The sequence below is a fragment of the Scardinius erythrophthalmus genome (genome assembly GCF_964197995.2).
Source record: "Scardinius erythrophthalmus genome assembly, chromosome: 14".
NCBI classification, from domain to species: Eukaryota; Metazoa; Chordata; class Actinopteri; order Cypriniformes; family Leuciscidae; genus Scardinius; species Scardinius erythrophthalmus.
The window spans coordinates 15,595,779-15,739,957 of NC_138234.1; the positions used below are offsets into that span (position 1 = coordinate 15,595,779).

Genomic DNA, 144,179 nt, shown 5'->3' on the forward strand with positions numbered 1-144,179 from the left:
TGCTATACTTAGAGCCTAGATAAAGTTGTGTCTCGCAAGTCTGTGGGAGGAGGACTTTGGTTTTTGTTTAGTTTTTTCCACAATGGGGCCCATCAACTGTTTGGTTGCCGACAAAGAAATTCATACAAGTTAGGAACAATTAAGGGTGAGTAAATGATGACAGAATTTTCATTGTTCTGTGAACTACCCCTTTAAAATGGCTAGGCTACTAATACAAAAAGCATTATTAGAAAAATAAATACACATAAATAATATTGATAGCCTAACAATCAGGTAAACACAAGTCGCTTCAGTCCAGTAAATGTCCATCGTGAATTATTACTAACAATAAAAATGATTACATCTTTAACTTTATAAAAAATAATTAAATATTTCACAGCAAACAGACTCTCCATCAGAGGGCAGACTGGGCTTCTTGTTTTGGAATCGTACCACGTGACAAACAGAAAACAAACAGAAAAGACAGAAGCAGTGTTTAAAATACATCGGAATTATCTAATTAGTGCGCAAGACTGGACGTAAGTTTTAATACTTCCTCGATTACAGTTCTTTGGTGAAACAGTATGAATGTGATCTATCGTGATTTAAATTCGAAGTTAGAGTAGCCTACGCCTATTTTTATTCTTGTTCAGAGAAGAGTGGGTTCGAACTTTTAAACGGCCACAGACATGAAGCTTGTTGAAAAGCGTTAGGCTCTTGAAAATGAATAAAACGTTTCTGAATGTTTTTCTTTCCTCAATTTTCTGTTTTTCATCTTAGGCTGTTATTTTGTGATTATAACACAGTCCCCCCTAACAGTCCCAGGGGCTCAGGACTGTGGGGAATGTAGGGTCCCTCTGGGAGCTCTCCATGTCCGGAATCACAAGCCTTAACTCAGCTTGACTCCGGAATTATGCCCGGTTATACATAAAAGGACTTTAGGATAAATCGGGCTCTATCTCATTTGAATGAACGTGTAATTTGTGTGTAAGGTAAGGGTAAAAGGTTAGTAAGGTAAAAGCACATAAAGACATGTTATCATTAAACACTTTCAGAAAATGTATCAAAGTTTGCAATTAGAGGGATTCCTCATTGAAACACATAAGGTGGGCTTAAATGGTACACAGTGAGTACTGGTGGAAAAAGACAATGTTTTTCTTTAAAAATGTAAGATATGTTTACAAATACATGCATGGAGCTTAAATATACTGTGGACTAAGTATCATTGTAATTTTCATTGTGCCCACATTGAGAAATGTTAAGTTTTCTTCATTCAAGGTTAGCTTGTGTTGGCTTTAGTTTGCATGCGTTTTGTGGCACTGTACCATTTAAGCCCATCTTAAAAAAAAGTTAATTTATAAAAAGAATCTTCCCTACAAAACAATTTATGATGTATTTATTTGTAAATGAATGTAAAATGAATCACAAAACATTCATTGTTTGCAGTTCACATGCTTAATTCTTTGGCAGTCTATCTTTCTGTAAGGCTAATGGTTTGACCTAGAGATTAGCTTTGAACGCAAGCTAATAAAACTCATCTTTCCATTTAAAGGAAAATTATATAAAATGATAAAGTACTATTTGTTCATACACAAAAAAACAATACATTTATCTCTTATTTGACATAATATCAATGTAGTTACCAAAGAAATGGCTGAAAATTGCTGAAATGTGTTGATTTCTGAAGGGTCCCGAAACACCAAAGTTTTGGGGTGACTTTGTGTGAGGTCCCCTGAGACAGCATGCACATGGGTGGGGCTAACTCAACATTGCTAAATATGATTGGTATGCAATAAAAAATGCCAGGGAAGTAACAAATCACTGGATTGATTGGTTAAAATAATAAGCAGCATAAAATATTATTTTCTCTTTTTTTAATTTGACTTCAGAGTTGAATGTGGGCTTAAAGGGTACATGGGCTTAATGGGTACACTTACCCTAGTTTTTGTCAACGAAACGTGAAACAAAATAAAGCTGTGGACTAAATAAAATATTTGGTTCACAAATAGTAACCTAGTAACTAGCCTATTTCCATGATAATTCACAATAAATAATTATTTTAAGGTCATTCAAAAATAATAGAATAGATTGTGAACTTGAAGCAAAGATCAAATGACACATGGAAATAACTATAATTTGTCCAGGTAATTAAAGGTTGAGCACATATAGTGAACATCATGTAAACTGATACAAAATGTAATGCATATGGCTCAGTGTTTATAATATTTATTCCCTCCATTGCAATGTACTTATGGCTAGAGCCATATGTGTTGTGAGGAGATGAAAGCCAAACTGTGATACAATGTATTCGGCTAACTCAACATTGGTCATTTTTCTTTTTGAATAACTGTAACATATCTCAGTTTATCTTAGTAACATACTGTGAATTCCAGGTCATCTCTTCTGACATTGCTCTGCTCCAGTAATGGCAGAGGAACGGGGACAAGACTCTCCATCTGAGATGAGTCTCTCAGAGAAACAGAGGTAAGACTGCACTTTAGACAATGTCCAAGTTAATAACTAACTAATGTACTGAGGTTTTCCTCTTTTTCTCAGCCTTTCATTCACTGCACACAGTTCAAGTACACACTCAGTATTATAAGTATTTATTATATCATACTTTTCTTTTCTTTTCTATGGTATCTATGGGACTGAAGTATGTGATGTGGGTGATTGGGAACTCAAAAAACCTTGAAACTCAGATAAATTCAGTTTAGAAGAGTTAAGGGAAGGCAAAGATATACACTCAGAAAGAATGTAGGCAGGAACAACTAGAGTTAAATAGAGGAATGCAGGAAATAACTGCCTTTTGGCCTTGTTCTACTTGCACAGATGACAAAGGGCCCATTTATATTGTGGCAGAACAAAAAGTAACAAGATATGATTTGTGCAAGGTGCAAAGTGTTGTGCAAAAATTGCCTGTTAGTGTCTTTTGGATTTGACCACAATTTTCCACACTAAATGTCTTCAAATGAGACTTAAATATCTACTGTAAAGTGTTTTGCTCTTTGTGTCATTAGTGAAATATCAGGCTCACATGTGTCCAGCTCTGTGTCTGTGAAGAGTGACCATTCAAAAGATACACCACCAAGGTTCAGTGAGAAAACACCATCATCTACCGAAGGGTATGTCATTCTTCATATAGCCCTGCATTAGCTAATTTCTCCACTGTGGTGTATGTGATAGAACTTGACTGAGTAAAACAATTAATCTCAGAACAAGATTTTCTGGGAAGCTGCCTCTCTCTAATGAACTTTAGAGCTTCTTTCCATTAACACAATTACACAGGTAGTCACTAGGGGGCATACATTCACCATGGAAAGACACCAGGCAATTAAACATAAAACTGTCTATTGCCATGAGAAGGACAAATGTATGGCTATAAACTACATTCAGTTACACCAAAACTCTTCAAATAAGACTGAAGAATCTCCTTTAGTAAAGTGTTTTTTCCTCTCTGCTCTTTGTATCATTAGTGAAAGATATGTTTACCAAATTTACGTTTAAAATGGCTTAAATGTTTACCAAAGTGTACTTCATGTGTTTCTTATTTTTGTTCACACATAGAACATATTTTGGTGAACATTTATCATTAAACATTAAAGTTCAAATATTTATCAGAGTATTCATTTTAGAGTTTTAATAAGATGTTTAACTGTACTTATTCTCACAAAGAGGATATGCAAAGAGCAGTGATTTAAAAACCTAAAGGGAGCATTAGCAGAAAAGATCTAAGCACTGAAACTATTTAGATATACAGATGTAGATGTTTTTATTTGTCCTCGAGCGGAAATTTGTTTCCACTGTAGATGCGTACATAACACAAACACACATAACGTTAAATTATCAACATACCACAATACAATAAAAAATAATCGCTGACATCACAAAAAACAAAGAGAGAATAAGTGACGTATCAAAAGGCAATTTCCTTAGAGCCAATTTTCCAATCTATTTAGAGCTCGTATAGATACAGGAACAAAACTCTTACTATACCTTGCCTTTCTACACATCGGTAACCTATACCGACGGCCAGAGGGCAGGGCAGGGGGATAAAATATTTATAGAGTGGGTGGTCTGGATTGTTTACATTTTTTTTTGTGCCTTTCACAACAACAATGTAGAGACACTATCCGATAAATTAGGGCTAGAGATACCAATAATTTTACTTGCTAAATAAGTTATCTTTAAGAATTTGTTCTTGTTGGTAACTTAGCATATACAAAAAAAAAAAATAAAAATAAAAATGGCACCACAAGTAAGGACTGGCTCAATTATACTGTGATACAAAAGAAGAAGACGAGGCTGAACAGTCAAGTGTCTTAAGTTTACGAATAGCTATCAGTCTTTTGATTCCCTGACGAAGGCCAGTGTGCTGAAACGCGTTGGAGTCATTTTAAAAGTCTTTTTTTACTATGCCATAAAATAAAGGCATTTTTAATATTCCAGGAGAGTGCCTTGGAGTTTTTCTTTTGTTTAAAATCTACTCTACCTCTTCCAAAGAGCACCTCTACCAAGATAAGTGAATCCGGGAAGCGCTCCTGATCTACATGTTTTAAGCTATCAGTCTTTGTTGACAGCACTTGTAATTCCCTAGAGTGTGCTGGTTGAAGTTGAGATTTTGATCCAAACTAATGCCGAGATATTTGATATAATCTACCCTTTCAACTATCTCTCCGTTAATGGTAATGCTAAAAGCTTGAATTTGTGCTTTTGGGGAGTGAGTTATATTTTTGAAGTGAGTTATATATTTTTTTATATTACCCATTTCATTCTGGTGTGCTGAACTGCTGCACAACAGGTTAAAATACACAGGTTAAAATACCTGTGGTCAATACAGTATTTACTATTAAACACTTGACCTGGTGTTCTTTGCTCATTGGACAGAAAATATTACAATAAGACCTAGTTTTTATTTAAAAGTATAGCTCAGCCAAAAGTGAAAATTGTCATCATTCGTCATTCAAAATCTTCGTAACACAAAGAATTTTTGAATAGTCTCTCATAATTTCTGTCCTTCCACTGAATGTCCATGCAACCAAAACCTTGACGTTTTAAAGTACATTAAAACATTTTAAAACGAAACCATATGAATCGAGCGGTTTAATCAAAGTCTTCTGAAGAAACACGATTGCTTTATGTGATGAACAGATTTAATTTAGGATTTTTTTTATTGACATATAAACATTAATCAACGCACATACATAGAGCACATCAAATATGGTAAACGGAGGTTCAAACATGTGTTCTTTATGTGTGAGGAGGACCAGTGAGGTTTGTTCTTGTGCGTCAAGCATGTAAGGTTGAGCTGCAGTTGACTGTATTTTATGTGCTCTATATATGTCTGTTGATCGATGTTTATATGTGAATAAAAAAAAACCCAAATTAAATCTGTTCATAAAATAAAGCTCAACATGGAAAAAAAATGCTTAAAATTGAACTTAAATGAGTAGTTCACTTTAAAATGATAATTACCCCTTGATTTATCACCCTCAAGTTATCCTAGGTGTATATGACTTCCTTCTTTCAGACGAATACAATCGAATTTATATTAATAAACACCCTGACGCTTCCGAGCTTTATAAAAGAGTGTATAGTGGATTGCAACCATAAGTTTAAAGCTCAAAAAAGTGCATCCATCCATCATAAAAGAACTCCACATGGCTCTGGGGGGTTAATAAAGGCCTTCTGAAGCAAAAATTAGGTACCCAGATCCTACCCTTTAACAATAACTTAAAGAGCTAATGCTTTCTTTTTCTCTTGGTTATAATGTGATTTCTCTTATATTTTGCCTGAAAATTCAGTATTGTATTTTATTTTATATATTTTTATTTTATTTATTAATAGCATTCAGTATGGGTCATTAGATTCAGATTTCCAGACTCAGAGGAACAACAAGGATTTCAAAGGTGATCTCCTGTGGATCTTCCAGGTAGGAAAACACATGTTCCTTTGTTTTATATTTTTAACATAACAAACGTTATTGAACAAAGTACCCTCTCAAAAATCTCTAATTCCTTAGCCAAAAAAATGGGGATGACATCTTTTATTTGTCAAAAATTAAAGCTAATTAATATTTTTGTCTAATTGTTAGTTACTAAATAAATAGTTTTGACCAAATATTGGTGGACAATTTGGTTACATTTTGTTGTTCTGTATATATTTTTTCTTGCTTTGTTTGTAGGATCTTGAGAGCAAAATAATCAAGTTTCTGAAGAATGAGCTTGTAAAGTTCAAGAAAATATTACAAAAGGAGAACACACAATGCTTTGTGAAGGAGTTTAATGAGAACAGATGCAGTATTAAAGAAGCAGCTCTTGATCTCACACTACACTACCTGAGAGAGATGAAGCAAGATGAAGCTGCTGATACTCTAGAAGGTAAGAGACTCATGACCATCTGTCAGATTATCACTTATAATTGTGTCACTTATAATAAAAATATCTGTATTTTATCCCGGTGTTCAGATGAGCTGGCCTTCATTCATCCACTGAAATGTAGCCTAAAGAAGAAGTATCAATGTGTGTTTGAAGGAATTGCAAAGCCTGGTGACTACACACTTCTGCATAACATCTACACAGATCTCTATATCACTCAGGGTTGTAGTGAACAGGTCAATACTGAACATGAGGTCAGACAGATTGAGTCCTTTTCCAGGCGTCATGAACCACAAGAGATCCCGATTGAATGCAAAAATTTGTTTGAAGCACCTGAACAAGACAATGAGATCAGAACTGTACTGACAAAAGGAGTTGCTGGCATCGGGAAATCTGTCTCTGTGCAAAAGTTTGTTCTGGATTGGGCAGAAGGAAAAGAAAATCAAGATATCAACTTCATATTTCCTCTTCCATTCAGAGAGATGAACTTAAAGGAGAAAGAAACACAAAGTTTGATGGATCTTATATCTACATTTTTCCCAGAGACAAAAGGACTGAATCTTACAAGAAGGAATCAATTCAAAGTCCTGTTCATCCTTGATGGATTGGATGAATGTCGTCTTCCTCTAAACTTTAAGGACAATGAGACTTGGCGTGATGTATCATCACCAGTCTCTCTGGATGTTCTTCTGACAAACCTCATCAAGGGAAATCTGGTTCCTTCTGCTCTCATCTGGATCACCACCAGACCAGCAGCTGCCAGTAAGATTCCTCCTGACTGTATCGACCGACTGACAGAGATAAGAGGATTCAATGACGCACAAAAGGAAGAGTACTTCAAAAGAAGATTCAAGGATAAGAATCTGGCCAGTGAAATATTTGATCATGTTAAACAATCAAAGAGTCTCTTTATCATGTGCCACATCCCAGTCTTCTGCTGGATTTCAGCCACTGTTCTCCAGAACATTTTGGAGGAAAAAAGAAATGATGTAAAAAACAATCAGGCTGATGATTCCTCTAAAACACTGCAGGAATCAAATACTGAAGACACTCCCAAGACTCTGACACAAATGTACACACACTTTCTCCGCTTTCAGATCCAGCAGAGCAGACAAAAATATGATGGAGAATACACACCAGATGTTTCCTGGGATAAAGACGCCATCCTTTCACTGGGGAAACTGGCATTTCAAGAGCTGGAAAGAAACAACCTGATCTTCTATGACACAGACCTGGAAGACTGTGGTATTGAGGTCTATAAAGCATCAGTGTATTCAGGCATGTGTACCGAGATCTTCAAGGAGGAAACAGGGATCACTGTTGGTACCACATACTGCTTTGTTCACTTGAGCATTCAAGAGTTTATTGCAGGCCTTTATGCACATCTGTTTCAAGACATCAACAAGAAAAGTGCATTTGATCAAGAGTCTGCAGAAGAGGAAAACAAAAATGAAGCCATGATTGATTTGCTCAAGACTGCAGTGGACAAGGCGCTCGAGAGTGACAATGGACACCTGGACCTTTTCCTTCGCTTCCTTCTCGGTCTGTCACTCCAGTCTAATCGGCGACTCTTAAGAGGTCTATTGACACAGCAAGAAGACAATGACCAGAGCAAAAAAGAAATAGTTCAGTACATCAAGCAGAAATTAGAAGATAATCTGTCTCCAGAGAGATCCATCAATCTGTTCTACTGTCTGAATGAACTGAGTGATCAAAGTCTGGTAAAAGAGATACAGACCCACCTTAGCAAAGGAAGTCCCTCATCTGGTGATCTTTCACCTGCCCAGTGGTCTGCTTTGGCCTTTGTGTTGTTGACATCAGAAGAAGAACGCGAGGAGTTTGAGCTTCAGAAATTCAAGAAATCAGATGAGTTTCTCATTAGACTATCTGCAGTCATCAAAACCTCCAAAAGAGCTCTGTAAGTCATTTAATAAAGTCACGTTTTTGCACTCATCTGTTTACCTACACGGATCAATGATAATTTGTTTCTTTATCTTTTTATCAGTCAACTATTATTAAAGTATAATGCTTATTTGATTGTATTTATATTAATGTATTATCTAGAAAATTATGTTCTTCAGCAAAACATGCACTTAAGTTAACAGAGAAAGAAGACTCACGTTATTATACAACACATTGGTCCATAATTATTTTGACTGCAGTAATGCAGTTCTCTTTAACTTTTGCTATAGAGGACACTCTTACGAAACCTCAATGCTCAAATTATTAACCCCCAGATTCTACACCTCAAGTCACAATAAAGCTAGCACTTTCAAGTCAATATTGGTCATTATTAGCACCCTTGGTAAATATGAACAAAGAAGCTTGTAAAAATAAATATGCATTGTTTATCCTTTTGATATTTTGTTCAAATAAATCACAAAAAAAACTTTGATTGAAGTAAAAAAATGTGGCCACAATTTGGCAACCCTAGAATATATATATATATATATGTATATATATATATATATATATATATATATATATATGTATATATATATATATATATATATATATATATATATATATATATATATGTGTATATATATATATATATATATATATATATATATATATATATATACACAGTATAGTGTGTGTGTGTGTGTGTGTGTGTGTGTGTGTGTGTGTCTATAAAATAAAGGATTAACAATGCATATTTATAGGCTTTTTTTTGTTTATATTTACCAAGGGTGCTAATAATTCTGACCACAACTGTATAACTTATTGTTATTAATGCTACAAACCATAATATTTTTTATTCAAACATTCTGTTTTGTTTTATCTATCAAGTTTTATCTATACTAGTTTTTTAATAGGTGGAAATTATACTTAATATTTGTATTTATCAAATGTATTATATTAAATATAATTCTGTTATGTAATTTTTTTTCTTTGTAGACTAAATGATTGTAATTTAACTGACAAAAGCTGTTCAGCTCTGGCTACAGTTCTCGGATCAGATACCAATCTGAAAGAGCTGAACATGAACAATAATAATCTGCAGGATTCCGGAGTGAAGCTGCTCTGCACTGGTCTGAAGAATATAAAGTGTAAATTGGAGATACTGAGGTAAGTGTGCCAGACAAAAAATGAGCTCAAGCAAAACTGAAAGTGTGATTTCTTTTAGATATGATTTAGAACATTTATATATGGGATTGCATTTTTTGAATGGACATTCAATTGACAAATTATGAATTTTTGATTTTTCCTTCATATGGGCAGTATGAAAAATGCTTAAAGGGATAGTTCACCCAAAATTAAAAATTCTGTTTATCAATTACTTCGTTCCAAATTAGTCGTTCCAAATCCAAGAGACCACAACCTCCCTGGAACGTGATCTCTACTGAGGATTTGCACATTTTATTCAGATCAAAGACTTTCACTCCTGTATAGTTTTCGAAGATTAACCTTGAAATTGACTGTAAACTGGAGATTCTTGGGTGAGTTAAAAGTTAAAGAGATTAAAGTTCTCTGGCCTTTTTTTTTTTTTTTTTTTTTTTTGCCTCCCTATTCATTTGTCAGTTTTGATTTGCAAATAACTTTCAATTAATTTGTACAAGTTATAAAATACAATCCACTTTAAGGATTTACAATGTTCAGGGGATTCCTAGAATAACTAATCAGCTGAATGTTACATTTGCATTGTTATAGACTCTCAAACTGCAGTATCAGAGAAGAAGGTTATAAAGCTCTGGCTTCAGCTCTGAGATCAAACCCTTCACACCTGATAGAGCTGGATCTCACAGGAAATGATCCTGGACAATCAGGAGTGAAGGAGCTCAATGATTTACTGCAGGGTCCAAACTGTCAACTGAGGACACTGAGGTGAGACATGATGTAATTATACAAAATAAATGATATGCAGGCAAATTATTTATAGAAACATTATTTCACTAATACAATGTTACATCAAAGTAAATTCAAGATAACCCATTTCACAATTGATTTCCCCTTTATTACAATAAGTTTATTTGAGAACTGAATCGAATCCTGCTTCTTCTTTCCTTCTGCAGGTTTTTGGGTCCTGCTGCAGATGAAGCCTGTCAGTATGTTAGAGGAATTGTGGGTAAAAACCTGTTACTCCTAAGAGAGCTGAATCTGAGTGAACGTGAACTAGGAGACTCAAATATGAAGAAGCTTGCTGCTCTACTGCAAGATAAACACTGTAAACTCAACACACTGACGTGAGTATTTCACATCATTCCCGGAACTTTCTTAGATTTTAGGGAAATTGGTTGTGTTTTCACTTGATGACAATGTGGCTGAGAACAACAGACGTAAACACATTTATCCCAGTGAGCAAACCAAGAGAGACATTGACACGGAAAAACCTGTTATTAATGTAAAGTGAATACTTAAACTAACCAGTGGTGTGGGAGGCATCTAAATATTTGCATCAGTATACCGCTGCTATACAAATCCATGAACCGAGTTTTGGGTACCGAAACCGGGCACCGATATGGAACCGGTAACTAAGTAACCGGTATGTAAACGGACCGAATCAAAACGCAGATTTCGGTGCCTCATTTCGGTGCCACTTTAATGCCTCAGCTGTCGGTTGAAATATTTGCCCTCTGGTTCTCCGAAACGGACGTAAGAAACATCATCACTGCATGTAATTGCTAGTTAACCCTTTGAAGCGTACGATCGTTCACACTGGTGTGCTTAATGTACAGATTGCATGATTATCAACTTCTAAATTCAAATCTGCATTCGCACATTTGCTGCAGTGCGTAATAGCGCCCATTGTGCGTTATAGATCAACTAACATGAATCATGATCTTTATAAAAGTTTCTTAAATGACAAAAAACATTCACTTACATGCATTTAAGAATTAAAATATCAGCCAAGGACTGACTGACATAACACAACCAATCACAGTTTGTTATTTGTTCCGCGTCATGTTTATTGTGAAAATGTAAAGTCGAGGATACAATAACAGACCGATATATTATTCATTCAAGAACTTTGTGCAAGTTTACTGCAACAATAGAGCCGCGAACCACACATACTTTTGAAAATACAGCCTTCAGTTGATCCTGATGAACGTTCATTGCCACAGTTGTAAACATGACAGCGTTCTTCTTACGTTCTAAAATAACGCTCACGTTGTGCAGGACATGCAATAAGTCTGGAGAGGTGTCGTATTTGGCCAGAGAAGGCAAAAAATGTGAAAAGAATTGCTGAAATTTAAAGCTGGTTTGTAGCATACCAAGAATACAGACTACTTTGCTGTTATTAGTAGGCTACTGCAGTGTTATTTAGTGTTAAATTATTGTACTTGGGTTAGGTGGCTTAGGTTTTATTGTGAATATGTTATGTATTTTATATTAAATATTTACTCAAGAAAAATATATTTTTAAAGAAAAAAAAGTTCTTTATTCACCATCGTTTTGAGGCTCTCTTTTTTTTAAAGTATCGGTTTAGGCACCGGTACCATTTTAAAAGTATCGATTTGGCACCGGTATTGAAAAAACCCCAAACGATACCCAACCCTACGCTCAGCTGTTTTGAACTTCTTTTCACACCTCTTTTTGTTGCCTTTGGCTTGCTCAGTTGGGGATATTTTGGGGATATTTAATTTTCATTTTATCAATCAATAAATTCCATTAGAAACAAACCTTGTTGTATTAGTTTAATTTAATACTGTGAAGCTGCTTTGATACAATCTGTATTGTGAAAAGCGCTATACAAATACACTTGACTTGACTTGACTTGACACCTGAGCAAAGAACGACTTTTATGCTCAATATTTTGCAGCCTTTATACTCAATTTGTTGTAAAGAGTTCACATTAAATTTGTGGAAAATTCTTCACATTAGTGATGTATTTTGTTATCTGGTTAAAACAAGATAATCTTGTTTTATGTCTGTTTGTATGTTTGTTTTGAAGATGCTATAACTTAACAGAATGAAGAGTTTGTTTTACTAATTTCTCCCAATGTAGGTTAAGATATTGTGATATGACAGATGAAGGTTGTTCTGCTGTGACTTCAGCTCTGAAATCAAACCCATCACACCTAAGAGAGCTGGACCTGAGCGGGAATAAACTAGGAGACTCTGGACTGAAAAACATCTGTGATCTACTGATGAACCCACAATGCAATCTGGAGAAACTAGAGTTAGTTACATTATACTGTACAGCAGTTACATTGCAATTTAAAGTTTACTGTTTAGTTATTTATTTAAAGACAACAGGGCCCAAGATACATAACGTATAGCTCTGCACATTCTGGTATTTCCTCATTGGTCACACTTTATTATATGTTAAGTGTCTTTAACTAGAAATTAACTGTTTAATTTAAAAATAATTGATACAATGTTATAATAGTGCATGCATGTCTGCAGGAATGTTGTGAGATTTGCATCTGCTGCTACAATAAATACAAGTGACATTAAATAAATAGTTTAAAAATATTTAATGTGTCAGGCTCCTGATCACCCTGTCAGGGTTTATTTTGCAATAACAATTGGCTGGATGTACATTATCCCTTATGTATATGCCTGTAGCTCATCAATATGGTGGTCATCATAGATCTGAGCCACTGTCCTTTCTCTTTCTGTCTTCAGTTTGTGTGGATGCAGTATAAAAGAGAAACACTGTTACCTCCTGAGTTCAGCTCTTCGTTTAAACCCATCACACCTGAGAGAGCTGGACCTCAGTGGGAATGAACTAAAAAACACAAGAGTGAAGCACTTATGTGATGCACTAAAGGATTCACACTGTAAACTGGAGAGATTGAGGTGAGGAACATTCAACTACATTCCTGGGCAAAAAAATGGGCAAAGCCAGAAATGGCACAAATATTTAGTGTTCTTAGAATTGTCTTAACCCTTTTTAATCTCAAATCACTGGTCAGGCAATTAGCAAAAATTGCGCAAATACTGTAGAAAAAGTAACATAGCTTGGAATAGCCTTTCCCTTTGTTTTCTTTAAGTGTTTAAGCCAACTTGCAGACAGCTTTTTACAGGAAGAAGAGTCAGTGTTGATCCACTCAATGTTGTTGGCTCCAAACAGTTCATAAGTAGTTGAAAAGTGTCTTCCAGGTGGTTTGAGTTTTATTTAAGACCAAATATTCACTATAGGGTTTAAATCTGGACTCTGACCGGGTCAAAACATGACCCTGATGGGCTTATTCTCAAGTCACTTCTTGGTTGTCTTTGCTATCTGGGCTGGAACTTGGGTGTTTTTGAAAAAAAAATTGAATTGAAATAAAAAAAAAATTCCGAGTGGAAAAAAATTTTTCCACAACTTTGGAAAACATTTCAGTTGTGGGAAGCAAGTCATTCTGTAATAGTCAGGGGGCCAATTCTGAAAAGGGCTTCCGTTAAGACTTTTGCGGACATGTTTTGGTACAAGCTGTCACCCTATTTTTTTAGTTAGAAGACACCCATAGGTAAGATATTAGGGTGGTTGTCAAGCTGAATTTTTTTTTGTGTGACTTGTACAAGCAATTTCAGGCCAATTTTTTGGTTTCCTGCTCAACACGACATGCCAACAGTAAATGTTGAATATCTCCACAACCACAAGGACCATATTCATAAAAATGGTATCAAATGAAAGCCAACACTTATGGGATGTCTGCTGAAGTGTCAGAATGAGCATTTATTGTACAGTGTAAGAGACAACAGAACTAGAACATGAAAAAAACTATCTCCGCCTAAAGAGAACCAGTTTTCAAAGTGAATATCAGCTTGGAAACATAACCTAGTATCCCAAAACCTCTATCAATCAGTACCCATCTCTACGGGAATGAGTCAAGCCAAGTTTAAAGCTTGTAGGGAGAGACAGTGCAATGCTGCACAAGTTATAATACTTTAATGTCAAGGCGGAAATTTAGAACTGTAGATGATGGTCTGTGGTGCTATTTGACTTAATTAGTGTACCAGGTTGTAACACAAATTATATTACATTCACATATCACTATAGTTATTAATTCCATCCTAACAAAACTGCTCTCACTTCTTTAGGGTTAGGGGTTAGTAACTAGTTAGTAGTAATAACTATGTAATAGTCGTATGGCAAAGGTATGTTTTTCCCCATCAAAGCAGTGGCTCTCAGGTTGGCAGAGGTTGGCTCTCAGGTTGTCAGTCTCATCCCTTTGAGACTGCATGGATTGAATAAGCAAGGTCAAGCTAAGCGCAATGCAAATAATGGTGTGTGTCTATTATATTGCAAAAATATTGCACAATATTATACTACAATAATCTCCAGAAAGAGCACAAAGACACCACTTCCTGAAAAATCACTTCAATCAAAGGGCTTTATCTTGGCTGTATTTTCCATATTTGTCTTGACAAATGAAACATTGTTCCCAATCAATATCTCTTCCTATTTGTTTTTCTTTGGACGCTAGGCTTACAGCTTCCTCTGGATCCATGTTATCTCATCTGAAGGCAAATACATTTTTCACTACACTAGTCTGATTGGTTTCTGAGTGGATCACTACAATGTCCTCTGACATAAGCTGAGGGCTTTGCTATCTAACAAACTTATTAACGCTTTTAGTTATAGCAGACTGTAAAATAGGCTGCTGTGCAGCAAATAAATTAAAAACAATATTTCCATTACACATCTGCACAAAACTTAATTTACCTATTAGTAAGTAAGCTAGTAATTATGAAAGTAAATTAGCCTAGCTATACACTCACCTAAAGGATTATTAGGAACACCTGTTCAATTTCTTATTAATGCAATTATCTAATCAACCAATCACATGGCAGTTGCTTCAATGCATTTAGGGGTGTGGTCCTGGTCAAGACAATCTCCTGAACTCCAAACTGAATGTCAGAATGGGAAAGAAAGGTGATTTAAGCAATTTTGAGCGTGGCATGGTTGTTGGTGCCAGACGTGCCGGTCTGAGTATTTCACAATCTGCTCAGTTACTGGGATTTTCACGCACAACCATTTCTAGGGTTTACAAAGAATGGTGTGAAAAGGGAAAAACATCCAGTATGCGGCAGTCCTGTGGCCGAAAATGCCTTGTTGATGCTCGAGGTCAGAGGAGAATGGGCCGACTGATTCAAGCTGATAGAAGAGCAACTTTGACTGAAATAACCACTCGTTACAACCGAGTTATGCAGCAAAGCATTTGTGAAGCCACAACACGCACAACCTTGAGGCGGATGGGCTACAACAGCAGAAGACCCCACCGGGTACCACTCATCTCCACTACAAATAGGAAAAAGAGGCTACAATTTGCACGAGCTCACCAAAATTGGACAGTTGAAGACTGGAAAAATGTTGCCTGGTCTGATGAGTCTCGATTTCTGTTGAGACATTCAGATGGTAGAGTCAGAATTTGGCGTAAACAGAATGAGAACATGGATCCATCATGCCACTGTGCAGGGTGGTGGTGGTGGTGTAATGGTGTGGGGGATGTTTTCTTGGCACACTTTAGGCCCCTTAGTGCCAATTGGGCATCGTTTAAATGCCATGGCCTACCTGAGCATTGTTTCTGACCATGTCCATCCCTTTATGACCACCATGTACCCATCCTCTGATGGCTACTTCCAGCAGGATAATGCACCATGTCACAAAGCTCGAATCATTTCAAATTGGTTTCTTGAACAATGAGTTCACTGTACTAAAATGGCCCCCACAGTCACCAGATCTCAACTCAATAGAGCATCTTTGGGATGTGGTGGAACGGGAGCTTCGTGCCCTGGATGTGCATCCCACAAATCTCCATCAACTGCAAGATGCTATCCTATCAATATGGGCCAACATTTCTAAAAAATAAGGGTGTCACAATTTCGATTTTAAATCGAAATCGATCGAAATTAATGCTCAATCTCGATTATCGAATCAAAAAATGGAATCGTCGATGCTGCCACGCCCCCATGTCACGGCAGCTCGGCTTGCCTGTAAAAGGTAAAACTCCTTTTCTCGAGAATATTGAAGCCTTTATTTTAAAAACACATTGCAGCTGCACAGCGAGAGCATCATATCTCGTCTGAGCGAGCTGATTGTCTGTGCTGCGGCAACTGCAAGAACCTATGGCGAGTTAGCAGTGGCGTACAGTCCAATGGGAGCGCATGGCGCCCTGCCAACCTCGAGCGCGCCAATTTGGACGTGGCTGGAGAGTATAATTCACAAAAAACTCGCCAAAGGATTTTAGGTTTAAATCGACTGAAGCGAAGTACCTGATATGAGCGAAATAGCACGGCAAGGCAAAGCAGTACTCGTTCCTTTATCTCTAGGGGAACCGAGGTTACGCAAGTAACCAAGTAGCCTACGTTCCCTTACGAGAACGTTCTCTCGTACTGCGTTGCAAACGCTGTGGGAACCCAATATAAAACGCCGTGCTATTCGCCTGTGACTGCTCTGAGGAGTCCAGGGAGCCCCGGGACTATAATAGCCAGGTAATAGGTTATATTGTTTAAGTTTCAAATTGACTGAAGATATAAGTTATTGTTACATTATGTTGTTAATAAACGTTTTAAATTTGACAATGTAGTGTGTGGTATTGCGAACAAAGGTCAGATATTATTATATTGCATAAAAGTCTTAAAATGGCATAGCTTGTGCTTTCAATTTATTTTTTTTAAATCAAGAATCGAATCGAACCGTGACTTTAGAATCGAAAATGTAATCGAATCGAGGATTTGGAGAATCGTGACACCCTTACTAAAGAATGCTTTCAGCACCTTGTTGAATCAATGCCACGTAGAATTAAGGCAGTTCTGAAGGCGAAAGGGGGTCAAACACAGTATTAGTATGGTGTTCCTAATAATCCTTTAGGTGAGTGTATGTCTGGTAAGTATGGGCCAGTGACAAATAAGGTTTTCAACTGATAAAAAATTCAAATAGGTTAAAACTGCACATCAAAGTAGTTATTATCTTTATGGGGATGTTTTTTACTTATTACTAAAATCTCAATTTTAAACAATGTATTTTAAGCAGTTTAACTGAGAATCATCTGACGACATTAGTCAAAATGTCATACGGGATAACGTTAATGCATTTTCTAAATATTATGATATTAAAACTTTTCAAATCAATAATACTTAATGAATATATAAAGTGATGCAGTAAACAATATTTAGAGCTCAGAAAAAAAAATTTGCACAACTTTTTTTTTCTCATTATATTGTGATTTCTTTAAACGTGACCCTACTTGTTCAAGTTCTTAACCCACATTTTAACACTGCAATGTGATTTAAAATGCAAAATGACTGAAAATGTTTTACAGGACTTTGTAACATGTTATTATTGTTTCCTCAACTCCATGAAGTGAAATTATGCATTTCAATGGAAAAAAACAGCGTTATCCCGCCTGACTTAAATTGTTACTCGGTATGACGCCATATGAGTTAACACATGAATTGTCATTTTTACAACACTTACACATAATAATGTTCATAAATAATGAATGTTTATGTTATGCAATGTTTTTCTAAGAAAATGAATTAGGCTGTAAAGAAATACAGATGTGGTTTTCAGTGTGTAAACTGTTACACACTAACTCAGTGTGGTTTCTTCCCAGATTTGGCAAGTATACAAATATATTTAAACAATTTTTTTCATGTTTATGAAAATCAAAACAGCACAACTTTTCAACATTAGGTTTAATTTAGTACTGAAAAGTACCTTGAACCATTTTATTGATGATCAGTCACTCTACATCAATATTCATAAATAATGTAAAGGGTTAAAGTAGGCGATCTTCACTCATTTCACTGAACATCATTTATTTGAACAACAAATTTACAAAAGCATGTAATTGAACAACATATTTATAAAGAAAAATCGTATTAATGGGTTGAAGTACCTTGAATCACTAAATTTCATTAAATGAACACTACATTTTTATAGACTGTCTAAAATAACAGAAGAATTTAGAATTAAAGCTGCAAGCAGCATTTATCGGGGTTCCAGCATTTAAGGCCTTTAAGCACATAAGCATTCAAGACATTAAGTTTTATTTAGAAAGCTCTTAACCACTGAAATAATAGATGGAAAAGTCCATTTACACCCAATACAGGCAATTTACTAGGAAATACGTGGTTTTCAAAGCTTTTTGACAGTTATAGCGCCACCTATCGTCCGATCTACATGAAATTTTGCTTGCTTTTTTAGAATGTTATGTCACATAGGCTCATCAATTTTCGAGTTTTCCTTTAGGATTTATAGACTTTTTAGTGTATTTTGCCAAGCCCCTTTTCTAAATGACCCTGTTATAGCCACCCAAATGCAAAAGTTCAACTTTTTTTCAATAATTATTGATCTAGAGTGTCCAGAGGATTGTCCTAGACTGGTCTGGTTCCGATCGGGCAAAAAACCTAGGACTAGTTCGCAAAAGTAGGTTTTTAAACATATTCATGAATATTTAATGAACAGTTTGACTGACAGCAGTGGTTCTTGAGGCAAAGTTGTTCAGCATGAGGAGATCTATCAAATGATATGCATATTGTGTGGGTGTGTGCAACACCACGTGATTACAGAGCCGTAAAACTCGTTAGCGCCAACTAGTGGCCGATTTCTTTCAAAATTCTTACATACCTCTAGTCTAGGGCCATGAGTCTAACATGCCCATCAAGCAAAAAAAAAAAAAAAAAAAGGCATGTTGATGTCACTAGAGTGGATGGCCTGTTCTTAAAGGGGCAGATTCCCCAATATGAAAGGTTGGACAATAATTAAATGTAATTGTAATTAAATATTATTATGAATTATATATTTTGCTAATATTCAACTAAACAATGTTAATGATATGTTAATATCACAATTTGAATGGAAATTATACAAATTAAAGCTGAAAACTGTATAAGAATATATTGTCAAACACATGCCATCTAAGATAGCGGATGACATTATGGGCTAACAGAAAATAACTGTTATCCTATATGACAAAATTGTTATCCGGTATGACAAAACTCAGTTTAAATCTTAATCAGGCAGTATTTTTGGCCACCTATAGAAATCTGCAACCTTTACCTTCAACTTCCAAATATGTAAATTCATGCTAAATAAACATATTTACATAAAATCCACATTATATATGTTATTTTAGTGTTATCCCATATGACAGGATTTTACTACATAGTGTGCTAGTGAGGAAAAAGGGTTAGTTAAACACATTTTATGAAAGACATACTTACCTTTCACCATTGTTTGGGGGCCCTTTAGGGTCTTCCTGATTGTGTAACATGCTGTCTCACATCGTGTCAAAATAAAATTCACAATAAAATTGCTCCAGTTTGCTTGTTATCCCGTATGACATTGGCTGACAGCCAGTTTTGGGACAGAATGCTCCAAAGCATAACAATTAACTGGATGTCATATTCTTTGTAATATTTAAATATATTGTTGTCAAGACTCATACAATAATGCCTGTGGCAGAGATGTTAGGGTTTATTAGATTTTTTACAGTTTGTTTGGCTTTTTTGTATGTCAGTCTAAGGTCCGGACAGTTATCCGGTATGACATTATGTGACTATAATGTCTAATAATTCTTACACTTTGTAATACCCTCAATATATGTTCATATCATTTGATAAACAGAGATCAATAGATTCAATAAATGTGCTTTTTATTAAACATTTCCTTATTTTGACTTCATAAAGGGGTTTGGACATCAAAATTGCACGTCATGTCATTGGGCCATATAGCTAGTTGGAAAACAGTTTAGCTTACCTGTTTCTGGCAACATTTGATGGTAGAATGGTAGAATCTTGAGATAAATGTTTGTGTTGACAAATAGATCAAGTTAATCTGTTGTGTGATTGTGTGATTCACTCCTTTATAAAGTTTTGTTCAGACTGTACTGTTGACACCTGCTGTGATCATCTTCTCTGGATCTGCTGCCTCAATCTGCTGCCAAATCACAGCTGCGCTGACACAACAGTGCCCCTTGTGGTGTGATACTCTTGTGGTATTTATTGATTATTATTTTTTAATGATCATGCTTGCACATAAGTTGGATTATATTGCACATTTGCCCAAAATTACAATAGGTAACATGGAAGAAAATGGAAGCACTTTGGGGAAAAAAAATCCGCTTTTACCACTTTTAAGAATATAGTGTTAAAATGGACAAAAAAACATTTTCTAAGCTGACAACCTGGCTAGAACACATGTTAAGGGGATAAATATTAATACTGGATAGGTTGTATACTTGTACCAAAAAGTGTCCGACAAAGTTTTAATATCAGTTTTGGCCCCCTGACTATAATATTCTCCTGTACTCCAAAACATGAATTGACTTTTCACAGTGAAGAAGCTCACCTATACCAGCAACTAATCAGGCTTTCCACACAATGACACATCTTCCTGCATGCTTTACTGTGGTAGAGATGTTTTTCTTATATTTCTCACCAGATCTTCGAAGATACCACCCTAGAGCCTCACCGTGCAACTCATGTTTCATTGCGATTCATCAATCCACAAAAATCTGCTGAACCACTCTATCAAACTTCCCATATTCTGCCAGAAACTTCATTCTGTCTTTGATGTTTTTTTCTGAAACAGCAATGGCTTTTTTAAGTAGTACATTTGCTTAAATTTTGCTAATTTCCTGACCAATAATTTGCGGTTAAGACCATTAAGAGCTTAAAGTTTAACTATTTTGCCCAGGAGTGTACATCAAAAAAGATGATATTTGAATGAAACATAATGAAGTGTTTATCTCATTTCTCCCAATGTAGGTTAAGATACTGTGATATGACGTATGAGTGTTGTTCTGCTCTGACTTCAGCTCTGAAATCAAACCCATCACACCTGAGAGAACTGAACCTGAGTGGGAATAAACTTGGAGACTCTGGAGTTGAAAACATATGTGATCTACTGATGAACTCACAGTGCAGGCTGGAAATACTAGAGTTAGTAATATTGCTCTGTACAGCAGTTACAGTGTGGTTAAAGTTCACTGTTTAGTTATATATTTTAAGACAACAAGGCACAAGTTGCATAATTTATAGCACTGAACTTTCTGCATTTTAACATCTGAAGATACATTGATAGTGCACAAACCTTTTTTGATTGGAGATGGCTTCCGACATGGGTTGTAACTAGTATCCTCATATCTTAGTTATGCTTCTTTGTTGGTTTATTGTCATATAATTAAGTTTCCAGGTGTGTGGTGCTGTATTAGTGTACTGTATGGCATTTAATCATGATAACTTGCTTGTACGTAACATGGATCTGAGCCATTGTCCTTTTTGTCTTCAGTCTGTGTGAATGCATTATTACAGAGAAACAGTGTCTCATCCTGACTTCAGCTCTGAAATCAAACCCATCACACCTGAGAGAGCTGGACCTCAGTGGAAATAAAATAGAAAACACAGGAGTAAAGCACTTTTGTGACCTACTGAAGGATTCACATTGTAAACAGGAGAGATTGAGGTCAGTAACATTCACATTCTTTCATTATTTGTTTTATTTAAACAGGTTGTTTAGTTTCATTTTGTTTTATTTTGGTTTTCCCTGTTCCTGTTACCTGATTTCCCATTCCTGGTTTATTTCCATGGTTTCCAATTGAGTTACACACCTGGTTCTTTTTTCGTTAATTACCATCCCTGTGTATTTAAGCCCTGAGTTCTGTCTGTTCTTTGTTTGGTGTCATTAACGCTTATGTGGAAGTGTAATATGTTTTCTGAGTTTCTTCGTGTTCATTAAAGTCTCCTTGGATCTATTTGCTTGCGTTACATGTCTTTCCTTGTGAATTATACTACACACGCTACAACTCATGACAGAACCCGGCATCGAAAAAAAAAAAGAAAAGCGAAAGTAAACATGGACTTACCAGCTGTCCAGACGACTGCCACCAAGACAGTGAATGGGCTTAATAATACTAAGGGCATTTTCATCCCGCCCTAGCCCTACAGAGAGTCTGACCAGGTGTGTGAGCCAGCAACAACATCTGTCAAAGAGGGCATTCTAGTGGAGTATGATGGCATAGAGTGGAGTTACTCCCATGCTCCCGCCACTGAGGGTGAGCTGTGCCCGATCCCTGGTCCCAAAATCTCATGTCACCACTGGTTCCACCCAGCTCCATGTCTCCATCGTTGCTGATGGTTTTGTCTTGTTTCAAGTCTCAAGGGCCGCTTGTGGCAGCAGCTCCGCCTTGGGCTCCTGGTCCTACAGTGTTGCCCGGTCCCTTCGTCTCCTCAGCTCGGCCTGGGTCTTGAAAGATTATGTGTATTTTCAGTTAATTTTGTACATGGTTACTGTGCATTAGATTTAATCAACTCTGTCTGTGTCTGTAAAGGTGTGAACCAAATGGCCCACAGTCATATGGCCCACACAGACAAATGGCCCATAGAAACTGATGAGTGTGAAACCACATTGCTCAAGGTAGATTGTAGTATAGATCGATCTCCTGTGGGAGGTCCTAACAGTTTTCCTTTGTTTGTAGCCCTTTTGTCTTCATGTATAAAGTTCTGTCTCAGACACAGAACGTTGGGTTAAGATTGTTGAAGGGCGACATGCTAACATCGCTGCTGAAGGACTGCTACACTACAAACCTTCAATAAATTCTTCTCCCCACAAGAACTCTGGTCAAGCTTACTTATTTTATGTATTGGAGAAATCTAATACATTGGCGAGCCACCCAAACGACTGCTCGGCCAAATACACCAAAATCTAACAGTCTCCAACTCTCCTGGCTCCACTACTGTCAGTTGGATTCCGAAACCTACCCTGGCTCCTCCCTCCATCGGTTCCGCCATGGGCCTTCGTCAGGATGGCTCACCTCTGGGTCTCTCTCTGGCTCCTTCCTCCATAACCTCCTCGCTGGCTCCTCCCTCCATCATCTCTGCCATGGTGTTCCCATAGTGCTTACATCCAGATTTGGCAAATGTCTGAACAGCAGTGAGTGAGGACTATGATGCGGTGATATCGATGTCTTTTTTTGGATGCAGCCATATGCAAATGTATTTGCCCATGTGACGCCACAATTCCCCCAACATCCAAACAAGATGTTTTTTGAGCTTGATTAATTAAATACTTTGTTTATAATGAGGAGGACGTTTTAATGGTACAAAGACCTCTATAGGGTGCTTTCACAATAGCACTTTTGTCATGCACCCGGGGTCCATTGATGTTACAGAGTTCGGTTTGTTTGGATGTTGTGAACACTGTCTTCCAAACTCGGGTGCGCACCCGCAAACCGCACCCGAATCCTCTTAGAAAGGGTGTTCTGGGGTACAGTTCATGTGAACTCCGGTACGGTTCGCTGCTCATATGAACACAATCAGGCTAAATTGCGGAAGTGAACTATTAATGACTTATGATTTGATAAAAAGTTGTGTTTGTGTGTGTTTCACTCACTTTCCTGATGAGCGTAACTGGCGCACTGCCAACAGAGAGATGTATATCTAATTTCTGCTCACCTTCAGCATTCTTTAGAGCATTTGCAGTACATTCGCAGCAGATAGACGCAAGACTTACTGAAGCTTTGGAAACAAAACCAATGGTTCAAAAACAAAAATATAAAAGTGAGGTGAGCAACATGCTGCGCTGTCTTTACCAAGCAACGGGGTAAACAGCTGCTCCTTCGATGCAAATGCACCGTGGTCCGGACCCAAATAATATATTCTCTACACAGTCCAGCGGGGGAAGGGTGGGCAATCGAACCATGTGTGAAAGCACACTTATTTGAGATCAAGGCAAAAGATCAAGGAAAATTTGATTTCTCATGTCATGACCCCTTTAAAATAATTTCAGCAGCTGTAGTCTGTTCCAGAGTCACATAATGCTCCACTAAAACACCACACAGTATACTGCTTCTCAGCTGTTTTTCTTCTTTTTACACTCAAGCAGAAAATTACTTTTATGCTGAATATCTCAGGGCCTTCATACCTAATGTCTTATAAAGAGCTTGAGTTCACATTATATTTGTGGAAAATTCTTTACCTTAGTGATGTGTGATATGTTTTGTGATCTGGTGAAATAAAGTATCTCTCTGTTTATTTGTCATTAAGATGTTGTAACTTTACAGAATAAATTGTTTCTTTCATTTCTATCCATGTAGGTTAAGATACTGCAGTATGACAGATGAAGGTTGTTCTGCTGTGACTTCAGCTCTGAAATCAAACCCATCACACCTGAGAGAGCTGGAGCTGAGTGGGAATCAACTTGGAGATTCTGGAGTGAAAAACCTCAGTGATCTACTGATGAACCCAGAATTCAACCTGGAAAAACTAGTGTTAGTATAATTATACTGTATAGCAGTTACAGTGTGATTAAAGTTTATTATGGGCTCATGATTCAGTGTGTGTATCAGTAAAGAGTAGTGAGAAAATGAGATGCGTGAGATCCTGTCAGCAGCGGCAGATCTTAAAGTGACAGCAGCCACTAATTCTGCCTGTCAGTAAAGTTAACCAAAGAATAAAGGGAACAGAAAATTGCTCTTGAATAAAGAACGCTTGTAGCTTTAATAAGGATTAATCTATATTTAATTTATGCAGTTTGCACTATTTGATAACCTTATTCAATGTCTGTATATTTCATACCTGTTAGACAGGAAATGCACTGGTAAATATGACATTTATTATGGGTTTATGTGAGGTTTCTTTTAAGGTCACTTAAATTAAAAGTTGTTATATTTTCTGAAGCCTAATAAATGTTTAAAAAATTTTGGGGGGGAGACAAAATTTGTCTCATTTTCATAGAGACATCAGTAGCTATATTAATATCAGTGATACTGGCCTTCATTCATAAAAAGATGCCATTAAGCAATTATTTAAAATATACTGTCTTTATGTTGTTTCTGCATTACAGTGAAAATTGAGTCTCACATTATTTAAATTTTATTTACACACAAAACATTAATGGCTAACATTTGACTTGACTTGACATATTTTTCTTATTAGATGAAGCCTTAGTTGCCAACTATTCTTTTTGGCAGAATTTATCATTATAATCAAATTATTTCCTGGATTTTGTAACAACATAGTCCCTAAATGTATGTAAAGGCAGGAAATGGGATTAAAATCGAAAACACGTCATACAATTAGGTTTCCAGGTGTTTGGGAGTGTATTAGTGACTTTATTGCGTTTACTCATGATGCGTTTAACACGTGAATTTAATGATCTTGAGTCATTGTTCTTTTCTCTTTCTGTCTTCAGTCTGTGTGGATGCAGTATTACAGAGAAACAGTGTCTCATCCTGACTTCAGCTCTGAAATCAAACCCATCACACCTGAGAGAGCTGTACCTCAGTGGGAATAAAATGGAAAACAAAGGAGTGAATCACTTATGTGACGTACTGAAGGATTCACACTGTAAACTGGAGAGATTGAGGTCAGTAACATTCACATACAATAATCAAAATGAGTGCAAAACATTTTGACTAAAATGTGCATTTTGATTAAATATTTGTCATTGAATTTTTGTGAATTGATGTGATTACTAATAACAGTAAATGTAATGAAATCAGAGTAATGAGATAATGAGAATAATATTTGCAGAAAAAAATCATTAAGTTGCAGAATGTATGTGTACCTGCAGAACCTTCTACCCCTGACACATTGATTGTGCTTTTATTTTTCGTGGTAAATATGACCATGCCTTAAGTTAATTTCAAACTCTGGGTGAACTCTCTCTTTTTCTGTTTGTTTATTTCTTTCTAGCCTAAATGACTGTGGAATCACAGACGTTTCTTCTTTAACTCAGTCTTTGAAAAACACAAAAGCACTGGAGTTTTTAAAAGAGATTGATCTGAGTAAAAATAACATAGGAGACTCAAAGGCGCAGCTCATTGACGTGCTACGAGACTCAAACTGTACACTGAGGTGAGTAAACATATTTTTGTTACAGTCATGCTAACACCACCAAACAAATTAACATAATTTGTGTTTTAACTCATATTTAACATTTTTTTTTATATATATATTCTCCAAATAATGTCAGTAAAGTCAGTAACTAATCTGATTACAGGAATTTTGTTAATTTAACTTTACACCTTTTCACTCAAAAAAAAAGGATATTAGAATTTGAAACTTGTTCTACCCAACATTGATTATTTTCTCTTCTGATTCCCGCTTACAGCCTAGAGAGAGATCATTGGTTTAGCTGGAGAGCTGGTGTAAACCTCATTGGTAGCATTGGTGGATGGATTACATCCTTTTCTAAAGCTCAGGAACCTGTGAAATCAACAAAACAAGACCAGTGAACATCAGGTGAGGGATCATCGGAAGAGTTTAACTATAGCACTGTGTCTATGAGTGTAAAATAATATGTGTGATGATGTGATGTCTGTATACCAAAATCTAAAATATACATTATATTCGAATATAAACTCTGTTGTCAACTATGAATATCAGCACACACACAAAAAAGAAAAACTGAACTATGGCAGAACTGGGATTTTTTTGAAACAGCACTTCATGAATGCAAACACTGTTCAAAAAGTACAGCTATTATGAATCCAATGCGTTTATATACGCTTAAACAACTTAAACTGCTTCAATTATTGCTTTTACAAATGTAAAGTTTGTTAAACTAGCTTTTATGTATTACTATTAATACTGATTAATACATATGAATACCTTGATTAATTTAGTTTTATTTACAGGTGGAAAAGAGGAGGAAGGAGAATGTGGGCTCATACGAGGTGGATTATTAGTTTTCTCTAAAGGCCTGAAAACATAACGACGTTGGGATTAAAATCATTGTTGGATACATACAGATTCAAATCAATACTATCAATATAAGTTAAGTTAGTATTACTAATGCGCACATAAGCAAAACAACTCCTGCAAGGAAGCATCCAAGTAAGAATTTCATTATGTTTGTTGTTCTGTACATGAGACAATAATGCTTTGAGGAGTCTCTTCTCCCATCTAATTAAGCTTCAGTATTTACCAGTTCACAGCATTTATGTACCCTATTGTTATTGTATTGTATTGTATTGTATTGTGAGGCACATTGAGAATATAAAGTTGAAACTCTGATTATTTTATTTTGTTTGAAACGTTCATTAGTTCACTAGCCACCTTTAAGTATAATTAGTGCTCCTAAGAGATTCTCCTGCTTAAAGCTGTGGGCTTGAACTTAAAATTTCACAACAGTATGAGCTGGCTTTGAGAAGAACCATGCTGGCCTGAATATTAGACCATATGAAGACATAAGTTATATAACCCGTTCTCATCTCACTGACAGTTATCTTCAGCAGAACTAAGTGTTGTACAGCTCTATGTGTGATTGCTTTTCCTGCTGTGATCCATTATTCCACTCTGTACTCCACTATATTCCTTGCTCCTCACCACTGCTGAGACTTTCCCCAGCAAGTGTACAGATTATGTAATGAATAAATTATCTTTATTAGACAGTAATCACTAATTATGCAGATGAATTAGACTATCTTTTTGCCATTGAGATGAATTGGAAAAAGTGTCCCAATCAACCTGAATTCACCCTCCAAATATTATTTAATCTACTAATTAACTTGAATTTAAATTGATTTGTTCGTAAGACCAGGAGGCCAGAGGGTCAGTAGTTAAATTTGATTAAAAACAAATGATTAACATTGCAACTTTATGTAGCCTAACATATTTCCTCATTAACAACAAATTAAAATTGCTCATTCACACTCAGCCATTGTCACCAACACCCGATGTGTTGCAGTGTTTTCTCTTTGCTCAGAATGTGTTAATATTTTTGTATGAGATGAATATTATGTAAATATACCTTCTCTGATAACGAGGTTTGTGTTTCAGTGTGTTTGGGAAATGAATGGGGTCGCGCGCAGTTCTGTGGGGTGTCTCGGGCGCGCGTGCACGGCAGCATCATCACGCGCAGCATCTTTCGCCCACAGACATCTCTGCGTTTCACTTAATTTGTACTTCACAGACAAAAAGAGCGTCTACTTCTGCGTCATATCTGTATATTCTGCTCTTCTGGATAATCGTGAGGATATTTGCGCCGCGGGATTGAAGTGTTTTCATGGAAAATGGCGAGATGGGCTCACGCGTGTCTGCCGCTGATTATGGTGATTTTCAGCGGATCGTGGACCGCAGTGGACGCGCTCACATTCCCTCAGCATTACACGTAAGACACACTAACAATTTCACAGCATTATATGAAATAATAACTCATTCCTACAGTAATACACGTAAGACATGCTCATTTCCAAAACATTACACGTAACAAACCCTCATTTCCACAGCATTGCACGTAAGAATGTTAATTTCCACAACGTTACTGGTTAGAAAAGCTAATTTCCACAACATTATGAAAGACATAATCTTTTCCACAGCATTACACATAAGTGCTCATTCCACAACGTTTCATTTAAGAAATACTAATTTCCACAACATTACACACATTTTCTCAACGTTACACCTCAAAATGTTAATTTCCACAACACTACACATAGGAAAAACTCATTACCACACACTTAATGGATGTATGGTGACATTAACTTCTTGTTCATAGTTTAGGGTAGCCTAAATGCGAGTTTAATAAGTCATAGTTTGGGGACAAATTTATCCCCTAGAAGTGAGCTAAATATGGCAAACACCTACTTTATATATATATATATATATATATATATATATATATATATATATATATATATATATATATATACACATACATACATACATATATACATACATATACATACATATACATATATATATTCTAAAATAATTTCTTGTAGGGTTAGTGTTTGAATTCATTCTAATTTGCTTTTTAAATAACAATCTATTATCTCGTTTAGATAGATGGATGCGTGTGTATATTTCAGTGTGTGTCTTCTGGCAGTCTTCTGGCATATGAACTGGTTCAATAATACTCAGAGCATCACAAAGTAATTACTGTCACAACTAATCTATCTATCTATCTATCTATCTATCTATCTATCTATCTATCTATCTATCTATCTATCTATCTATCTATCTATCTATCTATCTATCTATCTATCTATCTATCTATGCTCACAGTTTGTCTTCTGTGGTTTAAAGCTGCTCTTTCTCTGTAATGTGAATATGGGTCACAACAGCCCCTCATTTCCCTGTTTCTCTGTCCGTGTCTCTAGGGAGTGTGTGTCAGGTAATAGGCAGTGGGGAAGATCTAAGATGTGTTTGTGTGTGTGTTTCTGGGCATGCTCAGATCAGCTGCTGAGAGTGCATCAGATCGCCTGAATCACTGACACACACACCCTGATACACTCTCACCTTTACATATTGTGTAACACATGATGCTAAACGTGCAGTGAACCAGATTAAGTGTGTGTGTGTGTGTGTGTTTACTGCATCTTTGAGGAAAAATTGCAGACTGAGTTCCTCTAATATAATTAAATCTCATCTATGATAGCAAGGCCTATTCATTTTCCAAGTGACCTCACTTTAAAAAAGAATTGAACTGCTTTTTCAGTAAAGTCAACATTTCATCTATCAGATTGGCTAAAAGAATGCACCAGTATGCCAATAATTATGCAAATCATTTTGTAATCATTCATTCTGTTTAATTACTCTCATACCCAAACAAAGAAGCCACTCACTTTTTTATCAGACATGCGAAAAATGTAGGCCTAGTTACTGTTATTATGGCTGATAAGTAACCAATAATATGGCTGATATTATAAATGTATACTATTTTAAGTGTTTTAAAACAAAAAAATAAGAGTTTTAAAAAACATTGCAAGGGTTTTACCAAAAATAAACCTTTACATTATGCTTCTAATACCAATAATAAACAATTGTTCATTTTTATTGATATATTGTGCCCCCCAAACTCATCTTATCCTCTCATTTAACACTGATTATTAAATGCTGGACCCTCAGAGATTTCTCTAAGCGTTTGCTCGTTATGATCTCGTGTTAATTGACAGTTCCGATTTAATTAGGTTCGAGCAATGGATGCTAAACAACCTGAACTTACGTAATATAACATAACTGCAGCCAGGCTGTAATCACTTGCAGATCTGTTCTGTTGTCGTGGAAACAGGTGATATTTATGATCAGACTGCAGGGTTATGATTTAACCGTACATGCTGTTCTGTAACAGGGCGGTTTAATGAAGCTGAACGAGACCTCGCAGATGTTCAATAATTCATCTGCATCTGTAGATCAGGGCAGTTTCGTTGAGCAGCACGGTTTGTTTGTAGCCTGTGTGTTTGTGGACAGTATAAACATCACATTCTGTACATTGATTATATCGATCGGTTTAGCCGACTGTGAGGATATTATATCATATTCTGTCACTGATACTGTGTGTAGTACGAATGAGGACAGTTCTGTTGAGGTCACTGAAAATGTATTGTTTAACTTAGTGATTTTAGCATCCATTGTTTACACAAAAGATGTGAAATTAGACTGTACTGTTCATTCCAGTATTGCAGAGAAAGACAACATGTTAATGTTTTCAGATTATCATCATCATAATGTTGATAATGTATACTGCAGGGCTGCAGTACAGAGTTTCGATTCATAAGCTTGCGATTCGATTCTGATCTTGTTTCAAAATTTATTAATTTGCCAAAATTGACACAATACACATTTTCTCAAAGAAAGAAATCTCTCTCAACTAATGCTCTAAACATACAAGGAAACCTGTCAGCTGCTATTATTATTAAATCATTAAAATGAACAACTTGTTCTTATAAAAGTAAAAAGTTTTGTTTATAGTCAAGTCAAGTCAAGTTTATTTATATAGCGCTTTTCACAACACAGGTTGTATCAAAGCAGCTTCACAGTAATAAATTAGAACAATACATCAATGTTTGTTTCGAGTGGAACGTCTACGTTCGGTAATGCTGATCAATAGTATCGTTGATTGATTAATTCAATTAAATATCCCCAAATATTTATAATAATGTTAGAATATTTTTTTATGAAATAATAAGAGTAAAAATATAGTAAATATGTAATATAGGCTAGTGCATATATTTAGCAAAATGCTCCTCCCTAGACTTTTCTAGTTATTGAATGGCTTTGTTACATTTTTCACAGCTGTTTTATTGACGTCTTTCCGCTGAATGAGATATGATGCATTTAAGTAAACGGTACTGTATCTTTCAACTGCTTCTGGTGTTCACTCATGCTTATTTGGTGCTATAACTAGTAAGAAAGAGGAACACAGATTGGTTCACTTGCCTCTTGAACTGAGGCGCTACAGTGATGCGCCACATTATAGGGTTAGTTCACCCAAAACGGAAAATTCTGTCAGTAATTACTCACCCTCATGTTGTTCCAACCCCGTAAGACCTTCGTTCATCTTCGGAACACAAATTAAGATATTTTTGATTAAATCTGAGAGCTGTCTCACTCCTCCATAGGCTTCTCTGTAATTTAAACTTGCCGGCCCAGAAAGTTAGTAAAGACAATGTTTAAAATAGTCCAAGTCACTACAGTGGCTCAACCTTAAGTTTATCAAGTGACAAGAATACTTTTTGTGTTCAAAAATAAAAATAACTTTATTCAACTATTAATTTTCTTCTGTGTGGGCACTGTGTGTGTCTTGTACGTCAGAATGTAGGCTTACTATTGGCCAGCATCAGACACATCACACACATGACCAGCGTCGGCCAATAGTGAGCCTACGTTGTGACGTACAACCCAGAAGCGCTGCGCTCTTACACTATGTGAACTCACTCCGAGGCCACACGGAAGAAAATGGTCGAAATTTGTATTTTTTTTTTGTGTACACAAAAAGTATTCTCGTCGCTTGATCAACTTAGGGTTAAGCCACTGCAGTCACTTGAACTATTTTACACATTGTCTTTTCTAACTTTCTGTGCCTTACAAAGAAGCTAATGGAGGAGTGAGACAGCTCTCAGATTTCATCAAAAATATCTTAATTTGTGTTCTGAAGATGAACGAAAGTCTTACGGGGATGGAACAACATGAGGGTGAGAAATTACTGACAGAATTAAACATTTTGGGTGAACTAACCCTTTAAAGAAGGCCAAAACGGTATTTATTGTTTGATATTTTCTAATAAAATTGACAGAATTTGAAAGCCCTGATGTACAATCAGCCGTGTAATATCGCGGAGCGCTCGTCTTGTGACATCCTGAGGAGATTTATTTGAATGTACCACACTGTGACCCAAATGTTGATTTAAGGTGAAAGTTTTGTAATCTTACCTAGATATTAGCTTCCGTTAGATGAAAAATGCATTACAATCTACCTAGTCCTATGAGCTGGTAATTTTCACTACACTCTACAACACAAGATGGCACCAATTGTGCTCCCGCTCAAAATTGAAGTCTGGGCTGCGATTGTCAACACAATTATGCCTTAATAATTTACTTGAAATTCAGTACTTCACAACTTTTTGCTCCCATAATTCACAGTGCGAATTGCTGAGATTCTGCTAGCTCTTTGCTGAACACGACATAAATATGTCCATTTCTTTGAATTCCAAGTAAAAATAACATAAAAAATTAATGATATATTCAGCTACAGTGATATAAACCTCTGAAGCCTGTCATGAAACTTACAGCAAACCTGATTTTTCCCCCCATTGTGTAACGGTTATGTGTGTGTGTGTTGTGTAGGATCATGCACTGGGCTCGTCGTATTGAACAGGAGATTGACAGAGTCTTGCAGCACATCAGCGGCGCTCAACAACTGAAGGGGGTAAGACTGTGTGTGTGTGTGTGTGTGTGTGTGTGTGTGTGTGCGTGTGTGTGTGTGTGTGTGTGTGTGGCTTTTCCATTATCTCTGTCAAGGGTGTGCTCATTACTCTGGGTCTGGCCTGCATGTCAAACACCCACAAACAATGAGGAACTGAGACACTCCTGCAAAATCCGTGCTGGAGAATATAATGATCCTGCCATTCCAGCACTGAGAGGCTGCAGCGTCTGAATGCATCCTGAAGCTCTGTGTGTGTGTGTGAGTGTGTGTGTGTCTGTGTGTGTGTGTGTGTCTGCTCACATCACTGAGAGAACAGATGGTTCACCCCTCTGATGCTAAAGTCATTCATTTACCCAGAATGCCACAGCGCTGTAGACAGAACGCTTCACTGCTGATGATCAATACAGGCATATGACAGCTCCTTTATAGTTGTATTATTTGTCCGGTCATCATCATCATATTATTATTATTTGAGATAAACATGTTTCTAATGATGGCTAATGATCTTCTGAAAAACCTCTAGAGCTGAGATTTAAAAATAAAGCTGAAATACACTCCATGTAATCGCCAAATCTTTTGATCAAACCTGATCCTGAGCTAATGCTCTTGACCCTAACACTTGGCATCTGACCTCGACTTTCATCAGTCTGTGTGAGATGGGTGTTTGATTGTCTCTCCATCCGCACAGACTGCTTATTTTTCTGTCAGAGTTTGCTTTTATGCTTTTCTCAGAAATATAAATTTTTTAGCATCTTACATGTTTAACATTTTTAGCATGAAATATGTATAAGTAACTTTATTATAAAACTGAAAGTAAAATAAAATACATACATTTCCATGACTATAAAACTAAATAAAGATTAAATAAATAAAGATTTTTGTCAATAGGGAATTGATAGACTGGTTGTGGTTCACTATTGGTCAATCTCATGTGAGTGACAGGTTGTCCCGCCCTCATGCTAGTAAACACATTACCAGAGAAGAGAATAGATCACTTTAATTAGATTAAATATTACAAGGGCATGTGAATACATGTATACAAATATATATATATATATATATATATATATATATATATATATATATATATATATATATATATATATATATATATATATATATATATATATATATATATATATATATATATATAATAGTAACATGCATAGATAAATCATCTATAAATACTCAATTTTCCATAAAAAAATAAGAATTGTCTTAATTTTGATTTCATGGTGACTTTAAAACCCACCTTCATTAACATAAAAATGCTGAAATTTAACAGTTAAACATGTTTGATGATACCAGTTGACACATGAACCCCTGGTTTCACAGACATGGATTAAGTCTAGTCCCAGACCAAAATGCCTGATTGAGTTGTTTTAACTGAAAGCAACTTACTCTGACATATCTTAAAATATGTCAGTGCCATTGTTTTGTCTCAAGATGGACATCAGTAATGTTTTTTTTTCTAAGGCACGTTTATAAAAGCTACTAAAATGTCCTAATTCAACTAAGGCTTAATCCTGGTTTAATCTATGCCCTGTTTGTTAAACCAGGACTAACTTTGTAACATTGTTGACTAAAAACTAACCTGAAACTAGAAAACACTTAATTACTGTAAATAAAACTAACCTTAATAAAACAAATTGAACTTAACATAAAAATGTTATTTAAAAACACAATGTTTTTATTATTGTGAATTTCATTTAGCTTTAATTTGTGCTAATATCTCGTTTGCATATTTTAAAACCAGGAGTCAAAATAACGCAAGCAGATAAATATAGCTAAATAAATGCTGAGTCTCATTTTATTTGGATTATGTAATGTTAGACTACGATATTATTGATTTATTTTAATTTTTTCGTTGGAATAACAAGTTCATGGGTCTCATTTTGACTCACTGTCTTGTTTTAAATGCAGCGTCTGAAAGTCCAAGTTGTCAGTGTGTAAGTGAGCGTGTGTTTGATGTTCTTGTATTGATCTGAGCTCTAAACAGCTCTTGTTCTGGACTCAGAGGTTATTTACCGGCTTAATGAGGCTCGTCTTCTTCAGTCACGCCGCTGGATTACAGCAGCTGTTGTCTCACATCTCATGCTGGAGCGCAAACACTCATTTACACTCAAAAATCACTGTTAAATGAGTTTATTTTTAGTGCGTCACATCTAACAGGAAGTTACACGGGTTTCCCAGTGATGAGCATTAATAATTTAAAACAAAAATATGCATCTCGTTCACTGTTTCCTCCAGCTGATGAATATCCTCTTGATGGTGAATATATATATATATATATATATATATATATATATATATATATATATATATATATATATATATATATATATATATATATATATATATATATATATATATATATATATATATATATGAAATCATGAAACTCTAGAGGGTGCAGGCTCAGTGTCGGCCTAACACTTCTGAGGGCCCTAAGCAAACCTTTGAGAAGGTTTCAAGAAGCCTTGACTGTTAAATTAACGTATAGTGATTTAAATTTTAATAAACATTAGTACACTTTAGAGAAAGTATATTAATATATAAAGGAAAACCCTTTAAAACACATTAAACTGCCAGTAAGAACAAGTAAAATCAACCTGTCAACCAAATGTTCGTTGACAGCTTAATAAATAATGCTTTATGAAAGTAATGATCTGTCACTATGCAGATGTCAGAAAAACTATAACACACAGCTGAAATGATTTTCCAAATGGCTGATTTACAAACGAAACTAAAGCATGATAAATATAGTTTACCCAAGAAAGCTTAAGTAAACACGACTCTGCTAAAGCCAAATCTGCGTTTATATTTGCATGTTATAAAAAAATATGTTTTAAATATAGTAATATGCTACTTAAATTGTATTTGAGAGCAAGATGGCCCCCTGGTAGTTCAGGGGCCCTATGCAGCATGTGTAGTTTGTGTATAGGGAGGACCGGCACTGCCCGAGCTGATAGGTCCTAATCTGCAAGCAAGATGTGATATCATTATCATTTTGCACAAGCTGATTGGCCTCTGGTGATTCTGCAGCCCATGGGATTGCTTGCTTAACATTTAGTTTGGTTCATTGTTTTCTGTAAAGTAGTCCTGCAGCGCGCTATCAGAGTTCCTCTGAACCCCTCCACCTCCCTCAGCTCCACTTGCCGAGATCTGCTACAGGATTTAGCCTATGTATGTCTATTTATGCAGCAGCAGCAGCATATCTTACATGCTCACAGCAGCGCGTCTGTGTATCTGTTAGCAGAAGCAATTCAACAGCATATAATCAACAACAATACCAAATACATTAACATATTCAATAACATGCAATAACTTTTCAGAGAGTTTTCATGATTTTATATATATATATATATATATATATATATATATATATATATATATATATATATATATATATATATATATATATATATATGTGGATGTCAATGTTGTTTCAGATCTACAGTGAGAAGAGAAGACAGTTCAGTCTGGTCAGAAATAACCCTCGAGACATCGTAGAAAAAGTGGCGACTGACATTGAGAGACTGCTGGCCAAGAAACGCAAAGCGCTTGAGGTAAGAAAACATGCACACAATCACACACGCACTTCCTTCAGGATTACTCTTGACGGTTCTCACCTATGTTTTGGGTCAGAAACTGGCGAGTGAAGCGGAGCGTCTTCAGAAAGATCATCACTGGCAAGATGGAATCAAGGTCAGATGGTTTTAATGGCGCCAATAGTTTTTATTCTCCTTTTTGTGCATTCCACAATAATTTTGCAAGCTTTTTCCAGACTCTTCATGCACTTCGACATTTCACTTTTAAAATTGCTTTTGCATGTATGATCCATGTCGATTCAGACTAATTATTCCTATGTTACTTCAACTGATTCATTCAAATGAACCGCACAAATTGAGCGGATTCATTCTTTCTTTTTTACATTTCTTCCATCTGTGTACCTTGATGCACCTCTTCCTCATATTCACATCCGTATATCTCTGATCCAGATACAAGCTTTACACACACTCGCTGTGAGTCATGATTTCTGTGAGTCTGTAGCTTGAGGGTCTGTTTAAGCCCAATAGATTGTGACGTCTCGTTTTTCTGACTGATTTGATTCATTAGAGATGTTCAGCTCGACTGACAACACACATGCTCATATGAGTGAATTGTGCTTAAATGAGCGTTTGTCATGCGGAGGACATCTGTATTTGACTCTTCAAATACTCAAGCCGATTTTAAACAGCAGATTTTTGTATTTTTGTTCTGTGTGTTTATTTCAGGAGGAAAATATTGAATATTATAACTCTAAAGCAGAGATGGACTATGTAAGTACTGAGTACATCTCTATCTATCGCCGATGTGAAAAACATGTAAAAGTTTTTAATATGTAGATTTACATGCTTTAGAAAGTGGGCCTGTATGAAACATTTTGAACTATTTGAGAAAAAGCATATGTAATGTTAATGAAAATGACGCTTTCTTGGTATGTATATAGGAAATATTCATGCATTCATACACAATTTCTTTTTAGAAGCTAGTTGCTCAAACTTCTAACTTCAAAACTACTATTTTGCATATTCATTTATCACCATATGACTATGATTTTGACAATCAAACTCAAGCTGAAAAGATGGCCTCATATGTAATATGTGTGTGTGAATGTATCTGATTATATTGTTTATTCTCATCAGGATGGTGAAGACATTGATTCTCAGATGTCGCTGAAACTGGAGTTCGTGTACGACCCAATCTTTAAAAACCATGTGAATTTCTCACACACCGCCGTCCAGATCCCCACAGACATCTACAAAGGCGGTGAGGAACCAGTCTGATGCTATTAGATCTCTAAAAGCCAATAGCTATGTTTGGGAATGTAATCGTGTGAGATGGTTGTGGGAAGTGATTATACCAAATAATTTTGAGGACAGACTTTTCAGAAAGAACGAACCAACATTTGAGATGCTGTGCAATGCGATTGGTCCGCTGGTAAGTCCAGGTATCCAATCACATCCTCTGTTGAGCAAAAGTCAATTGTCTGAGTGTTTTTGTTGAGCAAAGTTTTGCACTGTTATCATTTACATGCTTGGAGTTTTGAGTTGCTTATAACGTTTATCTGGAAATTCAAAGTGCGCCATTTGTAATGGTCACTTTGTGCTTTTATGGTAATCTGAGGTAAAAATGAGAACTGCGCATATGCGTTGAGTGTCAGTAATAGAGTCGACAGGTGAGGAGAAGAGATAACCGATCTATCGACCTTTGTACTGTACTCTTCCTTTTATTTCCTTTGATATTTTTTGTCACCTGAGTTGAATATTTATTTGAATGCTTTTTCTCACTCAATCCCCATGTATGTGGACGAGTGTGACGTTTAAGTCATTTTATTAAATACGCCATCTCTCATGAATCTTTTCCTTTGACACCACATATTGTTTTTCTCTCTCTGGGCAACAACAAAGTCATTTAAGTAATTTTAAGTCATTTAAAGGCTGTTGTTCACTTAGGTCTATTTTATTACAACAAAAAATGATCAGATTACTCAATTAATCATCAGAATAATCGTCTGATTACTCGATTAATCATCAGAATAATCGTCTGATTACTCAATTGCCCAAATAATTGTTATTGACTGATAGTCCTAGTTGTAATGTGCCTGTCTGTCTGTAGCTCCAGTGATTCTGAATGAGCTGAACTGGACTCAAGCTTTGGAGCGAGTCTTCATGGAGAACAGCAGAGACGACCCGTCGTTACTCTGGCAAGCGTTTGGGAGCGCCACGGGGGTCACGAGATATTACCCAGGTAACATGCTTATCTGTGTCTGACTGAAGGTTTCAGTATGTTTAAAATATATTATTACCCAAATGTTTTTTGTAACATTTCACATTTTAGCTGCTCCCTGGAGAGCGCCGGATAAGATCGACCTTTACGATGTACGACGGAGACCCTGGTAAACACTTTCTGTATCTTTATAGTGTTTACGGGAATCAGATAATAAGTTGCCCTGTGAAAAAAAGTGTGGTTAATTGTATTAAATGAGTTGTAGTGTACTTCAAATCTTAAAAGTATATTTAAATAACTGTATTTGCAAATAATATAATATTCATGTACTTAAAGAGAGAACACTTTTATGACACTTAAAGGGATAGTTCGGCCAAAAATGATATTTAACCCATGATTTACTCACCCTCAAGCCGTTCGAGATGCATATGTCAATCATTTTTCAGACGAACACATTTTCAGTTATTTTAGAAAATGTCTTAGATCTTTCTGTGGTTCCGTTGCCGGAAGCAAGATATTTTAATTTATAAAGTTTTAAATATGTATATTTTTACGACAAAACCGCACGGATTACCCTTAGAAGGCCTTCGTTTATGCCCCTGGAGCTGGATGGATTACTTTTGTGAAGGATGCATGCACATTTTGGGACTTGAAGGAGGTGGACCCCATAACTTAACATTATAACCACTGAAAGATCTAAGACTTTTTCTAAAATAACTGAGAATGTGTTCGTCTGAAAAAAGATTGACATATGCATCTCGAACGGCTTGAGGGTGAGTAAATCATGGGTTAAATATCATTTTTGGCCCAACTATCCCTTTAAGTACACTTTTACAATGTGCACTTTGTGATAATGTCAAACTACAAGTTTATTTAAACTACAATTTATTATTTAAATGCATGTCATTCAATTGACATCATGGTACATTTTAATTTAATGTGCTTGTCAATACATTCAGCAGGACAATATAAGAATACTACTATATACATTTTGTTTTCATTTAATATTATTTATGTAATAAGCACTCGTTCACTAGATTGATCCTTCGCTAAGCTCCTCCCCCTTGGTTGTTAAGCCAGACTTTTCTTACACAACTTTGTCATATAGCCTAGTTGAAGTGATGTTTTAGATGAAAAACTCGATTTTCCTGTAAAATGTGCTCATAAAATAGTAAATGTTGTATATATTATTCACATCTGCGGCTTTCTTCAAAGAAATAATTGAATTATGCGTTTAACATGGTGGTAATATTCATTTGGAGACATGAAATCATGTCAAACTGTCAAATAAAACTAAATCAGAATTTTTTTAAAATCCATAATCATCTAGACATCTATAGAATCAGTTGGCTGGCTTTGATTGGTCAGTTTGTGGGCGTGACCTAGGGCATGTTGATACTCAAACTTGTGTTGCTGTTTTCCTCAGGTACATTCAAGGAGCGTCATCGCCGAAAGACATGGTCATACTCGTAGACGTGTGAGTATGTGCGTGCTTTTTTGCTGTCCGTTTGATTTGTTTGTTCAACATTGACGTCTTTTCCGTCCACAGGAGCGGCAGCGTCAGTGGACTCACTCTCAAACTGATCAAAGCTTCAGTCACAGAGATGCTCGACACGCTCTCCGACGACGATTATGTCAATGTGGCTAGGGTCAGTGCGCTATTTCAAACATGCCATGATGTTTTATGCATTGTGAAAGTAGCTTCTGGTCTCCCAGACTGGTTTTAGAAGGGGTTTTGGACACTTTTTAGCTGACCAGGTTTGTCTTAGCTGGTCAAGCTGGGAAACCTGCTAAAAGACCAGCCAAAACAAGCTGAACACCAGCTTGGCCAGCCTGGGAGATCAGCTTAAACCAGCTAAGACCAGCCAACCAGCCTAGGCTGTTTTTTTTTTAGCTGTGCACTGACACTTTTGTTATTCAACTGATAAAATATTCTTGTCTTTTTTGCAGATATAATATAATACAAAAGCTGTAATGTAAAGCTACTAAGTTAGTTATGTGTTAAATATTCACTGTTTATTCTTTATTTTTGTACATTGTACATTTACTTGAGCTGTATTTCCTCTCTCGTTCTGTGGTAGTTCAATGAGAAGGCAGAGGCAGTGGTGCCCTGCTTTAGGCACCTGGTTCAGGCCAATGTACGCAACAAAAAGATCTTTAAAGAGGCCGTGCAGCAGATGCAGGCCAAGGGAACCACCGATTACAAATCCGGCTTTCACTTCGCCTTCAACCAGCTGCTCAACGTGAGTCTGTACACAATTTACTTTAGAAGTTCATCGACAGCATTTGTGGCGGAATATATGGCTTATATAAATACTCAGTTTCAATAGTACAACCAAAAGACGTGAACAATATGAGTGTTAACATGATTTGAGAGCAGAAAATCACTTACTCACCTTGATATATCCATTTCACAACTTCATTGCTATAATGCAATGCCATAAACCCTAATATGACTGTAAAAATAACGATTTACTCTCATGTTGCCTTTAAAATCTGTTTATACCTTTTTACTTCCTGGGTCAGTTTTGACCCGGTGGAATTTAAGTTTGTAAAAAATCACTTCACAAATGCTGCAGATTGAGCTGAACTTATACAGGACCCATAATATCTCTTTAACACACACCTGAATTTTGTGAGAATTCGGACCAATGAGATTTCACCGTGGGCGGAGCTACCTGGCTTGAAACCAGACCTCGACAAAATCACGGTGATTTGTTGCTTGCTCTTTTGGTTCGGACACAGTGTTATAATCTCTCTCTCCGTTTCTCGTTCTCACAGAAGACGAATGTTCCTCGAGCCAACTGCAATAAAATCATCATGTTATTTACTGACGGAGGGGAGGACCGAGCTCAGGACATCTTTGAGCAGTACAACTGGCCCAATAAGACGGTCTGATCATCACTTTCCTGACATGTTATGATTTATATCTTCATTGTGTGTTGAGCGTCTTGTGTTTCTGCTCTGCTGTTGTCTTCTGGAAGTGTGTGTTCCTCGTAATTAGCACTTTCCTCCAGTGAAACAGCTTGTTTCCTGTCTAATTTGCCGGGGTAATTGTGGGATATGTGATGGCATCTGCAGGTCCGTGTGTTCACGTTCTCGGTGGGGCAGCACAATTATGATGTCACTCCGCTGCAGTGGATCGCATGTGCTAATAAGGGTAAGACAAATGCTCAATTGGAGGAGATGCTAGTGGAGATTTTTTCTTGTAAAAATGTGATTTCTTCCTGAAAAAAACTAAAATCTGCCCTTACTATGATAATATAAGTAGATTTATATGCTGATGCATGTTGAAAAATACAGAAATCACATGTGACATCTCACTAAGTGTCTCACTGTCTCGGCAGGATACTATTTTGAGATCCGCTCCATCTGTGCTATAAGGATTAACACCCAAGTGAGTTACACACACACACATTAATGTGTGCAAGTTTTTTTTTTCCTGTTATGGCTGCCAATATCAAATTAAGCAACATTGTAAATGATTTTATGATTTTAATGCGCCTTGGTTTATTTAGTTTTTAGGCTGTTTTCACAATTATTAATTCCGTCGAAACTCGCAAATATGAGACACTTTTATAGTGTAATTTAAAAATGATTAAAAAATCTGTAGCAAAATCAATGTTAGAGCAGGTAAATCTGATTAGTTTCTGTGAATGAGTTGGAAGTGTTCATTTTTAATGAATTAATTCGTAACTGATTTGTTACGAATCAATTCCTCCCACAATCTCGCAGCCCACAAGTACAGTATGTTATAAACAAAACACTTCGTATGATTCAAACTGATTCACAATTTAGTTGGTACATTTGATTTGTTTCAGTGAAAAAGTGTTTCAGGTAATCGACTTGTAACTGATTTGTTTATATGACGTGCTTCACTCAAAAATGCTTGTTGTCTCGCGAGTATATGAGAAACAAAACACTTTGATGGTATGATTCAAACTGATTCACAATTCAGTCAGTATATTGATTTATACATTTGATTTATTTCAGTGAAAAAGTATTTCATTTAATCAGTTCTTAATAAATTTGGTAAAACATTTCTGTGAATCACTTCAAAGTGTCCATTTCAACGAATCAATTCGTAATTGATTTGTTTTACACGACATATGTGCTTCACTCAAAAATGTTGTCTCGCAACTCACAAATCAGCGACTCTTTAATAGTGTGATTCAAATTGATTCAAAATTCAGTAGCAAACATCATTTGAGTTTAAAATTGATTTATTTTAGGGAATCAGTTTATTTCAATTAATTTTGTAACTGATTTTATACAAAATCTGTGCTTCACGCAAAAAAGTTCTTTGTTTTAACAATTTGCAAATATGAGAGCAGCATAGTGTTATTTGTTTATGCAATTTGTGTGGGTCAAGTTATTATATAGAATATAGATATTCAATATAGTCAAAAATATCAAGATGTATATATTGTTATTTTCATAATTGTTTTGATTTTATTTTATTTTATTGGGCCAAATCACTCTGAATTAATCGCCTTAATTAAAACACAAATGGTGGTATTTTCCGGAAGGTAAAATGCATGAATGTGTGTCACAGGAGTATCTGGACGTACTGGGCCGCCCCATGGTTCTGGCAGGCAGAAGTGCCAAGCAGGTGCAATGGACAAACGTCTATCAGGATGCTCTGGTGAGAGTCGCGTCGACCCTCCTGCTGTCTCTGAAACATATGGGCCGCTCTGGGTCCGTCGTACTTAAACGCGAGTTTCTGTTTCGCTCGCAGGGTTTGGGGCTGGTGGTGACGGGGACGATGCCGGTCTTCAACCTCACCATAGACGGAAACTCTCAGGTGACGCTCCATTACTGATGGATCATCTTCACGCTGAACTCTGCTGTGTGCAGATCATTGATGGCAGTGTTTGTGTGTCCAGAATCAGCTGCTTTTAGGGGTGATGGGGGTCGACGTTCATCTGGATGAGCTGAAGAGACTCACGCCACAGTACAAGGTGAAGTCTTCTACACTCACAACCTGCAATTGTTATCTTGAGCTACTTTTACCTTTTAGTTCTGTTGGTGTAACCTCTTTAGGTCTTTCTCTTAATAATAAAAAAGGTTAGATGTTACCACATTAAACAGTTAACATATTAACATTTTTACATTATATTATATTGTATTGTTATTTTATATGATGTTATTTTATATTATATAATATTATGTTGTTAATGTTTTTCTAAATGTGGTTAATGAGGTTTTTAAAAATGTGTGTGATGATAAAACATTCATATTTTATCATATTAATAATATATTAATACACACTGATGGTTAATTTAAATGGTTAAGTTTTTTTTAAATATTTGTGAATATATATATATATGTATTAATTTATTATATCACATTATAAACATATTCATTTATATTTTATTGCAATTATAATGTATATTATTAATATATGTTTTTCTAAATGTGGTTAGTGAGGTTTTATATACATTTTTTAGTTTATATTATATTATAAATATATTCATGTAAATTATTCTTTTTTGTAAATGTGGTTAATGAGATTTTTTTAAACGTATGTTACTGATATAACAATATTTTATTATGTTACATTGTAAACATGAATTTTTATTATATTGTAAACATATTATTAGTGTGTTTTTCTTAATATGGTTAAGGAGGTTTTAAAAAATGTATAACTGATAAAACATATATTATATTATATTATATTATATTATATTATATTATATTATATTATATTATATTATATTATATTATATTATATTATATTATATTATATTATATAAAATGCTTGTCCAATCGATAAAAGTGTGTTTGCTCCAACACCTTCATGTTAAAGGTTAAAGCATGATTACCATTTTATCATGGCATTTAATATTAGCAATTTTGTGTATGTCTCAGTTGCAATTGTTAATTTATATCATACAGTATATTGTAATTGGATTATTATTAGTCTTTTATCCGTCCACTATGAGAAACAGGAAACGTCTTCACAGACTGTTTTTCTCGTTCTCTGTGTGTAGCTGGGAGCAAACGGATACATCTTCGCCATTGACCCAAATGGATACGTGCTCATGCATCCAAACCTGCAGCCTCGAGTGAGACTCTGATTGTCTGTGTGCAAACCGAAAGGACTAAACAATCCCGCTCATTTGTCTTTTAATATTTTCATTTTCATGAACAAAATGCACCAACAGCCCATTTTTGTATTTTGTATTATTTTGGGGAATGCAATATGACCCAGATATGTTCTTGATGGGTTTCGTAAGATTCATCATGCTCATGATTGTGTGTTTGTCTCAGTGTTGTTTCAGTATATTATAGATTTTTATTAATATTTTTAATAACAATTTCCATTTTAATTTGAGTTATAGTTTTAGTAATTGTGTTGTGCATTTTTGTCTTTTTTTTTGTTTGTTTTTATATATACATCCATTTAGTTTTAATAAAAAAAAAATATTTTAGTACTTAAAGTTAAACTAAATAAAAATAGATTTGTTGCCTTGGCAAGTAGCTGAAATAAAAAAAAATGTATTTCAGTTACCGTTTATTTTATTTCAAGTAACGAAAATGGTTTTAGTTTTAGTTAGCGATGATAACCCTGGTTGTGCTGATGTTTGTCTCATTGCAGGAAGAGGATTTGCCAGAGCCGGTGACACTGGACTTCCTGGACGCAGAAGTAGAAGACAGTAGTAAACAGGAGGTGCCGTCTTTACTGATCTACAGTTCTGATTATCCTCAAATGAACTCGCATCTTTCTCTGTTGTTCATAAGAAATGAATCATTGTTTTCGGAGTGGGCGGCACCAGCACACTCACTTCATGTGTTAAATATGACGGTTGGCTGAATCATGTCTGAAAATGTATGTTAAATCAGCAGAAGCTCATGGATAACGTTCTAACGCCTGCTTTTGATCCTCTTCAGATTCGTCGGCAAATGATTGATGGCCGATCAGGAGAAAAGACGATCAAAACTCTAATTAAGTCATTGGACGAGGCAAGTGTGTGCAATTAATGTGTCAGATGAAACTAGGACATGTGTGATATCTGGGACATGACTTTCTATAAATGGCTCGAAATTAAAGTTTCAAATTTCAGATGTACATGTCTATGATGCCCTAAACGATGTCATTAATTAGCTACATCCCAATTTGCATAATTGCGTTATGTCCCAAATATACAATAGAAGTTTATACTTCACTACTAATGTTAAAGTACATTGAGGATTTTGTAAGAGTACTCCAGTTTTTACATAAAATTACATCTTAAAACCACAAATCGATTTATTTTCATACTTGTGTGAAAATTTTAGAATCTAGATACATTTTGTTGTTAAAATAAAAGTAATTTTACATATTTAAATTTTATATGGAGCCCCTAAAGGAACGGGAAAAAAAATATTTCAGTTCTTTTGCTTTCTCTCGCAAAAGTTTTGCATTCCCCCGATAAACTTTCACGTTTGCTCACAAAACCTTTGCATTCCCCCAATAAACTTTGTGATCGCTAGCAAAAGTTTTGCATACCCTCGAGAAACTTTGCATTCGCTCACAAAATCTTTGTGTACTCTCTCAAAAACTAACGTTTTTCGAAACACCAACATTTTTTGAGCGAATGACAAGTTCCTCTAGAGGTGAGGAGACCTCTTCAACGCAAAACCTTTACTAATAATAACTGAAAAGCATGGATGCATACTTTAAAAATCCATCGGAAATAGTGTGCACTACACACTATTTAAGTGCACTAAATTAAAATTTTAAGTGCACTTCTATTTGAGACATACATAGAATGGCTAGAAACGGCTAAAAACGTTTAGTTTTGAAATCTAACAAGAATACTGCAGATTCTAAGAGATCTGTGCAATCGCTATATTTAAGTAAATTCGCCATCAATACACTGTTGAAAACCTTGTGTAAAATATTCTGATAATGAAATGTTTTTTTTCTTGCAGCACTACATTGATGAGGTCACACGCATTTACTCCTGGACACCAATTAACGACACTGATTACAGGTATGAGTCGACTGGGCTGTTCTAATCGTACGGTTTGACGTTAAACATTCTGAGTTTATTGGTTGTTTTCATGTGTCGCCCCCTGCAGTCTGGGTCTGGTACTTCCTCCGTACAATGAATATTACATCCAGGCTGATCTCAGCGATGTCATGCTACAGCTGCAGTGTGAGTGTTTCCTTTAATACGGATGTTATCTTGTGCAAGATTAGTGATCCTGCTGTTTCATCCTCAATAATCTCTCCTGCCCTTCTCTCAGATTTACAGTCTCTGCTGCCGAACTCCTTTGAGTCCGCTGGTCATGTGTTTCTGGCCCCCAGGTTTGTGCACATAGATCCATTATGATACTTCCTCTGTTAAATATTATTGTGTATATGTATGTGCGCTCACTGACTCTCTCTATCTGTAGAGAATACTGCAAGCGTCTGCAGTTGGCTGAGAATAACACACAGTTCCTGGCGAACTTCCTGTCTCTGATGGTGGAGATTTCACCTGAATCTGAAGACTGTGAGTAACCTTCACCTCCAGACCGGAGAATGTGTCGACACCAGCACTGATTATGACATATTACAGCACTTATTATTGAACATTACAGATCTGTAATAAAACATGACATCAACAGTTATTTTTTGTCCTCTGGTAATTACAATATTACAGCATTTATTATTAAATATTACAGCTGTAATTAAATATTACAAAATTGATTAATAAATATTACAGCATTGATTACTAAATATACAGCTCTCATAAATATTCCAGTATTTATTACTAAATACAGTTCTGATAAATATAATATTGATTACTAAATATTACAGCTCTAATTAAATATAACAGCATTTATTACTAAATAAACAGCTCTAAATATTACAGTAATGATTAAGTATTACAGTGTTTATTAATAAATATACAGCTTTGATTATATATTACACTTGATCACTAAATATTACAGCTCTAATTAAATAACAGTATTTATTATTAAATATACAGCAGCGTTTATTATTAAATATTTTAGTATTGATCACTAAATATTACAGTATTGATTACTAAATATTACAGCTCCATTTAAATATTACAATATTAAAGCATTTATTACTAAATATTACACTATTTATTAATAAATATTTCAGCAATCATTTCTAAATATTACAGCTCTAATTAAATAGTACAGTATCAATCACTAAATATTTCAGCAATTATTACTAAATATTACAGATCTAATTAAATAGTACACTATTAAATAATATTACAGCTTTTATTAAATATGACTATATTGATTAATACATATTGATTTCTAAATATTACAGCTAATGGCTACATATTACAGCATTGATTACTTAATATTACAGCTAGTATTGATTACTAAATATGACATTGTTATATTACAGCACTCATAATTAAATAAAAGTAATATATTTGCAATGACTAATAAAAACAAAATCCTCATAATGTCATAATGCACAATTTAATATTTTCTCGCCATCTGAAATGTGAAGACTTTATTTATTAACTGTGAGAATCTCATAATTTCATGTTTTTAACCGTGCTCACAGGTGATCAGGGACTCATTCATAACCTGATCTTGGATTCAATGATCCTCTGGCAGCTCGCCACACGCGTTTGGCAGAACAAAGACCTCAACACGTAAGATCAGACCCGTCAGAGTCTGTTGACTTTCTTTGAATGCTTTTCAGCTGTTCAATACAATCTGATTTCTGCAGGTACGGCTTCCTGGCGCTGTTCGCGTCCACCAATGGAGGCGTCACACGCGTTTACCCCAACATGTGAGTGACGACACTGCTGGTACTGTCATGACATTACAATTACTGGAGACTTTGTTATAATACGTGTGTATTTCAGGGCTGCTGAAACATGGGATGAGGACCCCGAGCCCCTGAACTCAAACTTCTTCCGTCGCAGTCTGGACAACAAAGGCTACATCTTCAGAGCGCCAACACGAGCCTGTGAGCCCAATACATTACAAACACTAAGCAAAAAGTGTCTGAACAATAAATCATCCAATGGATTATATTTTTTTTGTTTTTTTTTTTGTTTATAACAATAGCTGTCTCTGCTGCAAAATGGACTGGTGTCTACATTATATCAAAGTCTTTAACAAAACTATATTTAAAAAAATTTATAATTTATTTTATAATAATTCTAGAATTTTTTTGAATCAATTTAAATAATATTAGTATATTTAGAAAATATTTGTGATTTTTTTAATATATATTTATAATTTTTTGATTAAATGTTATTTTTTGTTCATTAAATTGCATTTAAATTTTAGCATATTAAATCAGATATTAGCCACCGTGTTCTGTAGATATGAGCCCATTTTTTTTATTTTCACCGTTTGAATGACTCCGATGTTTGTGTCTAGCGATGGATGATCTGTTAATCTCAGAGAACGGCACTGTGGGGATTCTGGTCACCACCGCTGTGGAGGTCGTGATCGGAGGCAAAACCATGAGGCCTGCTGGTGTGTTTCTCAGAAAAAACCTATTTGACACAAAGCTGATAAATTCTTACAATGGAGGTTTAAAATCACATTGTACTCTGACAATCCTCATTGTGTGTTCCTGTTGTTAGTGGTCGGCGTTAAGCTGGATTTTGAGGCCTGGGTCGACAAGTTTAAGATCCTCGCCAGCAACGTATCAGACAGCAGACAGTCCGCACATAAGGTACATTTTTTTGGAAAAGAGAAATTATGGAAGAAAAACGTCACCCTTCTCACATTATGTTCATCTGTACTGGCATGAGTGTGGTGAGATGTTGTAACTTCATGTTTGTGTTGTGCAGTGCGGCCCATCCAGATCCTGTGAGATGGACTGTGAAGTGAACAGCGATGTGAGAAAACCTGCACACTCAAACTCTACATGATAACAGATCTTCTTGGCTGTACATGTTTTGATTGATCTGGTTTTGAATGTGTGTTTCAGGATTTGCTGTGTTATCTGATCGATGATGGCGGCTTCCTGGTTATGTCCAATCAGAGAGATCACTGGAAAAAGGTAGATGCTCCAAAACACCAAAAATAATATTTATATAGTCACTTGAAATCAATCTATATATAAAAACCAAACTTCTAAAAATGTTATATTATATTATATTATATTATATTATATTATATTATATTATATTATATTATATTATATTATATTATATTATATTATATTATATTATATTATATTTAGGGCTGTCGATTTAATGTTAATTTAATTTGTTTTGGAAAAAAATGTGTTAAAATTGGTAACGCATTTACGTACACTTCAATTCACCAAATTTAATGCAAACATTTACTCTTTTAAGGAAATGTAAAGAACACTATGATTTCTGTATTTTTATATTGTGGATTTATATATATAGTCAAACACTTGCATGTGTCATTATATTATTAACATGTTACTAAGATCAAGCTCAAATGGAGTTACAAGTTTTTTTACCAGCAAATCTCTGAGAATTTATGTTCGTCATTAGAACGGCCGCATGTGAGGCAGTAAGTGCATCGTACTTGGCAAAATATGGTGATACGAGGCTTCTGCCCGACAGCTACAATATATATATTTATAATATAATACATTTAGATTGTAGTATACTCCAATTAAATTCACATTTGTGTTAGCTACACATTAATCAGGATTCATTATATGGCATGCTTTGCTCAAACTTTTGCCATTGCGTTAGAACTGGTTACACTCTCTGCTGTCGCTGGCAAAAACCAAATGTCAGCGCCGTGTGTGTAAACGTGCAGATTAAGGGGCGCTAATATTAGAGTAAGATCCTCTAAAGGCTTACCAAAACAAAGTTACTGGGTTGTCACTTTTCACGTTTCTGGGTTGGTAGATCACTGGGGACGCGATTATAGCAGTTAAAAGTCAGATTTTCATAATATGTCACCTTTAATATATTAATAAGCACGTCTTTATGTCCACGTCTGTCTCAGGTGGGGCTGTTCTTCGGCGAGGTCGACCCCTACCTGATGTTCGCCCTCTACAACAACTCAATCTACGCCCGCCATCAGACCTTCCAGTTTCAGTCGGCCTGTGAGCCGACGGCCAGCAGCCACACGGGAGCCGCTCACAGGGGATATTATGTGGTGAGAAACTCATTTGTTCATGTTCCATTGATTCATTAATGGTGTCCATTTGAATCTCATGTAGGGAAACTGATGAAATGCAGCAGTGTTTTGGTATTAAAAGTCTTTTTTTGTCATTAGCCCTCCATTGCTGATTTCCTCAGTCTGGCCTGGTGGACGTCAGCAGCAGCGTGGTGAGTACAACTGGAGAACGTTTATAAAACATTCTCTGTTGGTTGATAGAGAAACATTCAGTAGATATACGTCAAATATAAGAAAGTGAATTCTGTTTTGGTAAATCCATTCATGTCTTGATAACATTGTTTCAGATACTCATGCGTTAATGTCGCTGGTCTCTTTCAGGTCTGTTCTCCAGCAGTCCCTGTATGGACTTATCTACAGCAGCTGGTTCACCACAGGTTTGTTCTTCTCTGATTTTGTCACGTTTTGAAAAAAAAAAACATTTACAACAAGTCAGGCTGGTCTGTTAGCTTCGTGCAAACTGGGATTGTTATCGCTCGCGCTTATCGCCAGCGTTTTTCGACGCGTCTTTGTGTTTGTACCCAAGCAATTTTCACTGGCGATACGCCGAGTGAACGTGCAAATTCACTCCCTGACAGTAGATGGCGCTTATTGAAAAACAGTACACAAGTACACAAAGTGGCGCTGCGCAACTTTACGCTTCTGACACTCGCTTATCACACAGAAGAAGAAGAGAGCCAGTATTTACGTGCTTGCCAAAACCGTTCACACATTTTTTGCTAAATGGCAAACAGAACATGGATATTTCAAGCAGCAGCAGTAGAAGCTCCAACTATGAAGGGATTATTGTTCTATTGAATGAGGAAAGATGATGGAAAAGACGCCGATATTGTAACTTCAGCAGCTCTCATTGGTCGGCCAGTTTTTAACGTGGCGCGTCAAACCAAAAAAACGAACCCGAGATGTTTCTTTCTATTTAAATTGCACTTTTACAGCTGCCGTTTTGCGCGTCGGTGTGCATACTCACATTGGCGCCCTTTGTTTAGTCACGAGGTGTTAAATGTCGGCGATAAGCACGAGTGATAAGCACAAGTGATAATCGCCTCGGTGTGCATGAGGCTTAAAGCTACATTCTAACCATAATTCAACATCTGAAACGCTCATAGAAAGCTACAAGGTGCATTGCACAAATAGCATTAACTATTATTAACTATTATTATAGCATTAACTAACTATTAAACATTAGTGTTTCTAAACTAATGAAGCAATACCCCAAACTCAAATACACAGCACACAGATTTTAAATAGACATTTTCTCCTGATACTTCATAGAATATATTTTTAAATGAGCTTTGATCATCCTGGGATTGCATTATGCCCTTTTTCTAGCAGACGCCTGGGCTGAGAGTTCAGACACTAAAGGGAGCAGCAGCTGCGTGACGGTTCACAGTCAGTTCTACTTCACCAACACCACCAACTCCTTCAACGTGCTGCAGGACTGTGGGAACTGCTCCAGGTGTGTGTTTGTGTGTGTGAACAGTCCTTTGTGCATTTGAACACACTTTTCTGAACTCAAACACTCTTTCTGTCAGGTTGTTCCACGCCAAGCGTATAGAAAACACGAACCTGCTGTTTGTGGTGGCTGAGACGCTGCCCTGCAGCTCTTGCGAGATCGAGAAACTCCTGCCTGTCAGAACAAAGTGTATCCTTCCTTCCCATGATCCCCTGCACACAGAGCAACACTAACAGATCTGCTTTTAACCCTAAAATACTCTGTTTTCTGTTTGTTTGATTGATGGATGGATGACAGACAGAGCTTGTGGCGTTTCCTTAATCCTTTCTTCTCCAGCTCAAGAAGAGAACCCGTGTGATGTGTTAAATTCTGCTCGCTATCGGAAAGGACCTGACAAATGCTTCGACTACAACTCAGAGGTGAATTGTTCTCTGTTGCTCTGATAAAACACTGTTTGTTTTGCTTCTTTAGTTTATATTTTGTAAAGATGATTTTTATAATGTAACTGCACCCTAGAAAACACATAGCAATATCCTGGCAACCACCCAGAACGCTCTAGCAACCACATAGCAACATCTTGCCAAGAACCCAGAACATCCTAGCAACTACTAGGAAAACTTGAGCAACCACATAGCAACATCCTGGCAACCACACGGAACACCGTAACAACCTCATAGCAATGTCCTAGCAACTACCAAAAACAATCAAGCAACCACATAGCAACATTCTGGCAACTACCTAGAACAACCTAGCATTTTTAAGGCAGATACCGATCCAAATATTTGGTGATTTAAAAATCCGATATTCCGATATATCAGACGATATACATAAAAAAAAAAAAATCCAGACACACGTAACAAAACATAAACAGATTTCCCTAACATTAGTTATTTGTAGTTATTTATGAGTCCTCACTAAAATAATAGCATAATGCAGTTTAAAAATAAACTTGTTTGTTTTTTTGTCACAACAGAACAGAGGAACATCAAAATAAGTGATATGTAAAAATGTCAACTTGCTTATCCCTTTACCTGCACTCTTTTAATTCTACCAAGCTACAACAAACCATTTTAAATCATCATTTGCTGCCTGCCTTCTAAAATCTACTACTTAGTGATGCACTAAATCCATTATGTGACTCGTTAATGCTGCGGCTGAACGAAGTCAGCAACACGCACTTAAATTACACGTGTGTGAAATCAATTTTAAATTATTGTAAAACATACTTTTTTAAAAAAACAGGCTGCGGAGAGATGATACGTCTCAATGCTTTAACTGTCACGCTATTAAAGAAATACGATCTTAAGTCACATTGTCCGAGTTAAACCGACAGTCAGTCAACTATACTATAACAACGTAACACAATTTCTAGCTAATTCCGTTTCACTCTCGGCTTACATGTAACAGCAGCAAAACTGGACATGGCAGTCACAAATTTTTTCATGCTTATTTGAGTTAAGAGAACTGATGGGTATGTTCTTTTAATTGTTATTCAAACAACGTATGTCTCGTGACAGTTGCCAACTTACCATGAACACACTTCACAGATGATCTCAGTTGTGGATGTTCGCTAGGCCTAACTCTGGCTGGATCAGCTGGTGTTTTGTTCAACAGGGACGTTGTAGAGTGCCCTCTGGTGGACAAACTATGCAATGCCAACACTCATAACATGGTTGAAGGGTGTTTCGTCTGTTTTTATTTTATTTTTTAAATCTTAATTTATCGGCCATTATAAATGCTGATACCAATAGTTTGGAAAATGCCTAATATCGATATATCAGTCGGGCTCTAAACCACATAGCAACACCCTAGCTACCTCATAACATTGTCCTAGCAACCACCAAGAACACTAAAGCAATGGCATAGCAACATCCTGGCAACCACCCAGAACACTCTAGAAACTACATAGCAACCAACCAAGAACATCCTCATAACATTGTCCTCCTAGCAACGAACTAGCAACCACCCAGAACTCTCAAGCAATCACATAATAATGTCCTGTCAACTATTCAGAATACCAAAGAAACAATATAGATCCTGGAAACCATTCATAACACCCTAGCAACCTCATAACATTGTGCTAGCTACTGCCAAGGACATTCAAGCAACCACATAGCAATGCACTAAAACCACTTGGAACACTTTAAAAATGCATAGCAACACCCTAGCAACCAGCAACAAACTGCCTGGCATTGTGATATAGTGAATGTTAACCGGAACGTCCTCTGTTTCCCACAGGAGAACACGTCTGAGTGTGGCAGCGCTCACTCTTTACACTGTCCCATGGGAGTTCTGCTCTGGATTCAGTTATTGTCGCTTTACCTCATTCTACGATCGTAATCTGAGTCCCACTGCCTTTGGTGTTCCTGTCCCTCATCCGTACAACGCTCCGGGTCCTCTCCTGACATCCGTCTGATTATCCAGTTCTCATCGTGAGGTGCATTCCAGCTGTGTACCGTTACAGCAGAGCATGATGGGAAAACATGTCTTAGTAACCCCTGACATTGTGCAGATCCCAAAAAAAACAAAACAACTGTCTTAAATGGTTCACCTTTATATTCGGAAAACGTACAAAAAACAACAACAACCTTTCTGCTGCCGTGAAGTATTTTTGCTTGCCAAATCCAAAAACAGGAAAGGACCTGGTTTGTTTTCGAAAGACTGAAACACGACACAAGTTTTGACGGTTATTATCACAATCTCGCATTGAGTGTTTATTTGAGGCTTGCTTTGTTCTGGATTTAGTGCCAAACCCTGATGTATGCTCAAATGCGAGGGACACGCCGCTTTCATTGAAAAATTTTGTTCCAAGGCTTTCTTGCCAAAAGAGAATGCCGTATTATCGCAAACTGCTTTGTTTAGGAAAAAAGAAAAAGATTTTGATTTCGCTTCGTGTTTATTTACAGCTTTGTCGAATGTTTTAAGGGCATATATTGTGTATAAAACTGCTGCCTGGTTTGTTACCCAACAGTGCCTTGGCGCACTTGTCCGAATGGACCAATAATAGCACTGGACGTGGATTTGAGTGACCCTGAATGAATGCTGAAGAAAGTCACGGTATTGAATGTTAACTTGACTTTGGTTTACAGCATAAGGGTGAATGTCATGAAACCTGGCAAACATAAGTTTTTCACCCTAAATCAAAACAAACCAAAAAATTCACAAAGAAAATGAAGCCTATTTAGAGGACCATTAAGATTTTAAAAGTAATAAAGCACATTTTCCTTAGAATTCTCATTACCGAAATGAAAAATAAAACACATTTATTCTCATTACCGTAATGTGGAAAAAATTCTGATTTTAGCAAGTTATACTGCCTTAATTTGTGATTATTTAAATGTATTTTACTGTAATTCAGTAAAAAACATGAAAATAATGTAACAACGCAAAAAAAAATCCAGTGTTCCTACAAATACCCTTCATTTAAAAAAACGTTATTCTCATTACCGTAATGTGGAAAAAATTCTGATTTTAGCAAGTTATACTGCCTTAATTTGTGATTATTTAAATGTATTTTACTGTAATTCAGTAAAAAACATGAAAATAATGTAACAACGCAAAAAAAATCCAGTGTTCCTACAAATACCCTTCATTTAAAAAAACTTTATTCTCATTACCGTAATGTGGAAAAAATAAAAATTTTAGCAATTGTTATACTACCTTAATTTGTGATTATTTAAAAAAATGTTTTACTGTAATTCAGTAAAAAACATGAAAATAATGTAACAACGCAAAAAAAATCCAGTGTTCCTACAAATACCCTTCATTTAAAAAAACTTTATTCTCATTACCGTAATGTGGAAAAAATCCAAATTTTAGCAATTGTTATACTACCTTAATTTGTGATTATTTAAAAAAATGTTTTACTGTAATTCAGTAAAAAATACATGAAAATAATGTAATAATGCGAAATATCCACAGTGTTCCTTTTAGTCAATATCCTTTTATTTTCTTCTTATAATTTTTTTTTTCTGTTGAATTTGGGGTGATTTCTCGTGACTCGCCCGCACACGTCCTTTAGCATTCAGTATGGGTTTTACTATACATGTTCTACTGATTCTGTCTTTAGAAAGGCACTCAAATGGTTTTAAATTCTTTGATGTAAATATGGTTACTCCACACTGAGTTGATCAAGCTCAGTGTGTTTTAATGAAATGGAATGCAAGCTGATGTCTCGCTGTCCTGCTGCATGCTGGGGGAAAATGATAACTGCTATTAAACTTAATGATTTCAGGACATTTACTGGAAAGACACTCGACCCTTACAGCCATTTGATGGACCGATTTTATGTTCTCATTGAGTTCATAGATGCTATCGAAGGGTCGATATGTATTTATTTTTATTTAGTTTAAAAGATACGTTATGTATATTGCTTGCGAAATGTATCGAGTGTGAATTTTGAGACGCTTTCATGCTTTTATTGAGATGTTTTGGTTTTTATCGCAGATGTTTTGTTGCTTTTCATTGATTATCTATAACAAATTAGTTGGTGGTATTTCATCTTTTAATGTGGCCACACTTCCAAACCAACTGTACTTCCAAATGAATCAGACTGGGCCGAGATTCTGAAAGGGTTTCGCTTGACGTGTTTTGTATTGTAATGGCTTGAGCAATACTTTGAATTATGTCAACTACGCTGAAATGCAAGTGAGCGCTACTGAATTAGTGTAAGGAGAGCATGATATCAGTATTGAGCCGCTTTCTTTGGATGATTTTGATTCAGGCTTGTCTTTGAATATCGGCTTAATGTTTGTATGTGAGCTATGAGTGTTCTAACAGAATTATTTAATGCCAATAAGAGTATTTATACTACTGTCTTTATGTAAAATTCTCTCAGTGTTACATTGAATTTAATTATGTGAATAGGAATGTTTTAAGTATTTTTTTGTTTGTTTTTTATTTCATTGTTCTGCAGATGTTTGTACACTTTGTGAAAGGGTTTTTCCTCCCTTTCTGCAGTCTTCCATATCACTTCATTTTGTACAGATGGCACAAGTCTATCAAGAAAGGCTAACTTTGTATCATATTGTGTCATTCACTTCTGGGAGATGTTTATAAGAGAATTGGTGAGATAAAGACATTCATATTTTTCACGTCAACTTGGTATGGATTTTTATTTTTTACTCCAGAGTTATGGATTTGATTATGAAAGAGAACAGCAGGTTTTTATTACAGCAGTAAAACAATTGCAAGTAATCATATTTTATGATTGCTTCCTGTGGTGTTCTAAGCTTGAGGCTTTAAAGACTCAACTGCTTCCTCGCCCTGGAATTTTTTTTTAGTTATTAATATATTTATTTTCATATTTTTATTTATTTGTACATTAAAATATTCAGTTTTTTTTTTTTTAGATTTGAGATATTTCTATATTTAATTTATTTTAAGGTATTTAGTTTATGTTCTTTATATATTTTTACTTACGTTTTTTTATATTTTTATTTGTTTTAATTAAAAATCAGTAAAGTATTTGTCTCAGATTAGAGGTAGTAGATGTCTTGAGACTACGAGATTGTTTATGTGGTAAATAATGTGGCTCGCTAACTGGCACTGCTAACACAGATAGCTTATGTGTTGATATAATACACGTTTCAATCGTTTATTTGAAACACTAGCTTATAAGCCCTTGTTAAGAAAGGTTTTATTTACATGAATAACTCATTGCTAAGTTCATTTGGTATTAGAGAGCTAACTATCTCCCTCACTGTGTTTGCTAAGTTCTTGACAACTAAAATGCTTTTCCCTCCAAAATATTAGCTAATCATGCAATCACAAATAGCTATAGCAGTTCTCATTATTCCTGTATTTTGATAGTTGACAAATAAAATGTCAACAATCTTTTTTGACAAAAGATTTTGTTCAAATTTGTAATGGAAAGTCTATATTTTTAGTTATTCGACAGTTGTGGTTCACTTCAGTATTTCAGTGATCTGGCAAATTCATTTTTATATGGGTAAAAATATTTAATGTAGTCTTTGAAGTGAAGGTGCCATTAAGTGAATGTATCCACATTGCTAACTTATGGCATTTCGTTAACAACATGCGCCCTCAGCAAACCAGAATGCTCGAAATGATTCACAAGCAGAACGAGTTTCTGAGTGGCTATAAACATTTTTCCCTATAAAGCTTTGAAAGGAAAAGCCAGGACAAAGAATCATCACTCACAGCTTCCTCAGCCTGACACTTGTAGGCCTTCACTTTCAGCTGGAGTTTGTCAACCGGATCCTGCAGTCTGGTCACGTTCTTCTTGCCTTCCTCTGTAAAGTTGAAATGGTTTAAAAGCCCATCCAGCACTGTAAACTGTTCAATCTTTTGATTCCACTGCACATACTGGAAGTACCTGGTAGGTGAGCTCATTTTCTCTTCTTTTATAATTGCACACGTCTCATTAACGTCTCTGTTCATCTTCATCTTCAGCCTCCAATTCATGCACCTTTAATAAAGTTAGTCCACTTCACTAATTGACTAGATATTGTGGTTTTGGTTGTTCAGTGGGTCCTTGTTTTTGTCCAACCAGCCAACAGTGTTGTTGTCCACAGTACCGGCGTAGCTTTGCCTTACCTTTGGAAGGCTTGGGCTTCTGGAATGCTTGGGTTTTGCCAAGATGCTGATCATGGGGCTTGTTTCTGAAGCTTGTGTCAGTAGCCTTGGGGAATATGCACTCCTGCTGAAGGATGGAAAAGATCTCCATTCGCTGCTTGAGAAAAAATCACACTCGCATACAAGCAAAAGGTAAATTTAAACATTATGTGAATTATTAATTTTACTCAAATGAACTTCTCAATGAGTTCAATACAGGGAACCATGTCCATACCAAAGTCAATGAACCCCCATTTGAAGCCTTCTTTCTTGTACTCCTCTTGCTCCAGTACAGTTACAGTGCTGATCTTCAACATATAAGCTACAACACCAGTTTAGGAATCACACAATTTTGCGCTTAAAAGACGTCTAATAACCGTCTAAATACAGCCCAGACAAAATTTGGGCTGTCAGTAAAAATTGAACAGACGTCTAAACCATATCCCAAGAATAGACTAGTTGGTTCATTAAATTAAACGACTAGTCTATTCTTGGGCTGTTAAGTAAGTGGCTGGAGTTTATTAATAGTGTCTTTTTTCCCCATCAGTAACTTAAGATTTTAGGTAAAGCTAAAGGCTATTTACAATAAGACTCATCAGACATTTATTGGGGTTTATACCCCAAAATACTGTAGATTTATCACCCATCAGCTCTGGCTTGTGTCCAGTCAAGTCATGAGCTGGTATGGTATCTTCTCTCAGCAGACAACTGGAATTATTCTTGACTTTTCCAGCAGATCTTTGACATAGAACATTGACTTTGAATATGCAGTTAATGTCTCCCTAACTATAAAAAAGCATATTTGTTTCAAAACAGCATGACTGCCAGTTTTCCAGTGGATCCAAAGTGAATCCTAATGAATTTACCCTAAGGAGAAGGAAATGATTCAGAACTTATTGCAGAGGTTTAATGAAACGCACAAATGTATTTCATATGACCTCATATAGACTTACAAAACAATGCCTCACAGTCTTTGCATTACCATAAGCCTCCAGCAGTGGGTTGGCAGCAATAATTTGATCCTCTGGCGAGCCCTGGTGGGCATAAAAGTAAGTTTATTCATGTAGAATAGATCCTGACAGTATTTTCCTCAGCTCTTGAGCTCTTATTTAATATAGCTGGAATGATAACCTATTTTGTGAGCACCGATTGTTTCACACATCAAATGTTTTACCTTGAAGGAATATCCTGTCCCCTGAAATATTTTGAAAATTGTCTGCGTGAATAAAACGTTTAACAAACAATAATTATTTTTTTAAATCAAGCAAACTAGTTGCTAAAGTCAGACACGACTCAGACAGTTACTAAAGTCAGACGGTCCGTCTGACACATCACGTCAGTGGTCACTTTCGCCACAGGCTGTAGCATCGCGAGATGTGTGCAAGTAGCGCGAGAGGTGAGCGGGAGCAGGATAGTGATGGGCAATCCGGCTCTTTTTCGTGAGCCGGCTCGTTTGACTCGGCTCACTGAAAAGAGCCGGCTCTTTTGACTCACAAACGGCTCTTTAAAAATATATGTTTTAACTCGCTGAAAGTCCACCGCACAACTGTGCAACGTGAATATTCACATTTGTAATTGTCCATAACAACCCAAAAACTTGTCTGCTTGCCTTGCACATCTAATTAATGGGCAAAGTTATAATTGACTATTCTTCTTACCTTTTTTTATTTTATTTTATGGATGTTATTGAGCTTGTAGAAGTTTAGCTCTTGTGTTCTTCTAAACATCTTGCGGTGCAATTGCCCGATGTAATTTCTGAGTCATATCAGACCATAAACTATCTCTCTTTTAAATGCCTATTCCACGAGTGGTATAGGCTACGATTGGCTGTTTTAAAATATAATTAATATCGAAACAAAAAAACAAAAACAAAATAGGGTTAGGCAGTCACATCTACGAGACGTTTAGCCCTCCTCCAATAGTAGGCTACTCACAGCTGGGCTCATAGCTTGCAGGTTTGGGCATTTTTTTTCATTTGACTGGTTCAACGGCCACCCTCCCGAATTTAATTAAAATATTATTTTTCGTCACGTCTTCCGCCCGATCCGCGGTTTATCCGCATCTCGAGTGTGTGTGTGAGTTGGCTCGGCCCTCCCTCATGCATTTTAATTGGTTGACATCGCGTGTATGATTGACAGGTACAGAATGTGACGCTGATCAGACAGTCGAAACAAATGTGTGTGCGCCTTTAGGCCTATATAATTATTTTTCTGTTGGTCTTTGAATTAGTCAATTATTTTAAAAACAATTAAAATCATTTGTTATTTCATTATTAGCCTACATAATGATTTAATTTCTATAGACTATATTTTTAAAAATAGAGTCGGCTCTTCAGATATGCGAGCCGGCTCCCGTCGTTCACCTACAAGAGCCGGCTCTTAGATCCGGCTCATTCGCGAACGACCCATCACTAGAGCAGGAAGTGCAGTGAAGATGGAGGGTGTCGGATTATGTGCTAACAACAAACAGAAACAAAATCAAATGTTACCGAACAAAATGCGAGGCGAGTTCACCAGAAATCAGAGGAAAGACTCTGAGGTAAGGGTCAAACGAAGCTGTTTAAATCCCTATGATTTGTATTTTTGCAGTTTAATGTTTGTTTTGACAGCAATGTTAGCATAAACATCAGAAATTCCAAGAATAAAATGTATAAAGTGATTAAACAACGCTAATTAAATAAACAACAGTTGATAATATGAAAAGTGCATCATTAATCAAATATTAAAATGTAAGTTTTCCTGAACAACGTTTTGTACGTTAATTATCTCATTTAATTATCATATTTTTGAATATTCACGAAACCACTCTTATTATTCATTAATACACAAACACGTTAATGAAAAACACATTGAAATGATTGAGTAATGTGATTAAAATTGCCCATTTCTGAAGTCTATCTCTTCTCTTGTTGATTCTGATCGGTTATTTAACACTACATAATCAGCTTATTGACTGATGAACCTTAATATCGGTCTGTCTGCCCTTGTGAAAAAGTAGACTTTAGCATAACTTTTTAAAAATGTCCTGAGTGCGAAATAAATGTAATGTTTTTTGACACTTAAATGCATGTTATTTGCAATTAGATTCAAATGTATTATTGTAAGAGTTATTCTCTTGTAACTCGCTATATGTATTTATGTAGCCTACCATATACCATGTATATGTATACATACCATGTATATATTTTAGTATACATACTAAAATATACTTTAATGTAATTTCCATTGAAAGTTGCATGTCGTGTATTTAAATATATTAGAAATTACAAGTTTCTAATGATGAAGTTGCAATTTAGTGCATTTAAAATAGGCTATATTAATGCAATATCAAATTTATTTGAAAGCACAACAAAAGATTATTAAAACAGTTATTTAAAATGTCCTTAAAATGTGTGTTAGTCATGAAAGTGTACTTTAAGTGTATTTGCGTATTGTTTCAATAATATTATATTATCTGCAAGACTTAAAACATTTTTAAATATTCTTTTAAGATTTGAAATGCACTACAAGTGCACATTCCATAAAGTTAGGCTAAGTGCACTTCTTTTTCACAAGGATAACTAATTTCAAACAAGGCCACATTTCTGATTTGTTGACTATGTCCGATTGGTTTGTTTATTTAGTTTTTTTGACAACTCATATCCGATGATATCTGAATTTATGCTATACATTTGGGAAAACAACCGTACTGACCCGGAAAATCTTTGGCCGAAAAGGGAGTTAAAGATGGTGCGATTTGCAATGGACGCAGATGAAATGATAATGCAAGCTTTTGCTTTCAGCACCATCTTTAAAGTTCAGCAAAACATTGGTCTCTTAAGGGGTTTGAGCATTCATTTTCCATTGCGCCATTGATAAGAGTAATTTTATTGCACCTGAGTAGACATCATTCGCCACCGTAGCTTTTTTTTTTTAATGACATTGAACAGGAATATCCGACATTGGTGACATTGGTCACGTGGACAGTCAGGAATATCTGATCTTTCTGCTTACAGGGCAGACGCAAATGCACATATCCGATTTATAGGACTGAAACCAATCTGAGAATACCATGTGCTTTTTTCCTGCTTACACGTTTGTGGGTCAAATCCAATCTGTGCCACATGGGAGGGAAAAAAAATCAGAATTAGGTCACTTGATCCATGTAATGTGAATACGGCCTGTTCTGTCTGTCCTTAAATGTTGTGACTGAATTGTCAGCTCCTATTGGACAGTTACACTGACTCCGTGTTTGTGTCTCAGGGTTTATCAGATACTCCTGATTTGGAGTTTGAATATTCAGATGCAGATAAATGGACAATCGAACTGTCAGGTGAGAGTTCACTCATTTGGTTTACTGGTCATTTCTTCTGTACTAATGTCATATTAAACTTTCAGCCTTCATTAACCAACTGCGACTACAATAATGCATTTTCCTCTTTTAAACTGTTTGTAGAGTTGTACAGTTACACAGAGGGACCAGAGTTTCTACTCAACAGAAAATGCTTCGAAGAAGATTTCCACTCTCATAGTAAGTAATGATCTAATTATTTTTCATTTTTTTGGGTTTTGCAAGATTATGATTAAGTTACAAAAGAGCAAATGTCCATGTGCTTTTGCAGTGCCCGATCAGAAATGGACCGAACTGGATTTGGTTCAGCACAAAACTCACGCCATGCGTCTGCTGGACGGACTGGACGTGATCGGCCGAGAACGCAGATTAAAAGTTGCCAGAGCCATCTTGTACATGGCTCAAGGTAAACTATGCATTATATATGCATTTATTTGATTGGAAACACCCTAGAGTCTCGTGTTAATAAGGATTGATTGTTTTTTTCAGGTACATTTGGTGAGTGTTCTTCAGAACTGGAGGTGCAGCACTGGATGAGGTATAACGTCTTCTTGCTGCTGGATGTGGGAGCGTTCACTGCGCTAATGGAGCTGCTCAACATGGAGATCGAGTGAGATGAACTGCACATGCAAACATTCATATTACACATGTGAAAACTTAAATAACTCTTGTTAAATGTCTCTCAGTAACAGTGCTGCGTGCAGCAGTGCGGTCAGGAAACCCGCCATCTCACTGGCCGACAGCACTGACCTCAGGTACAACAGTACACATTACATGCATTTAGTATACTTTGATCATCCACGCACTTTCCATGTGACATTTACGAGAGAACGCAAAACCATGTCCCTTTAGGGCAGTGGTCTTCACTATATTTTTCATGCGAGCCGCACTGATAGGACAAAGTCAGTAGGAGAGCCATTTTACCGCAAAGTATAAAAAGTTACATCCAGTCATAAATACCATGTCTGCCTATCAAGCTGTCACCCCTGAACAATACAATATGCAATGCAATAAATACAAAAGGGTGAAAAAAAAAACCATTATTCATGATTTATCAGTCAAATTTGTAACTGAGACAAGATGATTTCCTTTAATGAAAAAAAAAGGGATTTCCAGAAAATATTCATCCCAGAATGACCTTAAGTTATTTTTTTCTACATTAGCCCATCTTGTAGGCCTATCTAACCAACCAAGAGCACAGGCAGCACTGGAAAGACCGCCATATAACTGGCATTTCTGCAGAGAGTTGATATTTACATGCACAACTTTTGTTTCAGTCGGACTGAATTCATTCCGATTGATGAATCTGAATGTATTGTAGTTTACATGAACGCTAAACATCGTGATGTGATACATGATCGGGTTGATGTGCGTGTTTATAAGTCAAAAGATTCAAATCGGAATATGAACATATGAACCGTTGTGCCGTGCCGTGCTGTTTGTATTCATGACAGAACACTCATTTATATGACACTTTATTCATCAGGAGAACAGCTCGTGCAGCGCGTCATATACGTCGTCCTTTCAGTTTCGCTTTTCAGTCGATCAAGTTTTTTCATGTTCTCTCGATAAACCACCCCTTTCAATCCGATCGAAATTATTTGTAATAGAGCTGACACTTTTAGTTTTTAAAGGGTTATGTTAAAGCCCTACTTGTTATTAATGGTTTTATGAAATATCTCTAGTGAATGCATTATCATATCAACGTATTATATTTACCGCCATGCGAGCCGCAAATTAAAGCTTGGTGAGCCGCATGCGGCTCGCGAGCCGCGCAATGAGTAACCCTGCTTTAGGGGCTCTGTAAAAATGTGTGTTCTGTGTTGGAATGTCTTTTTTGTTTTGGTCTGCATGATCCCGCCCACTATAAATTTACCCAATAGTATTTCGACACACTGGGTTGCCAGTTTGCAGAAACAGCCATTGAAGCCAACAAACGAACTGGGTCAGAGATCGTAGGTTCTACTTGCCCTAAATGGCCTCAGCAATAAAAACATTGCATATACATTAACTGATGAACTTAGTGTAAGGCTCATTATTTTCCATTGTCAATCGTGCTTGTTCTTGTTGCATGTCCTCAATCTGGCAGCCCGCGTGAGTGTCAAGTCTGAGGAGGTGGTTTGGGGATCAGATCTCCAATATTTTGAATTTGGACTGCAGTGCCCATTTTATCGGCTAGTCAATATTACATACTGCACCTTTAAGACGCACTCATAGTCCTCCATAACCCTGCGCATGCTTGTGCTTTCAGGGTGTTGCTGAACATCATGTATCTGATAGTGGAGACCATCCAGCGTGAAGATCCCACAGACAGTCCAGAATGGAGAACCATTAGAGAAACCTTCAAATCTGAGCTTGGTTCGTTAGTTAGACTAAGATTATCTGAAAAATGACTGTTGATTAGAAGATGCGCGTTGAATATGGAAGAGTAGAAATGTCATGAATGTCCCTGTAACTCTTCCTGGCAGGTTCTCCTCTCTATAACCATGAGCCCGTCTCCGTCATGCTGTTTGGGATGGTGACCAAGTTCTGCAGTGGCCACGCGCCCCATTTCCCCATGAAAAAAGTCCTGCTGCTGCTCTGGAAAACCATCCTGGTGAGAATGACAGAGCTCTTAACTGGAATTTTTGGGTTTAGATAGATTCTTGTGTTTTTTAAAGTTGGGAATCGATTCCAAAAAGAATTCCAAGTAATGAATCGATTCTAAAGGTTGGAATTTATTCTTTCAAAGGGAATCTGTTCCTCTATAACAGCCTTTTTTCAGTTCAATAGAGCTAGATATTAATTCGCCTCTGTCTCTCGCTAATAGTGATGAAAAGTCTGATTCATTTCCACAAACCACTGCTCTCGGATGTTTTGTTTCTTTGGATCTGTTCAAAAACGATACCAGCTGTTGACATTAAGAGATAATAGATGCTGATAATGCTCAATGAATACTTTCAAAGGAGGTTTATGATTGATTTATGATTAATGGTCTGTGCGTTTCCTGTCTCATCCCAGTTCACTCTGGGAGGGTTCGAGCAGCTGCAGGGCTGTAAGGTCAGTAGACGGGTATCGTTGGGTCTCCCGCCGCTGCCGGAGGACAGTATCCGTGTGGTGCGAAGCATGAGAGCCGCCTCCCCTCCGGCGTCCGCCTCTGACCTCATCGAGCAACAACAGAGACGTGCCAGGAGAGAACACAAGGTTACTGACGCATATATATTTGATGGAAACCTGTGCAGTGGAAAATAAAACTATAAAGTGAACCCTTTAAATCTATTTCTTCAGGGTCTTATAAAGCAGGACAATCTGGATGCATTTAACGAGAAGGACCCATATAAAGCCGATGAATCCCGCGAAGACGAAGAGGAAAACGACGACAACGACAACTCTCTAGAGGCGGAGGCTTTTCCGCTGGAGCGCGATGAGGTCATGCCGCCGCCCATCCCGCACCCCCCCTCTGAGAGGGTCTGTTTTCCCAAGGGTCTGCCGTGGGCTCCGAAAGTCAGGTAGAAACTTGACTTCATCCATTTGATATGGGTTGTCTGATGGTTTTCTCAAATATAAGTTGGTGTCTATGTTGATTTTAACAGGGAAAAGGATATTGAGAACTTCCTGGACTCCAGCAGGAGTAAATTCATCGGTTACACACTGGGAAAGTGAGTTTGTTATATGCCACTCAATTGCTCATTTCCTGTGAGCCTCAGTGATGCATGTTTGTGTTTGTGTTGCAGTGACACGGATACAGTGGTCGGATTGCCCAGACCGATACATGAAAGCATCAAAACTCTCAAACAGGTAATTAGCAACATCCATGACTTATTAACATAACTCCACCCTTTCTTCACGCATCAATACTAGCTTTGAACAGAAAAAACGTGATTTATGAATTTAATCGTTTTGTTAATTCTGATTGAATTAGGCAAGACCAATATTCAGTTTGAATTAAATTGTTATACTTTTTTGTTATTACACTTATTTTTTTTACATGGTTTCAATGTTTTAGTTAAAATGGTTGGAAATGTCTTATGTCATTTGTGATTTATTCAAAATTGTATTTTTTTAAATAAATAAATTGATCATTGATTCCTTCATTTTCTTTTTAAGAAGCATTTTAGTCCTCCATAAAAATTTTTTTTGTAACAATAGTACAAGTATAGAATGAAAATTCAATTAATAATAAAATATTTGCAACCCATATGTTTTTTTTTTTTTACTGCAAAAAATCGACAACATTCTTTTGGTCGTAAATCAAACGTCAATTATTAGTTAGCCTAAAATTGTAAGACTAATGAAGAATTGTTTATTGTGAATATTATTAGTAGTAGTAGTAGTGTTGTTGTTATCAGCATTAATACAATTATCAACTACATTTAATTACAATATTTGTAACTGTTCCTGAAAATTTGTATTGATCATAAATCAATTTCAAATTTTTATTAGTTAAAATTGTAAGACTAACAAATAACATTATTTGGTGGAAGAATTGTTTATTGTGATTTAATTATTAATTATATTAATTATTATGTAGCTTTATTGAACATCATTTTGTTACGTTATTTCATCAATATTGTTGTTACCATTTTATAAAAACAGTAAACCATTTTAACTAGCTGTTGTTTATTGCTTTTACACATCTTAACAATAGTGAAATCACTCTTGTGGCTAAATGCTCTGAGATGCATATGTAGATTCATTGTAACATTTAGTTTGTGTGTTTGTTTCAGCACAAGTATGTGTCCATCGCTGAGGTCCAGATCGCTAAAGAAGAGGAGTATCAGAAGACCCCTCTCTCTGGCGTGAGTGACCGTACACTGATAGAACTGCAAAATGCCATCTGATGATGAGTTTAATAACCCCCTGTGTGTGTGTGTGTGTGTGTGTGTGTGTGTGTGTGTGTGTGTGTGTGTGTGTGTGTGTGTGTGTGTGTGTGTGTCGATGTTCAGGGTGAAGAGGAGCTGGAGTTGTGTTCCACAGAGCTCTTGTACCAGGGTATTTTACCCAGTTTACCACAGTATATGGTGAGAGACTGACAGTTCACACACCAGTCGCACTCTATTTGAGCTGTTCTCATACTGACAGGTCTTGTTTGTGTGTGTGTGTGTGTGTGTGTTCAGATCGCTCTGCTCAAGATCCTGTTGGCTGCTGCTCCCACATCCAAAGCCAAGACCGACTCCATCAACATCCTGGCGGACGTGCTGCCCGAGGAAATGCCGTAAGACACTGTTAAACAGCACAGTTGCAGATGTGGTTGTGCCTTCCGTGAATCAAACTGAATGATTCTTCAGTGGAGCTTATGACGTGAATGAATCATACCACTGATGAACTGAATCAAAGTGATTCTCCAAACAACTTGAGTCTGTGTGTGCATTTGCGTGTGCGTGTGTGTGTGTGTGTGTGTGTGTGTGTGTGTTTGAAGCTGAATCACTTAACTTGGTTGCCATGGCAACAGTGAACTCATGGCATCAGATGCTGTAAAAGTATCTCCTGGGTAATAAGTATTCATGACATTCTCTCTGAAATTATTGATTGTGATTTGTCAAATATGCGTATACCTAAAATCAGGGCTATTTTAGGATCATTTGAAATACTGTTGTAGCATTTATTAATATATTAAATTCTCTTATAGATGTTCTTTTTACATTTAAATGTTTTAGTAATTTTGTTGTCGTTTTTTTTTCCCAATTTTATTAGTTGGAGATGAGACTGATACAAAACTTTTCCGCTGATACTGATTGCAGATTATTTAGAATATCTACCGATACCAATAGTTTGATTTTCTTAAGGTTTCTATAATATTACTATAATATTAGAGGTTTGTCACTTTTTTTTTTTTTTACTCTTAATGCGTTGTCATGTTAACTTGCTCTACATTCGACACGAGGGATTTTCTTCACACACAGTATGAGTTGCAGTCTCTGAACGCGTTTTATCGGCCCCGATCATCGGCTGTTAAACAATTGGCCGATAGTAATTAATTGCTGTTATCAACCGATACGGATTATTGGCCGATATATCAATGCATCTCTAATATACATGACTTTTTGATTGGTATATTGATATATTTATATATATTTGATTGATATATTTAGTTTTTGATTGGGAGTTTCACACGAGGGCAGAAACAAAAATGTCACTAAGCTGTGTAATTGTATTTTTAACACTTTCCATAGACTTACTAAACATATTTACTTTACTAAAGGTGTTGTCACATTTATCATTGCTCAGTGAATTTTCGTGGGTGAAATCCAGACATTCCAAACGGAATCCATGTGATCCGAAAAGTTCCATTTCATCCAGATGTTGCTTATTTTCAAGTTTCAAGGTCACATGAATTCTATACGCTGAACAACAGAAAGCTGATGGTTTAAAAGTGACTTGTGTTAGCTGTGCTTCTACGCTATTGACAATAGATGGACTTTTTTGCCGCAATTTCGCTAATGTGATCGTACCTTACTTGTGCATGGTTTGACACTGCCTGTCTGGTATCTCTTTCTAGCACTACGGTTCTTCAGAGTATGAAGTTGGGCGTAGATGTGAATCGCCATAAAGAAATCATTGTCAAAGCCATTTCAGCCATACTGCTGCTGCTACTGAAACACTTCAAGCTCAACCACGTCTATCAGGTACACAAACACATTGTCGAAGCTGTTCGTGAGGAGCTTTTCTAGATGTTGGTTTTACCCTAACCATAACCTACATCCAACTCACACAAACCATTTGACATTATTATTTTATTATACAAAATGTGATTTGAGGCGTTTGTAAGCCCGGCAGTAGAGGTCCGGCTCACTTTTTGTCAGCTTGCACCATAGTAATGAGGATATTTTTGAATAGTGACACCGTTTTGGGCTTCATAATTATAGTGAAACAGCTGCAAGTAAAAAGAGAATGTTGACGCAAGTTTTCTCCTGCAGTTTGAATACATGGCACAGCATCTGGTGTTTGCCAACTGCATCCCGCTGATCCTGAAGTTCTTCAACCAGAACATCATGTCTTACATTACCGCTAAAAACAGGTAAAACTTCAAGTCAACCTTTGTTCATTTCAGGCTCACAAAACATCTGTTCATGGGTCAAAATGACCCGGAGCATGAAGATTGCATAACTTCTTTGCACTTGCTTTAACCCGTGTTCATTTTTCATGACGCTTTATGGGTAATGACATCTGTCATATCTTATCTCCTCGGCAGTATCTCAGCTCTGGATTTCCCGCACTGCGTCGTTCACGAGCTTCCAGAGCTCACCGCTGAGAGTCTGGTGAGAAAACTACACCTGAATGTGTCTAATGCTTCTCTGAGCTAGTCTTTGAGCTGTTTGATGTGTTTTGAATACAGGAAGCTGGTGATAATAATCAGTTCTGCTGGAGGAACTTGTTCTCCTGTATTAATCTGTTGCGCATCCTCAATAAACTCACCAAATGGAAGCACTCCAGGACCATGGTGAGACACCACACAAATCAAGCATGCAAACCACGAACATTTAACGTAGCTGGAGAGAGCCATCCATTAGTGGTCAATTCAAATTTTGCTTATTTCTAGATGTTGGTGGTGTTCAAATCAGCTCCCATCCTGAAGAGGGCGCTGAAGGTCAAGCAGGCCATGATGCAGCTCTATGTGCTCAAGCTGCTCAAAGTCCAGACGAAGTATCTGGGGCGGCAATGGAGGAAAAGCAACATGAAAACCATGTCAGCGATATATCAGAAAGTGCGCCATCGCCTCAACGACGACTGGGCCTATGGAAACGGTGAGTAGGGGGAAGAAACTGGACTGGGATCTTAACTAAACAATTTGATGCGTCATTATTAAACCTGAAATTTTAGTAGAACCTGGGTGTCAGAATTAAACGTGCTCTCTGTTTCTCCGACAGCAGACCTGGACGCTCGCCCGTGGGATTTCCAGGCGGAAGAATGCGCCTTACGTGCCAACATTGAACGGTTCAACAGCCGACGCTATGACAAGAACCAGAGCAACCCAGAATTCCTCCCGGTGGACAACTGCCTGCAAAGTGTGCTGGGACAGCGGATCGACCTTCCAGAAGACTTCCAAATGAACTATGACCTCTGGCTAGAGCGTGAGGTCTTTTCCAAACCCATTTCCTGGGAAGAGCTCCTGCAGTGAACGCCTGTAGTGTTTCAGCACCTCTTCCCTACAGCAGTTGTGAAAATGACCATTACCAGAGTAAAACTCTTCCAACAACACTACGCTTCATAGTTCAACAACAGGGACCATTTCCTGTGTGTCTGTTTGTGTAACATAACGGCTCGCCTGTAGTAAACTTGCGCATATTATTTTTTTTTTTTTTACTCTTAGGAAGAGAATTTTGACAGATGTGCTAAGAGGTCATTTTCCTGTTTGTTTTTGCTGCTTTTGACTATTGATTCTCTATAACTGAATATGAAATCTGATCTTATTGTGAAAGACTGTATTTATCCTAGAGTGTTTTGATGTGTTTTTCATTGGCTCTGTATACAATACTCAATGCAATACAACAAACTTCTCTGTGAACCATTGTTGTTTTTGTCATTCATTTTTAAAGTCAAAGAATATCAGCTCACAAATTTGGACTAAATTAAAGGGATACTTCACCTCTGGGAAGATGAATGTGTATTTAAAATAGGTCATTTAAGTAGAAGAAATGTGAAGAAATTTTTGAATTTGGAGCTTTCTAGACTGAGAAAAGCCAGAAAATGTATTTTTGGCTTATGTGGATGAAAGACAACAACTCCCAGAATGCACTTGCTTCGCTGCCTTAGGAGGCCACGCCTACTACCGGTAAGAGTGCGCAGTTGTAAACAACAAAGCTAGCCTACATGATGAGTTTGCGAGGGATTTAGAGATCGTCCAAAATGTCCGGGATTCGGCTTTTGCGTTCTCCAGTCGCCATTCATCATGTTTACTGTGGCGAGCAGGACGAGGCTGAGGGCCGCGGGAGAACGGCGCGAGGCCGGTGGCTTCATTACTGAGACGCGCCGGGTCTCGCATCTCTCACGGAGGAGCAGGAATTTTCTTAGCAATGGTAAAACGCACATCAACCGATCACTTGTTTAGCGTTCATGTAAACACTACATTCAGATTCACCAATCGGAATGAATTCAGTTAGATTGAAAGGTGTGCATGTAAACAATGAATGGCGACCGCAGAACGCAAAAGCTGAATCCCGGACATTTTGAACGATCTCGCCCGCCGGACAAGTCCGGGAAAAGGAGGATGGTAACCCCTACTTACTCAGCTTTCTCCTACTATTCAGCTTTCTCCACAGAACAAGAGCCTGTTAGCTTAGCTTCCAAAGAAAGACGGCTGACACTGTGTACATTCTGTGAGTGAGATCCAACCCTGTATGGGCGGGCTGAACACATGCGAACAACGCCATCTACTGGCTGTAGTCTTTAGCCTCTGGCCAGAAAATCCTCCGATGACGCAAAATGACGATTTTTGCGTCATCGGAGGATTTTTTCCAGACAAAAAATACATAAATCTCTTGTCTCAGGGGGATATGAGGGTGGAAAGCGCGGTAATTCGAAAATACTACAGGTTTTCTACTAATACAAAGCTTAATGCTAAATCCTGAAGTAACCCTTTAAGCGAGTCATCATGAAGAGGCAAAAACCACGCAAGAAGTGCTCAAAATACGAAGTTCGGGCATTATTCAGAGTAGCATAAGCCCGATAAGTGAGGTTTTAAAGGGAAAGGGAAGGGTTTTTTTTTTTGTTGGTTTTTTTATGCGGTTAAAGGGATAGTTCACTTTGAAATTAATTTTTGATATGTTTTAGCTTACCTCAAGGGCATCCAAGATGTAGGTGTCTTTTTTTCCGCAGTAGTTTCAATTTTGATATTTTTAGGTCAAACCGTTCTTGTCTGTCAGTCTTATAATGCAGGTCGATGGTCACAGAGTCCAAATTAAAACAATTCCCCATCGTCCAAATGAAACAATTCCCCATCATAAGTACACATTGATGGCCTAAGACACGAAACGAGCGGTTTGTGTGAGAAAGCGAACAGTATTTATATCGTTGTTATCTCTTGAAAACAGCACACGTCCAAATGATCTGACGGCGTGGGCGGGTATAGATGTATACACTAGATGTCGCCTTCGCTACTGCAGTTCATTGGAACGAAACCGTAGCCAAGGCGACATCTATGTATATCTCTATACCCGCCCGCGCCGTCAGATCATTTGGACGTGTGCTGTTTTCAAGAGATAACAACGATATAAATACTGTTCGTTTTCTCACACAAACCGCTCGTTTCGTGTCTTAGGCCAACAGTGTGTACTTACGATGGGGAATTGTTTCATTTGGACGATGGGGAATTGTTTTAATTTGGACTTTGTGCATGCGCTTTGAGACAGTGACCATAGACCTGCATGAAATGACTGACAGACAAGAACTGTTTGACCTAAAAATATCAAAATTGAAACTACTGCGGAAAAAAGACGCCTACATCTTGGATGCCCTTGAGGTAAGCTAAAACATACCAAAATTTATTTTCAAAGTGAACTATCCCTTTAAGTGCTCAAGGAAGAGATGGGTTTTCAGATGTCTTTTGAATGTTGTCAGGGATTCTGCATTCTGGATGAGGGTGGGGAGAGCGTTCCACCAGCATGGAACTGTGAATGAGAATGTTCTGGAAAGTGATTTTGTGGCTTTCTTTGATGGAACCACAAGACGGCGCTCGTTGACCGATCGTAGGCTTCTGGTATACATTTCATTAATGAAAATGATTAAGTCAAAGTCAGTTATAATAATCAAATGTAACATTTGCAGGATTTGCACCTGCCCACACTGCCAAAATAACCAAAACCTGGTTCAATGATGGTATTACTGTGTAATTAGTAATTACTGTGGGATTTCATGTAGGCCTAATATTCTAATTTTCTGGGATTTTGATTTCGTGGGTTTCATAAGCTGTAAACCATAATCATCAACATTATAACAAATAAAGGCTTGAAATATCTCACTTTGCATGTAATGAGTCTATATAATATATTAGTTTCACCTGTTAAGTTGAATTCTTGAAATAAATCAACTTTTTGATGATATTCTAATTTTATGACCAGCAACCGTATATATTTTAGTGTATGCACATTCATGTAACATTGACTAACCTATTTCCATGCATCAATAACTGGAAAAAAGAGAAAAGAGAAAAGAAGTAAATATAAACTTTATGTCATGTTTGTGTGACCACGTAATGGCAAATTCTTGACTTCGAGGTACAAATTTCCCAAGTGAATTTGAAAGCAGCCAGCATCAGTTCTGTCACAACAAAATTACAATCTATCTATGTTTTTTTTTATCTATTTTGTTTTAATATAAGTGAACAATGACATATTGAGCATTTGTATTGCTTTAAAATTGTGCCTTACTGACCAGATTGGATGTGTAATCCACATTATATGACATGCAGTTACCTTCCACAATACATTTTTTAATGTAAATCAACAATTACAATACAGAGGGTAACTTAAGAGAGCTTGTCTCTATTGCAGCTTTTTAAGTAAATCTTAATGTTTAATTTACGTGTGAAACCAGTAAGAATTCTCCAGTGCTTTGTGCCATTTATTTTTGACATAGGCTACTTTTGAAATTAATAGGCAGAAAGTAACCTCATTCAGTCTCAGTCATGAGTGAAAAAAGTGAGTGGAATAAATATAATTTAGGCAAAATCTATTTGGGATGGACAAAAATCAATCAATCTATTGTATTGTGGTTCTTCTGGGATAATATAATGTATTTGTCCAGAATGACAATGTGAGTTCTTACATGTGTGACTTGTCTCTATTGTGGCTTTTCCTGTGAACATTAAGGTTTCCTTTTCGTATGAAACTTTTCCCGCACTGATCACAGGTGTGCGGTTTCTCTCCAGTGTGGATCATCTCATGTATTTTCAGATCTCCTGACTGACTGAATCTCTTGTCACAGTGTGAACACTTGTAAGGTTTTTCTCCAGTGTGAATTCTCTGGTGCCGTTTCACTGCATCATCTGTCATAAAACACTTTCCACAAACAAAGCACACATGATTCTTCACACCACTGTGTCTTTTCTGGTGTATTTTTAAAGAACCCAGATGACTAAAACTCTTCCCACACAAAGAACACATGTGGGGCTTCTCTGTGTGAACTTTCAGGTGGTTCTTCAGGGATGATGATGAAAAATATGTTTTTCCACACTGATCACATGTGTACGGCTTCTCTCCAGTGTGGATTTTCATGTGATTCTTAAAGTTGTGTCTGTATGTGAAACTCTTCCCACACTGATCACATGTGTACGGCTTCTCTCCGGTGTGGATTTTCATGTGATCATTAAGGTTATTTTTTATTGTGAAACTCTTCCCACACTGATAACATGTGTGTGACTTCTTTCCGGTGTGGATTTTCATGTGACCATTAAGGTTATTTTTTATTGTGAAACTCTTTCCACACTGATCACATGTGTGCGGCTTCTCTCCAGTGTGGATCTTCATGTGTGCATTAAGGTTTGCTTTTAGTATGAAACTCTTCCCGCACTGATCACATGTGTGTGGTTTCTCACCAGTGTGGATCTTCATGTGTGCATTAAAGTATTTTTTTGTGAAACTCTTCCCACACTGATCACATGTGTGCGGCTTCTCTCCAGTGTGGATTCTCATATGATCCTTAAGGGTTCCTTTTTGTCTGAAACTCCTCCCACACTGATCACATGTGTACGGCTTCTGTCCAGTGTGGATTTTCCTGTGTTCATTTAGGTGTCCTTTTCGTGTAAAACTTTTCCCACACTGATCACATGTGTACGGCTTCTCTCCAGTGTGGATCCTCATGTGATCCTTAAGGCACTCTTTTTGTGTAAAACTCTTCCCACACTGATCACATGTGTACGGCTTCTCTCCAGTGTGGATTTTCATGTGTTCATTAAGGTGTCCTTTTCGTGTAAAACTTTTCCCACACTGATCACATGTGTGTGGTTTCTCGCCAGTGTGGATCTTCATGTGTGCATTAAGGTAATTTTTTGAGAAACTCTTCCCACACTGATCACATGTGTACGGCTTCTCTCCAGTGTGGATCATCATGTGAATTTGAAGACTTTTGTTGTTTGGGAATTTCTTTCCACAATGAAGGCAAGAATTTTCGGCTGTACTCAAAGATTTTTCTTCAGTTTTGACATGATGATGTTTCTCCTCTCCTTTGCTCAGTTTTTCAATCTCCTTGTTCTGTTCCATTAAGTCTGAAATAATAATAAAAAAGTTTGTCATGTATATCCGTAAAAAAATTCAAAGGAAATGAGGAAGTGAAGACTAACATAACACCCAAACACAACTACAATACAATGGTATGATACATTTTGAATATCAAAATGAAATCAATGTCATTGGAACTTTCCATGAATTGGGCACATTGACCTACAAGTTCTTATTTAAACAAAAATAAAATAAAATAAAAATTTTAGGCACAGATCTCATGTTTCCAACACAATCTCTCAGATATATAACTTTTAACAAAAAAAGCTTTTAGTTTTTGAATGCATTTATCAAACCTGTTACCAAATTTTCAGAAAAATAACTTCAGGTTACTTATAACTTGTAAATTGAAACAATGGAAAAACATTTACCAGTTGAATCGGGCTTTGCTTAATTTACACATTAAAAACTTTAGCAACACAGTAGCAAAAATTATGAATCAGATCTAAAATAAATGTAAATAAAACAGCTCAGATAATATTTAGAAAAAACTCTTTTCACTGACCTTTTTTTTTTTTTGACAAAAGATTGCAAGAAAATGTTCAGGCTCTATATTCTACCCAGTTCAGTTTATCACGCTTGGAAGAGCCAGGACATTTTTTTTTTTAAATAACTCCGATTGTATTCGTCTGAAAGAGTATGTACACCTAGGATGGCTTCAGGGTGAGTAAATCATGTGCTATTTCATTTTTGGGTGAACTAATGAAGGATCAAGAATAAACACCAACCTATTTGATCTTTAGTATCTTCATCTTCCTTTGTGCAGGGCTCTGGATCACTCATGTTCTCAGTGTTCAACTGACTTCACTTGATGGGAACATTCCAGCATTTACAGACCTTTATGTAGCCCCGCCCCTTTTCAGCGCTGCGCTGAGCTCGTTGTCTTTTTCCCGTCTGTATTTTCACAGCGATATTACGTATTTATGAATGAACGGCTCGTTTTAAAATCTTCCCGGTCTACTGACATTTGTTAAGACATCTGCTTTAAACATTACAATCCTCATGATTTATCAAGTTATAACTTTTACCTTTGCATTCAGTAAATCTACTTCAAAAGCTAAATACTCCTGGACAGCAATGCCATAGAAATATACAGAGCGACCGCAAAAACGGAAGTTCAAAAGCGGCGCCCTCGTTTCTTTTTCTTCTTCTTCTTCTTCTTCTTTCTGTTTCATGGCCGAGTATTACCGCCACCTACTGTATCTTGCGCACATGAATGGCCCGGCTCCACGGGGGGGTCAAATCAGAAGCTTGGCCCACCCAGAGAGAGATAAGAAGGAATGTTGTTTTAACCGCGGAAAGACGTCAGTACACGCCGTTATTCAAGTTCAAAACCTCCAACGTTAATCTACTCTCCTGACTGCTTTGTCAGACGCAGATGGCGGATTATGATTGGTCAGATCGCCTGTCAATCAAACTCCCTGCGAAGCGCCAATTCAGCTCCAGATATGTTATTTTATGTTTTCTTCCCAACCCCCTCTTTTTTCTCCAAAGACTTAAGGCGGGCGTACACGGTGCGAGTTCGGACCAGGATCGGACACTCGGGAGGTCGTGAGATATTGCACACGTTGCGAGTCAGTTTAACTGATAATCGCGTCAATGCAGCTGGTACAAGGCACGACTGTCCTGCACGAATTTTATCAGCAATCACGTGAGCTTTCGCGCTAAACACAGAGACCGTCATGCATGCAGGCAAAGCTTCAGATAGAAAAAATGACAGAAATGTGTGTGCAAATGATTTGTTGTAAAGCAGAGAACAGTAGCCATTCAACATAAAAACTAGAGAGAGAGAGAATTATTATTTTTATTTTATTATTTTTATTTAATATTATTATTATTATGTTCTGTAGTACAATGTTCAAAATAATTTTCTATGCTGTTTTGATGCTTTGGCAATACAATTGTATTTTTGTCATGCCAATAAAGCTTTATTGAATTGAACAGAATTGAATTGAGAGAAGTGTGTGTGTGTGTGTGTGTGTGTGTGTGTGTGTGTGTGTGTGTGTGTGTGTGTATGAGAGTGTGAGAGAGGGAGAGAGACAGTGTATGCGCACGCTGTATGGTTGCTGCCACTGAGGTATAGCCCCACGTGGTTGTGTATAATTTGGAAATAGGAGACAGCTGGTGAAAATCGGGCCGACTCCCCGAATTTTTTAAACATGTTTAAAGATGATCGGAAGGTCGGGGAGGTGCTTATAACGTGCTCGGCTCGGCTCGTAATTCCTCTCACACGCTGCGAGCCGCGAGCATGCGAGCATCACCGATTCCACTCGATTTCTCCCGAGTGAAAAAAATCATCTGCGAGCTCGTAAAAACAGCAAAACTCGCACCGTGTACGCCCGCCTTAAGGTAGCGAAGTGAATGAGCTAAAGGCGGGCGTACACGGTGCGAGTTTTGCTGTTTTTACGAGCTCGCAGATGATTTTTTTCACTCGGGAGAAATCGAGTGGAATCGGTGATGCTCGCATGCTCGCGGCTCGCAGCGTGTGAGAGGAATTACGAGCCGAGCCGAGCACGTTATAAGCACCTCCCCGACCTTCCGATCATCTTTAAACATGTTTAAAAAATTCGGGGAGTCGGCCCGATTTTCACCAGCTGTCTCCTATTTCCAAATTATACACAACCACGTGGGGCTATACCTCAGTGGCAGCAACCATACAGCGTGCGCATACACTGTCTCTCTCCCTCTCTCACACTCTCATACACACACACACACACACACACACACACACACACACACTTCTCTCAATTCAATTCTGTTCAATTCAATAAAGCTTTATTGGCATGACAAAAATACAATTGTATTGCCAAAGCATCAAAACAGCATAGAAAATTATTTTGAACATTGTACTACAGAACATAATAATAATAATATTAAATAAAAATAATAAAATAAAAATAATAATTCTCTCTCTCTCTAGTTTTTATGTTGAATGGCTACTGTTCTCTGCTTTACAACAAATCATTTGCACACACATTTCTGTCATTTTTTCTATCTGAAGCTTTGCCTGCATGCATGACGGTCTCTGTGTTTAGCGCGAAAGCTCACGTGATTGCTGATAAAATTCGTGCAGGACAGTCGTGCCGTGTACCAGCTGCATTGACGCGATTATCAGTTAAACTGACTCGCAACGTGTGCAATATCTCACGACCTCCCGAGTGTCCGATCCTGGTCCGAACTCGCACCGTGTACGCCCGCCTTTAAACGAACGTGCTGAATTATGAAGCAATATAACGACAGTAACAGCCATTGAGCTTTATTAGAACTTTTAGTGAACTTAGAGTTACCACAGTAAGAGTTACCACACTCTGTAGCCTAATAAAACACAACACCTTGTGTTTTTAGCTCATGAAAAAGCAATAACACATGAACTGGACATGGGTGAGTTTGTAACAGAATTCTCTAATGGTGCCTTCACGTGCTATGGTAATTATGGTAAATACCAAAATCCGACATGGAAAATGCACATGAACACCCCCTCATGTGGTATTTTCCACTGGGCAACTCGTAGAATATTTTGATGCACGAGTTGCCGAGATGAGATAACCTTTGACCTTTTCAAAATGGCGGATAGCAACGCAAGAGTCGTGAATACTGTTAGCGGATAGTTTTTGTAGCCTATACAATGTTGTGTCATTAACGATTGTAATATAATGCGTTAACACTCAATTTTCAACTTCGCCGCAATTTCCTTGGTTCATATGTAATCATTTTATGTCATGTTTTATTTTTTTAAATTATTAATTATGTTTTAATCATCAGAAAGCACCACATTTACGTTTTTTTTTTTTGTAAAGATAAAAAAGATACTCTACTGACACAGACCTTGCGGGTACTACATTACGACAACAAAAGCACTTGAACACAACACACTGGTAAATACCAGTTCACAAGTGGAAAATATCATCTTTTCCATAGCACGTGAAGGCAGCATAAAATGAGTAGAAAGCTAATGTTGTAACTTATAGCAGTGGCGTAGGTTTGATTTTGAAATTGGTGGGGATGGGGACATCAATAAATATATTTTAAGTTTTGATCGAAATTATTGCTAAGGATATATCAGTGTCACTGGATATAGGGACACGTCCCTATAGCGTCCCTACTAAATGACTTATAGTGAAGTAGATCTTTTTCAAGACCTGCCCCGTTTTCCTCAAATCTAAAGTTACTAAACTGATACAAGATCTGTTGTGGTAAAAAAAGAAGAAAAAAATATTCTAAATAAACATAAAAATGTAAAAAATAACAATGGCCAAAAATCTTTAATGTTATACTACATTAACAGATGTGAGAATAATTCTTAAGAAAAACAGCATTTCAGATTAAATTAACATTTTTAGTTTGTAACAGTTTTCTAAAATGAGCAAAAAGCTAATGTTGTAAAGTGTATAGTGATGTAAATAGTTATTTTAAAAGACCTGCCCCTTTTTATCAAATCTAAAGTTACTTAATTGATACAGGACCTGTTAAGGGGTAAAAAAAACAAAAGAGAAACATTTTAAATATTTGTATCTTTATACAAACCCCCCATAGCACGATTTTTTTTTTCCCTACTGATTTTACAATACTATAATACCACCTACCTGTACTGCTACTTTCACATCTTTGTTGCCATATTCTTATTATTTCTCTATTAATTATTGATCCAACTTCATTTCTTCCTAAAGGTAACTTAATATCTATCAAGTCTTTCCTTAACACTTCTTTTGCTAATTTATCCGTTATTTCGTTACTATCCCAATGTGCCGGCACCCAACAAAAGTATACAATTATACCCTCTATGGTCAGCCTATATAATAATGTATAAATTTCTACTAGCAGGTCTTCTCCGTCAGTTTTTGTTGATAATATACTTTTAAGTGCGGATGCAGAATCTGAGCAAATTACAGTCGGCATCCTATTTAGTCTCCTCTAACCACTGCAATCCTAATATTATAGATGTTAGTTCTGTTGAATATACAGACATTTTGTCACTGAACCTTAAACTTATTTTCGTCTCAAATTTTGGAATATATACTCCTACTCCCACTTTTTGTTCGACTGGGTCTTTAGATCCATCTGTATAAATCTGTATACAAGAATAAAAATTTTCTCTCATAAAACCATTCATTTCATAACTATTAGTTTATCTTCCTTCTGCTTTCTCCCGATCCTCCAGCAATCTCATTTCAACATTACACTGAAAAAAATGATAGTTGAATTTACTAAAAAAAATTATCGTGAGTGGTTGCACACAATTGATTTTAGCTATAAACAAATGCATTAAGTTGAACTTAAGAAATTTTAGTTCAACTTAATGCATTTGTTTAAATTTAGCTAAAATAAATTGTGTGCAACCACTTACGATAAAAATTAATCATTTTTTTTCAGTGAGGTTCAGGAATATTCCACACCGATACCCCTTTTAATGACATATTGGGACAAATATCTACTTTCCAGACCACATTCCTTAACCCATTGTTTATGCTTCCATCCAAAACTATTCCCATTATTCTTTTTATATTCCCAACAGTCATTTAAAATTGTGTGCGATGACTCTTATTACAACCCTGCAAATTGACCCAGTACATCATTGTAAGCTTTTCCCTTCTTAAGTCTAGTGGCATCTCCCCCATTTCAACCCTAATGGCATCTAAAGGGGTTGATCTTATTGCTCCACAGCAAATTCTAAGTGCCTATAGCCTGTACGTTGTCCAACATCTTTAGCTCTGATTTTGCTGCAGCACCATACACTGCACACCCATAATCTAAACTTGACCATATTAAGGCTTAATATACATGTAGTGCGAAATCCTAGCCTAGAAATCTAGATGCACCCTATTGCAGCAAAATGTATTTTGCAGCCAGGGTAGTCTAGCAACTCTCCATAGACCTTTTTGCTGCAAAAACCTAAATTGGGTCAGGCCAGTCACGTTGTGTATAGAGTCGGTGGGGCGGGCTTAACAAAATGACGACAGAGTTGCGACGGTTAGGGAACCTTGAAAACAAAAAATGGCGGCTGCTGCTGGAGAACAGCGGTCTTTTGAATTGGCTTTGGCCGCGACACTGGAGGACTCATTTTAAAAAAAGGAAGATGTGTTCGGAGTTTTGACGACTGGATACGGAAAAAGTTTAATATAGCCTACCGATCAGGGGTGCGTTTCCCGAAAGCATCGTTGGCCAACTATGGTCGCAAGTTCATCGCAATGTCCATTGAACTCTATTGGTAACGACGGAACTTGCGACCATAGTTGGCCAACGATGCTTTCGGGAAACGCACCCCTGAGCCATAGAGAGATTCTCTATTCATTCTGATATCGATTAGCTCCGCTTGTTGCTCTGATTGGTTGTAGCGCTGTCCTCTTTTTTTCCATCACCTATACATAATGTAGAAGAGCAATTGGCCTATACTTGATTTTGTTGCATCTTTACCTGGTTTTGCTACTGGTATCACTATTGCACTCTTTGGGTAAGGTACCTTCATTCCATATCTGGTTATATACATCCAATATTAGTTTAATGGCTATACGTTCGGTAAGTTTTTAAACATTAAACTTACCGAACGTATAGCCATTAAACTAATATGTGACCCTGGATCACAAAACCAGTCTTATGTTGCACGGGTATATTTGTGGCAATAGCCAAGAAAACATTGTATGGGTCAAAATTAGAGATTTTTCTTTTATGCCAAAAATCATTAGGATATTAAGTAAAGATCATGTTCCCTGAAGATATTTTGTAAATTTTCCACCTTAAATATATAAAACATTTATTTTTGTGAATGGATGCAGCACTATCTCCAATAGAAATGGACAACTTTAAAGGCGATTTTCTCAATGTTTCGATTTTTCTGTACCCTCAGATTCCAAATTTTCAAATAGTTGTATCTCGGCCAAATATTGTCCTATCCTAACAAACCATACATCAATGGAAAGATTATGTATTCAGCTTTCAGATGATGTATAAATCTCAATTTTAAAAAAATTACACATAAGACTGGTTTTGTGGTCCAGGGTCACATATTGGATGTATATAACCAGATATGGAATGAAGGTACCCTAACTGATCCTGTCTCTTCCTGGTGTTGTATCCTTTGAATTGCTATTTTTAGCTCAAAGAGATTAAAATCAGCATCCATGTTACTATCAACTTCTTGTTTTTTCATACAAACATTCTCATACATTTTACTTAACTCTTGTCTTCTTTTTAAAAAACGTATCACTCAAGTTTTCATATGGACTTTAGCAGATGTTTTAGCCAATATTTCTATATCTTTTCTTTATCTGTTCTGGCCACCTTTCCATCTTCCTCAATTATAGGAATTTGTTTATGAGTATTAATACCATTCATTTTCCTTATCATTCTCCATACCACATGCATTCCAGTCTCTCTCCCAATTTTGTTACAGAACTCCTGCCATGCTTTTCTCTTTGCACTTTTAATTACCCCTCTTGCAGCTGCCCTTTTTTCTGATAATCTATTCTACTGTATCTTGAGTTATTAACCTTTTTAAAACCCAGAATGCCTTATTCCTTTCTTTAATTGCCATTGTGCATTCTTCAGACCATCATGGGACATTTTTCTTTCTTTTCCCATTGCCTCTTATTATTGGTATAGATAGGTTCGCTGCTAAAATTATTCCATTTACTACTTTTTTATATCTCTCCTCAATATTCCCTTCCAGCTTCATATTTTTTTAATTTTCTTCACACAACTCATAAAACTCCTCCCACCTTGCCTGTTTAAATCCCCACCTGGCTCATTCCTCTCATGATTTACTTCTCTCTGAGAATAGGATTCCTATATTTCCTCGCACATTATTTACTTTCGGTTCAGGCGTTGTCCACCGCCACAGTTACAGCATTTCATCTCTACGCCCTCCTCACACTTGCCATATGTTCCCCCCCAGACTTTACACACCGCATTCTCCCTTTACAAATATTTGCAGTATATCCCATCCGTTGGCACTTGAAGCATCTCAAAGGTGGAGGTATGAACTCTCGCATCAAGTAGCTAACAAATCTTCACTCTTGTGGACAAATTCCTCTCTTCAAACTGAATCATCACGCTCATACTCTCACATCTTTTGTTGTCTTTCCACATCTGCAGTCTTCTAACAGAGACAACTGTGCCTCCACTTAGATTTCCTTTAATATCGTCCATACTTACATTAAGAGGTACTCCTGAAATAACCCCTCTAATTCCATTACCTATTTCTGTGCATGATATCTTTCCTCCTGCCAGCATTTTCATTTTCAGAATTTTTTGTTTTTGCTTTTCATCCTTACATTTAATCATTATTCTTCCATAGTTTAGACAGCTTTCACTACTCCTATCTCTTTCTCAATTGCTTTCGATAATTTAACAGGATGAGTTTGTTGTTCTTACTGCTTAGCAAAATTAGGACCTTGATTTCTCTTTCCTCCTCATTATCAGCTTCACTTCTCATTTAATTTACTTTATTAATTGTTCGTTCACAATCAGATCCATCACCCATACTGCTCTTTTTCTTCTTTTTATTGTATCTTACTTCCTGATAATCCATTTCTTGATCATTGTGGTCATCCAATGTTTCTCCCCACACTTTCCTCCCTTCCGTCGCCATTTTCCGCCACACCTCACGCCGAGTGTCGCATTCTGCTCGTAACTCTGTTTTTCAACGGCTCTGCCCTAAACCTACCCATCTCCACCCCTGATCCCTAAACCCACCCTAAACCTACCAATCTCTACCCCTTAGATCTGGATCCAACTCCGCCCCCTGGATCTCGTGTACTGCAGTGAGGTGCTACTGTTTGCATGATACAGTTTATCATAAACTATAATAATAAAAAAAAATGCTGTTAAGAGATTTTAATATCATTTATATTCATCATTGTTTCATCCATTGAAACCTATGAAACAAGCTTAAAGTGTTTACAGTGAAATTATGCAGATGATTAAAGACATCAGCATAAGGAACAGGGGCGCAGATAGGATTTTTTATCTGGGGGGGACCAAGCTGTCAGCAAATGAAAAAACTCAATTCGTTATTTGCGTAATTTGGGCTTTAACTAGTGCTCAAGTAGTAACTTTGCATAATTTAAATTTGGGCTAATGATTTGCATTAAAAAGCCATTGGGGGATTGTTATTTGAAATCATGGATAAACAACAATGACCAAAGGTAAACAAAAGCAATGCATGATCAGACTGTTATTTGACTAGTATGCCAATCACCCACCAAAACTTCATGTCTTCAGCAAAGTAGCCTATGTTTTACATTGTTTAAACATTTGCTTATCTCAGCATACAAAGTCTATCATTATGAACAAAAAAGCAAAGAATAAATGTGCAAATAATAATAATAATACTAATTGTTTGGTTTTTGAAAAAACGAGGTGATTTTTTTTGTCTCTTCATCGCCTTTATATGACATTTATACAGTCAATTTTTTTTTCAGTTCAGAAAATCACCGGCTCAGTTTAGAAATAGGGGCTGTTTACACTTGGCCACTTCATGCGTTTTCTGTGATCGGATAGCTATCCGATCGTGAAAAGACCAGGTGTAAATGCCCTCCGAAACACATTCGAGACAGATTTGAATCCGAGCGCTCAAACCACTTCAGGAGGAGGTCTGAGACGCATCCCAGACGAAACTGGACAAACAAGTGTAAAATGCATCTGGTTGTTGAAACCATATATGTAAATTTTACTCCTTCTCAAAAATGCTAAAAAAATAAACCTGTGAGAGCGTGTTATAGGCTATATGTAATGTTATAGCCAAATATGGCGAAGCTACTGGAACAGCATCGCCGCAGACGAGAAGCTGAACTCAAGCAAACGTGCAAACTATTGCAAATCAAAGTGAAAGTAAGTCACAGACGCTTAACACACAATCATCATCATTATAAGTAAAGAAACGAAATGATCTTACCAGGGCTGTTATGGCTCTCTCTTATTGCGGTCTTTAATTTAGAAATTTTAGCTGATGATCAATAAAATGCAGCTCATATTGGTTACTTTCGGTGACGTGCACTCCATTAAATATGCATAGGCCTATAGCGCGCCAAGCGCGGGAATTGAAGATCGGATTTAAATCCGTTTTGCAAAAACACGTTTATGTATAGTGTATAGCCTACACATAATGTATAGCGAAAACAATTATTAATCCCCTGTTTTACCGATTTTTGTCGCGTTTGTGATAGTGAGGGCGGGGGACGGATCGGGTCACTATGAATCTGGGGGGATCATGTCCCCCCCGTCCCCAGTGCCATCTGCGCGCCTGATAAGGAATGAGGTGAAAACAGGAACTATTGACATAAAATCAGCAACTGTTAACAGTGGCACTCCTGAAACAAGCTAGAGGACCATCAGCACAGATCTCACTTTAGTGTTTGAGTTAGAAACATTACTTTGTCAAGAAAACTGCTTAAAAGAGTATAAAAATGCTCTATAATTGTATTGTCTCTTACAATTTACCATATATAATAAGGCTTATGTAAATTTGATTCATCCAAATCTTTGACAAATCTCATTCATTTTTAAATCCCATTCCTAATCTTTATAGCTCCAGTGTGTAATGTTTAGGAGGATCTATTGACTGAAATGCAATATAATATACAGTAGTCAACATTTGAACTGTATCAAAACCTTTTTAATCAAAGTTGTCCTAAAACCACAACAATACCCGTTCTTGTCTTAGAACTTTTTTGATCCACTTCAAATGTTGACTACTGTACATAACTATGTTTTGAATGGTGCCTAAAGACCTTAGATAATAAACCTTTGTTTTTATTACCTTAGAATGAGCCATTTCTATCTACATACACCGCGGGTCTCCTTGCCGTTTTGCGCCGACATGTTTCCACAGTGGCCCTAAATGGACAAACTGCTCTACAGAGCGTGTTTCGTCACTATGTTGATCTTCTTCGTTTGTGTTTTAGAGGCAGCTTGCATCATCACTACGTTGAATACGCACAAAGTAGTATTTGTCTGGTTTATTAGAAGCAGAGACCGTTCTTTGTTAGAAGTAAGAAGAAACCTCATTGCTTGACTGGCTACTCACTGCTGTCTCAGACGACGACATCTTTGTCCCGTGTCAGCCACCATGTGCTTCGAAAGGGAGTGGTGAGCAGTGGACTGAGCCGTTGGACCTTTAAGGCAGCATGCCATATTTTTAAGTTATCTAAGGTACCTTATTTAATCTAAGGTAACTCTTTAGATTACAGCCCGGAAACTACTGTGTAATTAAGACAATTTTACAGCGTAACTTTCGGTAATTATAGTGTACGTATAAAGTACTTGCATGTAAGTATAAGGGAACAATATGTAAAGTTTGGGGAATAAAGGGGTAACAACCAGGAGAATTAAAAAAATATTTATACTGTAAGTATTATAGACCTAAGGGTACTTATTCTACTATTATGATACAACAATCTTACATTTGGGAGCAATTTAGCGAGAACATACACGGTGTACCTTTTTGTAATAATTGTGTACCAATACATACTGTATAGGCTTTTTAAAAATTACAGGGTTCATATCAAACCATTGAAAGTTTATCATTTGCACATCTTGCCATTTTAAACCGTTCAAGTGATTTGAAAACATTCAAGAGCCAGAAGATGTGAAAGAACACAATTCGGCACTCACGCGCTGTCTTGTTTCACAGAATCAAGTTCTATTTCACGTCTTCTTGCGCTTGAACCGACACATACATGCACAACATTTTTAAAATACCTCAAGCATTCACAAACGCTGTTGGTTTTGTCTTAAGTGAACGTAAATCGTTAAGAAATCAAATGTATTTCATTATATTGGATCTGTGCATTAGGTTTTAAAGTTAAATAAATACCTGCTGTCTCTATGGTTGTAGCAAAGTTACATTTGCCTCACCCCCTTGTTTTTTTTTTTTTTTTTTAAGATGATCTGGAAAACTAACCGTGACTTAAAAAATGTAAAATGATCCAAACTGTGAGATTGGTGATCCATTAAAGATGTTACACAATATTGAATAGTTGAACAATTGTGATGTTGATGTATGCTTTATTTAGTGTTTGTCACCAGTCAAATTCACTCACGGCTGACTTAATGGATGAGCTGTTTGACATTCGGTGGTCAGAGAGAGGAAGCAACAAAAGGGCAGATGATAACAGAGTAATTGCTTTCTGGAGGGACTACCTAGAGGATGCAGAAGGTAACAATGTAATAAGTAATTCTTATAAATTGACTGCATAGTCATTAGGGAAGTCAATGATCTGTGCCCGGTTGCATGAAAGCTTTAAAGCAGGGGTCTCCAACCCTACTCCTGGAGAGCTACCGTCCTGCAGACTTCACTTTCAACCTTGCTCCAACACGCCAGTCTGTAATCAAGCAACTTTTGCCACTCTCGCTGGCGGCGGTGTGAACGCACAGTTAGGCCAAACCCTGCTACCACTGAGCACCCCCTCCCATTTGTGCTCGTCAGTGTGTGTGCACCAGATTTTCTGTGAACGCGCTCATCTCATCAGCGTCGATCAACACCATGGAGTACTCGGAGGTATGCTGCCCTGAATAATCTATTGCTAACGTCAATCAAACCTCGCTGCTCGCATCAAGTTCAAGGCATTGACGCTTGCTTACAGATCTATCACAGGCTCAGCTGAAGTTTGATTTAAGCCCTAGACGGCGCCTCATACATTTCACTAAGTAAACGTGGATGTTAAGGTGATGATACACAGGGCAACTTTTTGAGCAATGTTGCTGTCACGGACAACCAGATGAGACACAGGGCCCACGACCAATCTAAATTATCCAGATAGAAATGTATTGCCCATTTTCAATGGGAAAGTGCCCAAGCAACAATCGCTCAGCAAGATTGCCCAGCAACATTGCTCAAAAAGCTGCCCTGTGTATCATCACCTTAAATCTTGTTGAACGTTTTGAATGGGCGCGAATAACCGTTCAAAATGACGTCAAGCAGCAAGCAGCGCGCCGACAGAGTCAAACATTTTTCAGGTAAACAACTTTAACCGCAATTTTATCAATTCCTTAAAAAAAACATATGAGAATGACATTTGCTAATCATCTCACTCCATTTAGGCTATAGTGAAGGTTACCTACAGGTAAGGAGAAAAAAAGACTACTGGCTGGTAAAAAGTGAACTATAAGAATTTAAAGCTCTCTCATTCTTTTTCTTTCACTAATAGGCCTACTGTGTTTTCTTAGGTAATTGGCACATATATTTGTGTGTATGCACATTTATGTAACCTTGACAAATATATTTCCATGCATCTATAACTGAAAAAAAAAATATATATATATTAGATTAAAATAATTTTAATAAATCTAAACTTTATGTCGTGTTTGTGTGACCATGTAATGGCAAATTCTTGACTTAGAGGTATAAATTTCCCAAGTAAGAATTCTCCAGTGCTACGTGCCATTTAATTTTTACCATAGGCTACTTTTGAAATTAATTGGCGGAAAGTAACCTTATTCAATCTCAGTCATGTGTGAAAAAAGTGAGTGGAATAAATATAATTTAGGCAAAATCTATTTGGGATTTACAAAAATCAATCATGGTCATCATGATTGACAATTGAACATTGAACATAAGGGTTTCAAGTGTTTATGACCTTTGAATTAGTGCCATAAAATCATCTAATGTTTTTCTAAATCTCACATATGTTTATGCAATTTTATTTTAACTTAGTTGTATTATAATTTCAATCTATGAAACATTACTGAAATAATATTAAACTGCTGTTAGAACAGAATTCATCTCCCAGTGATGCGTTGAGCACTGAGGTACATTTAGACATCAAGACTCAACAATGGTGACAATCAACATTTTTTTTTTTTTTAATTTAGATAAACAAACACTGAACATCTCAAAACAAGCTACTAAAATGTCAAACAACAGCAAAAAAGAGCAAACGGTAAGATTTGGAATTGAAGACAATAGGACAACTGCATAATTTATTCATGCTGCAATGTATGCTGGAAGTTTTGATCTATGTTGGCACCCAGCATGCATTGCAGCATGAATCTTTTCTTTGATTGGTTGAATGGCACCTGGTAACATGTAAACATTCACACATAGCCTGACTCTCAGTAAGAAGATCAGAGACCATCAGAACTCCCTCACTGGAATTTCTGTTTAATTGAATCAGTAACTGACACCATCATGTTCACCTTCACACTGTATCAGTGCGATCCAATGTAATTCACCTTAGTTTATCATGTCATGTCAGGCCATAGAATCAGTGGATCTTAAACACAATCTTGAATTTGTATTCCACAAACAACCATTAAAAAAACATGTGAGGCTTCTCCTTTATATGAATGCAAGCTCACGCTAAATCTGCCCAATGGAGGCATCAGACCAGTGCGGAAGGTCTAAACGTGTTACTGTCCTTTTCTCAAGGCAAAGTATTTTTTGATTAAATGCAATACATTTGAATATGTATTCTCTCGCTATTTCATCTGACTCCATAAATGAAAAGGATGTTTGACTATTCCGTTTAACTCTTCAATGAAAATAATGTAAAAGTCAGTTAGAATAATCAAATGTAACAATTTATTATGTCAGGTATATGTATAATGCCAATTTCATAATCAATTCAAAGATAATTGATACAAAACATCAAATACTCTGGAATAGAGAGAAGATGCAAATCCAACATTCAACATACAGCTCTCACTCTCAGCCTCACGGGCCAATCTGAAATACAGAAAAGGGCCCCGAACTTCCTGCTGCATTTCATTATATAGACAAACCTTTCACATGGAAACATGATTGACACCTTTTGGGGTTGTGTGACCATTTGCTTGAGAGACCACCTTCCTTTGTAAGTCAGTTATCCATAAACTCTTAAAAACTGATACCAAAATGATACCAAACATGAAAGATACTGTGATAATCAATTCACATTAAACTATACATTTTTTTGGGTGATTTACATGTGGTTTCAGCATGTGAGAGGGGGAGTGAGGAAGAGGGGGAGTTTAAATGCTCATTTCCAGAGAGGCCCTTTTGTTCTCTCATGGGTCTGGTCGCTGTTAGGGGTTAACAGTTTAGGACCCATGGACCAGATGTTTGAAAAGAAGACCCGGAGTCAGAATTATAAAAAAATTGAAGAAAAGTTTTACTGAAGATCAGTTTCATCAGCAGAAGTTCAGCTTCAAGACTCACACAGGAGTTCGTAGGCCGCCCCGCTTACAGTTACAAAGATCACAGCAGTTATACCATTTCCAAGGTCTAAGCTACGTCATTGCTTACAGGCAGAATGATTCTCATTGGCTAAGAAATTGATAAACATAGTAATTTTCCACATATATACAGATAGACTGAAGCATATATCCATAGATTATGCCGCTGACACTCGGACCCTGAAGTTAGGCACGTCGTGACCTTCCAGGTCGCAGATTTGGGATGCTGGGTGCCAGCATGTCCCGAACAACAACTCAGTCAATCTCCAATAATGCCAGTGGTTCCTTAACCTGTAAGCAAGAAGACTAACACACACACCGACACACATCTTTTCCAAGGTTGGATTTGGCCAGGCTCTAACTATAAACAGGAGTCTGATCTCAAAACATCAAGATAATGCGTTATTTCTCAAGGAAGGATACATTTTAGTCTAAGTAAGGCTTTAACAAAGAAATGGTCCCTTAAACTATTGGCTTCAATGACCCCTATGTGTTTTAACATGTTGAAGACCTTTCTCAAACACAAAACCAGTCCCTATTTAATTTCTGGAAGCTGGGATAAATAGGCAAGCACTGTTACTGCATTCAAATATCAAATACAGACATTAAAGAATACATGAAAAGAACATTTCAGTGATAATACTGGTAACTTCTATAACAAAGTAAAATCTCCAGAGAAGTCATTCAACTCATTTGATATTTAGAAGGAAAAATATTGATTAATACCTTGATGATAATCACTCATTACATATGCATTGAAGCAGCAGTGGATTCCAATCCACCCCCTTCATCGCACTTCAAGCATTTCCTAATTCCTCAATTCTTACATGAACTTTTATGTGGTTCTTCTGGGATAATGCAAAAAAAGCACTGTCTTTGTCCAGAATGACAATGTGAGTTCTTACATGTGTGGCTTGTCTCTATTATGTTTTTTCCTGTGAATATTAAGGCGTCCTTTTTGTGTGAAACCTTTCCCACACTGATCACACGTGTGCGGTTTCTCTCCAGTGTGGATCATCTCATGTTCTTTCAGATTTCTTGAAGAACGGAATCTCTTGTCACAGTGTGAACACTTGTAAGGTTTTTCTCCAGTGTGAATTATCTGGTGCCGTTTCACTGCATGATCTGTAATAAAGGTCTTCCCACAATCAAAGCACACATGATTCTTCACACCACTGTGTATTTTCTGGTGTGCTTTTAAATTTCTCGGCTGACTAAAACTCTTTCCACAAACAGAACATACGTGAGGCTTCTCCTCTGTGTGAAGTTTCAAGTGGTTCTTCATGGAAAATGATGAAAAATATGTTTTTCCGCACTGATCACAGTAAAATGGTCTTTCTCCAGAGTGAGAAAACAGATGTGATTTAAAATTGATGGCTTGTGTGAAACTCTTCCCACACTGATCACATGTGTACGGCTTCTCTCCAGTGTGGATTCTCATGTGATACTCAAGGTTTCTTTTGTATATGTAACTCTTCCCACATTGATCACATGTGTGCAGCCTCTCTCTAGTGTGGCTTTTCATGTGTTCCTTAAGGTGTCCTTTTTGTGTGAAACTCTTCCCACATTGATCACATGTGTGTGGCTTCTCTCCAGTGTGGATTTTCATGTGATCATTAAGGTGATGTTTGTATGAGAAACTCTTCCCGCACTGATCACATGTGTGTGGCTTCTCTCCAGTGTGGATTTTAATGTGATCATTAAGGTGCTCTTTTCGTGTGTAACTCTTCCCACACTGATCACATGTGTGTGGCCTCTGTCCAGTGTGGATTTTAATGTGATCATTAAGTTGATGTTTGTATGAGAAACTCTTTCCACACTGATCACATGTGTGTGGCTTCTCTCCAGTGTGGATTTTAATGTGATCATTAAGTTGATGTTTGTATGAGAAACTCTTCTCACACTGATCACATGTGTACAGCTTTTCTCCAGTGTGGATCTTCGTGTGTTTATCAAGGTTTCCTTTTCGTGTGAAACTCTCCCCACACTGATCACATGTGTACGGCTTCTCTCCAGTGTGGATCGTCATGTGAATTTGAAGACTTTTGTTGTTTGGGAATCTCTTTCCACAATGTAGGCAAGAATTTTTGGCACTACTCAAAGATTTTTCTCCAGTTTTGACATGATGTTGATTCTCCTCTCCTTTGCTCAGTGTTTCAATCTCCTTGTTCTGTTCCATTAAGTCTGAAATAATAATAAAAAGTTTGACATGTATATTGTTGTTGTTTAGTTCTTTCTTTTCAGGGAAATGACTTCAGAGATCTTTGAGTTTATTAATCAAACAAAGCCGAGTGCCTTTCTGTATAAACCAATGCGCGTGAACTCGACAATCGACTACTATGGACTTTGACCGAAAACAGGATGTAAATACAGGTATGTGCGCTGGCTGAAATAACATCATATTTATTAATATATTTCACATCTACTGCAGTCAGATTGACCCGAGTTCACTCCGAAGGAATCACTCACATGACCTGGGCACTTGTAATGACACATCAAGGATGTTAAGAGGCTAAAAGCAGGTTTAAATATTGCCCCATTGAAGTCAATAGGGTGCAAATTTTAAAAATAGAATAACTCGGTGTAGGCAACACCGATTTTTGTCGTTGTTCTCTGTATTGACAGCACTCCAAATGTACAATAAAATGAGCTCAATGTTAAAATTGACCGGAGTTCTCCTTTAAGCCCCCAAAAGTCAGACCAAAGTCACTCACAGAGGAAAAAATAGTGTACAAATATATAGCTAAATTACTCATTATCTGAATAATAAAATCTTCAACAGTATCCGAAAAAAAAATAATGAGGAATGGAAGACTAACATAACACCAGAACACAACTACAATACAATGGTACGATGAATTTTGAATATCAAAATGAAATCAATTATATGTCATTGGAACTTTCCATGAATTGGGCACATTGATTTTCAAGTTCTTATTTTAAAAAATAAATTATAGGCACAAATTCCATGTTTCCAACACAACCTCTCAGATATATTAGTTTTAACAAAAAAGCTTTTACACAAACTGTAGGTTTTTTTAATGCATTTATCAAAGCTGTTACCAAAATTTCAGAAAAATAACTTCTGGTTACTTATAACTTGTAAATTAAACAATGGAAAAACATTCACCAGTTAAATTAGGTTTTGCTTAATTTACACATTCAAAACTTTAGTAACACAGTTGCAAAAATTCTGAACCAGATGTAAAATAAATGTAAATAAAATAGCTCAGATAATATTTAGAAAAAACTTTTCACTTATAATTTTTTTTTTACAAAAGATTGCATGGATTTTTTCAGTTTCAGGCTCTAGATTTGACCCAGTTTAGTTTATCACGCTTGGAAGAGCCAGGACTTTTTTTTTTAAATAACGCTGATTGTATTTGTCTGAAAGAGGAATGTCTTGTACACCTAGGATGGCTTCAGGGTGAGTAAATCATGGACTAATTTTCATTTTTGGATGAACTATCCCCTTAATCATTAATGATGGATCAAGAATAAACACCAACCTCTTTGTTCTTTACTATCTTCATCTTTCAGTGTGCAGGGCTCTGGATCACTCATGTTCTCAATGTTCAGCTGTCTTCTTCACTTGATGGGAACATTCCAGCATTTATAGGCGAACTGCATGTGGGAGGAGCTTCACTGCTGAATTGCTGTGGGAGGAGCTTCGGGTTCTGTAGTAGGAACAGCAGATCTGCTAATATTTTTAAAACTGCATTACATTTTTTTGTTTATATTTTCATAGATGGATTGATAGTAACAAATTCATTCTATATATTTTTATTTTGTTTGTTGGTCGATTTAATATAAACTTTTTTATACTTTTATGTGTCATATGAACATATAAAAGAAATAGAAGAACCAAGTCTTCAAATTAGATAATTATTTAATTTCCAATTATAAAAGTTATGTAATAAAACAGAATAATATAAAATAATTAAACAGAAGCATAAACTGTTTCATGCAAAACTGAATTTGTTTATCACAAAATATAATGAAAAAAAATGCCGTTAAGAGATTTATATCATGTAGATTTCAAAAATGGTAATGGTGTAGTTTGTTTCATCTGTTGAAACCTATGAAACAAGCTTAAAGTGGCGGTTTACAGTGACATTATGCAGATGATTAAATACATCAGCATAATGAATGACTTGAAAACAGAAACTGTTAACAGTGGCACTCCTTAAACAAGCTAGAGGACCATCAGCACAGATCTCACTTTACTGTTTGAGTTAGAAACATTACTTTGAGTCAAGAAAACTACTGAAAGTGTATAAAACTGCTCTATAATTTTATTGTTTCTTACAATTTGTGATGAATAAAAACAGCAATACATCAGAGCAAATACAAATCACACTCGTCTTTATACAGTTTTTCTGCTTCCTGTCTGTGTGTGAGACAATAAAAAAAAAAAAAAACAGTGTATGGTAGGCATATGTCAATGGGCCTGTTAACACCTGATCACTTTGTGCATTTTCTTTGAATGGATAGTCCGATCACTCAGACCACATCAGGAAGTGGTCTGAGACTCATTCCAAATAAAACGAGACAAGTGTAAATGCATCTGGTTGTTGAAACCACATTTGTAAATTTTACTCCCAAAATCTAAAAAAATAAAATAAACGTGTGAGTATTAGACGACACGCTACTACAACACACATCAATGCAGATGTGTAGCCAACTATCTTTTCAGCAAGCTTTTAATAACCAGCCGCAATAAAATTGTGGTTTTGTATGACTACAGTAAAAAAGATGTTTACGATTTCACCATGACTAATGCAACTGATTAAACATTGTTAATAAAAAAAATTCTGTTGACAAAAATATGAGAGAAAATGAAAATTGCTAATTATTAATAATGCATCATCAAAATATACGATTGTTTCAAATGACCCAATCATAGTCAATAATGTCAAGATGAAGCTGAAGAGCAAAACTCAAGCACTTAGCAGATTAATTACCTCAACCAAATGCATCCTAGAGATTAATCAGACATCAATGTAATATTATAACTTACATCTGCACAAAATTATGTAAAAATGCATGTACAATTTACCAAGCAGTATATTGTTGTCAATTCTTTGTGCTTTAGCTTCCCATGTTACACACATTCAGCACAAGTTGCAGTGTTTTCAATTGCAGCAATTGATTTATGCTTTCTTTTTAGAGTATGCAGGTCCTCATGTCCACTCTAATTTAAGGGCTCCCTTTCGTGTGAAACTGATCCCACCCTGACCACTGTGGATTTTCAGGTGTCTGATCAGCCTTGATTATACTGGGAAACTGTTCCCGCAGTGATCACATGTGTGCGGATTCTCTCCAGTGTGGGTTTTCATTTGAATCCTAGGTTTCCTTTATGTGTGAAACTCTTCCCACATTGATCACATTCACAAGTCTTCTCTCCGGTGTGGATCCTCACATGTGTTTTCAGTTCACCTGACCAAATGAATCTCTTGTCACAGTGTGAACACTCGTAAGGTTTTTCTCCAGTGCGAATTCTCTGGTGCTGTTTGAGTTCAACATTTCTAATAAAGGTCTTCCCACTATACGCACATATAATCCTTCACACCGCGATGTATTTTCTGGTGTGATTTTAAATTACCCAGCCGCCTAAAACTCTTTCCACACAAAGAACATATGTGAGGCATCTCCTTTGTATGAACTTTCATGTGGCTCTTCAGGGCTGATGCAGAAATTAACAATTTTCCACACTGATCACAATAATATGGTCTTTCTCCTGAATGGCAACGTTGATGTAATTTAAGACTGTCTGAATATGCAAAACTCTTCTCGCACTGATCACATGTGTACAGCTTTTCTCCAGTGTGGATTCTCATGTGTTTCTTAAGGTTTCCTTTTCGTGCAAAACTCTTCCCGCACTGATCACATGCGTGCGGCTTCTCTCCAGTGTGGCTTTTCTTGTGTTCAGTAAGGGATCCTTTTTGCGTGAAACTCCTCCCACACTGATCACATGTGTGTGGCTTCTCTCCGGTGTGGATTTTTATGTGTTCAATAAGGGAACGTTTGTGTGTGAATCTCTTCCCGCACTGCTCACATACGTGTGGTTTCTCTCCGGTGTGGATTTTTATGTGATTAATAAGGGTTTCTTTGAGTGTGAAACTCTTCCCACATTGATCACATGTGTGCACTTTCTCTCCAGTGTGGATTTGCTTGTGTCTCAAAAGACTTACTTTTTGTGTGAAACGATTCCCACACTGGTCACATTTGTACCGCTTCTTTCCAGTGTGAACTTTCTTGTGATGGTTACGACTTTTTTTGCATAACTTTTTTTTCTTCCCACAATGAGGGCTGGTGAAAGATTTTTTTGTCAAAAAATTCCTTGCTGTTTGTGAGGAACTCGAAATTTTTTCTCCATTTTTCTCATCATGATGTTCCTTCTCTTCACTCAGTTCTTCACTCTCCTTGTTCTCTTCCTTTAGGTCTAATAGAAAAGTAAAAACATTCATTTTCATCCATCCCTCCATTCTCCAAACCATTTTTTTAACATTGGTTAGTGGGAACAAATCCCATGTTTTTGTAGTGAGAGCTATTAAATTAAATTAAAAACTCCATCTAACATAAACTTAACACAAAACAAAAAATACAATGGGTGCATAATTTTACAATTAGAATTAGCATTGGAAGAGACATGATTCTACAAAGAGATCTTATGAGTATGCGTGTGCATTTCTATATAAAATGTGGTTCTACCACATGTACATTAACTTACATTTTCACACACACTGAAACAAAGAATATTGAGATGTATTGACACTGACAGCACTAAAACAAATTATTATTATTTGCATGAACAAATTAGCAGATGTACAAATTCTTATTTATGAATATTACATTTTTGGCATTGGCACATTGATTCTATTGTATTTAATTCTCATATCAATGACGTTTTCAGTCGCATTTATTAAATGGAGTTTAATATGAATTTCACTTTTAAGGATTGCATAATGTTAAACAAGACTAACACTCTAAAACCTTAAAATAACATTTCTGTAAATGTTTAACCATTATTTATCATGTAATATTTATTTCTATATTATTTATTTATGTTCTCAGTAAACATCAAATCCGGTATAGCCTACATTATGAATTAAAATTTGGTGCCTCAAGAAGCTTTACAACACACTTTACGGCAGTGATGCACTGTAAACCCGAATAAGTTGGCAAAACTCAATACATTTAAGGCAATCAATTACCTCAAAATATTCTTAACTTTGAAACTTGTATATCAGTTTCAAATATTCAAAGTTTAAGTAAGCTGAACTTGCAGATATTTATTCTTTACTCCTACATTTTGCTTGTTCTTTGCGAGTACATTAATACATACATTTAACTTAAAAATTTCATGTAACCTCAATGTGAAAATTTTTTTTTACACTTGAGTTTGTCTAAATTAAAAGAAATAATTTCATAAAACTCAAAACGATTAAACAGTTCAGTTTACTTAAAATATATCAATTTTGTCAAGTCAAGTCAAGTCAACTTTATTTATATAGCGCTTTTCACAATACAGATTGTATCAAAGCAGCTTCACAGTATTAAATAAAATAGTACATCAGTGTATGTTTCTGGTGTAAAACATCCACGTTTGGTAATGCAGATCAATAGCACTGTTGAATCGATTAATCAAATTAAGTATCCCCAACTGAGCAAGCCAAAGGCAACAGTGGCAAGGAACCGAAAAACTCCATTAGGTGACCTAATGGAGAAAAAAAAAAACCTTGGGAGAACCCAGGCTCAGTCGGGGGCCAGTTCTCCTCTGGCGTTTATGAAGTAGAGACCGGATTTAACTGTAAGATTAAAGTATTATATGAATGCCTGGCTGAAGAGATGCGTCTTTAATCTAGTTTTAAACTGGGAGAGCGAATCTGAGCAACGAACAGTATCAGGAAGGCTATTCCAGAGTTTTGGTGCTAAATGTGAAAATGCTCTCCCTCCTTTGGTGGATCTGGATATCCTAGGTATGACCAGAAGCCTCGAATTTAGTGATCTTAAAGAGCGCGATGGATTATAGGGCGATAGAAGATCCGTTAAATAAACTGGAGCTAAGCCGTTTAGGGCTTTATAAGTCAGTAGCAATACCTTGTAATTAATACGGAACTTTATAGGTAACCAATGTAGTGATGATAAAATTGGTGTTATATGGTCAAACTTTCTTGATCTAGTAAGAACTCTAGCGGCGGCATTTTGGACTAACTGTAGATTGTTTATTGAGGATGCAGGACAACCAGCTAATAAAGCATTACAGTAATCTAGTCTCGAGGTCATGAATGCATGAACTAGCTTTTCTGCATCAGAAACAGATAGCATGTTACGTAATTTAGCAATATTTCTAAGGTGAAAAAAGGCTGTTTTTGTAACATATGAAATATGATTTTCAAAAGACAAGTTACAATCTAATATAACACCCAGGTCTTTTACTGTCGAGGATAAAGTAACAGGACACCCTACTATGTTAAAGTTGTATTGAAGGAGGTTTTGTGGGCGGTTTTTTGAACCGATAAGTATTACCTCTGTCTTATCTGGATTTAATAAAAGAAAATTGTACGTCATCCAATCTTTTATATCTTTAACACACTCTGTCAATTTGGATAATTTAGCGTTTTCATCCGGCCGTGATGAAATATATAGTTGAGTGTCATCAGCATAACAATGGAAACTAATTCCATGTTTCCTTATAATATTTCCAAGTGGCAGCATATATATTGAGAATAATAGAGGGCCTAACACAGATCCTTGCGGCACTCCATAGTTTACTGGAGTTATGATCGATTTTTCTCCGTTTAAATAGACAAAATGGTAGCGGTCAGATAGGTATGATCTGAACCAGCTTAATGCTTGTCCTTGAACACCGGTATAGTTTTGTAGCCGATCTAAGAGTATTGTGTGATCTATAGTATCGAACGCAGCACTAAGATCAAGTAAAACTAGTATTGAGATACAGCCTTGGTCAGAAGCTAAGAGTAAATCATTTGTGATTTTAACGAGCGCAGTTTCAGTGCTATGATGCGGCCTGAACCCAGACTGAAACTTTTCATAGGTGTCATTTTCTTGCAAGAAAGAGCCCAGTTGGGCAGACACAACTTTTTCTAATATTTTGGACATAAAAGGAAGATTTGAAATGGGTCTATAATTTGCTAGGTTATTTGGGTCTAATTGTGGTTTCTTAATTAGTGGTTTTATAACTGCCAATTTAAATGTTCTTGGAACATGACCTAAAGATAAAGACGAGTTAATAATATTGAGGAGAGGCTCTTCCACTATAGGTAACACTTCTTTCAATAGTTTAGTTGGTATGGGATCTAATAAACATGTTGTTGTTTTAGAGGAAATGATAAATTTATTTAACTCTTTTTGTTCTATAGTTGTAAAGCACTGTAATTGTTCTTGCGGGGTGATAATCGAGGCTGAATTATAAGGCCCGATTGAAGATTGAACGTTTACAATTGTGGATCTGATGTTTTCTATTTTCTCAGTGAAAAAATTCATGAAATCATTACTACTAAACTGTAACGGAATATTTTGTTCAGGTGACGCTTGTTTATTTGTTAGTCTAGCCACGGTGTTAAATAAGAACCTAGGATTGTTTTGGTTATTTTCTATTAGTTTGCGGAGATGCTCAGCCCTGGCCGCTTTTAGGGCCTTTTTATAGCGTGACGTACTGTCTTTCCAAGCGATTCTAAAAACCTCTAAATTAGTTTGTTTCCATTTACGCTCTAAATTACGGGTTTCTCTCTTTAGAACACGAGTAGTATTGTTGTACCATGGTGCTTTAATTTTCTCTCTGACCTTTTTTAGTCTCATAGGTGCAACAATATCCCATTTTCCAGAGAGAACGGTGCTCATAGTGCTGGTTAGTTCGTCTAGTTCATCTGTTTGTTTAGGTTCAGGCAGCAGCTGAGACCGATCCGATAAGCAATTTGAAAAATTATCTATGGTGGATGGAAGGATTGTTCTGCCTAATCGATAGCGCGGCGCAGCATGATATATTACCGGGGTACGTAATTTGCAAGTTACCATGTAATGGTCAGTTACATCATCACTTTGCGGAATGATATCTATATCGGTTGGATCGGTTCCATGTGATATAATTAAATCGAGTGTATGATTAAAACGATGAGTTGGTCCGGTAACGTTTTGCTTAACCCCAAAGGAGTTTAATAAGTCTATAAACGCAGCCCCTAACGTATCATTTTGATTATCTACGTGTATGTTAAAATCTCCAATAATTAATATTTTATCGACATTGACCAATAGATCTGAGAGAAAATTTGCAAATTCTTTTAGGAAATCAGCGTAAGGCCCTGGTGGTCTATATACGGTAGCCAAGGCTAAAGATAATAGGGATGTTTTTCTATCATCTAAGAGCGTAACATTTAGTACAAGTACTTCAAATGAAATAAACTTATAACCCGTTTTCTGAGTAACATTGAGAATATCTCTATAGATAGTTGCAATACCGCCGCCACGACCAATCAGACGGGGCTCGTGCTTATAGGAGTATCCTGATGGAGTAGACTCATTTAGACCGAAATAATCATTTGGTTTAAGCCAGGTTTCAGTAAGGCAAAGTACATCTATGCTATTATCTGTGACTATTTCATTTACAATAACTGCCTTAGGTGTGAGTGATCTAATGTTTAAAAGACCTAGCTTTAGAAATTGTTTTTGTTTACTAATAGCAACATTTTCTGTTTTAATAACAATTAGATTTTTCCTAGATCCTGCAGTAGATTTATTATTTGATCGCACTAAACGAGGAATAGACACAGTTTCTATGCAATGTTCTACACTAGTATTTATATCAGTTAATTTGGTGCAGCAGAGACTATGATTTGGACTTTTGGTTACTAGTCAAAAGGTATTTAACGTTTTGGAGATGTTATCTGACAGAAGATCCGATCCGAATCTGTTTGGGTGTAAGCCATCAGCACGGTATAGCCTAGGACGCTCCCAAAACAGATTCCAATTATTTACAAAGAGCAGTTTCTGCTCATTGCACCATGACGTTAACCATTCATTTAGCGCGAATAATCTACTAAACTTGTCATGTCCTAGATGGTACGTGGGAAGCGGTCCTGACACAATGATCGTTATATCAGGCGATGTGCTGCGTACCGTATCGATCAGATTCCTGAAGTCTTTCTTCAGAACTTCCGTCTGGCGCAGCCTGATGTCGTTCACTCCAGCGTGCAATACCAAAGTTCCGACGCGCTCGTTATCGTTCAGAATCTCGGGAACGCGAGCAGCGATTTCAGAAACACGAGCACCAGGAAAGCAGTGACTGTGCACCTTATTTTTACCTGATGTAGCATGGACGTGCCGAACAATGGAATCACCGATGATCACAGCATCGCGTTCTGTTTCGCGAAGAGCGGAGAAGCGGTTTTGTGTGGATAACTCGAAAACCGGGAGGGTCGGAGAGGGTCTTGGTCTAGACCTGACTCGCGTCTTCCGCTGCGGAAATATCCAGGCTTCGTGGTGGCGTGTTGGAGCCGGAGTGAACGAGACCATGGCTGATCGCGACCTTGGCGCTCGGAACCGATGCCGAGTAACGCACGGAGTAGACGAGGTCGGAGTCAGCCGGTTAGTAACATTAATCTCTGATTTGTGAGCATCAGCGCGTGATGTTTCAAGAGCTAAACGCCGGTCTCTCAGCTCGGCCTGTCTCACTAAAAGGTCGTGGATCTGTTTCTCAACAGCTTCCAGCTCAGACTGTACCGCGTGCAGCTCAAATGTGTCCTCACCTGCACCAAAAGGTAGACTACTTGCATCTGATATATTCGCCATTTTAACAGATGGACAGTAAGTTAGCAACGACACTACCAGTGATGCTATCAATTAATACTAATTTCTGACAAGCGTCTTAGATATAATCCGTCTTTTAAGTGGTACGGGTGTAGAGTAGACGCACGATAGGTGAAAAATGTTTGTAAGTGAGTGTTGAGAAGACGCGTTCAGCCGTGATCCCCGGGAGTAACCTATAAGAGTATCCAGCGTAGAATCACTAACAGGCTTGAGACACGTCTGCTCAACAGTCCGCGTTGTAACTATGAGGTTTGAGCAGTAGTGCTTCTCAGTGAGGAAAAGTAGAAAATGTTTGTTGTAAGTAAGTTTAAAGAGTAAAATCAAGAATTATAAATCAAATTGATAGAGTTCCAAAGACAACCACGCGTTCATTAACTGTGAACTTGAAAGAAAAAGAAAGTGCTGAATACTCATATAAGTTATTTTGACTGAACTAATTAGTTGAATTTAAGTTTGTCCTACTCAAACCAATTCATTATTTTGAGTGTTAGAGTTTACAGAAACGTTCATTGGCTCTCACCTACTTTGTAACAGATTGCACATTTCGCGTTTTGGTTGATGTATGTTTGAGAAATGTGCGCCTTCACAGAGTTAATCAGGATAAAATTTTCAACGATTAATAGCTTAAATTCTGCTCTGTGCCACATACAAAACTTAGAAAGGACTGCGTTGCAACATAACATGATTACTTTTGGAACCCCTTTTGATTTTTGCAATATATAAGTTATTGTGGTGCTGTTATGTTTTCTTTATAACTGTACATATTTTTAAAGTCCCCTGTAGTAAATAATTGTATCCCTTAAAACTCATCTTTGGTCACCAAAATTACAAATTTAAATGTTTATACCTATGAAAAAAATAATCTGCATGCCTTAAAATAGCTTGAATGTAACTATACTCCATTGCTTCATTTAGTATGCACAAAACCACAAATATGCTAATTAGCTCCGCCTCCACTCACTCACACCAGCACAGAGATCCACTAGGTCAACTTAACTGTAGTTAAATACTGGTTTAGGTCCGCCATGTATAATCCTGTTCACCATCTCAGAGTCATGCAGCTGCCTTCTAACAAGTGTTTACATTTAAATCTTGCCAAAATGTCCATATTGAATGTTTCCGCATCTATCCAAATGATTAAAAAAATGAATGTTTGTACCTTTAAATTAGACTTATTAATTCCTACATATTAACATTGAGACCAGGCTGGATTTTGACCCTTTCTACAAGTACGGTGGGAAGATAAGAAAATAATCAATAAAAAACATTGACTGCATTCATGTGTTCATGTGCAATTCAGTGTTACCAAAATTACTGTAAGAAAACACCTCCTATAACTATGATTAACTTATATAATTTAAGAAAGAAATTAGTTAAATAGTATCTATAAATTTATGCTAGAAAAAAAAAACTTATAAAAAGAAATGTAAAATAAACAGCTCAGATAAAAATTTGTCTAACCTCTTGCTGTTGACAATATGAACGTTTCTCAAACCCCCTTTCACTTAAAATTTATTGAAAACAAAAAGATCCAGATTGTTCCCTGTCCTGATTGTTGTTGGCTACCTTAATAATATATGTTACAGCTTGTGTGACTGCTTTAAGTTTTATAATCTTAATGTTCTTCAGCATCATTAATAAAGAATCAAGAATAAACACCAACCTCTTTGTTTTTCAGTATCTCTAGGTTTCATTCTGCAGGATTCTGGATCACACCTGATGTTGTCGCTGTTCTACTTCACTTGAAGAGTGAAGACTGATGAAAATCTTCCAGCATTTATTGGTAAATTCTTGTGCAGGGAGCTTCACTGGTGAATTGTTTTAGGGGGAGAATTGCTGGAGGAGCAAATGCTTAACGCTCATTGCATCATTAAGTAGCAATTCACAGGTGATCTGAAAACATCAGCAAAATGAATGAGGTGAAACCAAGAAATGAACTGAAATGTTTAGGCATTACAGTAGCTGTTAAGAGTAACACATAACAACAGATCGTCCATCCATTGAATGAGCGTGTATGCCGGGTCAGCCAATCTGGGATGTCCGTTAAAATGAACTTTTGCAAATAACAATCGCGGTCCTGGACAGTGAGTGACCTTGCACATTAAGATAAAATCGGATTTTCTCCAGTCATTGTCAAAAAACAAGCTAACAAAACTTGCAAATTACGTTAGTGAAGCGGCCATAGGGATCATTCTGCCTCCACCTAAGCTCCGCCCACAAAAAAATGCCACCATGTTTACCAACTGAAAAGGGGTCTATTCTAGCGTTTAATTCTGAGGACTTGTTTGTCTGGTCTTGTCTATATAGGCGGCGCTAGGGAGGGGCGAGCAGGTGCTTCAGCACCCCCAAAAATAATTTCTGGAAGCAATTATATTCAGGCTGTATTCTATGGAAGCCCTGAAACACATTTTGAAGAAAAAAAAAAAGAAGAAAACTCATCTTGTTATTTCGAGATATTAAGTCGTTATACATAGTTCCCACAGGCCAATTAATGTCACGTGACCTCCCCGGAGATGCCATCTTTGAGGGCAAAAGCTGCTGTGTTTACAATGTTTTACCATACTGTCTATGAGTTTTACAAGCAAATTTTGAATATTTCTTTCCATTTATAATGTTACGAAAATCATGAAGAGACAAAGTGACAGAGATTATAAAGAGACTCTATTAACACAAGACAAAGAGAGGTGCAATGCGAAAATTTCAGTCATAAATGGTGTGGATCCGTATGCGCTAACAAAGGAAGCACTGAGCACTGATTATGCAGCTTTGCCTCAGATACAGTATTATCATGTGTGCCATTATCTGGTATTGGCTAAGAGTTTTAATATATGTGAGCAATTCCGAGCCTGGAAATATGTGCATGAATACGAATATACACGGTATGAAAATAAATAAAACTCGCGTGCAAATTAATTAATGTAATGCGGAACTACTTTATACGCGGGTTCTTTAGGGACATAATCTGAGATTGCCGTGCTGGAATGTGTGCGTGTGAGTGTGTGTGTGTGTGTGTGTGTGTGTGAGAGAGTGAGAGAGTCGCGGGCGCGATCGAACAGTGGAAACAATGTTGTTTTTGTATGTTTTTAATATCTCGTCATTTTGTTCATACAGGACATAATTCAAACTGCAAAGTGTTAACTTCTATTTGTGTACACTCGCAATAAAAAACAACAAATTCTTGCGTGTTTTGAGGGAGTTTCTTTCCTGTTTATCCTCGCCAGCCATAACCTCCGTCGTTGTTCTGACAAAAGCTTAGTCTTCTCACATTCATGAAGTCTAATGACGGGTATACTGTAAAATCCAAATTTAACTGAACCTCCGACACGATTTAAACATCCACTGACCCAGCAGGAGATCACCATTTTCACTTTTTATCACGAAATTAACTCGCTTCAGCTTCTTCTACTATTGTTCTGCCCACAGAAATGGCGCCGGGTCGGCAAATGCTAAAAAACTCAATTTAACTGAACCTCTGGCACGATTGGAACATCCATTGACCCAGCAGGAGATGACCATTTTCACTTTTTAATCACAAAATTTCCGTTTCAGCTTCTTCTTCTCATGTTCTGCATTGTAAGAATGTTGTGTTCTGCCCTCAAAAATGGCGCCGGGTCGGCAAATGCCCGTATGTTGTGACGTCATGTGGGAACTATGAATTTCAACATATCTTGTTATTTCCAAATAAGAAGTCGTTATTTCACCATAATAAGTCATTTCGACATAATATATGTTATTTCGACATAATAAGGGCACATTCTAATCTGCATTAAGCCACATTAAGTGTTCTTATAATGGTTTTCTATGGGAGGAAAATGCTTAACGTGTAATTAAACGTTGCGTTCATATTCTGGGCTCATCTGATTTTTTGTACATCATAGCCTACTTTATTATTGTCGTATCATAATGATTAATAAATGCACGCACAATTATCCGTGAACTTTATTTGAACAAATGCCTTTCAACTTGTGTGTGCAAAATTCTGAATTAATGTGCAGCAATTTGTACAAATAGAGAGTACAGGGGCCCCATGACAAAAAAAATCTAATTGGGCCCCCTCTGCGCAGCTGTTGTCACCACATCTCTAGGACCTAACTGTCCCATCAAAAGCATAACATAACTCTAATCAAAAGCTTGCAACTGTCTTGCTTCTTGTAGTTCAATACTAGTACTAGCACAATATTTACTAAAAGCCACCATAAAAATGTCATTAAGGCAGCCCTTTACAGTTTCAAATGTATTTTTATTGTAAAATTAATGACAGATTTAAAAAACAAACTAACAAAAAAAACGAAATATATATTAACTTTTTAATCAAAATAAATTAACATCATAATCTCAAAACAATGAAAACAGCAGATTTTTTTTTTTTGCCAACAACAAAATAAAGTTGACGAGTAAAACGTAATTTCCACATCAGGGTTATTATAGTGCTACAAAACTGATCAAGTGATCACTAAATCAATAGGTTTTGAGGTTTGGAATGATGGGGATAATAAAGTCTGTATCTATAGATGTCATTTAACAGCCAAAATTCAGTCTAAATGAACGCATCAAACTGGATTCTTGTAAAATGGTCTGTAACTTACATGCAGGTTGAGGTAAGCTACTCTTAACTGTTTCTAACTGCATCCAGTACAGACAGGAGGTTTTTTTTTTTTTTTTTTTTTTTTTTTTTTACGTCATAATGGTCATTATGTGAGAAAATAATTTGTCAATAATACATATTTCATTTACTTTTTTGTTATGGTAAAAAGAGCAAGAGACAGTCAGAGAACCCCACTCAAGACTCCCTGGAATGATGCTAAAGTCATTAACACAGTGTTGCTCACTCACCTTCTTCACTGGGACTGCGAGGGGTGCAGTTATGGGGAGACTCGTCTGTTGTTAAGTCTGCTAAAAGGGGCATGGACAATGATTTAATATTAATATCTTGCTAAACGTTTCACTGCACTGATTAAATGTTAAAGAAATGCAGGCTAACACTAGCCTGCAGCTAGCTAGCTTATTTCACATGGACAACTCACAGACTAAAGGCTACCCACCTTTCTTGGGGAAAAACTGGGTTACAGATTGACACCCTTTCTTTTGTCTTCCCTCTCTCTTTTTTCTCTTTCCTTTTTTGAAAAACAGATTTTCTTTTAACAATGCAGCATTGTGGTCTCTGTGTTTCTGGCGCATCGACTGACTGACTGACTGACTGTGTCTGCCTGTCTGCAAAAGACCGCGCACGCTAAGGCAGGACCAAACCATTTCATTCAGATACAGGGGGGTGATCGGTCAATATGAATGTTTACTTTTTGGTCAATGGGGATATTTAACTTGTATGCCAAAATAAGTAAAAGACATCATTCATTTTATTATTATTTGAAATATACTCAACGATGATGGTTTATATAGTTTATAATATAACACAATTTTTAAATTAGTTTTTACTTATTTGTTCGGGCCCCTGTCAGTCAGGGGCCCTTGGAATTGTCCTAACTTTTCCCCCCTTATATGATGCCCATGAGAGAGTCTGTAGGCCTACTATACTGTTATAGCCATTAAAAAAGCGCATTTAGTTTCATATTTGTTAAAATGTTATTTTTTTCCATCTATGTTGATTATGAAAAGTGAACAGCACGAGTAAGATAGGATGCGCAATATATCGAGAGACATGGAGTGGGTCAGACATGATTTTGACCACTTCATTAAGTTTTGTTTTGTAGAAAGCCTTTCTTTAAAGTGAATTCCGTTTTGGATAAATTGTATCTTAATTTTAATCAATTTTTCATCAACCATTGCCTGGATTGAATAAATAAGAAGCAAATATAGCAGACAATATAAGTGCCCGCGCAGTCACTTGCATTGCACGTTAACTGGAGCGCATCTCATCCTAACTGAAAGTCATATGCCTCATAGACATGAGAAATACATCAAATACACAAAGTTTGAAATGTCTTTAAACGAAATAATTCAAAACGAAAAGAAATAGGCTACTCTCTGATTATGTAATCCATTATGTGCATTTCGCGTTCACTACGAATATGGCGATCATCAACTTCATCTTTGCAGCCTGACACATAAAACACTAGTTTATTAATAAAAATCAATGCACGGGTCACCGGATTTACAAATGCACATCTTGCTTGTTGCACGCACACATACGAAATATTGAAATATTGAAATAACATTATTATTATTAACAATAAGTCTTTTAGAATATTTGATTGAATGTTGAATGTTGTGCTTGTTCAATTTAATAAAATTAAAACTTTAATTGTGATCATTAAAATATCACAATTAAAGATATATATATATATATATATATATATATATATATATATATATATATATATATATATATATATATATATATATATCACTATATATATATACAGTGCTATGCATAAGTGAATACACCCATGCTAAAGTTGACTAAAAAGAGGAATAAAAAATCATATTTTGGAAATTGAACTTCATGCCTTAATTTAAAAAATTAGGAAAAATCCAACCTTTAAGGACACCAATTTTCTTTGTGAATGAATAATGTATCGTAAATAAATAAATGTTCTTCCTTAAAATACATGGTGCATAAGTGAGTACACCCCTATGTTAAATTCCCATAGAGGCAGGCAGATTTTTTTTTTTTTTTTTTTTTTTAGGATACTATGCATCCTGATAAAGTTCCCTTGGCCTTTGGAATTAAAATAGCCCCACATCATCACATAGCCTTCACCATACCTAGAGATTGGCATGGTTTTATTTCAGTTAGCCTAAAAGCTAGTTTGATTTGCATTGAGAGATGATCTTATGGAAAGTACCCCATGCCAATCTCTAGGTATGGTGAAGGCTATGTGATGATGTGGGGCTATTTTAATTCCAAAGGCCAAGGGAACTTTATCAGGATGCATAGTATCCTAATTTTTTTTTTTTTTTTAAATACTTAAAAATAAAAATCTGCCTGCCTCTATGGGAATTTAACATAGGGGTGTACTCACTTATGCACCATGTATTTTAAGGAAGAACATTTATTTATTTACGATACATTATTCATTCACAAAGAAAATTGGTGTCCTTAAAGGTTGGATTTTTCCTAATTTTTTAAATTAAGGCATTAAGTTAAATTTCCAAAATATGATTTTTTATTCCTCTTTTTAGTCAACTTTAGCATAGGTGTATTCACTTATGCATTGCACTGTATATATATATATATATATATATATATATATATATATATATATATATATATATAGCCTATAATTGTGCAGCTCCCCCTGTCAATGATCTAGCACCCCCTCAGCACATGCATTAAAAATTCTCTGGCGCTGCCTCTGTCTATAGGCCTACCTGTGTGAACATTGAATCTTTTATTACCTTTTTAAAATAATCCATTAAAAAGTTGTGATTTGAGGCGTGTGCATCAATATTTTAAGTTCTATTCGTTTGCATGTCTCAAGAACACGCCCTCTGAAATATCATGAATATTCCAGGCACTAATATTGTAACATCTGTGACTGTGAAGACCAGTGTTGAGCTGGAAGTGGCAGCATTTTTTGCTATGTGAGAAAAATGTGGCCTAGTTCTACAAAGAAAAAATATACTATATTATTCCCATTTATAATGTAAAATATAAATATTATATTTCTAAGTTGGCCATTGATAATATGCATGAGGAAAAGGACCACATTTACATATCTCTCAACCACATAAACATAAAGTTTGCCAACTTTTTCTTTTTCCAATCTCTGTATCTTTCAAATTATCAAATAAAATATAGTGCAACATTGGTTAATTTCACCATGGTGAAATGAGCCAATAGTGAAAGTAGTAATAGTAATGCAAGACCTTTCATTGTTGTTGTTTTTGAAAGTTGCTCAGAACAAGAAGTGGCTACTTTAGTTTCAGTTGCAGTGTGTGAGTGATAATGATGATAACCTGAGAATAAACCTTCAGTCTAATTATACTCTGCAAATCAGAGACTGTTGTGAACCCTAGTTCTTCTAAACTTGTGGTAATTTTCAGTGAAAACCTTCTCGTAACAATAAGAGGGTTATCAGATATATTTTTTGTGCTCTTCTAAATCCAGTCTTTTAAAAATGTTTCTGTGGAGCTTGTTGACTTGTTTTATATGCGTTCATGGTGAGTGTATTTTTAAATTATTATTATTATTATTAGTTATTCTGCTTCTAATAAATGTGTTTTGCAAGTGCATTGATGAATCTCTTGGCTATCTGGATCTCTCTTTGCTATCTAGAATTTGTGTTCTCAGATTTATGAACATGCAGTGAACAATTATGGTAACTAAGATCATATTAATTCTGGAAATAAGAATAAAACAAATCCTGTTGATGAACACTTCCGTTTTTAAAAATTTTAAACGTTTTTACCCATCGTCTCTTTTTTTATATAAATATATTGCAGATGTGGAAGCAGATGGAATAAAGATAATATCGGTGATGGAGGGAGATTCTGTCACTCTACACACTGATGTTACTAACATTCAGAGAAATGATCACATAACATGGAAGTTTGAACCTAAAAAATCATGTATTGCTGAAGTCTATAAACACAGTATTCCTACGTATCCTGGTTTTGATGGGAATTTCAGAGACCGACTGAAACTGCATCCGACTGGATCTCTGACCATCACAAACACCAGATTCAGTGATGCTGGATATTATACAGTGTCTATCAGCGGCTCCAGAAGAACCTTGCGGGAGATATTCATGGTTATTGTAGATGGTGAGATAAATATCACTGTCACATTGTCTTTTAACCTTTATTTCTCTTACTTTAATACATTTTGTTGTCACTTTCATTTGTTGATTTTTGTTTGAAAGCAGCTGTTTCAATCATCACTACAATCACACAAAACGAGGAGAGTCAAACTCTAAGTGATCATGGCGAGTCTCAACTCATCGAGCTTCCCTCATCTTCCAGATCTTTTCCAGCTCCTCTGCCTGTACCTGAGATTGTCAGTAACTCTTCACAATGTTCATCATCATCAAGATCAACAGAGTCCAGATGTTCACTGGTGTGTTCAGTGTTGAATGTGAGTCATGTGACTCTCTCCTGGTTCAAAGGAATCAGTGTATTGTCCAGCATCAGTGTGTCTGATCTCAGCATCAGTCTCTCTCTACCTCTGGAGGTGGAATATCAGGATAACAACACTTACAGCTGTGTGATCTACAATCCCATCAGAAACCAGACCAAACATCTCAACATCACGCAACTTTGTCAACAATGTTCAGGTATATCAATGGATGTAATATGGTCATTTTCAGGCAGTGTAGTGAGGCATTATTTAGGAAAACAGCATAAAAATAAATTTTCTAATAATATTTTAATATAATTTGCTTTTGGTACAAGCATATTGCGCCTGTTTTAGGTATTGGGTGCACTAATGGTTTAGTGTTTTTATTTTTCTTCTCTCAGACTCTGTCCAGTGTTGTAGTTTTACTGAAGCTGTGTTTTCCGATTGGTCCTCTCTGTTCTGGTGGGCGTGGCTACTGTTGATCATTTCAGATCCATGAAAGTTGAACAGAAAATGAGGAAACAGACAGAAAACAGTCAATCATCATCAGTTCCTCAATGATTAATCCTATATTCTCCCATGTGGTCAATAAATGGTGAACTTAAACAACCCTTACAAATGATACACTGTGAGTAGGTGTTAAGAGTTTTTCTGTATGCTTTGCAAATCAATGTCAATTTACAAATCATCATATCAATATTATATCATTAAATTTTAAAACACTTCTATATTTGTTGGATTGTTTTTGTGCTGTATGGAGAAATGTATATTGTAGTAATTGTGTTAAAAATGTTTTATTCTTTATTAAAGCATATCTTCCTCCTCATTGTGGTTTCCAAGGCGTCTGGAAATGTTATAAATAAACAAATGATAATTGAAACAAGTATCAGAAAGCGTTAATGCATCTATGCTATGGTCAATTAAATTTAAAGGAATAGTTGGTCTGACTTTCTTCTGTGGTGTTCAATGATCTAGTGATCTGAATGGGTCAGGCGACTGATTCAATCAATCAGTTATTCTCTAACTGTAAAAATTTATTCCGGAGCACAAGTGCTTATAAAATGTCTTAAATATTTTAACTAATTTAACAAACATCTTAATTATTTTAAGAGGTCTTCAATTTGTGAATGGAAAAAGCGATACAGCCTATGTGATTAAAAAACTTCAAATATAAACCTTAACTTCAAAAATAACAACAAGTAAAGGAGACGAGCTACGATGGCAACAGTTCTTCAGAGCATGAAAACGGTAGTGCTACTTCAAACTCAACCGCGTCTATCAGGTACACAAACACACATCATTGTGAGGAGCTTGTCTAGATATTGGTTCAACTCAAAACCCTCACATGAACTGGTTTACATTATCACATATAAAATAAAATGTTATTTGATTCATTTAAAAGCCTATTAAATAGTGAAGTCGACTCTCAAGTTGTTTCGAAAGCTTGCACCATTTAAGTGAGGATATTTTTAACTAGTTTCAACATTTTGGGCCTCACATTTGGGGACAGTCATGGCCTAATGGTTAGAGACACAGACTGGAGACTTTGATTCTCAATACTGGCAGGAAATGACTGAGGTGAGCAAGTCAATACATAACCCCCAATCACTCCCTGGGTGCCACAGGAAAAGTGCCTGGCCACTGCTTAAGTGCGCACTGACTTGAATGGGTTAAATGCAGAGCAAAAATTCTGAGTATGGGTTATTGTCATTTTAACTTTCACAATTATAGTAAAACAGCTGTAAGTAAAACCACTATGTGAGTATGCTGAGCAAAGTATCTGGTAACTGCATCCCGACTGATCCTGAAGTTCTTCAACCAGAACATCATGTCTGCTAAAAACAGGTGAAACTTCAACTCAACCTCTATTCGTTTCAGATTCACAAAATGGCCCAGTGTGTGAGGATTGCACTTCTCTCTTGTTCGTCATTTAACCAGTGTTAATTTTATATGGGATGCATTAGAAAAAATGACATCCTGCATCTCTATGTGAGTAGGGGAAAAAACTGGACTTTTTTTTTTTGCTTGGTCACAGTACATTTTTATCATGTCAATATTAAGGCCCTAATATCATAGGTATAGGTTAATGTTAATATTGCTGGTCACATTACAGAATTTATGGTATATGCTAAAAATAATCAAGCAAACCAAGCTTAATGGTAAATCTGTACTAACAACAGCTATTTACCACAGCTGCTAAACATTTCACTTAGGTAAACTGTGGTTTCCCATCGTTCCCAGAGTATGACAGGAAGACATTTAAAATAATCAAAATAAATAATAAAAAAACAGACAAACAAATTAAGAAGAAAAAATGTGCTGTAAGCATTAAATAATAATATTTCAACCAAGGTCATCATAATTTAGCTTGTCATTTAGTTTTTTGTTGTTTTTACATTGAACATGATTTATACAGATTATAATGAAATACTGTTAATAGATTTATGGTGATGGTTTAGTTTGCTGCGGTTAACATTAAATAAAGAGGCCTTTACGTTGCTATATTAATAGTGAAACTCTCAAAACTAAAAGTAACTAAAATTCTATTTGCAAATGTAAATGTCAAAAGAGAAATACAGCAATACATTCACTTCTCCACTGTTTGTGATCGATTCCCAATTCCCATTCTGACTGTAAAATTATCACTCCAAACACTGAATAATCATCCACACCAACATACACAATGAAACACAAATTCAGTCAGGTCTTAAAGGATCAGTTCACTTCTACATAAACATTTCCTGATAATTTACAGTCGAGAAATAAGGGTCTTATCTAGCGAAACGATTGGTCATTTTCTAATAAATAAATACACACACATATATATATATATATATATATATATATATATATATATATATATATATATATATATATATAAATAAAATATATATATATATATATATATACACATATACACTTTTTAACCAGAAATGTCCATCTTTTACCATCTTTGAGATGTGCCACGCATTACGTCATCACGTTGAAAAGGCAACAAAAAATAAAAAATAATAATAAATTAAAACAAAGATGGAGGACGATTTTGAAGTTGGAGGAGAAAATGAGATGGAGTTTTTCGCCCTTCCCTATACCTTTTTGAACCAGAGAACACAGACAAATAATTTAGATAGAGATGACGTGATGCCTGACCTTTCCAACGTGATGACGCAATGCGTAGCGCATCTCAGAGATGATACAAGACAGGCATTTGTGGTTAAAAAGTATAGGCTATTTTTTTTTTTTTTTTGTGAAAATGACCGATCATTTTCTGACTGATCAGAAAATGCACAAAATAGCGCAATATTGAATTGAGTACTAATATAGGATTTACTTACCTGCCTGAACTACATTTGTTTTTTTTTTCTGTAGCATTTACTTCACCACAAAACCATTTTTATCAGTGTACCTCAAAGAATAAATAAAAAGAAGAAATAAAACAAAGAAATGACAGCTTGAGTGAGTGTGTAAGTAGTAACATAATACTCGTGAGGCGATCAAAAAAAAGCCACATTTTATTTGCTAAGATTAAAACATTGATAAGTCAACATAACAGTTATTAAAAGATTAATAACAAATTTTAAAAAATACTGTTCATGAAAATTATGAGAATATTACACAGGCAGCTAAAAGTAAAAGAAATTTACAACAGTGTTCTCAGAGTTTTCACAATTGATCACTGTTGTCTCTTTCGAATACCCAGGTACTCATGGCCTTGTGTGATCATTAAGGGCTTCTTTTCATGTGAAACTCTTCCCGCAATGAACACATGCAAGGCTTCTCTCCAGTGTGGATCCTATTATGTTTTTTTCATGTTTCCTGATTGACTGAATCTCGAATCACAGTGTGAATTCTCTGGTGCCGTTTCAGTTCAGCATTATTAAAAAAGGTCTTCCCACAATCAAAGCACACATGATTCTTCACACCGCTGTGTCTTTTCTGGTGTGCTTTTAAATTACTCAGCCGACTAAAACTCTTTCCACACAAAGAACACATGTGAGGCTTCTCTTGTGTATGAACTTTCAGATGGTCCTTTAGGGATGATGCTGAAAAATACATTTTCCCGCACTGATCACAGTAAAACGATCTGTCTCCAGAATGAAAACGTATATGGAATTTAAGACTGAATGCATGTGCAAAACTCTTCCCACACTGATCACATGTATGTGGTTTCTCTCCGGTGTGGATTTTCATGTGAATATTAAGGGTTCCTTTTTGCCTGAAACTCTTCCCACACTGATCACATGTGTGCATTTTCTCTCCAGTGTGGATCTTCATGTGAGTATTAAGGTGTCCTTTGAGTGAGAAACTCTTCCCGCACTGATCACATGTGTGCATTTTTTCTCCAGTGTGGATCTTCATGTGAGTATCAAGGTTTCCTTTTTGTGTGAAACTCTTCCCACATTGATCACATGTGTGTGGTTTCTCTCCAGTGTGGATCCTCATGTGATTAATAAGGTTTCCTTTTTGTGTGAAACTCTTCCCACACTGACCACATGTGTGTGGTTTCTCTCCACTATGAACTGTCATGTGAAGTTTAAGACTTGTTTTGCTTGGGAATCTCTTTCCACAATGAAGGCAAGAATTTTTGTCTCTACTCAAAGATTTTTCTCCGATTTTGACATGATGATGCTTCTCATCTCTTTCACTCTGTTCTTCACTCTCCTCATTCTGTTCACTTAAGCCTAGAATTAATTAAAACAAAGTTTTATTTTCATTCATCCATTCTCCAAACCAGTTATTCTATGTACAGTCGTGAGGGAGTTTATTTTCTGTATAACCTTAAACAATTAAAAGGAAATGTCATAAAGTTAACACTAATGTAACAAGAACATAGACAACTGCAATACAATATTATATATATATATAGACACAAATCTCATGTTTCTGATACAATCTCTTGGATATTTAATTAATGTAATGATTTTTGTTTTATTATTAATTTTAAAAAAATGTACACAATCTTTTACACAAACTGTAGATGTGTATCAGTAACTTGTTTAATTTATAACTTTGTTGAAAACGAACATAGAAAAGAACATTTCAGTTTCAGGCTACAGTGTCCTGTATAGTATTTGATACTTTAAACGTTATTTCACAGCTCTTTTAGTTCAATAAATTCAGTTTTATGAATTTAATATTCATTACTCATTAATGACGAATCAAGAATAAACACCAACCTATTTGTTCTTCAGTATCTTCAGTTTTCATTCTGCAGGACTCTGGATCACTCATGTTCTCACTGTTCAACTGTCTTCGAGACTGATGGGAATATTCCAGCATTTAAAGGTAAACTGCAGTGGGAGGAGCTTCAAGTTCAGTGGCAGGAACAGCAGATCTGCTAAAATCAAAAATAATCAGTTAGCAAACTGATGTTTTCATTATTGCACACATTTTAATCATTCAATGTTTTGTGTACATTTTCATAGATGAATAAAGTTACAAATAAAGTTATTTTATCTGTCCTATGAACAAATGGACAAAGAAATAGAAAAAAATGGAAATAAATAGGGCCTACCATAATTAAAAGATTCCATTTTCAAATATAAAAATATATCAATAATACATAAAAAATAAAACAGAAGGATGAATACATTTGTAAGCAATAAATAACACGCCAATTCAGTTCAACTTCATTTATAGCTTAGGCTAGTTTTTGTTTGCTGGTTTTTAGATTTGTGTTGTTTTTGCATGAAAGACGGTGTATCACAGACTGAAATGAAATGATGTTTAAGAGATTCTATCTTATCGATTTCTAAAATGATAATGGTGTAGTTTGTTTCAGTCAGTCAGCACCAATGAAATGAGCTTTAAGTGGCAGTTTACATGTGATTGAAGACATCAGCATAATGAGTGAAGTGAAAAAACAGGAACTATTGACATGAAATCAGCAGCTCTGTTAACAATGACACTCCTGAAATAAGCTTTACACGATCAACAGCACAGATCTCACTTTATTATACAAGTGATTTAAACCGATTATTTTGAGTCATTTTTTGAAGTATACAAAACTACTAAACGAATACTAAATGCTAACCTGCCACTAAATGATTACTCAGCTTGCAAACATCAGAAACGACGCGATGAAAACAATGCAGAAATGACCCGTGTTAGTAGCTAATACCGTGTGTTTTATGGTAAATGTAGCCTACGAAACTCTGTAAACTGCCCAACTCACCTCAGAAGACTCGCGAGCGGGCTGGAGTCGCTGAATCATAACGACAATAACACAAACAAAGAAACAGTAATGATTGCACGCTGAGCAGAGCTCTGTGAGTGTAGAAAAAAAGTTGGTTTCGCCAGCCAGGTGTCAGTGATGACGTCACAACACATTAATGATCTTCAGCAACAGAGGATCTTGATTACTGGCTGCTATGGTCAGTAAAGTGAATAACTAAAGGTCGGGACCTTTATTGAACCATAGGTGAATCTATTATAATCACAGAAGATTGGTAGGCCTAATCTAAAGCGAGACCTGAAGGCAGCATAGAAAACTCCAGGTATAGGAAGTGGTCACTATCTAAAATCACAGAATGGACTCGAACTGTCAAGCTTCTGATCTTGCACTGTTTGTGACTAATTGAATTAGTGCATTTTTATGTTTCACACTAAGATTTCCAAACCAGCAGCTAATGGAAAAGGACGGCACCATTTTCAGGGTGAAAATGAGAGAATCCAGAAGATTGGAGGAGGTAACAAAACAAAAACACTTTCAAAAAGCCTGTTGGTGCAGATGCTATTCAAAGATTCACATATGTCAATTTTTGTAAACCAAATACTGATCCTGAAGAAGTTTGCATGACTTAATGAGAGAGCAACAGATATGTTTAATTAATTTATATTGAATCAGAATAATGCTTAATCGCACCAATTGCCATCCTATTTGCTGAATTATCTGTTTTTTCAAACATGACTTTGTGTGTGTTGTGGAAATGATCTGAAAACAGTTTTATCTAATAGGACACACTGCTGTCCTTATTCTCCATGTGCTGTAGAGTGCAGCATTTAACATCATTATAGAAGAGGACTTATACACAGTGCACATGGTGAACAAAAGCAGTGAATGGTGGATTGGGTCTTACTGTGACAGTAATTGGTGTGAATCTCTCATGGATGATGGGCACTCATAATATATTAAGATCTACCACACGTAAGGACACCATTGATGGTCTTGTAGAAACTGCTTTCTTCCACCAACTCATGAACCATTTATTTTCATTACATCCACAATGAGTTATTTTATCTTCATGGCATTTAGGGTGAGATGGTTGTCACTGAGCACTCAATTTTATTATATATCTGCTATTTTTTTTAAATATATAAGACAAACATCAAGCAGAAACAACTTATAAAAGTATAATTAAAAGATTTGCCTTACAAAATTGAACACTGGTTTGGTTGGAACAACCTCAGCAGCTTTGATCTTGAGCGACAAAAAATAAAAATAAATAAAAAACAGTGATTTAACATACTGACATCTGACTCCACATCCCAATGAGTGAATGTATGAGTCATGGGTGGTTGCTAGCAGACAGACGAGGAAGACGTATATGATTCAGTTCAAAAGGTTTCTTCTCTACAGATCCAACAGAAAGGCAAACGGATAGCAACACACTTACTGTAACATAGGCAATACCGGACACTGGGCTGACACAGAACAGAACATATATACAGCTGTTAATGTTGGTGACTGGTGATGAGTGCACAGCTGAATGTAATTAGTGTCCATGACAACAGATGAGTGATGAAGGCATGTGGATACAAAACATAAGGAGTCCAAACCAATGTGACAGTATGGGCAAGCTAATGCACTTCACGAGTTCAAGAAAGCTTTTCGTTTGGTGTTATTCAGTACATCTCAGTGCAAGGGATACAATAATATCTTCTTTACAATAAGATCCCCCTTCCCCATTGTTAGGGGTTAACAGTTGAGGCCCCAAGGACCAGATGTTTGAAAGAAGACCCAGAGTCAGAATTATAAAAAATGTAAGAAAAGTTTTACTGAAGATAGTTTGCAGTTTCATCAGCAGAAGTTCAGCTTCAAGACTCACACAGGAGTTTGTAGGCCGTCCCGCTTACAGTTGCAAAGATCACAGCAGTTATACCCTAAACCAAGGTCTAAGCTACGTCATTGCTTACAGGTTTAATGATTCTGATTGGCTAAGAAATTGATAAACAATTTTCCACACATATACAGATAGACTGAAGCATATCTCCATAGATTATGCAGCTGACACTCAGACCCTGAAGTTAGGCACGTCGTGACCTTCCAGGTCACAGATTTGGGTTGCTGGGTGCCAGCATGTCCCGAACAACAACTCAGTCAGTCTCCAACAATGCCAGTGGTTCCTTAACCTGTAAGCAAGAAGACTAACACACACACCGACACACATCTTTTCCAAAGTTGGATTTGGCCAGGCTCTAACTATAAACAGGAGTCTGATCTCAAAACATCAAAATAACAAGTTCTTTCTCTCAGGATAGGACACTTTAGTCTTAATGGAAAATATAGGCTTTAACTGAGAAATGGTCCCTTAAACTATAGACTTCAATGACCCCAATGTGTTTTAACATGTTGAAGACCTTTCTCAAACACAAAACATTTCCTCATTTCATTTCTGGAAGCTGGGATAAATAGGCAAGCAATGTTACTGCATTCAAATATCAAATACAGACATTAAAGAACACATGAAAAGAACATTTCAGTGATAATACTGGTAAATTCTATAACAACGTAAAATCTCCAGAGAGATCAAATTCAACTCATTTGAAATTTAGAAGGAAAAATATTGATTAATACCTTGATTATAATCACTCATTATACATTGAAGCAGCAGTGGATTCCAATCCACCCCCTTCAACATATACTGTATATACTATATTACACCGGAATGTTCACCACCTGAGTCTTCTCCTCCCATTTGTACCAGTGATGCTGGATTCCACTTCCTGCGTCCTGCGCAGACGTCAACAGTGCAAATGGGTTGTAGTGTAGGTTGCCAGACTGAGGTCACATATGGGCTGAGATTTGTATGATGTGTTGATTGTGTGAGTAGGGTGTTTCACACAAAATCTGGCAACTGCACAACCTAGTAGTACAGTATATTGATGTGATTATTCGTATGACAAGGTTTGGGTCATACAAATTACGCAAGTTCCCCAGATGAAAATACAGAACGAGAGGGTTGCGGGAGATGGGTGTGAAATATGGGAGACTCCGGGAAAAAGGTTCTGACCGTGTTGACAGGTTTGATCATCAGACTTCTTGGTGTTGTTGCTGAGGGGCTGTTTGCTAATGAAAAAGGAAGAGAGGCAAATGAGAAAAGATAAGTGTATATAAAAACATTGCAAGTGCACCACAATGGAAAAGAAGTTTAAATAAAATGTATACATACATTTGATTGTTCCAAAAACTTACGATAATAAAAAAAGAAGAAACAATCATTATTTTAAATACCTCCGCATAAAAAATAAAATAAAAAAAAGTTTGTAATACAACAATTCTGACAATTAGGAAAATATTTCAAAAAATTTTTACATGATTTTTGTAGGGGAAAAAAGTTATTTTTCTTTTACCCTATTAGTCATAGGTAATACTTGCCTGCTTGATTTCGTCTTCTCTTCCTCCAACAACAGCACAGTAATATCCCTACTGTGAGTGCAGCCAGAACAAGGACTACATACATCGGCCATCGCGAGGGACGACCTGGTGCAGTCACGACTGGATATGGATACATATATTATTATGATCATATGTAGGCCTTTATTTCATATAAACTTCATTCAATAGACATTTTTAAGACCCAATGAATAGTCAAAATAGAGTTTTGTGGCATTTTGCATCACAACAAAATGCTAATTCTGTCATCATTTACTCTGCCTTATGCCGTTCCACACCTGCATGACTTTTGTTCTGTGGAACATGAAAGAAGATTTTTTTTTTTTTTTTGACCATACAATCTACATGTTCCACATAAGAAAGAGAGTCATACAGGTTTGGAACGACATGGGGGTCAGTAAATGATGACAGAATTTACATTGTTTGAGTGAACTATCCCTTTATTTACTGAATGAATTTTATATGCATTTAAAATGTAGAATCTTTCTCTTCTGGGAATATCAGCCTATAAATATTGATAATTGCAATAAGGGGCTCAAATTTCTGAATTGCTATATTTGCAATAAAAACATCTCCCTCTAATATCAAGCAACATACATGGCTGCAAACTAAACTTACATGGTTTTAAAAAATGAAGCATATTAATGAGTCTGAATGTGTCTTGTCAACATTTTGAATAATCATTGGCCTAATATGAATATATTGAAATTCTCTACTCACCATAAACAGAAACATTGAAAGTCTTATTTATGGTGTTATCGACACCATCGAATGTCAGTCGATAAAGTCCAGAGTCTGTGGTTCTGATGTTCTTGATGGTGAGAGATCCAGTCTGATGGTCAAACTGCAGTCGGTCCTTGTATGTTTTATTACATATACCATCATATATAATGGGGTTGCGCTGCAACTGAACTGTTGCCCAACAGCTCTTATTAGGTCCAAATTCCTTCCACATTATTAGATCCTTGGTGTGTTTTAAAGTAACACCAGTGGATAGAGTGACAGAATCTCCTTCCGTCGCTGATACTGACTCCACTCCATCCGCCTCGGCAGCAAACACACCTGGAAAAACAATCAAGACAAGTGTCTCAGTCACTCAATTTACCCACTTCTTTTTATCTTAAAAAAAATCAATGTTCTCCATTAAGAGGGCAGTAAAACTCAAAGCAGTTGGAATTGTCTCGAAATGCTAAACAATTTTGAAAACCAAAAAACTTGTCAAAAAACAGGACAATATCATGCCATTATTATGTATTATGCTCAACGACATACATTTTATTACAATCCTGTTACCCCATGTAGCCAATAGAGGGCAGCAAATACACTTTAAATTATACATCAAAATCTTTATAATTATATTTAAATGGATGAATAATGCCAAAATTGACCAATGCTTAAACTTTCATATCAAGTCTGTTACTGGTGGGATTTTCTTGTGTAATACTAGGTTACTCCAGGGGATCACTATGGAGTTATTTGCCTCATAATATGCTAAAATTCACTTTTAACTAAATCTAAATAAATCGACTAAGTCTACTTTAAATGAAAAAGGTTAGGTAGAAGACTTGCATACATGAAACTGTCCGATCCTTAGGAATCCGTGTATTATTATTGTGACAAAAGTAAGAGAACTATGACAGTTGTTCAATGGAAAAAAATGTGTTTGTGTCACATGTGGAAAGGAAGCAGGAAAGTGTCTAAACCACAGCAGTGGGCGATGCCTTACACTCTCTCAAGCCCAGATAGACCTTTAACAGCCACTCTCATTTAGGCCTTTTTTTTCCTTTTCTTTTTTTTTTCCTTTCAGTTCTGTCGTGCATATGCCCACACAGAACACAGAATCTGTTCCTGCAAAACTTCTCAGAGAGCTCTGGAGATTTTATTCTAATAAATATTAGGGATCATTTGAACATGCTTTCAAATATCAATAAGCATGTATTAACTTGATGTGACTTGTTTTAATCAGCACAGAAAATACAATAAAAAATCAGCTGTGTCTATGGATGTGCAGAGAGTGTATCACCAACATAACACCACAAAACCACAGGACTGAGAAAGTAACACCCACTGGACGCAGTAATGAGAGTCTGAACCTACTCTTCCTTATCCACTAAACTTAACTCAACTAAAGTGATACTAGTCAGTCTTATACAATGCCCATGTGGACTGTCATCTTGTTTTTCATCTGTGTCCATGGTGAGTTTTTTAAGATTACATTTATCATTAGTTATTTTGCCTCTGTTAAAAGAGTTTTATCCTGATGAGTCACTCTGCTAACGCTAAATCATCAGTATTGTTGCGGTAAAAGAGGAAATACCTGTGAACATGAAGCGTAAACTGATCATTGATCATTTATTTATAAATGGCACACAGAGGAGCTAAGTGGAAACAAAATGAAACTATATCCTGTTGCTGAAAACTTCCTTTGTGGTTCTTTTGAAAGACAATTAAACAATTTTTTTTTAACTGCTGTTTCTAACCAACAACCTCATTTGAATGTGTTCCAGATGCTCAGACAGATGAAATGATTTCAGTATCAGTGATGGAGGGAGATTCTATCACTCTGAACTCGGGTGTTACTGAAATACTTAGATATGATCGTATTATGTGGTTTTTTGGACCTTCAGAGTCTCGTATTGCTGACATTAATGATCAGGTCATCACTATATATGACCAAAGCGCGAGATTCAAAGACAAACTGCAGCTTGACAGTCAAACGGGATCTCTCACCATAAAGAACATCAGAACCACAAACTCTGGACTTTATAAACTAACTGTTCTCAGCCAACAAGGGGTTTCACACAAAACATTCACAGTTACTGTATCTGGTAAGTGAAATAAACCTCCTCTATTACAGTTTTGGTTTTATTTATCTTTCAGAGGGGAACTATTCTGGAAATGTGATGCAGTTTGTTCACTCACTCATTAGTTTATGTTCAGTGTGATTCAATATGATTGGTTTACACTTTGGTGGTTCCTTCATCTTCTTTTTGTTTGTTTTCTTTTTGGTATAAAGCACCTGTTTCAACACCTGTCCTTCAGACCATCCCACAAGTTAGCCATTATCCAGGTGAGTATCATAGCATTATAGCATGAAGATTATTTCTTTTAAAGGGGTCATCGGATGCAAAATTCACTTTTATATGGTGTTTGCATATAAATGTGTCTTTACACCATACAATGAAAAAAATTATATTCACTCCTTTTTTTTATCCACAAATAGCCTAAACACTCAATAATCAAGCCATTTGGATTTTCTGAGCAATATGATGTCATATTGCTCATGCTCCGCCCACGACCACTGACGGACTGTCCCGTATTAGCATATTTCCTCCCTTAGCCATTTGTATACTTTCTGTGAGCAGGTTGCCATGGCAGCCCTTTAAGTGTCTTGTGTCAACAACATCCCCCATGGAAGAGAGGGGTGGGGTGAGCAGTTGCTCATTATCATTTAAAGAGACATGCACCGAAACGGGCCGCTGTGAACAGAGCTGTTTTTGAGGAGGTTACCTGGGGTGTCTCCAATCGACACCCAAGCGTCTACAGTCGACACTTAATAAATATATCTGGGGCGTCTCCAGTCGACACCCAAGTGTCTACAGTCAACACTTAATAATCTTTATATAGCTCTAGCATCTACAGTCAACAACTGGCTTTGAGTTCCTTACCCTAACTAACGTGCTGCGCAGCATTAATCACCGACAGACTTCAGACAATGCCTTCGAATATGCTTTAATCACGGCCGAAGGATCTCGAGCAATTCTCAGAGAATCCCACCCAAAAAGAAGAATACATGAGGTTTTCGAGACAGACACAACAAATAAGATCATGACTAACATGTCACCTTCTATATTATTGGTTCAATTGGTAAAAAAAGCAAGCAAGGGATTTAACCCAGCAGTTTGTGTTTTAAACACACAAAACACACGAACAATTCTAGTTAATTTCAAGTCAGACATGACTTGACACACAATGCCATCATATGTGTTGCGAATGCAGCAGGTTCAAAAAAGAACATTTGAGACTAAAGGTCATGAAACCCATTTAGTTCCCATTTTTCATGGAATTGTTTATGAATTAGAACAAATAAGTGAGATCAAATAAAATGATGTACATGTATTACTGTACAGTAAATTTAATATAGAACCCAATAGTATATTTAACTTGATTTGTACTGATACTGCCTATTAACAATCTCCCTTCTCTTCTCTAGCTTCTCTGCCCATTCCTGTCATCACCAGTGATTCTTCAAACTGTTCATCATCATCATCAGAGTCCAGATGTTCACTGGTGTGTTCAGTGTTGAATGTGAGTGATGTGACTCTCTCCTGGTATAAAGGAATCAGTGTATTGTCCAGCATCAGTGTGTCTGATCTCAGCATCAGTCTCTCTCTACCTCTGGAGGTGGAATATCAGGATAAAAACACTTACAGCTGTGTGATCAACAATCCCATCAGAAACCAGACCACACATCTGGACATCACGCAACTATGTCACACATGTGAAGGTAAGTGAGGTGTTGCCATATTTATGATAAACAAGTACATCATTGCCTTTAATTTAGTGTCTAAGTGCAATAAACCACGCTTATTGAAAAGCACAACTATGTGCACAATGTTTTCTTATTTTTATTTAGACTCTGTCCAGTGTTGTGGTTTTACTGAAGCTGTGATCCGATTGGTCCTCTCTGTTCTGGTGGGCGTGGCTACTGTTGCTGTGCTGGTTTATGACATCAGATACTAAAATTAATCAGGAGAGGAGAGCACATGAACATCAGCATCAGTCCCTCACTGATACAACATCTAGTTGTTGAACAACTGTCTCATTACCCTCAAATACAATTTGCCATGATATAATGGGTTATGAGATGATTTTGATTTTTGTTTTTGTTATGGACCTTTTTTATTGACTTTGCATATTATTTTTCCTCAGATATTATTTAAAGTCTAAGACAGCACTTAAAAAAAGATATATAAGATAAAAAAAAGCTATATACAAGTTGTATGGAGATGCATGACATGTAGGCCTATAAACATTTCTAATGAGAAATAGACACCTTCCAAATAAAAACAGGGTACAAAGTACAAACTGGTGTCTAGTTTAGAACAGCAATAAAGGCACAAATGGCATGTAATTTGGGAAGACATATAATATTAACTAAGAAATATCACAGAAGCAACAGTGCTAACATCCAGAGTATCAGATCATCACTTTCTACTTCAGTAACATTAGTAGTGGCAGAATCTCCCTCCATCACTACAGCACATGAGTAATTATTATGCAAGTCGATATTCTTATCATATATTTTTAAAAGCTTTATAGATCATTAGGTTGAGAGTGACTCTTGAAGGACCAGCACCACATCCTCTCGTTTTACAATTGGTAAAATGTGCTTGATTTATCGATTTGGATAAAATTTGTGCACACAATGTATTCCTATTCTTGTTACAGCACATTCAAGACAAGTTCATAAACTAGTGCTAGACTTGCCTATTGCAAATAACTCCTACTATCAAACCATATGCTTTACGATTATTTTCATTTACCACCACAACAACCAGACTATTCTTCACTTTCTATTGCAGTCCCTCTTGTTCACCACCAGAGGTCAGCACTGACCCACTCTTTTTTTGTACAGCTTGCCTGTTTCCTTGATTGTTAGCCAACTGGATACTGAATCTTTGCCAATGCCTACTATTTGGACTATTCTTACGTGGAACACATGCTAATTTTTGATTCCCCAATAAAAGTTTTTTTTATGGAGATCTTTCTGCCTTATCTATGACCCTAGTGCACAACAACGCAACGAAATTTAAACAGCAAACATAAGGAAATACACCACAACACTACAGAAATTGGCCAATGTGTGCGCATACAAACAGGGCTTATAAACAGACCTCATAAGTATAGACTTTTTACCTCTGTAGTAGACATTATATTTTAGAGAATTTCTCTGACAGATCTGTATTGTAAAGAGCACATTAGGGCTTTCCAGAAATCCCAAATGTGTGAAGATTTAGCCATGAAAACTCCCACTCCTTTTGGTCTTTAAAAATTACTGACATTGATTGAATTATCAAATTTAGCATTGGAAATATTATAATATTTTGTAACTATCATTAAAATGTCAAAATTTAATAAATCAACATCTCAGGAAAATGTAAGGGTTTTTTAAATCAGGAAATTACTTTTTGTTCCAAAATTTCATACATTGACAGTGATGTTTATCGGGCATTTGGGGAGACACCACAAGTGAATATAGCGAAAGAAAATATACAGTATATCAATATTCCTATCAATATTCCTATGAAAATTTAGACATTCATGAAATATTAGACATTCTCATGAAAATCTTTGCCAACTATTACTCTCATTATTACACTTCTATTTTCATTACATGTTGCCCCAACCACACATGCAAATTAGATTCAGTGGATAGATCCATTGTAATGGGAAAACACATTTATGGCCATTTTACCATAATATTGCGTAAGGTAAAATAATATATCAAATCATTCTGTTATATATTTCAAAACATCAAGAATCATTATTATAAAGTTCGGTTAAAGAAAATCCTGAAACCTAAAAAAATATTGGTGAATGTCTGAAAATAAATCTATTGTTTTTGCTAGGCCTACATGCATGTTTTTTTTTTTAATAACTGAGTCCAGCTGTCCACAGTGTAACATGAATAAAATATATATTTTTTCTAAAATGGAAATTTCCCCATTTGTTTCTTATGTTCTAAACAATGTAATGACATTAAAAATTAATTTTGTGAGTAAATTACCTTTAAAAACTAATGTTGCTGGTTGTTTAAATAAGTGCAACTTTTTCTTTACTCCTGAAACCCTTAAAGAAGCTTATTTTATGTAGGCTATTTGAAGACCAGAGAAGGGTGTCTTGGTCTATCATTTGTCTATCACACACACGCACACACACACACACACACACACACATACACACAATTAAGCTTTTATTTGTGCAAAACGAGGAAGCTCCTTTCTCAGGGTTTGGGCTGCTTTATTTTTTGCTAAACGCCATAGAGCTGATTTCGACACTCTCGAAGCTTTGAATGTTTTCCTGGAACAATCAAGGGAAATCCACAGTTCTGATAGTACTATGAGACAGTAAGTGTTTTTTTATGCCATTCATCCAAAATCTCATATTATTAAAGACAAAGTGCTAGGCTATTTAAAGGATTTGTTCACTTCAGAATTAAAATGTCCTGATAATTTACCCACCCCCACGTCATCCAAGAGGTTCATGTCTTTCTTCAGTCAAAAAGAAATGAATAGGGTTAGTTCACCCAAAAATGAAAATTCTGTCAGTCATTACTCACCCTCATGTTGTTCCAACCCTGTAAGACTTTTGCTCATCCTCGGAACACACATTAAGATATTTTTGATGAAATCTGAGAGCTGTCTCACTCCTTCAAAGGCTGCTTGGTAATTTAATCTGCCGGCCAGAAAAGGAGCAACATGCGGGTGAGTAATTACTGACAGAATTTTCATTTTTGGGTGAACTATCCCTTTTCATTTCTTTTTGACTGAAGAAAGAAAGACATGAACCTCTTGGATGACGTGGGGGTGGGTAAATTATCAGGACATTTTAATTCTGAAGTGAACAAATCCTTTAAATAGCCTAGCACTTTGTCTTTAATAATATGAGATTTTGGATGAATGGCATAAAAAAGCACTTACTGTTAGTACTAGTCAGGACCTGTCTCCATATAACTGTCCACACCAGTTAAAACAAATATGTCTTGTTCACCTCCAGTTGTCAAAGTAGCAAGACTTGACATCTTGCCAAGTGTCGCCTAGTGTTGTTAGAAGGCCGAGGGATTTTTTAGCTGCTTCCAGTCACCATTCGCCTGCCACAAGTTCCAAAACCACACCCTTGATTCAACAAGTCTTGATTGCTTTAACTTGCTTGAGAATGCCGTCATTCATTTCTGTATATTGCCTATATGCAGAAGCACATGCTGGTAATGACATAGAGATATAAAAAGTACGGAGCCCCTGTTGATCTATTCTGTCCTTCCCCCCACCCCTTTTTTTACCGGTTGTAAGATTACAATTAAGATCATATTATTTGTATTAAGATTACAATTAAGATCATATTATTTGTATTAAAAGTTGTATTGATCACCATAATTTCAGTACACTACAAAAAAACTGTAAAATGTACGGTTAAAAAAACAAACAGCTGTGGTTGCAAGAAGTCCTATAAAAAGTCCTATAAAAATGCTGAAAGCAACATTTTAGGTTTTACTGATTTAACTTCAATTTGGTAGCAATAAGAAACACTTGAATTTGCTATATTAATACGATTGTAGTATATAATTTAACAGCGTGAATGACGGTTACATTCGTATAGAGTTTGCGTGTGTCTCCACAGTTACAAATAAAGCCACAAGGAACGAACTTGTCAATCATCTTGATGGATGATGCAGAGGAAACGCTGACCACAAGCTGAGAAAGTAAATGCTAATAAAAGTGTCACTGTCATTCACACAAACACAAAACACCATTGTAACATGACACATTATTGCACTAAAAATAAACATTAATTTAACAATATTAGATGTAACATGTATAACTGTTAAGAAAAGAAGTAAGACAAAACCTATTTAGTTCAACGAAAATAGGGTGAATGCAGGTAAAGTGGGCCACTTTTTGTTAAACGTTTAATTAAGATAGGCCTACATATAGTTTTTTTATTTTCTTTATTGCTATGGTTAACTTTAAGTTACAGCTACAGTATTTAAATTTGAACACAGTTGATACAATCAACATTTATTTTATTTAGTAGGCTAAATTTTTACGCATTTTGCTTTATGATGATTCTTGAGGCCTATATTGAAAATAGTTTCAACTCCCCTCTTTTTTACCCCAAGGGCCATTTTGAATTCAAGGCCTGTAGGTCAAGAAATGTGGACATCAGGTGTCTTCTGATTGTCACACCTTTTGTACAGTGGGGGGGTTTGCCATTTTCTGATTGGTCAGTTAGAACACAGTTGGGTTACAGTCACATGGTCAAGGAAGGGATAAAAGAATATTGTAACAGTTGCTCTGTCTCTTTAATTATCTGTCTCTTTCTCGGGGCACTCTTTCTTTGTCTCTCTCTCTCTCTCTCTCTCTCTCTCTCTCTCTCTCTCAGACAGGGTGAAAAATTATAATATTTTGCAATATTGTGATTTTATGGTGCACAAAAATTGTACTTACTTCATAAGTGTACTTATGTAACATGTAAAAAAAGTATGTCATGACCCTTTTAAGTCAAAATATCTTGTGACAGTTCCTAGCTTCACCTGCTCTTGACTCATTTGTTTTCTTTCTGTGCTCCTCATCTTCATGGCTGAGTAAATGGACCAGATATTTCACAATATTTATACCTTAAGTCTGCAAAACTTCTTGAAATATTTAGTCATAATATCCCGTGTGGCCCATTCCTGCCTGTTCTCTTGACCTGCTTTGTCATTCTCTTTCACCCGTTCTTTGTTGTCCTCTTGATCTTCATTGCTGATTAACCATAATGCTAATAATTGTTATAATGTCAACTTTCAGTATAGCCTATGAAACTACTTGCATATATATATATATATATATATATATATATATATATATATATATATATATATATATATATATATATATATATATATATATAGAGTGGTTAAAAACTACCAGAAATATATTTTTAAAAAGTGATTAAATATCAAAGTATTAAAAACTAAAAAATATGATTGATCAGGTCTTTAAGATATATTTTTTTATGAACAACCATCTTCAAATCAATAAAATAATTGTATTTGAATCACGAGGTTTTATCACTTGAATTACTGTTGAAATTATATATATATATGAAGAGTTCAGATGCAAAAGCCTCTAAGTGCCATCTGAAATTTTCTTCTAGAATTATCATTTTGATAAAGCTTGTATAATTATGTTCAATAATTTCACTTGAAATTACTTAACTTAAATATACAAGCTTTATAAAAATTATCATTCTAGAAGAAAATTTCAGATGGCACTTAGAGGCTTTTGCATCTGAACTCATATATATTCTTAATTGTTCCAAATAACTGTTCAAACCTCTCCATCACAATCAATGCTTCCAATCCGGACGACGAGGTAGGGCCTATCTAATTTACCCAGACCGCAGTTTTTCATTAAAACTAAAATACTAGAAACATCATATTTGTGACGTAAAATATTTTTATAAGCTACTCCAAATTAGATTTGCGTCTGAAAATACGCTCAAGTCAAGTGCGCTCACGCTGCTGAAGGAATTTATGTGGAGTGTGCCTGCGTGCGTGCGTATATACACGACATCTAACGTAATTCTTAGAAAAATAAAATCTCTATTGGATTTAGCAACCCATTCTGAATTAAACAAATATTTTTTACTCTAGTCACCAGCCCAGATAGCAATTACATGTGGGCCACATGTGGGTATTATCAGGCACATATGGCCTAGATGTGGCATGGCTGAACAGATATGGGCCAAATCGTAGCCATATTTGTTTTGCCATAACTTTAAAATCTGCGGGAAATGCTCTCTTGGTTCACAACTGATTTTGAGGTATATGGCCCAGATAACAACGAACACATGAGGACCATATGTGGTTGAGCTATGGCACACAGTGAGAAACACCGACTTGTGGTAAACATTTGGCTTATACGTGGAAAAACACAGGAATAATGAAATCAAGTGCGGCAAACATCCGCCGTTCCACACCTCAGGCTGCTCTGCATCTTCCCTCCTATTGGTGGAGGGACTACGGCGCGAGTTTGACTGTGACGCTGGCCAGCTGACGCCTTTTACTCTGCTTTCCTCACGACTGTGTACATTCAGGTAAGTGATGTTTTGGCATTTTAAAGTCATATAAATGAAATATACAGCATTATGTGTCAATATTGCATGTTATTATGCGTTTAGTTATTCGTTCCATCGAGGAAGGGGTTGAACTAGCTAATATTTTCTTCAGTTTACTGCTATAACTTACAATAAAGTTTAATGTAACTTAACCGTTAACTTAGGCTATAGCAGTTCGCTCGTTTGCCGTTTTAAATTAAGATGTTTTTGTTTATAAATCAACAGCTCACTGTCGTACACAATAAAATAGTATAGTTTGTCATTGTGTTGTAGCCTATTTGTGAATTAAGGCGACGCGGTCCCAATGTTGGTGTTACTGTTTGTCAGAAAACCTAAATTTTGAGTTCACAATCATTCAACTAATCATAATAATATAAAAATGACAAGAATAAACACATTAATACGTGTGCATTATTGTATGTATCTTTATTTAACTCTGAAATGATATTCAACCAAGACTTTTTCTCATGACCTTTCCCTCTTTAAAATTAAAGTTGTAATGTTAACGTTAGGCTATTAGTGTCAAGTCACAATACCAAAATTATGACTTTCGATACAATACCTGAACATTAACATGAACTAATAATGAACTGCACTTCTACTGCATATATTAATATGTGTTAATGTTAATTTCAACATTTACTAACACATTCAATATAAAAAAATTGTACTTGTTAACTTTAGTATGCACTGTGAACTAACATGAACAAACAATGAATTGCTGTATTTCTGTTAACTATCAATTAATTGAGCAGCCATTCACTGCCATTATAAAGCTTGGAAGAGGCAGGACATTTTTATAATTACTCTAATTTCTCACGATATAGTTTATATACCATGCTATGGTATACTGTCATACCACCCAGCCCTAATGTGTGGTATGGGTGGGGCAATGACAATAATTTCCATATTAAAAACCTAGAAAATATGGTTTCAGATGGAGTAAATAATAGTTTATAGTTCATTTTTGAATATAAAAGCACTTTCATTTTAGGGTGGGGGTGGTCTATTTAAATGCATATTTCAACCACTTACACGATGTTTTTTTTTTCGTATCAGATTACCTATGTGGGTTTGGTTGGTGGCTCTGACCTGGATAACACCATGTGGAGAGTGCTGAAAGGCACTTTTACAACTGCTGTGGCACGTTATGAATTGGAGAGAAGTCAATGGGAAGATTGGTGTCCAACGCCTGGTCGTAAAGGAAGTTGTCATTGGTGAGACCTTTTTTAGAAGTCACTTTTATTTGTATTGCACTTTGCACAATTCACAACTTTTCAAAACCGCTTTACAGAACAATGTATTTTTATTTCTGTTATCTCAGTATCGAACCAAACAACTTTTTTTGTCATTACCTGATCACATCCGTGGCTCACTTAGCCTAAGTGACTGCATTTTTTTATTTAGAAGTTTTATGTTTTGTTTTTAAAGAAAGTTATTTTTTATATATTGCGAATCATATTGTTTCAATCATACATTTTAAAGCTGTAATCACAATATAAGATTATCATTCTGTCAAAGTCTCATACCAGCGCATGCCTACAACTTTCTGTATTTAGTTCATTATCACTGTGTATTTAAAAGGTTAGTTTACCCAAAAATGAAAATTCTGTCAGTAATTACTCACCCATGTTGTTCCACCCCCGTAAGACCTTCGTTCATCTTCGGAACACAAATTAAGATATTTATGATGAAATCTGAGAGCTGTCTCACTCCTCCATAGGCTTCTCTGTTATTGAAACTTGCCAGCCCAGAAAGTTAGTAAAGACATTGTTAAAATAGTCCAAGAATACAGTGGCTGAACCTTAAGTTTATCAAGTGTCGAAAATACTTTTTGTGCACAAAACAAGCTAAAATAAAGACTTTATTCAATGTAGTGTAACAGCACAGCGCTTCTGTGTTGTACGTCAGAACGTAGGCTCACGACTGGCCAGCATCCCACACATGACCAGCGTCGGCCAATAGTGAGTCTACGCTCTGACGTACAACCCAGGAGTTGGAAAAACTTGAGGGTAATTACAGATAGAATTTTCATTTTTGGGTGAACTAACCCTTTATGTTCCTCCTTGCATTCAGTACTTGGCCCATTATTGTTTGTGTGTTTCTGCTTCCAAATTGTCTCGCATCATTGCAGATTATTTTTTGTTAGTAAAAACACTTATTTTTGTAGACTCTGTCTTTGGACTAAAACATGACATTAATGCTATCTGTGTTGGTGTGTTTTTACATTAGAGTGTGCATGTCTTTTTTTTTTAAAAAAGAAGCAGAATACATGCAGTGATGTAAATTTTATCCGGTTGTTGGTGCAAAAGTATTCTAAAAATCGAAATAATTTGTCATAAGGAATTACAGTATAATTCTGGCCCACATATTGAAAAATACAATTTGCAATTCCTTTTGAAAATTTACTGGAAAAAAACTTTCATACACTGGTAATTCAGAGGTGTTTAATTTGTTAATAATTGCAATTAAAATATTAAAGGATATTTACATTAATGATTTTTTGTATTATCCTGCAGCTCTAGCTTCCAGGTTGTATTGCTGCTAACATTATTTAAATTCTTCTTTATTGCAGGTGCAGTCAGGCAGAATCCCCTTACTGGAAAAGATCAACACATTGCCGACCGTCATTGGAGACTTCTCTGCACATCAACACACTTCTCAACTCTTTACCTTTCAAGTTTGCTTTAACTTTCTCAATTTCTCTTTAAAGTTCTCTTTACCAACTGTGATTTATTTGTATTACTCTCATTGGACTAATTAAACATAACATTAATACAAGCTTTGATCGAGTGTTTCGAACTTTGTTGTAAAAAATTAGCTTTGAATGCTATTTATATTATTAATTTGTATTCTTGAATGTTTTCAACTGAATTCTACTTAAAATAAGTACAACTGAGTAGCTGTAATTCTATGTATTCTTAAATGTTTTCAACTGAATACTACTGTAATTATTAAATTCAACTCTGTTGCTGTAATTATATTTATTTTGATAAATGTTTTCAACTGAATACTACTGTTATTATTCAACTCTTGCTGTAATTATATTTATTTTTATGAAATGTTTTCAACTGAATACTGCTGTAATTAAGTACAACACTTTAGCTGTAATTATTTAAATGCTTGTCAAAATAAATAGTTTTGAGTCCATTTGTTGTTGAGTGTTTAATTTACCTGTGAGTTAAGACTTTAAATACTGTCAGCTGCATGTGGGCCACATAAGGGCCGTTAGATTTTAACAGAACTCAACCGTACTAAAGTTGCATACCAGGCCCACATATGGGCCACATGAATTTGTAGTATTTGGCTCATGTTTGGTGGAGTTATGGCAGTCCTTTGGTTCAGTTCTGGCAAAGGAGATGTGGGCCATATTTGGGCCGGCAAACACAAACTAATCTGGGCCACAGCTCAGCTGTTTATCTGGCCCACATCTGTGCCAAAGGTAATTTGCTGACTGGGAGCCTACTCAATAACAGACATTTTATTAAGGACATTATTAATTACTGTTAGATGTTCATTAGGTGAAGGCTTTTTTGTCGCTTTTTTGGCAACGATAACAAAGATGACGAAATATGAATCAAGAATCATGACAATAATTAGTTTTTTTCCCAAACAAACTGATAAAAAAATATGACCAAAAAAAAAAAAAAAAAAAAAAAGAGAGAGAGATTGTCCCGCGTATCTATTTTATTTTCTGTTCAGATGGCGAATTTTCACAGACAGTGATGACGTGTTTCGTAATCAAATATTCTCTCTATTTAGGCCAGCAGTGAATGAAGCAGTGCTGCCACTTTCTTTTAAAGAAATGCTGTGCTCACCATCATTGTTGTTCTGTTTATATTCTTCATTACACTGACAGAAATGATTGGAAGAATGGAGAGCAACATATAAAATGTTCTTTTTAATTGATGTAAATGTTTTTGGGGGAAGATTGTTCCAATACTAGTCCTGAATGTGTTAGAAGGAGTAGTTTTTCACATTTACACTAAAAGAAATGTGTTAAGATTGTTATTACATATATTTGTTTTGGAGAGAAAAGTCTTTGTTCATCAATTATGCACAGAGTAAATGCTCAGCTGCAAAAACATGTTCTGAAACTCTGATTAGGCTATATTGTAGCCTATTAAAACGACCGAAAAGGGCACTTTCACTTTACGGATATGATAGACCGTCACTCCTGTTTGCGGAGAAAGGGGACAACACGATATTTACAGGCCTACTTCAAGGTATTTTAACTGTATGCTCGTGTCATGTTTTATTTGCTTTCCCTTGTATGTGTTTTCCTATCATTCGCCTGAGGCTGAAGTGATTCAAATTCAATATAATTGTATTTGCATAAGTGATTTCAATAACAAACATTCATCTGAGGCTAAAACTAAAATCTTAAAAACTTATCAGCCTGCAGAAATGAAAATGCAGATCATAAGAAAATCGGATATAACAGGTGTTTAATTTCATTGCTGGTGGGTTTATTTTGTGTAAACGTCACACCGTGAAATTATGCCTTGAGAAATATTTAAAATAGATCTATTTGAAATGTCATTGACTTCATATTCTCAAAAAAACATTTTTCATCAGGCAATTCACAAAATACTAGCACATGCTCCACAAGCAAAGAATAAACGTGTAATAAACACTTCAATGTATTTTATTAAAAATGTGTTCTTACCTTCCACAATGAAAAGCAACAACAGTTAAATCCTGATTAAATCGTGATAAAATCCTTGAAATGAAAATATCTCAGAGAGAGTAAGCCACCCGCCAGACTGTATAACTGTGCACAACAGTGAAACAAATCTAATTCACAGTATGTGTATGCAAGTAAAGCTGACATACACATGCACGCTTGTATGTGTATCTTGACAAATGATAAGGAAGTTTTGTGCCACAAGCCTACAACCGCACCCTTAATTTTTTTAACTTAAGGCTTGAAGCATTTGTCATTTGTTTCTGTATTGCCTGTACAGACATATTCACGAGAAATTAAGATATAATGTTGGATTGTCTTTTTTTACTGTTTGTAAGTACAGTAGCCTACACATATTGCAATTAAGGTCGAATTATTTGCATTGAAAGTTGTATTGATCAAGCGCACCATAATTATAATCAATCAACTTGTATGATCACCCACTCATAAATGCAATTTTGTAGTTTGTATCTCTCTCTCTCTCTCTCTCTCTCTCTCTCTCTCTCTCTCTCTCTCTCTCTCTCTCTCTCTCCGTGTGTGTGTGTGTGTGTGTGTGTGTGTACAATCATGGTTACACAAAGCAGAATGAAACAAAGAAAAAAGTAAAGGATCAGGCAAATCATGATGAAAACGTGATTAATTGAGTGATAAAAAAACATTTAGGCCTACCATATCTAGTAGCCTAATGTCTTTGTAACTAAAGCACATTTTAATCAAAATCGTTTTCACAGTTAAAAAGACTGATAGCTCTGCAAAGAAAATGTAGCCTAGGCTATCTGGTAAAACTAACAAACACAATTAACAGCTGAATGTAAGTCACCAAAAAGTTATTCTTACCTTTGACGATCAATAAGATAATCAAACGCAACATTCTCTACGTATTAATGAAAACTGATATCCTCTCAATATTATCAATTTCAAAATCTGTCTTTTGCCGACGCGCCCGCAAAAGGGAAACAAAAGCTGCAAAGTGTTATCCTGACTGCATGTCATGCGGTTACAGCCAAAAGCACAAGCACACTCTCAGTACAAATTGAAATCAATAGCAAGTATAACAACTTTAAACCTCCAATGATCAAGCTACAAAACTACTTACCGAACGACAGGCACAGAAATAAGTAAGACAACAACGTGTCCATTTTCATCTCATCAAGCAAGGGAATAAACTATCCGTGCGTGTGCAGTTTTCCTGACTGTCGGTGCTCCGTGTGTGTCACTTCTTGAGATCATGTAAAAGACTGGAATGCAAAGACTGGGAGGGAACATAACGGCGCGTCATCATATCTTTTTTGTCGCTCGACTTTCACAGGTGGTGACTAATGAGCCCGCCGACCGCTTCTGAAAGGTTATGTGTGTGTGTGTGTGTGTGTGTGTGTGTGTGTGTGTGTGTGTGTGTGTGTGTGTGTGTGTGTGCGTGTGTTTGTGTGTGTGTGAGAGAGAGAGAGTGAGTGAGTGATTGTGTGTGTGTGTGAGAGAGAGAGAGAGAGAGAGAGGGGGGGGGGATTTATGTCGCTCACCTTGCGAGCATAATATTTATATACGCCATAATATAATCTATAAACTTGCAAATAAAAGATAACTTGTGAACTTGTTTTATGATAAGTAGCCTATTGGACTCCTCAAATAATTCTGTTTTTGCCTGCGGAGGAAGTAAGTTAAGGTTTGGTAAATCTAGACGAGCCACTCTTGCCCTCTCTATCTAGGAATTTTTAATGGGCCATTATTCACTTGTATTGGCATAACTATTTTGAAAAGAGTGGTTCATTGTTTTTAATGGATTATAAACGATTTAATTTTTTAAAACATCAGTGAGAATCAGCAACTTCTCTTTAGTTATCGGACGAATTCAATTAGGCCTGTTTCGATTTCTTTTTGACGTTTCTGGAGAACATTTTCGTGACCTAACAGATTTATTATGTTAGCCTAAAACTTTTCAATTAAAAACAAACAAACAAATGAATGCAGGATATGATTTATAGAGACCAGAAAAGGTTGCATATTTTGTAAAGAGTTTTCTTGATTTTAACTGTTTAGAAGAGTTTAGGTTATTAGTATTTTAATGAATTTTCGGATTTTTGTACTGTAAGGGAAAATATTAGCCTATATAATTGCGTTGTGAAAGTTATTCATCATTGCTATGTAAGTATTAATAAAGAGACACAGTATGAAGGAAGAAATTGAATCTGAAAACCTGTTTTGGTAAGAACTTTATAAACCCCATTGTAAGTGACAAATGTCCTTTTTGTTTGGAACGAGAGACAATATTTAATTGTTTTTAAGGCCGATGTACGAAATCGACTTATCCCTGATCTTTCACATACAAAATTGATACTTTCAGTATTTATTTTACAAAAAATATACATTTTGTATATATACAGATTTTTTTTCAAGAAACGTTAAAATATCATATTAATTTCATAAAGGACAACCAAAACATGCCCTTTATATTACCAGGATAAATAAGGATAAGTAGATGTTGTATTAGTTTTAATTAATATGGTGAAATCAAGAATTCTTGATGATTTTTTTTAGTTTCCAAAAACTAGTATTGAATTCAGTGGTGTTGTGATAACGATCTGTGTTCCGTTGTTGATGAAGAAATTGTTTTGTAATTTATTTCATGTTAATGTTTTATTAATACATTAATAATTAATGATTAATACAGTCATTTTAGTCATTTTAACAAATTAAATAGGCCTCATTAATAATTAATTAACGTAAAGTGATGTAAATGTTTTAAGAACAAAAAAGTGATTTTAAAAATGAAATCTCTCTCTCTTTGTCACACACACACACACACACACACACACACACACACACACACACACACACACACACACACACACACACACACACACACACACACACACACACACACACACACACACACACACAAAATGTTTATGTCTGTAACTCTGGATATGAAATCTAATATTTTTCTAAATGATACAATCATTTAAATAAATTAAACAAATTCTTTTAAGAATGGTTTCACCAGTTCTAAAAAATATTACCTTTTCTCCACACAGAAATTTGTCAAATCAGAGCATCTGAAGAGCCAAATGCGGTTAAAATTATTAAACGAATTTTTGCGGTAACATTTGTTTTGGCCCAGTTTAAGTCAAGTCACCTTTATTTATATAGCGCTTTTTACAATACAGATTGTTTTTATTTTATTTGTTTATTTAAAAGGGGCAATGCACATCAATTTAATTTTTTTTTGTTTACACTCAAAATATAAATGCGCCAGAATAGGTCAACACATTAGCAGGTCAACACATCATCACATTACATTAATAAATAAAAAAGAATACATAAAAAAATAGAAAACAAGTTAAGAAAGAAAATAGAAGGTAAAAGAGAAAGGAACAAAAAAAAATGCTACAATACAAAGAAGGGCATAGCCTACCTAAGATAAGGTATTTGTCATGAAATGATCAATCAGGTGGCTGATTGCCACCTCACCTCGGCTGCAGTCTCTGAATGCGTGTTGTGTCCAGTACCAAAAATTGAAGATTACACAAAGGGATAGTTGTTTAAATATGAGTTAGGTTCATAGGTTCACCACGCGGTCATATTTGAATTATTACATTATCTTGTGTCCTCCAAATAGCAGCATATTTTAGGTTTCGTCTGGACAGACAAGCCCACTGATCTGCCACTTAACATCATATTGAGCAAATTCCAACACAAATCCCAACGGATATCATCATTTTTTTATGTATTTATTTTGTCATGACTCATTTATTCATGACATAGCATCATGAAGAGAAAAGTATCACTTAATCGATGATTAAAGTGAATCAGCTTGGCAGCCGACTTATGCCTGGAACGCGGCATTACTGCTGAAGAACTGTGTGTGTGTGTGTGTGTGTGTGTGTGTGTGTGTGTGTAGGTGGGGTAAAGGCGGAAAGAAGGCATTGTGAGGCAAGGAAGGGGAGACTCAAAAGATTTAAATCGTTTTAAGTTTTAAATTATTTTAAGTATTTACAATACACAGCATATTTTTTAATGATATTTAAAAAAAACTATGGGGCATGTTGTCACATTTCACTTCCATTCTTTCTGGGTAAATCAAGAAAAAATTATAGACTACACTGTATTCATGTAACAAAACCGCATAATTGTGACCCTGGGTCACAAAACCAGTCTTATGTTGCACGGGTATATTTGTGGCAATAGCCAACAGTACACTGTATGGGTCAAAATTAGAGATTTTTCTTCTATGCCAAAAATCATAAGGATATTACTGTAAGTAAAGATCATGTTCCATGAAGATATTTACTAAATTTCCCACCTAAATATATAAAACATTTATTTTTGTGAATGGATGCAGCACTCTCGCCAATATGAATGGACAACTTTAAAGGCGATTTTCTCAATATTTCGATTTTTCTGTACCCTCAGATTCCAGATTTTCAAATAGTTGTATCTCGGCCCAAAATCTTACCCTTAATTTAAAAAAATATCCATAAGACTGGTCTGGTTTTGTGGTCCAGGGTCACAATTGTATAAATCATGTGTGAAATCAATGGAAATAAATACTCTTAACCAGAAGGTTTTGCATTACACAAACTGAGAAAGTCACAAAGCGTTAGGTTGTGCTCTGCTCTCTCTCTCTCTCATAACACTTTTCAACTAGATGTACCGCATGGCGGTACAAAATATAACCGCCGCTCAGGCCTGCACTGGCTTTCCACAAAAAATATACTTATATATAAGTATGAAAAATCTGTGATTTTTTTTTCAAAGGACCCTCCCATTCAATTTCTACAAACCTCTACCAAACGGTTGAGGTGCCTGTTGATGGTAAAAGTCAGTTATCTGACTTTGGCATGGGTTTGTTGTGTTTTACTGAAATAAAAAACATTTTTTCCCCAAAAAAGTGGTTTTATCTTGTAGCCCTTGTCCCAGAGTTTTAAAAAAACAATGTTAACAAAATCAAATTCATCCCCACTGTACCTAGTAAAACACTTAAGTAAATGTCCCATTGAAATTAATGGGATTTTATGGATTTAGGTGAAGAAAGTGTACACATAATACATTTTGGTCTGTACCATGAAGAGAAAACTGATTCAACTATATAAACTATATATTTTCTGAAAGCGTAGACTCTCAGGATGTGATCTAACATGGCATGAAACATGTCCCACCCACCTCATTAGTATACTGCCCAAGCATAACAAATCGGGTATATGGCTGATACCTAAAAAAAGTAGTAGCCTAGTATGTGCATGTCTGTCTGTGTGTGTGTGTATGTGTGTGTGTTTGTGTATGTGTGTGTCTGTGTGTGTGTGTGTGTGTGTGTGTGTCTGTGCGTGTATGTATGCGTGCGTACATGTGTGTGCGTGTGTGTGTTTGTGTGTGTGTGTCTGTGCGTGTGGATGTCAGTGTGTGTGCATGCTTGCGTTTGTTTGTATTCCTGCATGTGTGTGTGTGACAGTATCATCCTAAACCAGCAACCCTTCGCTCAACAGCACCATCTACAGGCCGATGAGTGTACAGTCACTAAATGTGCACATAAATAAAAAAAATGTATACCCCCCATATTCTACGAAACTTAGCATACCCCCAGAGAATGTCAAGTTAATCATACACATGAAATATGGTGCAGTTCTGAACATCTCAACTGAAGATAGGGGCGATTAAAGCAGAATAATATTGCATTTTAATTTTTTATGGGAGGGGCGCAAATCACAAATGAGTGATTATGGGCTTGGTTGATGTGGGCCCTTAAGACCAACATACCATAAAAATGTCTTCATCCTCGGTGCCACGGTTCAGGTAGCTATTTAGGAAAAACTGCATTTTGGGTTTGGGGGGGGGGGCCCAGTGCGGGGGGGGGGGGGGGGGGGGGGGGGATGGGGGTTGAGGGATGGCGAGGCCCCCGGGGACCAAACGAAATTTTTCCGTAAAAGTCTAGTGGGGCTACATGCCCACCAAATTTCATGTTCCCCGGTGTTTCGGTGTCCCTGGTATCGTTGACGAAAAATTCAGTAGATGACGAAAAAAAAAAAAAAAAAACTTTGACAATCCCTATATGACCGCTTTATAATTACGGCGGTTTTAATATTATTGAACTGTGTTCAGACTCAGAGAAGCATACAGGACTCACTAACAATCAAAAACAATAGACTGAAAAAGTGCACAACAACAATTTGCACATGTAATGAACACTTCAATGTAAAATGTGTTCTCTTACCCTCCACAATCCCTAACACAATCAAAGGCAACAGCATATTTGGTTAAATCCTGATGAAATCAGGAGAATGAATCTCTTCTTCTATAATCCAGAACCTTATAATGCTATCTAACGGTGTTCACAACAGTTATCAGTGAAACAAGTCTGATTCACCGCGGTGAATGACCGTGGGTCAAAATAGCTATGTTAACACTGACATAATCATAAGCACTCTTTATGTTTATCTTGACAAGTGTCACCATAACTGCTTTAAAATGGCACACCTTTAAATGAGACAGGGAATTTCCAATGCTGCCACGGTCAATAGCAAAACCAGTAACTCGAGGCTTGAGAATGCTGTCATTAATTTATGCATTTTGGTGTGTATGTTTTCTCTTCTCTTCTCACAAAACAAGCATAATTTATTGCTTTCGCCTATTATTATCATCATTATTATAGCCTATACTGCAGTTTAATGTTAATACACCTGACTTGAGAGGTATATGGGATGGGGAGGATAT

General features: G+C 36.3%; 7 protein-coding genes and 1 long non-coding RNA gene across 19 annotated transcripts; 4 read left to right on the plus strand and 4 right to left on the minus strand.

Moving 5' to 3' along the window:
• Positions 1 to 437: 437 nt before the first annotated feature.
• On the plus strand, positions 438 to 28,000 carry LOC308702504 (NACHT, LRR and PYD domains-containing protein 3-like). 4 transcript variants are annotated; one of them, XM_081385406.1, is made up of 19 exons: positions 438 to 518; positions 760 to 971; positions 2,373 to 2,463; positions 3,000 to 3,104; positions 5,827 to 5,911; positions 6,164 to 6,359; positions 6,447 to 8,274; positions 9,258 to 9,428; positions 10,011 to 10,184; positions 10,373 to 10,543; positions 12,307 to 12,480; positions 12,930 to 13,103; positions 21,006 to 21,179; positions 21,529 to 21,702; positions 24,332 to 24,505; positions 25,429 to 25,602; positions 25,932 to 26,093; positions 26,350 to 26,480; positions 26,876 to 28,000. In XM_081385406.1, the coding sequence occupies exons 3-18, from the start codon at positions 2,405 to 2,407 to the stop codon at positions 26,471 to 26,473; spliced, it is 4,119 nt and encodes a 1,372-aa protein (XP_081241532.1). In that variant the 5' UTR covers positions 438 to 518; positions 760 to 971; positions 2,373 to 2,404; the 3' UTR covers positions 26,474 to 26,480; positions 26,876 to 28,000. The 4 variants fall into 4 exon arrangements, with proteins under 4 accessions (XP_081241532.1, XP_081241535.1, XP_081241533.1 ...); XM_081385407.1 differs by having other exon boundaries at positions 458 to 518; positions 760 to 984; XM_081385409.1 differs by lacking the exons at positions 21,006 to 21,179; positions 21,529 to 21,702 and having other exon boundaries at positions 445 to 518.
• Positions 28,001 to 28,252: 252 nt separating this feature from the next.
• Positions 28,253 to 55,065, plus strand: LOC308702505 (voltage-dependent calcium channel subunit alpha-2/delta-2-like; the record flags this gene model as incomplete). Its single annotated transcript, XM_081385410.1, has 38 exons — positions 28,253 to 28,350; positions 32,807 to 32,888; positions 36,338 to 36,454; positions 36,534 to 36,593; positions 37,163 to 37,207; positions 37,574 to 37,697; positions 38,547 to 38,678; positions 38,769 to 38,826; positions 40,084 to 40,134; positions 40,207 to 40,306; positions 40,739 to 40,900; positions 41,439 to 41,549; positions 41,739 to 41,817; positions 42,005 to 42,054; positions 43,213 to 43,302; positions 43,396 to 43,461; positions 43,544 to 43,618; positions 44,651 to 44,725; positions 45,259 to 45,330; positions 45,552 to 45,623; positions 46,575 to 46,636; positions 46,725 to 46,801; positions 46,893 to 46,953; positions 47,043 to 47,140; positions 48,184 to 48,274; positions 48,352 to 48,414; positions 48,491 to 48,594; positions 49,014 to 49,112; positions 49,223 to 49,314; positions 49,433 to 49,480; positions 49,573 to 49,644; positions 50,577 to 50,729; positions 50,850 to 50,902; positions 51,072 to 51,127; positions 52,080 to 52,206; positions 52,283 to 52,392; positions 52,540 to 52,622; positions 54,442 to 55,065. The coding sequence occupies 38 exons, from the start codon at positions 28,253 to 28,255 to the stop codon at positions 54,541 to 54,543; spliced, it is 3,270 nt and encodes a 1,089-aa protein (XP_081241536.1). The 3' UTR covers positions 54,544 to 55,065.
• LOC308702534 lies at positions 53,656 to 60,850 on the minus strand. Its single transcript, XR_014031616.1, has 4 exons — positions 60,438 to 60,850; positions 58,541 to 59,813; positions 58,366 to 58,457; positions 53,656 to 54,651 (listed from the first exon to the last, which is right to left on the minus strand). It is a non-coding gene; the product is annotated as an uncharacterized lncRNA (long non-coding RNA).
• strip1 (striatin interacting protein 1) lies at positions 60,108 to 71,591 on the plus strand. Of its 6 annotated transcripts, none has more exons than XM_081385418.1 (22): positions 60,108 to 60,193; positions 61,199 to 61,317; positions 63,021 to 63,090; positions 63,214 to 63,288; positions 63,380 to 63,514; positions 63,598 to 63,718; positions 63,801 to 63,863; positions 65,360 to 65,466; positions 65,577 to 65,704; positions 66,109 to 66,291; positions 66,376 to 66,596; positions 66,681 to 66,746; positions 66,822 to 66,885; positions 67,815 to 67,886; positions 68,034 to 68,108; positions 68,205 to 68,302; positions 69,587 to 69,713; positions 70,005 to 70,105; positions 70,280 to 70,346; positions 70,424 to 70,528; positions 70,628 to 70,832; positions 70,959 to 71,591. In XM_081385418.1, the coding sequence occupies exons 1-22, from the start codon at positions 60,154 to 60,156 to the stop codon at positions 71,204 to 71,206; spliced, it is 2,490 nt and encodes an 829-aa protein (XP_081241544.1). In that variant the 5' UTR covers positions 60,108 to 60,153; the 3' UTR covers positions 71,207 to 71,591. The 6 variants fall into 6 exon arrangements, with proteins under 6 accessions (XP_081241544.1, XP_081241541.1, XP_081241542.1 ...); XM_081385415.1 differs by having other exon boundaries at positions 60,175 to 60,193; positions 63,795 to 63,863; positions 70,956 to 71,591; XM_081385416.1 differs by having other exon boundaries at positions 60,175 to 60,193; positions 63,795 to 63,863.
• A 2,642-nt stretch (positions 71,592 to 74,233) lies between these two features.
• LOC308702513 (uncharacterized protein) lies at positions 74,234 to 77,515 on the minus strand. Its single transcript, XM_081385430.1, has 2 exons — positions 77,030 to 77,515; positions 74,234 to 76,288 (listed from the first exon to the last, which is right to left on the minus strand). Exons 1-2 carry the CDS (start codon positions 77,082 to 77,084, stop codon positions 74,847 to 74,849), a joined length of 1,497 nt encoding a protein of 498 aa, XP_081241556.1. The 5' UTR covers positions 77,085 to 77,515; the 3' UTR covers positions 74,234 to 74,846.
• A 13,847-nt stretch (positions 77,516 to 91,362) lies between these two features.
• LOC308701855 (uncharacterized protein) lies at positions 91,363 to 108,492 on the minus strand. 2 transcript variants are annotated; one of them, XM_081384323.1, is made up of 4 exons: positions 108,320 to 108,492; positions 108,111 to 108,170; positions 94,958 to 95,125; positions 91,363 to 93,632 (listed from the first exon to the last, which is right to left on the minus strand). In XM_081384323.1, exons 3-4 carry the CDS (start codon positions 95,010 to 95,012, stop codon positions 92,350 to 92,352), a joined length of 1,338 nt encoding a protein of 445 aa, XP_081240449.1. In that variant the 5' UTR covers positions 95,013 to 95,125; positions 108,111 to 108,170; positions 108,320 to 108,492; the 3' UTR covers positions 91,363 to 92,349. The 2 variants fall into 2 exon arrangements, with proteins under 2 accessions (XP_081240449.1, XP_081240450.1); XM_081384324.1 differs by having other exon boundaries at positions 94,958 to 95,145; positions 108,320 to 108,490.
• A 2,670-nt stretch (positions 108,493 to 111,162) lies between these two features.
• Positions 111,163 to 113,170, plus strand: LOC308702518 (uncharacterized protein). Of its 2 annotated transcripts, XM_081385436.1 has the most exons (5): positions 111,163 to 111,398; positions 111,514 to 111,556; positions 111,681 to 112,001; positions 112,103 to 112,510; positions 112,695 to 113,118. In XM_081385436.1, exons 1-5 carry the CDS (start codon positions 111,396 to 111,398, stop codon positions 112,790 to 112,792), a joined length of 873 nt encoding a protein of 290 aa, XP_081241562.1. In that variant the 5' UTR covers positions 111,163 to 111,395; the 3' UTR covers positions 112,793 to 113,118. The 2 variants fall into 2 exon arrangements, with proteins under 2 accessions (XP_081241562.1, XP_081241563.1); XM_081385437.1 differs by lacking the exon at positions 111,514 to 111,556 and having other exon boundaries at positions 111,211 to 111,398; positions 112,695 to 113,170.
• Positions 113,171 to 115,782: 2,612 nt separating this feature from the next.
• LOC308702536 (uncharacterized protein) lies at positions 115,783 to 118,673 on the minus strand. 2 transcript variants are annotated; one of them, XR_014031618.1, is made up of 3 exons: positions 118,469 to 118,673; positions 117,471 to 117,628; positions 115,783 to 116,975 (listed from the first exon to the last, which is right to left on the minus strand). XR_014031618.1 is itself a non-coding variant. In XM_081385460.1 (3 exons), the coding sequence occupies exons 2-3, from the start codon at positions 117,571 to 117,573 to the stop codon at positions 116,101 to 116,103; spliced, it is 978 nt and encodes a 325-aa protein (XP_081241586.1). In that variant the 5' UTR covers positions 117,574 to 117,631; positions 118,469 to 118,508; the 3' UTR covers positions 115,788 to 116,100. The 2 variants fall into 2 exon arrangements, 1 of the variants encoding a protein (XP_081241586.1); XM_081385460.1 differs by having other exon boundaries at positions 115,788 to 116,975; positions 117,471 to 117,631; positions 118,469 to 118,508.
• Between the last annotated feature and the right edge of the window lie 25,506 nt (positions 118,674 to 144,179).

Bases quoted from the DNA above. Each gene is read 5' to 3' on its own strand.
- LOC308702513 (XM_081385430.1), bottom strand. From the start codon at position 77,084: ATGAGTGATCCAGAGCCCTGCACAAAGGAAGATGAAGATACTAAAGAT. The intron at 76,289-77,029 runs GTTGGTGTTTAT...TTATTATTTCAG, and splicing joins AGATACTAAAGATCAAATAG to ACTTAATGGAACAGAACAAG.
- LOC308702536 (XM_081385460.1), bottom strand. From the start codon at position 117,573: ATGCTGGAATATTCCCATCAGTCTCGAAGACAGTTGAACAGTGAGAAC. The intron at 116,976-117,470 runs GTTGGTGTTTAT...AATTAATTCTAG, and splicing joins AGATACTGAAGAACAAATAG to GCTTAAGTGAACAGAATGAG.
- strip1 (XM_081385418.1), top strand. From the start codon at position 60,154: ATGTGTGCAAGTAGCGCGAGAGGTGAGCGGGAGCAGGATA. The intron at 60,194-61,198 runs GTGATGGGCAAT...TCACTAGAGCAG, and splicing joins AGGTGAGCGGGAGCAGGATA to GAAGTGCAGTGAAGATGGAG. The intron at 66,292-66,375 runs GTTACTGACGCA...CTATTTCTTCAG, and splicing joins GTGCCAGGAGAGAACACAAG to GGTCTTATAAAGCAGGACAA.
- LOC308701855 (XM_081384323.1), bottom strand. From the start codon at position 95,012: ATGAGTGATCCAGAGCCCTGCACACTGAAAGATGAAGATAGTAAAGAA. The intron at 93,633-94,957 runs GTTGGTGTTTAT...TTATTATTTCAG, and splicing joins AGATAGTAAAGAACAAAGAG to ACTTAATGGAACAGAACAAG.
- LOC308702504 (XM_081385406.1), top strand. From the start codon at position 2,405: ATGGCAGAGGAACGGGGACAAGACTCTCCATCTGAGATGAGTCTCTCA. The intron at 2,464-2,999 runs GTAAGACTGCAC...TTGTGTCATTAG, and splicing joins AGTCTCTCAGAGAAACAGAG to TGAAATATCAGGCTCACATG. The intron at 13,104-21,005 runs GTGAGGAACATT...CTCCCAATGTAG, and splicing joins TGTAAACTGGAGAGATTGAG to GTTAAGATACTGTGATATGA.
- LOC308702518 (XM_081385436.1), top strand. The intron at 111,557-111,680 runs GTAACTAAGATC...AATATATTGCAG, and splicing joins ACATGCAGTGAACAATTATG to ATGTGGAAGCAGATGGAATA. The intron at 112,002-112,102 runs GTGAGATAAATA...GTTTGAAAGCAG, and splicing joins ATTCATGGTTATTGTAGATG to CTGTTTCAATCATCACTACA.